This window comes from Microtus pennsylvanicus, chromosome 3, assembly GCF_037038515.1.
Source record: "Microtus pennsylvanicus isolate mMicPen1 chromosome 3, mMicPen1.hap1, whole genome shotgun sequence".
Classification (NCBI taxonomy): domain Eukaryota; kingdom Metazoa; phylum Chordata; class Mammalia; order Rodentia; family Cricetidae; genus Microtus; species Microtus pennsylvanicus.
Window position 1 is genome coordinate 13,694,031 of NC_134581.1, and position 123,690 is coordinate 13,817,720.

Below are 123,690 nucleotides of genomic sequence, written 5' to 3' on the forward strand. Positions count from 1 at the left end.
AATCAAGACAACTTTAAGATACCATCTTACACCTGTCAGAATGGCTAAAATAAAAAACACCAATGATAGCCTTTGCTGGAGAGGTTGTGGAGAAAGGGGTACACTCATCCATTGCTGGTGGGAATGCAAACTTGTGCAACCACTCTGGAAAACAGTGTGGCGGTTTCTCAGGAAATTCGGGATCAACCTACCCCTGGACCCAGCAATACCACTCTTGGGAATATACCCAAGAGAGGCCCTATCATACAACAAAAAAAGTATATGCTCAACTCTGTTCATAGCAGCACTGTTTGTAATAGCCAGAACCTGGAAACAACCTAGATGTCCTTCAATGGAAGAATGGATGAAGAAAGTATGAAATATATACATATTAGAGTACTACTCAGCAGTAAAAAAACAATAACTTCTTGAATTTTGCATACAAATGGATGGAAATAGAAAACACTATCCTGAGTGAGGTAAGCCAGACCCAAAAAGAGGAACATGGGATGTACTCACTCATATTTGGTTTCTAGCCATAAATAAAGGACATTGAGCCTATAATTTGTGATCCTAGAGAAGCTAAATAAGAAGGTGAACCCAAAGAAAAACATATAGGCATCCTCCTGAATATTAACCTTCATCAGGCAATGAAAGGAGACAGAGACAGAGACCCACATTGGAGCACCGGACTGAAATCTCAAGGTCCAAATCAGGAGCAGAAGGAGAGAGAGCACGAGCAAGGAACTCAGGACCGCGAGGGGTGCACCCACACACTGAGACAATGGGGATGTTCTATCAGGAACTCACCAAGGCCAGCTGGCCTGGGTCTGAAAAAGCATGGGATAAAACCGTACTCGCTGAACATAGCGGACAATGAGGACTACTGAGAACTCAAGAACAATGGCAATGGGTTTTTGATCCTACTGCACGTACTGGCTTTGGGGGAACCTAGGCAGTTTGGATGCTCACCTTACTAGACCTGGATGGAGGTGGGTGGTCCTTGGACTTCCCACAGGTCAGGGAACCCTGATTGCTCTTCAGGCTGAGGGAGGGGGACTTGATCGGGGGAGGGTGAGGGAAATGGGAGGCGGTGGCGGGGAGGAGGCAGAAATCTTTAATAAATAAATAAATTATAAATAAATCCAAACTAGAAAGTAATTTTATCACTGGAGAGATGGCTTAGCAGGTAAGAAAGTAATTTTATCTTGATTTTTACATGTGGTAGCAAATTAATATCAAAAGTATTCTGTGGAGACAAGCAAGGGTGTCCTTTGGAGGATGTTCATCCTAGCAGGCAGGCAACTGTGTGTTCTCTGGGTTTGGTCCCAGCTTGCAGCAGAGCAAGTGGCTGGAGCTCTGAGGACGTGGTTTAGCAGCTTCCTTAGAACCGACTAGAGTCGCTGGTCTTCAAGCTATTGATGAGACTATTTTCTGTGTGACTGTTGGAGGCCCACCATGGTTTTCATATAATTGTGCTGGAAGAAAGGGAACTTGATCAGGTCTTAGCAAGGACTCACAAGCTATGTCACTCACATTTACTTCATCATTTTTCCTGCAGACACTCTCTGGATAGCGCAAATTCTATAAAAAGTAACATTCCATTAGAACACTGTCATTCTTTGAATCTAAGGAAAATGTATAAAACTGTTTTTGAAATACCTGGCAGTTATGTTTAAAAGGAGATATACACTGGGCATAGTAATGCATGCCTTTAATCCCAGCACTCAGGAGGCAGAGGTAGGTGTATCTCTGAGCTCTAGTCTACATAGTGAGTTCCAGGACAGCAGAGCTACATAGTAAGACCCTGTCTAAAGAAAGAAAGGGAGACAAAGGAGGCATTCATGTTTTGGATATTAAAGAATCCCTCAGCCGGGCGGTGGTGGCACACACCTTTAATCCCAGCACTTGGGAGGCAGAGGCAGGCGGATCTTTGTGAGTTTGAGACCAGCCTGGTCTACAAGAGCTAGTTCCAGGACAGGCTCCAAAATCACAGAGAAACCCTGTCTCGAAAAACCAAAAAAAAAAAAAAAAAGAATCCCTCAACAGGCTCCTGTATCTGAAAGCTTAGTCTCCAGTGGTAGATCTGATCATTGAGTCACTGAGAGGAAATTGGAAAGTAAAGACTCTGAACTAATAAATGGATTTATCCACCAATGAATCATAACCTGATAATATTATTGGAAGGTGGTGGGACACAAGAGGTAGGACCTGGTAGGAGGATGTAGGCCAATGGGGGTGTGCCCTGAACGGTATATCATGTCCCCCAGCCCTATTTTCCTCTGCTTGAGCACATTGAGCCTGGCAGCTCTCCCTGTGCTCTTCGGTTACCACCCTATTCTGATCTGCAAGCTTGTAACAATGGAACTGAGCACAATCTGAAACTGAGGCAAAAATAAACCTTTTTTCTTCGCTCTTCCTTTGTTTCTGTTGTTTCTAGACTGGGACTCATAAAACCCAGGCTTGGCTTGACCCTCCTGTGCAAATAAGGATGACTTTGAACTCCAGATCCTCTTGCCTCCAGCACTCCCAGCACTCAAGAGGCACAGGTAGCAGCTTTGCTTAATCCTTTTCAGCTCTTTCCCTCAGGTATTTGTCATAGCAACAGGATTCTACCTCAGAGGTTGGGCTTGCAACAGTAGCCCTCCCTCTATAGCTGCACTATTCACAAATTCTTCCCTTTCTTTTTAAATTTAAATTCTGTCCTTTTAATACACTGCTAGGCTCCTTAAGAGCAGGAAGAAAAGGCTGTCATTAAAGCAGCAGGCAGGAAAGGAGCAAATGCTAAAGCTAGTTTGGACTATGGAAAGGAACTTAGCATCCCCCAGGTAAGAGGCTGAACCTGCGGTGCCAACACTAAGCTGGACTTCTCTTTTCTTTCTTGACATAGGGTCTGAATATAGCCCAATATGGCCTTGAACTCAAGATACTCCCACCTCAGCCCCCAAAATGCTAAAATTACAGGATTTGACATAATACCTGACTCAAGATGGAATTTTTCCTCTCTGTGATTCTTGGTATTGAAGCCAAGGTCTACACAGGCTAGGCAAATGCTCTGTTTCTGAGCTACATCTCTAGTATTCAAGCTGAAATTCTTGAAGGATAAAAATGGTCCTGGGTTGATAATATGCTCTGGTAACTACAAAAAGCAAATACAAACAGTGTAGTGGTGAAAGCCTAAAATCCCAGCACTTGGGAGACTGGAGCAGGAGTTCAAGGCCACCCTCTGCTACCTAGAAAGTTCAAGGCAGGCCTGAACTATATGAAACTTTGTTGCAAAGAAGGCAAAAAAAAAAAAAAAAAAAACCCTCCACGTTGGCTCACTCCTTTAATCCCAGCACTGAGGAGGCAGAGGCAGGTGGACCTCTAAATTCAAGGCCAGGGGGCTGGAGAGATGGCTCAGTGGTTAAGAGCATTGCCTGCTCTTCCAAAGGTCCTGAGTTCAATTCCCAGCAACCACATGGTGGCTCACAACCATCTGTAATGAGATCTGGCGCCCTCTTCTGGCCTGCAGGCATACACGCAGACAGAATATTGTATACATAATAAATAAATAAATATAATAAATAAATAAATAAATTCAAGGCCAGCCTGATTCTACAGATTTGAGTTCCAGGACAGCCAGGCTACAGGTCATCCTGAGCTTGTGAATTTGAAGCCAGCCTAAGCTAAATGTGATGGTGTCTCTTAAAGACTCACTATGTAGCTCTTGCCTGGAACTCATTGAGAGTTCTCTCTGGAACTCTCTGCTGGCCTCAAAGAGATTCTCCTGACTCTGTCTTAAGAAACCAAAACAAAGCCTGGTGGTGGTGGTGGCACACACTTTTAATCCCAGCACTTGGGAGGCAGAGGTAGGCAGATCTCTGTGACTTTCAGGCCAGCCTGGTCTACAAGAGCTACTTCCATGACAGGATCCAAAGCTACAGAGAAGCCGGGTGATGGTGGAGCATGCCTTTAATCCCAGCACTCGGGAGGCAGAGGCAGGCGGATCTCTGTGAGTTCGAGACCAGCCAGGTCTACAGAGCTAGTTCCAGGACAGGCTCCAAAGCCACAGAGAAACCCTGTCTCAAAAAACAAAACAAACAAACAAAAAATCAAAACAAAAATACAACCCCTACCAGGCCACCCTCATAAACCAAAACAAGTGTGCACTCTTCCAGAAAGAAAGTAAGTTCAATTTATATGTTTGCAGTCCTGAAGTCAAATCAAATATGAGCTTGTAACTAACTAGCTTGGACTAGAGAGATGGCTCAGTGGTTAAGAGCACTGGCTCTTCTTCTAAAGGACCCAGGTTCAATTCTTATCACCCATATGGTGACTCATAACCATCTCCAGTTCTGGGGACTCTTACACCCTCTTCTGGCCTCTACATGTACCAAACATCCAAATGGTGCACAGACATACATGCCAACAAAACACCCATATGCAAATTAATTTTTAAAAAAATATCCATGTATGCAAACACACACATATATACACACTAGATATACATATGCACACAAAGAAAGAAACTAAGAAAAATAGCAAACAGTGCTGAGTGCGGTGGCACACACTTGTAATCTCATCTCTTGAAAAGTAGATGCAAGAGGATCAGGAGTTCAAGATTATCCTTGGATACCTAGCAAGTTTGATACCAGCCTGGGAAGCGTGACTCCCAGTCTCAAACAAATCAAACAAATAACAAGAATACCCACCAGAGCACAGAGGGTTGCACAGTATTCAAGACCTTGGTAGACTGGAGACTCAGGAGAACCACAGGCTCCACTTGTGGCTCACCAGGTCTAGTTCCACCTTGGCTACATGTGGTCCTCTGTCCCCTGCCATTTGTGCAGGATGGCCCCCTTGGACAGGCCCTTGCCCACAGACAGTGATCTTAGAGGATTTCTTTCCTAGACTGTCATGGGCTGTGAACCACCATACATGGCTGAATTAGCATTTACCAGCCATGTCCAGACCTGGTCATGATCTATGTGATCCCCCTTTCCCAACTTCCACGGTCAAGCGTTGTTCCAGTCTAGAGCCAGCAGAAAGCACCTATAGACTAAGGGTGGCATTCAATCTCCCTGGGCTGGTACCATCACCTCCAAAGTCTTTGGGGCCCCACTCTCACAGACATGAATGTCCCAAGTTACCTTCTGTTCTGTCTTGACTTTGGCATTGTAGAAGGAGATGGAATCAGGACCCTCAGGCAGTACAGTCTGTTGCAGCTGGCTGAACCTATCCTGGTCATCTTCTCCCTGGGAAAGACCCAACCCAGCATCGTATCTCAGCCTGGCATCATCACAATGAACCCTGGCAGGGCCTGTACTGAGCATTGGCACAGTCCCTTGCTGGGTTTGCAAATCCACACAGAGCATCTCCTTCCCTAGCACCACGTCTGCCTACGTGCCACCATGTCCTGCCATGATGATAATGGACTAAACCTCTGAAACTATGAGCAAGCCCCAGTTAAACATTTTCCTTTATAACAGTTGCCATGGTGATGTGGAAAGCCATTATATATGCTGCAAATATGTGTTGCTTTTATTGGTTGATGAATAAAGTTGTGTTGGCCTATGGCAGGGCAGAATATAGCTAGGTGGGAAAGCCAAACTAAATACAGGAAAAAAGAAGGTGGAGTCTGGGAGATGCAGCAGCTGCCAGAAAAACAAGATATGAGGTAACAAGCCACAAGCCTTGTGGCAAAATATAGAATAGAAATGGGTTAATTTAAGATACAAGAGCTAGTCAATAATAGCCTGAGTTAATAGGCCAAAACAGTTTATAATTAATATTAAGTCTCAGAATAGTTATTCAGGAACTGACAGGTGGGAGAGAAACCTCCAGTTACACTGGCCATAGTGTTTTTTCACAGCAACAGAAATGCTAACTAAGACTCTCTCCCTCTCAAAATTTATGTATGTATATACATAATATACATATACAAAAGCAAGTGCTTTTGTCTGCATGTACATCTGCACACCAGAAGAAAGAATTGGAATTCATGGGACTATAATTATAGATGGTTGAGAGCCACCATGTGGATGTGGGAATTGAATTGAAAGCCTCTGGAAGAGCAGCCAGTGATCTGAACCTCTGAGCCATCTCTCCAGCCCCTATGTATCTCTGGTTAAGGTTTGTTCTGGCTGGTTTTTGTCTTCTTGACATAAACCTAGATATGTCTGGGAAGAAAGACTTCAACTTAAGGAATTTGCTCCACAGGGTGGCCTTTAGGCCAGTCTCTGGGCATTTTCTTGATTAATAAAGGGAAAGTGATCCTGGGTTGTAAAGAAAGCAGACTAGGGGCTGGAGAGATGGCTCAGAGGTTAAGAGCACTGGCTGGCAGCACCCACATGGTGGCTCACAACCATCTGTAATTTGATCTGGTTCTCTCTTCTGGCATTCAGACAGAACACTGTATACATAATAAATTAATTAATTTTTTAAAAAGCAGACTGAGGAGCTAGGGAGATTGCTCAGTGGTTAGGAGAACTGGCTGCTCTTCCAGAGACTTGGGTTCCACTCTCATCACTCACATAGCAGCTTAGAGCTGTAGGAACTCCAGTTCCATGGGAACCAGCACTTTCTTCTGAACTCTGAGCACCAGGCTCACAGGTAGTGCATACACATGCATGCATGCAGGCAAACACTCATACACATACAGTGTTTTTAAAAAAAGACAAAGGGCCGGGCGGTGGTGGCACACGCCTTTAATCCCAGCACTCGGGAGGCAGAGGCAGGCGGATCTTTGTGAGTTCGAGACCAGCCTGGTCTACAAGAGCTAGTTCCAAGACAGGCTCCAAAGCCACAGAGAAACCCTGTCTTGAAAAAACCAAAAAAAAAAAAAAAAAAAAAAAAAAAGACGAAGGGGTGGGGAGAAAAGCTGAGCAGCCATGGGGAGCAAGAAATTATGCAAGCTATTATCATTCCTCCATGGTCTCTGCCTTAGTTCCTATCTCTGGGTTCCTGCCCTAACTTCCTTTCATGATCTAGCTTACAGCTACAACCATAAGCTGAAATAAGCCCTCTCCCCACAGTTGCTTTGGAAACCTAACTAAGATAGGATTTTTTTTGGGGGGGGGGGGTTTCGAGACAGGGTTTCTCTGTGGTTTTGGAGCCTGTCCTGGAACTAGCTCTTGTAGACCAGGCTGGTATCGAACTCACAGAGATCCACCTGCCTCTGCCTCCCGAGTGCTGGGATTAAAGGCGTGCGCCACCACCGCCCGGCTAAAATAGGATTTTTTAAAAAATATTTATTTATTATGTATACAATATTCTGTCTGTGTGTATGCCTGCAGGCCAGAAGAGGGCACCAGACCCCATTACAGATGGCTGTGAGCCACCATGTGGTTGCTGGGAATTGAACTAAGGACCTTTGGAAGAGCAAGCAATGCTCTTAACCTCTGAGCCATCTCTCCAGTCCAAGATAGGATTTTTTTAAATTTATATGTGTATGTCTGTGCTGTTATATGCCACATGTGTGCTATTGCCTGCAAAGGCCAGAAGAGGATATTGGAACTGGAGCTGGAATTACAGATAGTTGTGAGCTGCCTGACATGGGTGCAGAGAACCAAAGTCAGGTCCTCTAGAAGAGCAGCAAGGACTCTTAACTGCTGGGCCATCCCTCTAGCTCTGTTTTTTGCCTTTCAATAACTGAGGAATGTACACTTGCCTCCCAACCTGGGCACTGGCAGCATTAGACATCAATTTATGGAAGAGGTAGAATTACCCACATTACTGCTTTATTTAACTCCCTGTATTTAACTCTTCACCACCTTCATACCCTTGTGCTGCTCACCAGAGACACAATCCTGTTGACAGGTACCATGCCTGGCCGGATACTGCTGCCCTGCTTCAGTGCTGCCTGAACATCCTCTGGGATGACAAAGGACTCATTGTACCAGATGTCAAATTCTGCAAGAGTCAGAGAGACAGCACTGTGGGTAGGAGGGAGCCTGTGAGGAAGGAGGCAAAAGCTATGGCAGGCTCACCTCTATTTACTTCCTGCTCCAGCAGCTCCCTCTTCTCATCCCCATCCCAGCCTTTATAGCCCTGAAAACCACACTCCTGAAGCCCCTGACTACGCCCTGGCTCTTCAGTGAACCAGTCGTCAGAGAGCACTTCCAGAACTTGGCCTTGCCCTGAGGCCTCTCTTGACCTCAAGGCGCAGGCAAACCTTCCCAATTGGAATACCCAGGAGCAGGCGGTGGCGACACTGATCCACCAGGCGCTGGCAGTACTGGATCTCAGCTCTGAGGTCTCGCAGTTCTTGGTACTCATTTCGATACTGCTTCTTCAGGTCTTTGAGCTTCAGGATCAGCAGAAATTCCTCCTCGTCGATGATCATCAGGCCTTTGTTCTCGTACTCACCTGCCGGGTGATGGGAGAGGTCAGGAATGAGGCAGTTGCCATTCAGCGTAGGAGAAGGAAGTTGTTCCACTGTGAGTTCGAGACCAGCCTGGTCTACAAGAGCTAGTTCCAGGACAGGCTCCAAAACCACAGAGAAACCCTGTCTCAAAAAACCAAAAAAAAAAAAAAAAAGGCAAAAAGAAGACAATGTTGGAGAGATGGCTCAGTCATTAAGAGCACTGGCTGCTCTTCCAGAGGTCCTGAGATCAATTCCCAGCAACCACATGGTGGCTCACAACCATCTGTCATGAGATCTGGTGCCTTCTTCTGGCATGCGGGCATACATGGAGGTAGAATATTGTATATATAATACATAAATAAATCTAAAAAAAAAAAGGACAATGTTGACAGATCCCATGTGGCAGAGGCATGGGTGGGTGTAACAAGGAGTGGGCAAAGCACAAGAAGGCTAGGCCATGCCAGCACACCCACAGGTAGGTGCTCATTAGTTCAGTGGGGACTGACTGGTATTTCAGAACAAACAGGAGGGATAGTGGGCAAAGGAGAGGACAGAGAGGAGTCATTTATCAAGCTTATTTTGATCTTATCCCATCAGCCAAAGATATTCATTCTTTTTTTAAAGATTTATTTATTTATTATGCGTACAATGTTCCTCCTACATGTACAGCTCCATGCCAGAAGATGGCACCAGATCTCATGACAGATGGTTGTGAGCCACTATGTGGTTGCTGGGAATTGAACTCAGGACCTCTGGAAGAGCTGCTGGTGCTCTTAGGCTCTGAGCCATCTCTCCAGCCCTCTTTTTTTTTTTTTAACAATTTTTTATGGTTTATTTAACTTTTATGTGCATTGGTGTGAAGGTGTCAGATCCCTTGCAACTCGATCTTCAGACAGCTGTGAGCTGCCATGTGGGTGCTGGGAATTGAACCGGGTCCTCTGGGAGAGCAGTCAGTGCTCTTAACCATTGAGCCATCACTCCAGCCCCCAAGATATTCATTCTTTAAAGACTTTTTTCTTTAGAGTCAAATAAATAAATAGGGGCTGGAGAGACGGCTCAGTGGTTAAGAACTGGATGCTTCTCCAGAGGACCTGGGTTCTAATTACTAGCACCCACATGGCAGCTCACAACTGTATGCAACTCCAGGTCCTGGGGAGTGACACCCTCACACAAATATACACACGCAGGGCAAAACACCAAAACACAAAATTAAGATAAATAAAGATAGATAAGATAGACAGCTAGGAAGGTAGGTAGGTAGATCAGTCAATCCTCAGGGATTAGTAGGAGGCAAATATAGAAAGTAGACATTAATTTTCTAGGGTTTAAGGACAGCCTGAAGCTGGCAGCAGCAGCCAAATCTTGGTGTGTGTGTGTGTGTGTGTGTGTGTGTGTGTGTGTGTAACATGCTCACCCCAAGTCTTAGACCATGAACACTTGCATTCCTGAAAGGCCCAGACCTCTAATATAACCCATGCACCTTGTCCTGACCTTTCTTTCCAGGCAGGGCTCATGGATGAAGGTCACCTAGTAGGTGAGCCTGATAGACAAAACTTTGGACCTGGGGTTGCTCCTTTTTCTTTTTCTTTTTTTTTAGGTTTATTTATTTATTATGTATACAGTGTTTTGCCTGCATGTATGCTGCAGGCCAGAAGAGGGCACCAAACCTCATTATAGATGAATGTGAGCCACCATGTGATTGCTGGGAATTGAACTCAGAACCTCTGGAAGAGCAGCTAGTGCTCTTATCCTCTGAGCCATCTCTCCAGCCCAAGAACTTTAGGTTGCTATTTTATTTTATTTTGTATTTATTATTATTATTTATTATTTATTTATTTTGGTTTTTCAAGATAGGGTTTCTCTGTAGCTTTGGAGCCTGTCCTGGAACTAGCTCTTGTAGACCAGGCTAGCCTCGAATTTACAAGAGTTCCGCCTGCCTCTGCCTCCCAAGTGCTGGGATTAAAGGTGTGTGTGTGTGTGTGTGCTGCCACTGTCCTGACTGGACATCTTTAGTACTACCCAGGGGTTCTCTCTCTTTTTTTTTTAAGATTTATTTATTTATTAAGTATACAGTGGTTTGCCTGCCTGTGGGCCAGAAGAGGGAACTAGATCTTATTACAGGTGGTTGTGAGCCACCATGTGGTTGCTGGGAATTGAACTCAGGACCTTTGGAAGAGCAAGCAGTGCTCTTAACCTCTGAGCCATCTCTCCAGCCCTACCCAGGGGTTCTTTGGTTGCCTCCTCAGGGGGAAGACAAACTGAAAGATGATTTCCTTTTTTTCTTTTAAAAATTATTTATTTTTATTCTATGTGCATTGGTGTTTTACCTGTATGTATGTCTGTGTGGGGGTGTCAGAACCTCTGGAACTGGAGTTACAGATGGTTGTGAGTTGCCATGTGGGTGGTGAGAATTGAGCCTGGGTCCTCTGGAAGAGCAGCCAGTGCTCTTAACTACTGAACCTTCTCTCTAGGCCCCTTTTCTCTAAAAAAAACCAAACAACTAATGTTCAGCTGAAAAATGTTTTGATAGTGATAAAATCAAATATATACTCACATATGCATGTATGTGTTGTGGAATATTTGTACACTATAAGAAGATGTATTGCTGTGATTGGTTTACTAAAGCGCTGACTGGCAAATCGCTAGGCAAGATAGGATTTCCAGGAAGAGAGAAAGGAAGAGGAGGGGAAATCTATATGTGTGGATTATGTGAGACACGCCAGGAGACAGGGAACAAATTGGCTATACAGAAGTGGAAAAGAAGTTAAAAAAAAAAACATTGGGGCTGGAGAGATAGCTCAGTGGTTAAGAGCACTGTCTGCTCTTCCAGAGGTCCTGAGTTCAATTCCCAGCAACCACATGGTGGCTCCAAACCATCTGTAAAGAGATCTGGCGCCCTCCTCTGGCATGTGGGTATAAATGGAGGCAGAAAGTTGTATACGTAATAAATAAATCTTTAAAAAAAAAAACATTGATTAACAGAAGCAGATTGATTTAAATTATAGGAACTAGTTGGGGACAAGCCTAAGCTAAGGCCAAGTTTTCATAATTAATATAAAGTCTACATGTCATTATTTGGGAGCTGGCTAGCAGAACAGAGAAAGACATGACATGTATGTGTGTTTCCTTTCTCTCTCTTTCTTTCAACTCTGCAGCCCATGCTGACCTGGAATTCACTAAATAACCCAGGTTGGACTCAATCATTCAGTGAGTCTTCTTCTGCCTCCCAAGTGCTGGGATTATAGGCATAAGCCACCATCCTGGCAAATTTTAAAGCATTTTAAAAATACCCTTTATTCCACAGATGAGCACATGCCTGTAATTTTAGCTGAGGCAGACAAGCATCAGTCGTCCTAGGCTACATATTGGGTCAGCCTAGCTCACTTGGGAGCCTATCTCAAAAAAAATCCTTATTTCACCATCATTTCACTTTGGAGAAATATCCATTTTCACTGAGTTAGGTGGAAGGCAGAAGTGGGAGAATCTCAAGTTCAAGACGGTGTCACAAAATGCTGTAGACATGGCTCGGTGGTTAGGTGTGCTTACTGCTCTTGCAAAGGACCCAATTATGTTTCCCAGCACCCACACCAGATGGCTCACAACTGCCTATAATCCAAATCCAGGGAAAGTGACACCTCTTGGCTCTGCAGGCACCTGCACTCATGTGTACATACTTATACACAAACATATACATACTTGAAAAAAAATTAAAGGATAAATTATGTCACAGTGCATGCATCCCTTTAAATAAGTAAATTTATCATCAGGGTCTGTGTTATCATTTTTTTTTCTTGGCAGGGCTTCTCTGTGTCATAGCCCTAGCTGTCCTGGAACTAGCTCTAGTAGACCAGGCTGGCCTTGAACTCACAGAGATCCGCCTGCCTCTGCCTCCTGGGTACTGGGATTAAAGGTGTGCAGCACTACCGCCCAGCTCTTTTTTTTTGTTGTTGTTGTTGTTGTTGATTTTGTTTTTTGAGACAGGAGTTTTCTGTAGCTTTGGAGCACGTCCTGGACTCGCTCTGTAGACCAAGCTGACCTTGAACTCACAGAGATCCGCCCCCCTCTGCCCTTCCAACTGCTGGGATTAAAGGTGTGCGTCACCACTGCCTGGCTAAAGGTTGTTTTTTAAAAAAAAAAAATTTAAATTTGTATTGGTGTGAAGAGTTAGTTCCAGGACAGGTACCAAAGCTACAGAGAAAGCCTGTCTCGAAAATGTAAAATGAAAAAACAAAAAAACTTTTAAGTTAAAAAATTCTCTCTCTCTCTCTCTCTCTCTGTGTGTGTGTGTGTGTGTGTGTGTGTGTGTGTCTATGTTTGTACCAGAGGGCACAGGTGAGGGTCAGAGGACAACTTATAGGGGTCAGTTCTGTCCTTTTACTGTATGAGTTTGTGACCTCTGGGAGGCCAGAAAGAAGTCCTAACCCTGAGCCATCTTCCCAGCCTCCAGTGAGCCATTTCAACAGCTTTTAACGTTTAATTTAATCTCTTATCCAGGGTCTCATACAGCTCTGGTTGGCCTCAGTGTGTGGCAATCCTCTGACTTCTTCCTCTTAAATGCTTGGATTATAACAATGCATCCCCATGCTTAACTGAATTCCCCTTCCAGAGTCAGGTTATCACTCAGTAAAATGCAGGCTCAAGCTGGGAGTTGTGGTGTACTCTGGAGGTGTAGGCAGGTGGACCTCTCTGAGTTCATGGCCAGCCTGGTCTACAAAGAGAATTCCAAGACAGGCTCCAAGCTACACAGAGAAACCCTGTCTCAAAAATCAAAGAAAGAGCCGGGCGGTGGTGGCGCACGCCTTTAATCCCAGCACTCGGGAGGCAGAGGCAGGTGGATTTCTGTGAGTTCAAGACCAGCCTGGTCTACAAGAGCTAGTTCCAGGACAGGCTCCAAAACCACAGAGAAACCCTGTCTCGAAAAACCAAAAAAAAAAAAAAAAAAAAAAAAAAAAAAAAAAAAAGAGAGAAAGAAAAACTCTACCCTTGATGAGCTGTCACAAATCAGTCCTCAGCATACTCAGCTTGACTGTTCCCGACCCACAATACAGGTGTAGAGATGTGCAACACTGGGAGGTCAGCATGTCATGCTGACATGGGTCAGGCCACCCATGTCAGCACTGTCTCCACGGAGGATTCTTGCTCACTCTCTCTACCTGGTAAAAAGACTTCCTGCTCTAGGGGACAAGCCTGCCAGGCTAGCACAAGTGTCAGGAGTTTCACTGATGTCAGATCAGTCGGCCTTCTCGCGCCCTCATTCTCATTTCTTGAGGTTCCCAGCAGTATGCCTACCACAACTGAACTACCGTCAGCAAAAGGAGAGCAAACTTGAAGGGGTCACTAACTGCCCATCTCCCGAGGAGTCTGCTTCCGGGTCATAAAAATATGAGAGCCTAATGGTCCATTTTCAAAGGTGCCTTCAATCAGCTTAGATCCAACTGTGGGTGAAAAGATGACTCTGGGTCCCTGCCCACTTTGGCTAAAGTATTAACTGCCAAAATTGCTTCATGACCTGCAGACATGATGGGTTTATGCTCCCAAAAAGCTTTACAATAAACAGAATGTAAAATGTAGACATAAACCCATGCATGTCTTTGTTAAGAAATTAAGAAATTTAGTGTCTGATGATTTATCATAGTGTACCCTCCAGGGTAGAGTTCAGGTGAGCACTGTGGGTTCAAGGCCAGAGAGTTCCAGGACGCCCAGAGCTACACAGAAAGACCCTGTCTCAAAACAAACAAACAAACAAAAACCTACCCTTCTGATTACTCAGCCAGTAAGGAAAGTGAGGCGAGACCTACATTCAGGGTTATTAAAAACTTTCTTTGTGTGGTAGGCAGAGGCAGGTGGAAGCCTGTTCTACAGTGTGAATTCCGAATTCCAGGACAGCCAGGGACACACAGAGAAACCCTGTCTCTAAAAACAAAAACAAAAGCTGGGCAGTGGTGGCGCAGGCCTTTCTTTAATCCCAGCACAGGGAGGCAGAAGCAGGCAGATCTCTGTTGAGGCCAGCCTGGTCTATAAGAGCTAGTTCCAGGACAGGCCTGCAAAGCTACAGAGAAACCCTGTCTTGAAAAACAAACAAACAAACAAAACAAACAAACAAACAAAAACCCAACTTTCTTTGCCATTTTCATCTCTGTCAATGTCCTCTTTGCAGGTTATAAAATGAATTGCCTCGCTTTCTCTACTGAGCCTCCAGCATTCATTAGGAGTGTGTGGAACTTTGTTCCTGCAGGGTCAAAGGCCAGTTTCTCCATGAATAACAGCACATTTCAGGAGGAAGACTCTGCAGTTAGTTCTGAAATGATTCAGTAAGCAGGAATGTTGGCAAAGGCTAGCTGTCAGGAGGGGCTGCCTAGAACCTAGTAGATGACATAGGTCTGTAACCTACAGCCCTCTATTGGTCCTTTCCCATCTTGGTCCTTTAGTGCTCAAGGCTGCCACACACTTACCCTATGATGATCTGAGTCCCCACATCGCCCTGACCATCTTCCCCTCACATCTACCTTGCTTCTCCCGCAGTGACTTCTGGAAATTCAGTGCATCCTTGGTCACATCAATCTCCCGCTTGATGACATTGATGCGCTGGGTGGTTTCACTGGCCCTTTTCCTCCGTTCATTCAAGATGGATTTGTTTTCTTTGAAGATGCGGTTGATCTCACTACCTCGTTCATTCTTAAAATCTTCAAAGGCCACAGGTTTAGAGGGTGGGGTGCTGGGTCTGGGGACAGAGGGAGAGGTCAAAGAGGAACAAGAAGTGGAACAGCTGCCTTAGAGGCAAAGGTACTTCCTCTTTCTTCCCTATGACTTCTTAGGTCCTAGGCATTATTTGTGTCAGATGGAAGTTAGTCTGTAGAAATCAGTCCCTCATCTCTGTTCTATGGACCATGCCCACTGCAGAAATTGAGGAAAGGAAAGAAATGGAAAACAAAATCACCATCACCTATCTGGATCCAGAATCTGTTGAATCTCTTAAGATTTAATACATTTTTAAATGGGTGAAGCCACACAGACTATATGATCTTTTCTTTTGCTCACAGAGGCATTATTTCATAGTATTAAAATTTCTTTGAGTAGGTGGTGGTGGCGTACACCTTTAATCTCAGCACTTAGGAGGCAGAGGCAGGTGGATCTCTGAGTTCAAGGCCAGCCTGGTCCACAGAGCAAGTTCCAGGACAGCCAGGGCTACACAGAAAAACCCTGTCTCAAAAAACAAAAAAATAAAAAAATAAAGAAACCTCAAAGTTTCCTAGTGACAAACTTCTTCCAACAAAGGTCTTCTAATCCTTCTAAGCCTATCAAGAGTTTCACTCCCTGGTAACTAAGCATTCAGATACATGGGGTCATTCTTAGTCAAACCAGCACAAAAATCCATGAGAATTAGAAAGTAAATAACTCATAACTCTCAGGAAGTTTCTAAGACTAAAAGATTTACCAGTCCCTCTTCTCCAAGGTTATAGAAACAGTAACTGCTGGACTTGTCCAGCTGTCTACAAGTCACACAGTTCTAGGGATGTAGCTGTTATGAGTCATCACCAAGGCTGGGGTAGGCATTTGGTGATGCAGGTGCCTTTAAGTCAGTCACCCACGCTCCTGTAAGAAACCCCGACAGAGTCATTGGTTTGCTACCTTGAACTTGGTGGCACTGTTAGTTTGTCCGCTCACTGGTTCCCTATCTAGATAGAGTAAGCAGATACCGGTTCATGTCTCCTCAAAAAAAGTCTCATACAACACCCCAGAACCCACATAAGAAGCCAAGCATCATATCTATACCTCCAGCACTAGGCCACAAAAACAGATGTGAAAGGGTGCCTATCAGCCAGGTTAGCTTCCACTTAGTGAGAGGTTATGTCTCAAGGTTTACAGCAGAGTGCAAGGGGAAGACACTAGGTGCGCTGTGCTGCTCAGGCCTTAGCATGCACACACATGGGTACACTCATGTGATTGCACCATACATAATCCCATGTACAAAACTCTCTGGGAACCACAGTTAATGTGATACAACTCTTGGCACAGAGGGATGTGGACTGATGTTGGCAATTTATTTGAAATGCATTTTTAAAAAGACAACACAAGATTGAACAAATGTAATAGCCTGCCAACAGAAACTAATGGGCTCTCAGTGTAAAATAATTGATACACGTGTTGAAGTTCTAACACAATTTATTTATTTGTGTATGCGCACACATGCACACCATAGCACATGTATGGAGGTCAGAGGACAACTTGTGGGAGTTGGTTTTCTCCTTCCACCATGTATGTCCTGGGTATTGAACTCAGGTCATCAGAATTGGTAGCAAGTGCCTTTGCTGACTCAGCCATTTCCCCAGCCCCTAAAATGATTCTTTGTGCACCTTGGAAGACTGAGGCTGGACCATTTTGCATGCATATATGTTACCACATTTCTTCCTTTTGGCCTCTCTCTGTCCCCCTGTTTATTTCTCTTCTGTTGTACGCACCTTTTACTTACCAGGATCACACTCTGGTTTGGTGTGATCTGATCTGGTGGAAGACCTACCCGTCTTTAGATGGTTACCTGGGTGGGCGCAACTCTTCCTTAGGAGAGTCTGAGGGAAGGGGTTCAATACTGGACGTCTCCCTGTCTCGTGGAAACATGTCTTTGATATCCCCATCTTTGGAAGATGGGGTGATCAGCTGGGTCTTGGAGATGGAAATCGCATCTAAGTCCTTGCCACTCACAGGGCTGCTGGCACCTTCCTTTCTTGCTGAGGAGCTGAAAAACAGTCAGGGAAACATCATGGCTCAGGCCCGTAAGCACCACATAAACTGACATGGGATCATACCTGTGTTTTCCCATCAACACCACATAAACTGGACATGGGATCATACCTGTGTTTTCCCATCAACACCACATAAACTGGACATGGGATCATACCCGTGTATTCCCATCAATGGAATGGGAAGTGAGAACTAAGACCTAGGATGAGAGCTTGTTCACGTCTACTAAACCAAGCAACCTACCACATTCAGTTTGCCTGTTTATTTTACTTATGTATTGTTTATTATCTATCTATCTATCTATCTATCTATCTATCTATCTATCTATCTATCTATCTATGTATGTATGTATCAAGATAAAGTCTTATATGTAGCCCTGGCTGGCCTAGAACTCACAGGGATCTGCCTGCTTCTACCTCCTAAGTGTTCAAATTAAAGGAGTACACTATTATACCTTGCATCTGGCCACTCCTATCTTTTAAAAAATATGTATATGTATGTGGGCATGTGATGTGGGAGTGTCATATACCAATCTGTTGATTTCATTGGCTAAGCAATAAAGAAACTGCTAGGCCCATTGGATAGGCCCACCCTTAGGTGGGTGGAGTAAACAGAACAGAATGCCGGGAGGAAGAGGAAGTGAAGTCAGACTCCGCAGCTCTGCTCTCCGGAGCAGACGCAGGAGAGACGCCATGCTACCTGCTCCAGGGAAGACGCACGCTATGAAGCTCCGGCCCAGGATGGACTTAGGCTAGAATCTTCCCGGTAAGACCGGTGCTCACAGATTGTTAGAGATGGGTTGATTGGGATATCAGAATTAGCCAGTAAGGGCTAGAGCTAAGGGCCAAGCAGTAATTTAAATGAATACAGTGTCTGTGTAATTATTTCAGGGCATAAGCTAGCCGGGCAGGCGGCTGGGGTTTTGGGGACTCAACCCCGCAGCCCCGCCGCCCTTATTACTACAAAATGGCGCCCAACGTGGGGCTCGAACCCACGACCCTGAGATTAAGAGTCTCATGCTCTACCGACTGAGCTAGCCGGGCCGGGCAGGTGGCTGGAGTGTTTGGGGACGCAACCCTGCCGCCGCCCATATTACTACAAATGACGCCCAGACGTGTGGCTAACTAAACCCACTTAAAAAACCTGAGAAGGCTTAAAAATAAGGGAGAGAGAGTTTAACACAGATTTTTGCTGTTTGTTGGTGGCGTGCTGTAGAGAGATTTCCTGATTCGGCAACAGCAGCAGAAAAAACGCTGTGTCATTTCAAAGCGTGGCTTCCTGGGGCTGTGCCGCCAGTGCAAACTCTGGCTTTATGTTTGTGTTCCCGCTTGGGATCGGAAGGAGAGTGCTCTGAGACCGTGCGATGACTCAGAGCTCCCCGCCTGCTCCTGGGAAGAAGGCAGAATCAGGCTTAGGCAGGCAGAAGAGCATGGCGGATTCCTGCCGCCATACAGAGACGTGTTTTCAGACTGCACAGTACTCTGCGTGTCAGATTTGGATGTAACTTGGATGAAAAGAATTTCTGTGCTGCACGCTCAGTCTCAGAATTAAAGTGCTGAGTGCCGCTCCTACCTGGTAGCCCCAAGAGGCTTCCTGACTCAGCTTTAGCTACAAAACCCTGCGGCTCATTAAGAGGTCCTGCCACAAAACACTTAAACAGTGTTGATGAAAAGCTGAACACATGCTTTTCGGTTTTCAGCCGTAGCAGGAAAAAAGCTGTGCCGTTTAAAAATGCCGGCTTTCTGGGCTTTCCTGCCATGGCAAACTCTGACTGTTTGAGGCAGGAAGGCCGGCTACCGAGAGAGGACTTGAGTGTTGTCTGTTGTAGCTCTCTGGCTGGCAGGGACTTGAAATGCCAGTTGTGGCTATAAACATGGCTGCAGCCTGTATATCCGCCATGAGGCTGGAAAGCTAAGGAATGGACTGGATCTAGCTGGCAAAGCCACACCTTTAGTCCTACTGATATTGCTTGGTAAATTAAAGCCTCATGTGGTCAGAAAAAGAGAGAGAGATACAGTAAAAAGAGAGATTCAAAGACAAAGAAAATTTCTGAATGGTTTAAAGTGTGTTAAAAATATATGCAGACTAAAAGTTAAAATTCTTAAAGTAAACCTCTGTGACTTCAAGGTGTGGTAGCACACGCCTTTAATCCCAGTGCCTAGAAGGCAGAGAGGAACAGATCTCTGTGAGTCCAAGGTGTGGTAGCACACGCCTTTAATCCCAATGCCTGGGAGGCAGAGACAGGCGGATCTCTGAGAGTTCAAAGACAGCCTGGTCTACAGGGTTATTCCAGGTCAAAGATGTGCGCTCAAAAAGCAAAAAGTTAAACTAGAAATGTCGCAGCTTAGATTCTTAAGCGCCTAGTGATTTAAAGGTGCAAATCAAAAGTGCTCCTGGATAGTAAAAAAATTGCGGATTCACAATAGGACAGATTCAGACCACTGAATGAGTCACACTGTTGGATGAATGTACGTAGGCTTGGGACAGAGAAGAAAAAGAATATAGAGAATAAAGTTAATGGTTTAAAAAAAAAGGTAAAGTCTTTAAAGAGACAGAATAAAGTAAAGTGATAGAGTAAAAATAAGCCGCGTAAAGATGAAAAATTCACAGAGAGTCTGGATTCTTTGTATTATTGTGTTTTCTTTAAAATTTTTGACTGTGAAGGAGCTAAGCACAGAGAGACATTTCATTATATGGGCTGCCAAGTGGAACCAGAACGGATATCATGAGGGTATGATTTCAGAATTTGGGTCTAAGGATATGATGCTTTGGAGAGAGTCTTCTTTTGTTTTCACAGAGGATGAGACCCTGTTCATTTCTTCTATTCCGATTTGGTATGATGGACCACGTCCTCCTGAAGGTTTGCTGTGAACATCTTCAGAAAATTGCTTTGCTCAACTGCCAACTGAGATGAAACTAGCACACAGGTTATACTATGAAAGACCTAATTAACGACGCCCCCATTCAGCAGGAAGCAGTTTGGAGAGAAAAAACTGCGCCCATGTTCCCAAATATTGTTTATAAATGTTCTTTTACATTTAAAGGGGGATATGATATAGACATGAATAATTTGCATTAGTATAGATTTCGCTTTATTGATAGAGATTTACGGTCAATTTTGTTATATGTATAAATGTTTCTGATGTAACTTTTACTTGATAACTGTTTTGTTATATGTAATTTTGCTATGTTAAGGTTAAAGCCTTCCTTTTTTTGTTTAAACAGAAAAAGGGGAAGTGATGTGGGAGTGTCATATACCAATCTGTTGATTTCATTGGCTAAGCAATAAAGAAACTGCTAGGCCCATTGGATAGGCCCACCCTTAGGTGGGTGGAGTAAACAGAACAGAATGCCGGGAGGAAGAGGAAGTGAAGTCAGACTCCGCAGCTCTGCTCTCCGGAGCAGACGCAGGAGAGACGCCATGCTACCTGCTCCAGGGAAGACGCACGCTATGAAGCTCCGGCCCAGGATGGACTTAGGCTAGAATCTTCCCGGTAAGACCGGTGCTCACAGATTGTTAGAGATGGGTTGATTGGGATATCAGAATTAGCCAGTAAGGGCTAGAGCTAAGGGCCAAGCAGTAATTTAAATGAATACAGTGTCTGTGTAATTATTTCAGGGCATAAGCTAGCCGGGCAGGCGGCTGGGGTTTTGGGGACTCAACCCCGCAGCCCCGCCGCCCTTATTACTACAGGCATGTACCTGAGGGCGGTACCCTAGGAGGTCAGATGTCAGATGTCCCTGGAGATAGACAGTTGTGAACCACCTGATGGGTACTGGTCCTGAGCTCAGATCCTCTCCATGAGCCATATGCATTTTTTCCTTCCTTCTTTTAGAGTAAGAGGATTGCATGTATCTCAGGTTGGCTTAGAACTCCCTAGGTAGCTAAGGAGATTTTGTCCTTTTCCTCTTCCTGATGGGAATACAGGAGTATGATCCCATGTCCACTTTATGTGGTGTTGATGGGAATACAGGGGTGTGAGCCCCTGTCCACTTTATGTGGTGTTGATGGGAATACAGGGGTGTGAGCCCATGTCCACTTTATGTGGTGCTTACAGGAATACACAGGTATGATCCCATGTCAGTTTATGTGGTGCTTACAGGAATACACAGGTATGATCCCATGTCAGTTTATGTGGTGCTTACAGGAATACACAGGTATGATCCCATGTCAGTTTATGTGGTGCTTACAGGAATACACAGGTATGATCCCATGTCAGTTTATGTGGTGCTTACAGGAATACACAGGTATGATCCCATGTCAGTTTATGTGGTGCTGACTACCAAAGCCAGGCCTTTGTGCCTGCTAGGCAAGCGCTCCACCAGCAGAGCTGCATCCCCAAACCTCTGTCTCATTCTTCCTTTGTCTGTGCCCCCTTCTTCCTGTTTCCCTCTTCCTTCCTTCTTTTTTTTGGGGTGGTGGTTGTACCATGTACCCCAAGTGGCCTCAAACTTATAATCTTCTTTTTTAAACTTTATTATTACTGTGTGTGAGAGAGTCCATGATTTGGGGAAGATGTCAGAGAATGACTTTGTATAATTTGCTCTCTTCTAGTTCTATGTGAATTCCACAGATGCAACTCGGGTCCTTAGACTTGTATAGCAAGCACCTTTAAAGGGGAGCCATCTCACCAGCCCTGAACGCACAATCTTATGCCCTCGGCCTCCTACGTGCTGAGATTGCAGGCATGGGTAACACTCAGCAACAGGTTTTGCTGAAAGGACTAGCCTCTGTGTTATTACACCTGTTCTCTGCAGCAGAACAGAGGGCTCGGGACACAGCAGACAAGAGGTAACCAGTGTTAGTGCATCCTCTCTCCATGACTTCTGGCTTGCATGTGGCACTTCCCTATAGTCCAGTGAGCTCATGTGCAAGGATTGCATTCCTAGATTATCCTCCCCACAAGGGCAGTAGCTCTGATGATATCATTATTAATATCAATATTCCTATTTTAGAGCTACAGACACAGGTATAGATCAGTTCTCATACCAAACACAAGGAAGTCTCTTAGGGGTAAGAAGCATAGAGAAGGGAAATGAGCCCAGGACTCAACTCTGAAACCTATACTCAGTCAGCTACTGCTACCCAGTGTGGCCTGGGCAGCAGACTGGGGAAAATGCTTTTTCCTACTTTACTTAAAAATGAGTCTTAGGGGCTGGAGAGACGGCTCAGAGGTTTAAGAGCATTGCCTGCTCTTCCAAAAGTCCTGAGTTCAATTCCCAGCAACCACATGGTGGTTCACAACCATCTGTAATGGGGTCTGGTGCCCTCTTCTGGCCTGCAGGCATACACACAGACAGAATATTGTATACATAAATAATAAGTAAATATTAAAAAAATGAGTCTTAGCTGGGAGTGGGACGGCACCTATCTATAATGTAAGATCTTAGGAACATGAGGCAGGAGGGTCATCATGAGTCTGAGCCTAGCCATCCTTAGCTACACTGTGAGACCCTTTCTCAACACCCCCCCCACACACACACCAAAAGCACAACAAACTGAGTCTCACCTAAAAGGTAGTTAAGGATTTAGATGGCTTGAGGGAATCTCAATGGGGGCACCTGTGGGGGGTGTGTATCACAGAAGTACCAGCAAGCACAGTGGTTGGTGTGTCCCTAGTGTGGGCAGTGCTCGTCCCTGCGACCCTGCTACTCAACAGCGACAGAACATCAGGAAGTAACTCAGTGAAGCAGAAACATTGGTTCCCCTGGGGGTGCCATGAGGATGAGTGGTGACACTCGGGGTATCGCCCTGAGCTGAACCTCATAGATTTCCTGGCATTGGCAGGAGTGAGCACTGGTAACTGGGCACCATGGGAGAGCAGGAGGCCATGTTGTGCCCTCCCTCCATGAGGGAGCCCAGGCGCGAGGCTAGGCTCTTTGCTAGGAGGCAAAGAGAAGATCTCTCACCTGAGCTGATCTTTCAGTGTCTTTTTAGACCTGGATTTCTTCCCAGGTTTGATAGAAAAAGGAGCAACCCCAAGTCCAAAGCTTTGTCCGTCAGGCTCACCTACTAGGTGACCTTCAGCATCCATGAGCCCTGCCTGGAAAGAAAGGTCAGGATAAGGCACATGGGTTATATTAGAGCTCTTGGCCTTTCAGGAATGCAAGTGTTCATGGTCTACAACTTGGGGTGAGCATGTTACACACACACACACACACACACACACACACACACACACAAGATTTGGCCACTGCTGCCAGCTTCAGGCTGTCCATGAACCCTAGAAAATGAATGTCTACTTTCCTTTTTTTTGAGACATGGTTTTTCAGTGTTGCAGCTCTGGCTGTCTTGGAACTTGCTATGTAGACCAGGCTATAGACCAGATCTGTAGATCAGATCTTGAACTTACAGGAATATGCCTGCCTTTACCTCCTGAGTAAAGGTGTGTACCAACATTCTGTAAGGATCTTAAGACCTAGTTCCAACCTGGTTCCTAGCAATATATATTCCAATTTATGGACATAATTCTCAATGTAAAAGTAGTACACTTTTTTTTCTGTGTATGTGTATATGTGGGTGTGGAGACCAGAGGTCAACCTTGAGTGTTATTCCTCAGGAAGTTTACTCTGGGTCTCTCATTGGCCTGGAACTCACAAACTGTGCCAGGCTGGCAGGCCAGTGGGCCCCAGGGTCTGTCTGTCTACACCTTCCCAGAGCTTGCACCACAAGGATGCACCACACCCAGCTTTCCATGGGTTCTGGGAATTGAACTGAAGGCTTCATGTTTGTGCACCAATCACTCTACTGATTGAGCTTTCTCTCCAGCCCCTAAGGTGTACTTGCACAGGTCATTCATGCTCAGCTTGGTGTTATTTTTGGTCTGGGAATTCTTAGCTCTGGTTTGATGCATGACACTTAAAGTTTCTGCAAAAGTCTGACCAAAGATGGAAAGTCTGAGGCAGTGCTGTTAGCCAGAGGCAACTGTGCTTACCTTCTGGACAGCAGAAATGGCTGCAAAGTCATTCTTGTCTATGAGGGTGTACTTTCTGCGCAAGGCAGACTCCACTTCCTGTTCCTGTTGGCTTGGGAGAGAGTAATAACAGTTTGTAATGGGGGCTATGCTGAGTCCACTGGACTAAGACCCCAGCATTAGATTAAGAGTTGATTAGGTAAAGCCTTGGTAATGGAGTCACAGCCTCATCATAAGCCAAAAGACAATGCAGACCAAAGGGCCCACTCCTTTCACAGTGCACACGTTCCCCATCATCCAGTCCCGAAACCTATAGAACCATATCACATGCCTATGATATCAGCTCTAAGACGATAACGCCTGTAAACCTGCATGTTTAATAGCGCGTGTAAACCTGCAAGAGGACTGTGCTGTCAACTAGGTTCTAACAGGATCCTAGGAGTCAAGTGACCAGTCTGATACCAACTAGCACAAGTTGCTCAGGCAATGGGTAAATCTGCACCCAAATAAACTGTAAGTGTTCCTTGAGGTAGGGGATATGGAAGATCCACGAGGCCCAGCTCTGGGCACAGTCACAGATGGCACTCCAGAGAGTTCCTGTCCAATAAAGGGATCTGGGCACACCCTAAACACTCAGACCTGGTTCCTCACATAGCGCAGAATGCTTCTCTCTCTCTCTTTCTCTCTCTCTCTCTCTCTTTCTCTCTCTCTCTCTCTCTCTCTCTCTCTCTCTCTCTCTCTCACACACACACACACACACACACACACACACACACTTTCTACATCCAAGGGTTTTCTTGAAGGCAAGTGCCCAGACCATAGCAAATGAAGATGGAACTGTGAGAAAGAATGACAAGGAGCAGCAGAGTGAGACTTACCTCAGTACCACCCTGAATTGGTTGAACACCTCCTGGATCTGCCTTAAATTGATTATCTGTCAGGAAGAGAGCAAAACTGAGTTTAGACAATGGAACCTAGGAACAAGGCTGGGTCTAAGCAGAGAAGTCAGGAGCCCTTGACTGACTCTGGACCATCTCATTTTGAGAATGATTTATGTGCAGAAGCCTCCCAGTGACACTGGAGAGATGGCTCTAAGAGATATACTTCTCTTGCGGAGGACATACTAGGTTCCCAGCATCACTGACAACTTTTTAGCTCTTGTTCCAGGGGATATGATGCCCTCTCTCAGCCTCCATAGGTACTGCATGCAAGTATACAAACCTACACTCAGATACCCATCCATACACAGAATAATTAAAAGTAAAATAATATCTTTTTATTTTATTTTATTTAAGATTTTATTTATTATGTATACAGTGTTCTGCCTGCATGTATACCTGCAGGCCAGAAGAGGGCACCAGATCTTATTACAGATGGTTGTGAGCCACCATGTGGTTGCTGGGAATTGAACTCCAGACCTCTGGAAAAGCAGTCAGTGCTCTTAACCTCTGAGCCATCTCTCCATCCCCCAAAATAATATCTTTTAAAAAGAAAAGCCTCTCAGAGCTGGGCAGTGGTGGCACACGCCTTTAATCCCAGCACTCGGGAGGCAGAGGCAGGCAGATCTCTGTGAGTTCGAGGCCAACCTGGTCTACAGAGCTAGTTCCAGGACAGGCTCCAAAGCTACAGAGAAACCCTGTCTCAAAAAAAATCAAAAATAAAATGAAAAGCCTCTCAGCAAAGTATTATCACTATGTAGAGACAGATACACTTGGTAAATAGTTTGTTGTTGGGGAGGCCTTACCCTCACTGAGGAGCTGACAGGGTGAGGGGAAGACGGGGGGAGGAAAAGAAGAGGGAACTGGGATTGGTATGTAAAAAATAAGAAAAAAAGAAAAAATGTTGTTGTTGTTTGATTATCTGTCTGTTTTGAGACAGGGTCTTATATATTTAAGGCTATCCTGGAACTTGCTGTATACCTGAGAATGTCCCTGAAGTTCTGATCCTCCTGCCTCTACCTCCCAAGTGCTGGAAGTACAGGCATGTGCCACTAGGCCCTGTGTATGTGATGCTGGGGATGCAAACCCAGGACTTCTTGCACAATAGGCAAGCGCTCCACCAACTGAGCTACATCCCTAGTCCCTGATTAATAGCTTTAAGTACTTGTCGAGCCTTTATTAAAAACTATCTTTTACGTTTTTTCAAGTTTTTTTAATTTTTATTTTTATGTATATGAGTGCTTTGCCTGCCTGGTTCTCAAAGACCAGAAGAGGACACCAGATCTCCCGGAACTGCCATGAGTGGGACAGCAGCCCATGTAGTTCCCCGGTGGAAGGTTTATGGCTGCACTGTAAAAAACAAGAGTCATTCCTCTCCCGAGCTCTTCCTGCGTGCCCACTGTTCTCTCCTGTTATACTCCAGCAGTGGGCCGCGAGAGGCAGGTTTCCTTCAATGATAATCAACCTGACCACCACCCTTGATCAGCTTCATGTCACCAGACACAGCCAAGCCTGTGTTCCCTCTACTGCACAGAGGAGGCATCTAGGGCTAGTGCACCTGACATTCCATCAGAGCAGCTTTGCTTCAAGGCCTGCGCCTGTGTCCATGTCCCTAAGGTCAACCACATTTGATATAAGAATGCATTCCAGCCCACTGAACATTGTATGTAGCTCCATAGGTTTGTAGCCCTAAACATGGAAGCTAAGGCCATGGTGGGCTGAGGGCCCTTGACTGGGGTCTACACCACTTCCCATCTACTGCACCCATTCCATCTATGGCAGTACTCAGGACAGGAAGTCCAAGCTAGTTGAGCATGGTGGTCCCACAGCAGGGCTTCTTACATCAATCTCATCCAGTGTCCCCTCCAGGTACCTCCGCACTTGCGAGTTGATTTCAGCAATCTGGATTTCATCCATGGGGTCGTAATTCACAAGGGTGCGGTTGGCCTTGAAGGATGAAGAACATGTGCTACATAAGAACCTGAGCCCAAGCAGGAGCAGCAAAGGCCATTCTGAGAGCCAAAGTATGAACCTAGGGTACAGTATCTGATGCCTATGCTGGCCATTCGCTTTACTGTCTGGTCCTGGCCGGGAAGACCTGAAAACAGGCCAGGCGCATGTGTCAGAGAGCAATGGGGAAGGGGGAGAATAAATGGCACTGTACATGAAGCCTGCTCTTTCAAACCAGAAGTTTCAGCAAACCACAAGGTAGGAGATGCTGGCTCTGCCTTGAGGACCACTAGAACCAGGATCATAAGCCCAAGTAGGCCACTGGGGGACTCCACCTGCCCCACCATGCCTACCACTGATCCTTTCCTGCTACCTAACCCATCCTACAGCCCCTGGCCTTAACCCACCATGCTGTTTGCCCCTGGTCTCTGTCCCCAGCAGCTTCCCCTCTTCCCCCATATCCAGTTCCTTACCAGGCTATCATGGATAGCCAGTTCCTGCTTGAGCAATGCCAGCTCCTTCTCCAAGTTCTTGACCATTCTCTGCCAGGGAAAGATACGTAGTGAGGAAGAGGGTCATCAGAAAAAATAAATACCTGACTTCTTCACACCAAATGTGCTGTGGGACAATGGTCTGTACCATGTCAACTGTATTTTAACAAAATGCTGATTGGCTAGTAGCCAGGCAAGAAGTATGGGCAGGACAACGAGAACAGGAGAATTCTGGGAGGAGGAAAGATTCAGTCTGCAGAAGGAAGCCAGACATAGAGCAAGCAAGATGTGACTGCCTCGCCGAAAAATGGTACCAAGCCACGTGGCTAACATAGACAAGAATAATAGGCTTATGATTAATGTAGACTTCTGTGTGTTCATTTGGGACTAAACGGCTGTGGGTGGCATGGCTAACACAGAGGGACTGGGTAGGACAGAAATTTCTGTCAACACAAATGCTCAATTTCTTTTCCTTCTTCTCTCTTTTTTGTTTGTTTTTTGAGACAGGGTTTCTCTGTGTAGCTCTGGCTGTCCTGGATTCACTGTGTATGCTGACCTGGCTTCAAACTAACAGAGATCCACCTTCCTCTGTCTCCGGAGTACAGGGACTAAAAACATGGACCGCCATACCCAGCCAAATGTTCAATTTCTTAATTTGGACCCAGATATCCTGGTTATTCCAGGTAAACCATAGAGTGTTCTCAGTTTCTAGGACATTCCATCCTTGTTGGTGAACCCTCTCCAGCTGGAATAAGCTTGGTCTAAGATGGCTTCTTTCAGCAAAGAGACTTCTACCATATGGATCCTGGGCAGCAAACCAAGGTGCCGCCAGTGGTGATGGCTAGCATTAATTCACCAAACCTTCATGTATCTCAGGTGGGCCTCAAACTTCACTATGTAACTGGCAATGATGATGATAAAAATCTCTGATCCTCCTACTTCCCAAATGCTGGCGTTACAGTCTGTTCCAACACACCTGGTTTACACTCTACCAGCTGAGCCACCTCCCCAGGTCTTTACCTTCTTGTTTTGCAATGATAAACAGTGTCAGGTCGGCCTTGGCTACACAGCAAAGAGGCCAGCCTGGGCTCTATTGTAACTGTCACAATTTTTTTTTTTTTAATGGAGGAAAAAGAGGGAACGGGGAGGGAGGGAGGGAGGAGAAAGTTCTCTGTATGCCTGGCATATAGAGAACACCTCACAGATTTAAGTAAGTATAAAAATGATACATTTTGGCCAACATAATTTGCCAAATTATATTTGATATTTGAGTATATTTTGTAAAAGATGCTCAAGGAATTTCTCCCTGAGACTTCTCACCATGGACAGGCTTGCCTTTGTCACAAAATGACCACTGGAGGGAGCTACTTCCAAAACTAGTGACCACACAGATCCAAAGGTCTTCTCAGTCCACAGCCTGCTATAGTCTAGCCTAATCCAGTCACATGGCCTGGGTACTAAGGCTTACCTGTTACCGTGCATGCTTTATGTCAGACCCTGGCATCATGGTGGCTCTGTGGCGATTTAGACACAAAGCCTGAGACTTAAGGCATGTTATCAGAATCCAAATCCTGCCTGGCTCGGCCTTTTAGGAAGCCCCAAACAGGTCTCTTTCTAGTATGGACTGTCTTTGGTGGCTGTTCTCAGCCACCTCGTCCTCCTCACTCTTGAGACTCCACTATACCCCAGATACAGAAAGTCTGGCTGAGATGTTGGCAGTGCCGCTGGATGACTGCAGTGTGTCATGTAGCGTGACATAGTGTGTCGTTGGACATGTGGTCCAATGAGAAGGTGAGTGGGGTAGTGAACCCTCTTAGGGGAAGCAGCCTCCAGCTTACCCTGCCAACAAGGAAACTGTTTCTCCTAATGATTGACAGGTGTAGCAGCCTCTCATTGCCGGGAGACAGGACTGGAGCAGCAGACCCCACAGTTCAGGATCCTGAAAGCACTCCTGTATCACCCACACACATACTGCACACAAGAAGAATCTGTGAGAAACAGTTTTGCCGAGGCTTCACAGGTAATGAGGGACGGAACAAGTCACTCAAAAAGAAACAGTACATGCAGCACTTGGAAACTCAAAAGCACAGATCCTCACTGGTGGTGGTGGCACAAGTCTGTAATGCCAGCACACAGGGAGCTGAGGCAGGAAGATCAGGAATTGGAGGCCAGATTTGGCTATGTAATGAGACCATGTCACAAAATGGAGGGGGGGCAGGGACCAGAAGGAAAAGGGAGGAAGAAAGCAAACACACAGGGTCCATCACCTGCAGACTCAGGAGCTCAGAATAGACGGGGTTTAGCTAGCCAGGGGTTTGTAACCCTCACTGAGCTTAGGAACCAGAACTCATCTCTACCTTCTTGCTAAAGCATGGTTCCATGATGGCATCATCTTTCAGGGTTGATCCTAGACAGTCGAGCCCTTCTGCCAGAAACATGGGCGCATGCACAAGCCCACTCCAGTCACCATGATTTCATGAGCATCTTTGGTTGATTTTTAAAAAATGATTTATTTCTATCTTACGCATATGAGTGTTCTGCCTGCATGTATGTATGTGCACGCACATGTGTGTGCCCACCATGTTTGTGCCTATTTCCCAGGGAGGACAGAAAAGGGCATCATATTCCTTACAGCTGGAGTTATAGACAGCGCCATGTGGGTGTTAGGAATGGAATCCAGGTCTTTTTTAAGAGCAGTTAATGCTTTTATCGCTGAGTTATTTCTCTAGCATGTTGGCTGGGTTTTGAGACTGTGTCTCATGTGAACTCATGATCTTCCTGAGATCAGACTCCTGCAACTTGTCCTTTGACCTCCATTCATGTGCCCACACATATACAAGCACACATATATACACTCAAAATAAATGAATGTGGAGGGGGTGGGGTTCTGCAGTGATAGGCAGGCAAGGCTGAGAAGACAGTGCATGGTGATTCAGCTCTGAAGAAATCACAAGGAGATCCTGAGGTACCCAATCCCCGGAGCCCTACATGTGATCATCTAGCCCTTTCTCTTTTGTGGCAGTCTAGCAGGGCCTCCAGGGATTCTTAAAGACATTGGCTTACCCCTGAAAGGAAAAGGACTGACCCAGGGCCCACGTGTAACGTTAGTGGAGGCAGGAAGGAAACCAGACAAGCCTGGCTTCCCGTATGACCTCCACCAGATACTCAGATGACAGCAAGCTTCTCAGGGCTGGGAAGCTTCTCACCAGCCCCTTAGTACCTCAGCATCATACTTTTCATTGATGGCAGGCTCAGTAGTGACCAATTTCATCCTGCTGGCGAACCTCAGAGAAGACAGCTGAAAAACAGATCAGACAGATGTCAGGCGGCTCACCATGCACGAGACCCCAAAGATCAGCCTTCTCAGATGGCATGTCCTCTTCAGACTCTTCAGGGGGCTTTCCTGAAGGGCCTTCAAGGGGACACTGATCAAAAGGGCATTTTGGTACTCTGTGGGTGTAGATGAGTGATATCAAACCTGACTAGCATGTGGAAGGCCCTAGGGTTCAATCCTTAGCAACAAAAGATAAACAAAATACAAATTTTTTTTTAAACTATCAGTCCAACCTCCCCCTGGGATGTCTTTTTTTTCTTTTTTCTTTTTTAAGATTTATTTATGTGTACACAACATTCCTTCCATGTATGCTTGCAGACCAGAAGAGGGCGCCAGATCTCATTACAGATGGCTGTGAGCCACCATGTGGTTGCTGGGAATTGAACTCAGGACCTCTGGAAGAGCAGTCAGTGCCCTTAACCTCTGAGCCATCTCTCCAGCCCCCACAAAATACAAAATTTAAAGGGTAAACCAGGTATCGTGACACGTGCACTTACGAAGTGGAGGTCCCAGACCTCGAGAGGCAGAAGCAGGTGGATCTCTGGGAGTTCAAGGCCAGCCTGATCTACAAGAGCTAGTTTCAGGACAGACTCCAGAGCTACAGAGAAACCCTGTCTTGAAAAACCAAAAAAAAAAAAAAAAAGACAAAAATGAAGTGGAGACAAAAGGATCAAGAGTTTATCATCCTCAGCTATATATCAGGCTGGAAGCCAGCCTTGGTTATGTTAGACTCACTATCAAAAAATATATAAATAGGTCTGGAGAGAAAGCTCGGCAGTTAAGAGAGCTTGGTGTGCTTCCAGAGGACCCAAATTCAGTTCCCAGCACCATGTCAGAAGGCTCACAACTGCCTGTTACTCAACCTTTGGGGGGATCTGATGCCCTCTTCTGTCCGCTGTGGTTACCTGCACTCACATGCACATACATATTCACAACATTTACAGACACACATACATGTAAATAACTACAAAGAAATCTTACTAAACAAATAAGACCTTGGCAGTGAGGTCTTCTGTAGGGTGGAGAGTGGAGCCTTAGGAATAGGAAGTTGACAGAGGCATATGCTCTAGCCAGGACCTCATCCCGTATGTAGTCCAGGTTGGTCTCAAACTCACAGAGATCCACCTGCCTTGCCCTGCCTCCCCAATGCCAGGATTAAAGCAGTGCGTCACCACACTGCTGCGCGCTGATCTATTTCTTATTCTTTTCTTCTTTCTGCAGTGCTGGCGACCACATTCAGGCCTTGTGCCTACTGGCCCAGCTATCTACACTGATGAGCATTGTTAGCCCCACACTGTTCTAATCCACACCTACCCATCTTCCACCCAGATGCCCAAGCTCGAGCCACCCCCTGCCTAAGGAACGCTTTCCTCTCCTCCTACCCTGCTTGTCTTTCTGCTCTCTGCTCTTTAAGGTCAGACCAGAAGCCAGCTTCCAGCATGAAGCCTTTCTGATTCTCCTTCACATGGAAGGCACAGGCATGGTGTTCCTCCTTCAAGAGGGTGCCCCCACCCTTCTTTATCCACTTCTCTGGCTTTATATTAATGAGGTCCAAAAGAAATAATACACAAACCATATTCATAATTATTTTTCTTTTGTTTCCTTTTGTGTATGTTTCATGAGACGGACTTTATCTGGAGCCCTGGCTATCCTGGAGCCCTCTATGTAGACCAGCTGTCCTCAGATTCTGGAGCCCTGGCTATCCTGGAGCCCTGGCTATCCTGGAGCCCTGGCTATCCTGGAGCCCTGGCTATCCTGGAGCCCTGGCTATCCTGGAGCCCTGGCTATCCTGGAGCCCTGGCTATCCTGGAGCCCTGGCTATCCTGGAGCCCTCTATGTAGACCAGCTGTCCTCAGATTCATAGCTGCACCTGCCACTGCTGCAGAGTGCTGGCATTAAAGGCATGCACCACCATACCTGGAAAATATAATTTTTTAAACCCATGTGTGGGTCTGGGGAGAAGAGCTCAGTGGGTAGAACACTTGACTATACAAAAATGAGGAACAAAAACTTGAGTTTGATCCCAGCATGCATGTAGAGAAGCCTGTGTGGCAGAAGCAACTGACCCGAGCTAGTGGAGGTCACCAAGTCTGGACTGACAGCTGGGGAAACTGCACAGGACTCAACTGGGCCCTCTGAATGTGGGTGGCAGTTGTGTGACATGGGCAGTTTGTGGGGCCACTGGCCGTGGAACCAGTATTTATTCCTAGCGCATGAACTGGCTCTTTGGAGTCCGTTCCCTATGGAGGGATTCCTTGCTCAGCATAGACACAGGGAGGAGGACTTTGGTCCTGCCTCAAGTGATGTGACAGACTTTGTTGACTCCCATGGGAGGCCTCACCCTCTCTGAGAAATGAATGGGGAAATCAGGGGGAGGGGAAGGAGAGGGAATTGGGATTGCTATGTAAAATAAAAAAGATTGTTTTTTTAAAAAAAAAATAAGATAGGGGCTGGAGAGATGGCTCAGTGGTTAAGAGCATTGCCTGCTCTTCCAAAGGTCCTGAGTTCAATTCCCAGCAACCACATGGTGGCTCACAACCATCTGTAAAGAGGTCTGGCGCCCTCTTCCGGCCTTCAGGCATACAGACAGAATATTGTATACATAATAAATAAATAAATATTAAAAAAAAAAAAAATAAAAAAATAAAAAAAATAAGATAAAATAAAGTTAAAAAAGAAGAAGGCTGTGTGGACGCATGAGCTGGTGAGGAAGGGACAGGTAGGTTCTCTGCTTCACTGACAGCCGTCTTAGTCTTAATGGGATACCAGGTTAATGAGGCATCCTGTCCTAAAGGACAAGGTGGGGACTGGAGAGATGGCCCAGTGGGTGAGACATCAGTTCACATCCCCTGCACCCACATAAAAGCCAGGCATTGGCTCTGTGTGCCTGTAACCCCAGTATTTGGAACACAGAGACAGGTGAATCAAGGAGCTCCCTGGCCGGCCAGCCTAGCAAAAACAGTGAGATTTAGGTTCATTGAAAGAATCTGCCTCAAGAAATAAGGTTGATAGCAATAGAGGAAGACATTTTACATCCTCCTCCTTTGGCCGCCACATGCCCAATCTTTTATCACTGCAATAGAAAGAAACCAAGGGCACCACACAATCCTGATGGCCTGAGTTCAATCCCTGAAACTCAGGGTGGAGAAAGACAACTCGCTCCTGAAAGTTGTCCCTGGACATGTGCACCCTCCCCAACGATGATAAGGACACATTTAAAGGTGAAAAACATGCCAGACACATAGCCCCGTGGTAAGGCACCTGCCTAGCATGTGTGAAGCTCTGGGATCAACCCCTGCAGTGCCAAAAACAAAAACAGGGCAGGCATGGAGACACATGCCTGTGATTCCAAAATCTGGGAGGTGGAAGCAGGAGGATCATGATTATTTACGGCTATATACAATGCTCAAAAACAGCTATTATACATGAATATATGAGACTCTCTCAAGAAATACCTCCCAAGGAAAAGAAGGAGAAGAGGAAGACAAAGAAGAAAGGAGGAAGAAGAAGAGAAGCAGAAATTTCCAAAGCAAACTTGCTGTCTCTTAGTGACATCTGGAGACCCTTCTGGGGCAATTATGGCCAGAGGCCATGAGCAGCAACCCTGGAGATAGCCTCCATGCACAGATGTTAGATGAGGGTGGAGCACAAGGCAGGCTCTGAGGATGGAGCCTCACACCATGCTGGGTTGAGTGTCAATGAAGAGGCCCTGCTATGAGGAACACCAGGCTTGGAAGGGGGATGGGTCACCCTGCAGTAGCCTCAAGGAAGGACTGGTAAGGTTCTTCCTCAGTGGTGTAGTTTGGCGGTTAAGGGCTCTGCTGTGGTCATTTGAGTGACCTTCCATAATTCTCACCACATCCTTGTACAAGGATGGGTGACCCCCCCTTGTGAGTCCCTGGGAGTCGCAGTGGTGTGGTTCCTGATGTGCTCTGAAGAGGGAGCTCTCAGAAGGAAGCCTAATTGTGGTCACAGGCACTAGTTTTGTGGAAATCCAATTCAGACTCCTGCTCCAAGAGTAACTGTTGCTTTTGCTTCAGGGCACTGGTTCCCCCAACACACTACTGTTAGTACATAAAGTAATACAATTCATGACAGAAACAGGTTTTGAGTTTTTAAATTATTATTATTATTGTTGTTGTTTGTTTGGTTTTTTGAGACAGGGTTTCTCTGTAGCTTTTGGAGCCTGTCCTGGAACTAGCTCTTGTAGACCAGGCTGGCCTCGAACTCATAGAGATCCTCCTGCTTCTGCCTCCCAAGTTCTGGGATCAAAGGTGTGCGCCACCACCGCCCGAGTTGTTTTTGTTTTTTAAGATTTAGAGAACTCGAGACTCATTAGCATCCACACCCCTCATATATCTTTGTTCCAAACCCCTAAGACCCTTCTCCCCGTCTGTGAGTTCAGGCCTGGGGCAGAACTGCTGAGCAGTGAGGGAACAAGACCCTGGTCTCAGGTGCCAGGAGAGTTGCTTCCTGTGCTCTGGCTACTTCAAGGATGTAGACAAGAGAGGGAAGGGCTATAAGCCTTGCTGGAAGGTATCTTTCTTCTTTCCTTTTTTTTTCCTTGTTAGGAAGTGGAGTTGGGGTTTACTAAAGATTTTGTTAAATAGATTTTTAAGCACAAAGATTAAGAGAAAGAAAGGTATTCAGAAATGAAGACACTTATTCAGCATATACAATCACTGGCTCGCAGTACTACCAACTCAGGAGAAAACAGTGATGGTCGCTGAATCTCCAGACTATTAGAGTAACCAGGCCTAGTTAGTAGCAAGAACTGCCTTTCACGTTATTAGAGACACTTTCCCCTTCCTTCGCGTGCATTTTAGTGACATTTGAATTATGTCCAGGGGGACAGCCAACTGACTGACCCCAAGGCTCATCTGTTTTGTTTTGTTTGAGACAGGGTCTTACTATGTAGCCTTGGCCAGCCTTGAAATCACTCTGTGGACCAGGTTGCCCTCAAACTCCCGTGATCCTCCTGCCTCTGCCTCCACCCAGCCCTGTGCTCATTCTTTTTGTTGTTGTTGTTTGTTTTGTTTTTTTCAAGACAGGGTTTCTCTGTGTAGCTCTCGCTGTCCTGGAACTCTCTCTGTAGACAAGGCTGGTCTTGAACTCACTGAGATCTGCCTGCCTCTGCCTCCCTAATTCTGTGATTAAAGGTATGTACCTCTACCACCCAACCCCAAGGCACATTCTTTGTTTTTGTTGTTGGAGGGTTTTTTTTCAAGATGGGGTTTCTTTGTATAGCCTTAGCTATCCTAGAACTAGCTCTGTAGACCAGGCTGGCCTCAAAATCAGAGATCTGACTACTTTTGCCTCCCAAGTGCTGGGATTAAAGACATGTGCCACCACTGCCCAGTTCCCAAGGCACATTCTTAAAGCAACACTACAATAGGAATGGTTATTACAAAGTCACCTGTCTTGACACCTGTATTTGATATCACGTCTTCCTATCACAGAAAGGCAAAGGGTGACCCCAAAATTGGTCCATGACTAAAAGGTCCTAGCATGTGTGATGATCTCCCCAAAGCTGCATGGGCAGATTTCTCAAGGGTATCCATCTCAACAGGCAGCCAGGGGATCAAAGCTGTTACAGCACCTCTGGGGCTCCCTTGTGCTTTGTTGCAAGATGAGACCAAGAGGCTCCTAAAGCCTTTCCCTGGGGATGCTACTTCACGTCAGCGAGGGCTCTTTGGCTTGGCTTCCCAAGTCCCAGGGCACTGGATGTGCAGCAGGAACGCTCGCCCTGTGCTGGGACAGTCCCTGAAGCGTAGACTGCAGGCCCTACAGGCATGTCTTGCCTCACAGCATCCCTGGAAATGACCCATTTCAGCTAAGTGAATCCTCCAGGTAGCTGAAGCTTGCCTCAACATTCACAACAGTAAAATGGCTAGGGACCGTTTTCCAGACCTGTCTTGTGACAAGGGTACTTTACAGGAGAGAGGGAAGCCCAGCCTAGAGTTGATTCAGCTATGTTACTATATCGGACACTTACTCTTGTCTGGCATTTTCATGAATGCCCCTCCTCAGACCACCTGTGTCCTGCTCCTGGATCTCTCTCTGAATCACGTGTGTCCACAACTCTCCCCTCTTCAAACTCTGTCGTGGCTCCAGCCATGTGCAGAAGAGCCAAGGGCTCAGCCTGGCGAGACCCAGCAAGGCTCTGCAACTTTTCTTTCTTTCCTCCTACACCCTCCTGCCGGGTGGCATGGCGTTCCCGGCACGAGTCTCATCTCACGTCCTGTTGTCACCTCTTCCAGGGACTTGTGCAGCCTGCTGCCAATCTTCTACTGCCACCCTCCTCGGTGCCCACCTTAGCCTCAGGAAAAAATCCTCTCCCCTCCCTGGCCTCTTCTGAAGGTTTCTCCCACTCAGGACCCTACCATGACCTAGGGCTGGGGCTTCCCTTTGTGGATGCGGCTCTGACAGATGTCTACTGTTTACCTTGTGAGAGCAGCACCCCTGGAAACATGCTCTTTATCCACAAAACCTGCTATGCTCTCCTTGTATGAGCTCCACGGTTAAGGCCTGCCTCACACCTTAGCTGCTGCTGCTGCTTCTTCTCCTTCTTCTTTTTTGTTGTTTTTTGTTTTGTTTTTCTTTTTTTTTTCATTTTATTTATTTGATTTTTTGAGACAGGGTTTCTTTGTAGCTTTGGCGTCTGTCGTAGAACTAGCTCTATAGACCAGGCTGGCCTCAAACTCACAGAAATCTGCCTGCTTCTGCCTCCCAAGTGCTGGGACTAAAGGCATGCACCACCACCACCTGGCTAGCTTTTTCCTTAATATGGGTTATTGCTTGGCATTTGGATCCTGGCCTCTGTCACCCTCAGCAACTGTGGCTTGGATTCATCCCTGGGGTCCCTGACAATGTCATGGATAGTGCACCATCTGAGCCAGTCTAGAGTCAGCCTTACTCCACCTCCCACTTCAATTCCGCCCCCCCACCCCACCCGCCCAGCACCTGTGGGAGGAAATTGCAACCTGGTTGCATTGGCTGTCTATACATACCGTTTCTTCTAACTGGGCAGCTTCTCCATAGATGTTTGTCACAAGGACCATATTGCAGTTTCCCCCTGCAGAAAGCAAAACACAGGAAAGTCTACAATCATGTATGCCTTATGACACAAGACCCACTTAGGGTTCTGTTATGGACTCAATGTTTGTATCCCTACAAGACTCATAACCTGTGAAATTCCAACTGCAAACACCCAGTCTGATGTATCTGGAGGGGCCTTTGAGAGGTAATTACACTTAGATGACATGATGGCTTTCATGTGCAGCTCCTATGATGGGGCTACTGTCTTTGTAAGATACACACACACACACACACACACACACACACACACACACACACACCATTCTTTCTACAAGAAGTGGCCAGCTGCAAGCCAGGGATGGAATCTATTGGCACCTTGATCTTGGCCTGGCAGGTCTACATAACTATAAGAAACAGTCTGTCATCTAAGCCTTCCAATCTATGGTACTTTGTTTTAACAGTCCATGCTGACTTAGAGGCAGAGGAGACAACCCTACTCTGCCTGAGGCTAGGAGGCAAGAGACAGAGAGATAGGGATGGAGAGAGACCGTAAGATGTACCAAGAAGGAACCAGGAGAGAACGACAACTCAGGAAACTGGAGAAAGCTCAGGAGGGAAGGTACAGGTTAGGGCCTTTCTCCTGACATCACAGGAATCATAAGCAGAATCCAGGGACTGTGTCATTAGGCCCAACACAAAGCGGGCCTAAAGTGGGGGTGAAAAGATGGCTCCCATTGTTGTGTCCAGGAGGAAATAAAGGAAAAGAGGGAAATGATGGGAGAGACCCTTTTCCCGAGTCTCCAAGACCACACAGGTCTCTGCCAAACAGTTCAGGGACAAGGGGGAACACAGAGGCAAAAGTTTGAGTAGAGATTCTAAGGTGCGAGCAGCAAGAGTGCAAGAAGGCTCGCCTGTGGGTCTGACTGGCATTATTCCTCAAGAAGGCTCGCCTGTGGGTCTGACTGGCATCATTCCTCAAGAAGGCTTGTCTGTGGATCTGACTGGCATCATTCCTCAAGAAGGCTCGCCTGTGGGTCTGACTGGCATCATTCCTCAAGAAGGCTCGCCTGTGGGTCTGACTGGCATTATTCCTCAAGAGTGGCAACGAATTTCAACCCGGGGCAAAGTGAGTCTCTGATCCCTAAGGGCAGATAAGGCCAGCCTAGTCTTCCTCAGGACGAGACCCTCCTTTCTGACCACACCCTTACCTAATGAGTCTTTCAGGGCGTGGGTGAGCTTGCACTGCCGGAAAGGAATGTGGTCCCGCTTTTGGTCCCCAAGGGCAATGATGGCCTGCTCCAGGAAAGACAGCGACTTGTTGATGTAGGTGGCTTCCTTTAGGACTCTACCTTCCGACTGCAAACAAAATGTCTGGGTCACTCTAAACAGAGGAGGGAGGCTACCCTATTAAAATCGTCTACCCTTCCTAGTTTACAGTGATACAAAAGTCTACAGTCACGCCGGGCGGTGGTGACACACGCCTTTAATCCCAGCACTCGGGAGGCAGAGGCAGGCAGATCTTTGTGAGTTCGAGACCAGCCTGGTCTACAAGAGCTAGTTCCAGGACAGGCTCCAAAACCACAGAGAAACCCTGTCTCAAAAAACCAAAAAAAAAAAAAAAAAGTCTACAGTCAGGCTGGGGCCTCCTTCCCAGAGCCAGGACTTTTTTCTCCAAGTTAGGAGTGTTTTCCATCTTGGGCTACTGATAACTGTTATAGTAAAGCTCACAGGGAGCCATGCAGTAGTGACGCACGCCTTTAATTCCAGCACTCGGGAGTCAGAGACAGCAGAATCCCTGTGAGTTTGAGGTCAGCCTGGTCTACGGAGCTAGTTCCAGGACAGCTAGGACTACACAGAGAAACCATGTCTTAAAAAATCAACCAACCAACCAAACAACAAGAAACTCACTGGAACATTCACATGAAGGTTGATGCGAACAAGAATACATACACTCAAGTCGGGCAGTGGTGGTGCATGCCTTTAATCCCATCACTGAAGAGGAAGAGGCAGACAGATCTCTGAGTTCGAGGCCAGCCTGGTCTACACAGGGAGTTCTAGGACAGCCAGGGCTACACAGAGAAACACTGTTTTGAAAAACAAGAAAACAGACCAAAAGAATATACACGTAAATATTCATATGGTACTCATTCCAAGGTGTACCCTGATGCAAATACAAAAGTACATGGAATACTTAAGCAAGTATAATATTTACAGAAATACACACACATGCAAATGCTCCTCAAAATATTCGCATAAAATTTTGCGTTAAAATACTTTTGCAAAAAGATGCTTAAAATTAAACATGCTTGTGAATATTCCTATCCAAACACAGAGAAACATCATACCAGTGTGGAGCATTTGTTGAGCAATACTGAAAGTAGGGGAGGGATAATTAAAAGGAACCCAAATCGTTCCCATCCAAAGAATGTTCACAGGAACGAAACCTTTGTGGTGCTCCTGCATCTCCCTACTGTGTAAAAACCTCCGCTTATTTCCAAAATGTGAGGACCCAGAGAGGTCACACTTTCCTCCAATTGTAGCCAGTCACCAAAGTCTGTGAGGTCAGACCCCAGCCAATGGAGAAATGACACAGTACTCTGTTAGGAAAAAGACCTATCGTATTTTTCGCTGGGTATACTTGTTACCTGAAAGAAGCAGTGTACCCTTTGGCGAAAGTAAAAGCTTACTTGCCAGTTTACTTTCATTTTGTGTGATGATGGTGACGTCCTAAACCTGGGTTTGTTTCCAACACAGGCACTAGATTAAGGGGAGTCATGTCATGAACGGTTTAGAAAAGCCCTGTAGAGTACTAACTGTGCCCGGCAGCAGCTACTCTCCCTCCAGTGACCCCTTACTGCACTCCACTTCACCTGGCTGTTCCCAAGCATCCAGTGTGGGAGATGCATACACTGGTTCTATGCCACAGGCCTGGGAGGTACATACACAGGCTTTATGCCACAAGGTCCATGGCTTGCTGACAGGGTACCCCACAACCCTTACTTACCCCTGTCTTCCCCAGCCTCTCTGAGCCAGCCAGATCTACCAAGTTGATTTTGGAAGTGATATACTTTTCATCTGATAAGGTCCGAGAGTGGGCCTACAGAAATATCCAAACAGAATTCAGAATGCAGCGGGAGGAGTTTCTGGCTGGGCAGCGTCCAGTCACCAGTCCCGGGAGTCACCAGTCCCGGGAGTCACCCATCCCCATGCTGAACAAGGAACGCGCACCTACCTCCATGTAGATGGTGAAGATGCAGTGTGACCTGGATGAATTTTTGTTCATTGTGTGGGAAGCGATGATCCTGTTGGTCTCTCCCTAAAGAGGAAATTATACGCAGCATTTCGAAAACCGGAATACCTGAGTAATTTTCTAACACTCACACCACTATGATCAGTTGGGCCTTCTGGGAAAATGTCTTTTGAAAGCTAATAAAAGGAAAACAAACTGGAGTTTGGTCCTATACTTTCACCACCTGATATTTGGGGTGAAGTGTATAAACTGGTGTTTTCTGAAAAGTGAGACACCGTGAGAAGCAAGATAGGGGTTGGAGAGATGGCTCAGTAGTTAAGAGCACTTGCTGCTCTTCCAGAGTTGGCAGGTTCGATCCCCAGCACCCACATAGCAGACTGTCTCTAACTACAGTTCCAGAGATCCAGTGCCCTCTTCTGACTTCAGTGAGTCTTGCAAGCAAGTGGGATGCCCTTCTATATGCTGTGAATATGTTTTATTACCATTGGTTAATAAAGAAACTGCTTTGGCCTATGGCAGGGCAGAATAAGGCTAGAGAGGAAATCCAAAAAGATACAGGGAGAAAGAAGGCAGAGTCAGGGAGATGCCAGCAGCTACTGGAGAAGCAAGATGTGAAGTAATAAGCCACGAGCATCATGGTAAAATATAGACTAATAGAAATGGGTTAATTTAAGATATAAAAGCTAGTTAATAATAAGCCTAAGCTAATAGGCCAAATAGTTTGTCTCAGGAACTGGCAGGTAAGAGAAAAACCTCCAGTTACAGTACACATACATTCATGAAGGCAAAATACTCATAGATATAAAGGAAGTGCCTTGTTCAAGAAGGTGTTGGCAAGTTTACTGGGGGGTGGGGGTCATCAATGGTCTTACCTAGTGCTGAACCCTGAATGCTATAATACTGACCTGCCAGGCCTCCTGGTACAATAGAGGCATGGTGGTTATGTGGAGCATGAATAATAAAAGCTCAGAGATAGAAATTGGGGTTCAAGCTGAAGATAGAAAAGCAAAACAGCCAAGCCACTAGAAAAGTCTTACCCCTACCAAGACTGGGCAATTGCAGACTGAGCCTTGAACCTCTGTCTCCTCCCATTTTATATTCCCCTTTAGTGCTGGGATTTTTTTTTCTGAGACAGGGTTTCTCTGTAGCTTTGTGGCCTGTCCTTGAACTAACTTTTGTAGACCAGGCTGACCTCAAACTCACAGAGATCTGCCTTCCTCTGTCTCAAGTGCTGAGATTAAAGGTGTGAGCTACCACCACATGGATCTGTTTCTGTATTGATCTTGTGTAGCCCAGGATAGCTTTGAATTCAATAAGATACATCTGCCTCTGTTTCCCAAATCCATATGACCCTCAGACCATATGTAAAGTTATTACAGAAATCTTTCAATCCTTGCTCCTGAGAAGTCTTCTGAGTTACCCTGGATAGTGGCTTGGGAGCTGGACTTCCAGACCACTAAACTTGCCTAACAAGTTTGGTCCTCAGCACTGCTAAGAGGGTGAGAGAAAAAGAACACAATTAGTTCATCTATGTAAGGCCAGGCATGATGGTGCAGATCTATAACACCAGCTACTCAAGAGGTGAAGATAGGAGGGTCACAAGTTCAAAGCCTACCTGAGGCCGGGCGATGGTGGCACACGCCTTTAATCCCAACACTCGGGAGGCAGAGGCAGGCGGATCTCTGTGAGTTCGAGACAAGCCTGGTCTACAAGAGCTAGTGCCAGGACAGGCTCCAAAACCACAGAGAACCCCTGTCTCAAAAAACCAAAAAAAAAAAAAAAAAAAAAAAGAAATAAAGTTCAGTAACAGAGGACTTTTCTAGCATGTATAAAACCCTTAGCTCAGCCTCCAGCACCATAAACAAACAACCTCACAGAAAGAAAGAACCGGAAGGACATAATCTAAAATATATGTTTTTGTTGCTTTAAATGAAAGACATTTTATGAATTTTGTTTCTTCTTTCTCAACACTAAGATTTCTAAATAAACACACATGAATTTTCATTCTGATTATCAAAGTAAATAAAAATATGAAGGAAGTAGGGAAGTGTAAGATAAGGAAGGGGGGAAGGAAGAGGGGAGAGCAAGGGAGGGAAGGGACTCTCTGATTACCTCACCTCAAAGAGAAGGCTGAATGCATCCTCCTCTTGACTTGTGAGATGGACCGACAAGCCCTTAATGAAGACCCCTTGAGGGTTTTCCACGATGGTCATTGGTGTGACTGAGGGTCCAACATAGGGTAGCGTCGACAGGAGGTCAAACAGGTTCTCGTTATAGATTTCCAGGTAGGAAACACGCACAGTGATGGCGTGTGTGGGGCGCTCTTCAATCATCTTAAAAACCTAGATGGGAATTTGACCTCAGTCACTAAGAGTAGAACTCCAGCAGCCAACTAGTGAATGTCAGCCCACGTCTATCTTAGGAGAGAGCATCAGGAGTGCAGCACCATTCTTGTCCTGAAGGGGTTCACAGTCTGGCTGATGTCATGACAATGGCCGCCATCAACACCCAGTGTTGTCAGCCTACGTGTAAGACTATCGACTTCCGGTTTTATTGTTTTGGTTGCTTTTTGAGGCAGGCTTCCACACTGTGTCCCAGGCCGACTGGAATTCAAAATGTAGCCCAGTTGATTATCCAACTCACCAGCTCCCTGCTTCAGTCTTCCCAAGTACTGGAATTACAAGTATGAGCCATCGTGCCCAGCTAGAGATGTTCAAGTGTGCTGTTTGTTTTGAGACAGGGTCTCATGGAACCTAAATTGCTCAGGAATTCTCAGTGTAACCAAAGATGACCTCAGACTTCTGATCCTCTTGCCTCCATTTCCTGATTACAAACACATGCTACTGTGCCTTTTTGGTCCTTCAGTGCTGGGGCTCAAATCCAGGGCTTTGGCATGTTAGAAAAGCTTTTTACTAAGTGAGCTACACCATTAGCCTTTAGATATTGAAACTTTGACAATGGGATAGTAAGAATATTACTTCAGAAAAACGAGCATGTGGGGTTTATAAGAAAGGCTCCCCCACCCCAGAGACAGGGTTTCTCTGTGTAGCCCTGGCTATCCTGGAACTTACTCTGTAGATCAGTATGGCTTTGAACTTAGAGATCCAACTGCTTCTGCCTCCTCCCAAGTGCTGGGATTAAAGGCACGGACAACCGTGCCAGCCCAGCAGGAGGAAGGCCTTTGCATCCTCACAACACCTGGGCTAGCAGGTCCCAAGGAAAGGCCTTTCTGCCCAGGCTTCTGCTTTAATCCCAGAACCATGGCTGCCACAGTCCTAAAGGCTCAGTCATGCCCTGTTTCTTGTCCTTCTTCTTTCAGGAGCTATTGAATGGAAGAAGCCACAGCAAGATAATACATAAGCTCGAAAAGAGCTGCTCCCCTTCATTAAAACCAGCAACAAGCATGATTAGGCCCTCCAAATCCTTAATTACAGGGTCACAGACATAGGAGCAGCAGGAGCCTGATTAGCGTGCCTGCTCTCTCCTTCACAAATAAGGAAGCAGGCTTAATAAGTCAGTGAGAGTCTGCCTGAAAATCAAAGCCCCGGTTTTCTCGGGACTCTGACTCTATCCAAGCTCAGTCATAGCATTCTGTCTCCAGAGCCAGTGCTAGTTATAGTTCACTTGAAGGCTGAGCCATTGTCTCTAGTAGCCAACCTGGAGAGAAGAGGGTAGCTGTGTGGCATCCCAACCAGGGGCCCATTCTCTACCTGCTGCAGGGCACGAGGGAGAATACCCCGGTGCTTGTAATTCTCAGTTGCCCCCGTCATGGTGTATGTCTTTCCGGCTCCTGTCTGCCCATAACACATGATGGTACCTGCAAACATTTCAAGATATGTCTGAGTGACATTCAGAAAAAGTCACTTCATGGACAACTCTTGTATCCTCAACACGCTTGGTGCCATCTGGGACACTTGATGAAGTTAAGGTAGCTAGTAGAAACATCCAAAGACATCAGGACTGGAAGAGGGCAAGTACACAGAGAACAGGGACATAAACAGTCAGAACATGAACATGTGCCCTCAACTTGTGATCTACATAGAGCTCTACACTCTTCTCTCCCCAAATGACCTGGTCCTAGGGTTAGGGCATGCTGTGGCTGCAGCTTTTCTTGAAGAGAATAGGAGGGAAGCCGGAGCATTAGACTCCAGTCCTTCTCAAAGCCATGAACTATTTGGGTCTGAAAGCTAGCAGGAGACACCCCACAGAGACAAGTTTCCAGAAAGAGACGGAGTAAGAGGGGTGAGCTTTTTTGTTGATCTGTTTGAGACATGGTCTCACGTAGCCCACGTTGGCATCAAGCTATGCAGCCAAGAATGACTTGAACTCCTAATCTGCCTGCTTCTACTGCCCAAGTACTGGGATAGCCAGCCTGTGACCCTACTCCTTGCTAAGAGAATTTTTAATAGACTACAAAGCTACTAGTTAGTACCATTCACTTCCAGAAATGGGTCACCATGACTGGGCCATGACCTGTGTCCAACTGCCTACCTGGCAAGACTTCCATTTGCACCTTTTACATAATCATTATACTAGGCTCTGGGACGCAAACCATTGTCACCTTGGGTGCTGGGATTGGAGGTAGGTTTTAAATGAGGGGCCCCAATTCAGCATCTGAGTTGGAGCCAGAAACAGTTAGCAGTGAGCCCATTGCTAATGAACCAGAAGTCATTCAGCTGGCAGTCAGAGCCCATCTGTAGTTCTGCAGCACCAAGTACCTGACTATTAAGCTTCTTAATTCGTAATCCCCCCATCTTTACCTCTAGGCCACAGCCTCTCAGGGAATCATGAAAATATCATTGGTCAGTGAGGACCATGCATATTTTTCACATGAATAATATATTGCAATGCTGGCACCTCAAGACTCACTGGATTTTCATCACAAAACTGAGTCTGGCTATATAATTCAAACTGTTCTCAAATTCCTAATCAGCCTGTCTCTACCTCCCAAGTGCTGGAATTACAAGCATGCACAACCATGCCTGGCTCTCTTTATGGACATTCCTATAGAAAATCTAAAACTTTTGGAGCTGTGTATAGCAATAGAACATGTGCTTAATATTTGGTTTTTATACTTCCTACCAAGCAACCAACCAGCAATAATCCCTTGCAAAATAGAGAACACTCTAATCAGTGGCCACCAGACGGCAAAGTCTGTAAACTGCAACTTTATTTTTATTTTTAAGTTTTTTTTTTTTTTTTTAAATTTTAGATAGGGCCACGTGTAGCTGAGGCTGGCATCTCACTGGTAGTAGCTGAGGATGACTTTTGAACTCCCGATCCTACTGCCTCTACTTCCAAGTGCTGGAATTACATGAATTTGCTATTGCATCGCGCTCCCAAGGTGCTGGGTTTTTTGTTTTGTTTTTGATTTATTTTTAAATGTATGGGGTGTTTTGCCTGCATGTCTGTCTGTAGATCATGTGAGTGCCTGGACAATTGTTATCAGTGAGCCTTCATCCAGTAACTGATGGAAACAGATGCACAGATCCACAAACATTAGGCCAAGCTCAGGGAATCCTGCTGAAGAGAGGGAGGATGGGCTGTAGGAGCCAGAGGGGTCAAGGACACCACAAGAAAACCCACAATAACAACTAACCTGGGTTCATAGGAACTCACAGAGTCTGAACCAACAACCAGGGAGCTTGCATGAGACTGACCTACATATATGTGACAGTTGTGTAGATTGGTCTACTCGTGGGACTCCTAACAGTGGGATTAGGGGTCCCTAACTGTTTGATTGGCTTTGGGGAACCTGTTCCTCATACTGGACTGCCTTGCTCAGCCTGAATACAAGGGGAGGTGCTTAGTCCCATCAAAACTTGATATGCTATGTTTTGTTCATCCCCATGGAAAGCCTCCCCTTTCAGAACAGAAACAGAGGAGTGGATGGAGGGAGGGAAGGAGGTGCAGAGGGGAGGTTGGGGATGGAAAGGGAGGAGAGGAGGGAGGGAAAACTGGTTGAGATGTAAAATAAAATAAATAAATGTAATTTTTAAAAATTCCCAATAAAGTTATTTTTAGGCTATGCATGGTTGCTTATACCTTTAATACCAGCACTTAGGAGGCAGAGGCAGAGGTAAATAGTTCTCTGTGAGTTTGAGGCCAGCCTGGTCTACACAGTGAGTTCTAGGCCAGACAGGGCTACATAGTGAGATTGAGACTGAGATTAGGTCCCCCTCCCAAAACCCCAATGTTTGAGAGATTTGAAACAAGACTATAGTTGGTAACCTAAGAACCATGAAAAGTTAGGGTCTTCTAACAATCCAACAAAGGTAAGAGACTGGATAGAACCATGCCTACAGTAGATGTTCTACCACTAGAGCACAGGCTGACAAGCTTATAATGTTAGTAGGCAAAGGTCTTAGGTCTTATTTTATTCAGAATAAAGTATCTCTTGTACCTCTTCCTCTAGGAGGGTCTCTGCAGAGTCCTAGATAAAATGACAACTGATTAAATTACCATTGTATCCATCAAGGGCTTGAGAAACTGCATCCCTGGCGACTGTCTCATAAACCAAGTCCTGGGAGGCATCATGAAGAACTCCATCCAGCTTGAATGACCAGTCTGTCTGCTGGTTATTGACAACTCCTCTCCGACTATCTTTTTTCAAGTGAATATCAATGCTCTAGGGAGAGAGAGAGAGAGAGAGAGAGAGAGAGAGAGAGAGAGAGAGAGAGATCAGGTGTGGATGGTACACACCTGAAATCCCCCGCTGGAAGGCTGAGTCAGGAAGAGCTGGAGTTTCAGGATGGTCTACATAGTGAGAAACGTCAAAGAAGAGGCAGTTGGAGTTATTTTTAGAAAACATTTGTAAAATGATCTCTGATAGCACTCAGGAAACAGAGGCAGGTGGATCTCTGTGAGTTCAAAGTCGGCCCGGTCTACATAGAGAGTTCCAGGACAGCCAGGGCTACAAAGGGAGATTGTATCAAATAAACAAATACATAATCACTGATAACTGAGGAATGACAGAGAAAACAAAGGATGTGAAATTTTTAAAGTTTTTAAGATTTATTTTACATGTGTGACTATTTCATGTAAATGTATATGTGTGTACCACATGTGTGCCTGGTACCTGCAGAGTTTAGAAAAAGGTGTCAGATTCCCTGAACCAGAGTTACATACAGTTGTGAACTCTCATACTGGTACTGAGAATGAAGCTCAGATCCTCTGCAAGAGCAGCCAGTGGATAGAACTTAACTACAGAGCCATCTCTCCAGTCCCAAATTATCAGATTCTGATTAATTCAGATTTAGCTACATCCCATAAGTATAGAAGCTTTGAATTAGGTAAGAGTAGCAGTGAAATTGGAAACAATGGCCCTGGCTCAGGCTCTGTCTGTGTGGCCACAGGTGGTGACGCCCCTCTATCCACTGTTCAGGGTTTACTTCACAAACAGTTGTGAATCACTGGGAGTAATGATGAAATGGGCACATTAGTCTCTGAACTTTTCCAACATAGTTAGTCACTTGTGTTAAAGTAAATTGCATGTTGGGGGATATTTAATCACACTGTGAACTCCAAGTTTGCATTTGTATTAATTAAAAAAAAATTAACCTTGGGTCAGGAGGCTGTGTTTGCAACCTGTTGACAGAAAGTGATCATAGAGTACCCGAGGGCATCCGGGGGAGATAGAGAGACACTGGAAGTAGCAGGGTGGGTTCAGAGTGGTGAGGCCTTTTCTGGCTTGGGGAAACCAAAGCATGGGTCTTTGGGAGACACCAGCAAGGAGAGAAGGTTAGCTAATTGCGACCCAGCCTCTCTGATGAAGCAGGTTTTTACCCCAGTCTTTGAATTTTGAGTCTTATTTATAAATAGAATGACAGAGATTTAGTTAAAGCTGCCTTTAGCAGCTGGGACAGAGCAGGTGCCTGCGGGAACAGAATTCCCACCACTCTGTGGCTTGAGCAGCCAGGCCGCTGCTAGAGAAACAGACTGGCAACTGGGGAGTTGCAATTGCTGGCTGAAATAGCAGCATGTTAAGGCGTAGCCACCATGCAGAAGTTAAAACAACTAATCAGCAGATTTTTAGATGTACCTTCAACCAATTCCCAGTAAGTTCCCAAGCATTTTTGAAGACATTTTTGCGATACAAAGACTCGCTTTGAATTTAGGTATTTGGACTTTTCCTTTCAGTCTCTCAGGTGTTCACAGTATAGCACCATGCCAGCTAATTCCCAGCTCTTGATGGGGACTCTCACTGCAATCTTCTACTGGTTGCTAGAACCCAAGCTCCAAGACCTAGCCACCTAGAGAAGAAAACTATGGCCAAGGCAGAAGGGGTCACCAGGTGTGGTGATGTGTGCCTATCATCCCAGAACCTGGGAAGGAGAAGCAAAAGGATCATGAGTTCCAAGTCATTCTCTGTTAAATGGCCAGTTGGGTTACATGAGACCCTGTCTCCAGAAAAAAATCAAAACAAACAAGCAACACCACATATTAAACATTGCCTCCCAAGTTTCCTGCTCTGTGCTTCTCTGTGTGTCAAAATCATGCCCATGGAGCATGCTATCCAGGGTCCTTGAGGTCTTTTCTGACTATCGGCACTTTCAAGACCTGAGCAATTCATTCTTGAACTATTCGTTTAAAAAGGGTCTACCTGTAGGCTGGCAGGATGACTCAGTGAGGAAAGGTGCCTGCCACCAAGTCTGACAACCCGAGTTTGGTTCCCCAGGACCCACGTGGTGGAAGGAAAGAATCTACTCTACAGTCCCACAAGCTGCTCTCTGACACCCACATTTGTGCTGCAGCGTGTGTGTGTGTGTGTGTGTGTGTGTGTGTGTGTGAATGTGCATCCGTATGGAATCTGGAGGACAACTTTGAGGAGTTGATTCTCTTTCCACTTGTGGGTCCAGGGAGGAGAACTCAGGTCCTCATACCTGGTGGCAGGCAGGCAGGCAGGCATCGCTCCCCATGGAGCCATCTCTCCAGTCTCTCTGATCCTGAAATGGCTGCTGGGAAACAGGTCACACTGAGCTGGGGAAGGAAGGACCGGACAGGTGAAAGCAAACACATCGCACTTACTTTGTTGTCATCTCCATATTTGATCATTTCATGAGCAAAGTCATCAGTAGGCTTGACACGGACGAACGCTTGAACCTTTTTCCTAGTACCCATTCTAGCTAGAGAGAAGAGAACAACAACGGATTTAGCAGCCAGCATCAAATATCAACTAGAAGGGAGAAGTCATTTGTCAAGATTGTAATGAACGCCTGGCATGGTGGTGCACACATGTAACCCTAATACTTGGGAAGTGAAGGCTGGTGGATCAGAGTTCAAGGCCAGCCTCAGCTCCATTGGTGAGCTGGAGGACAGCTTGGGCTACAAGAGACCAGTTGCAATCCACCATCACCACCCACTAAGTACATGAAGTACATCCCCCCCCCTTCTAGGCTGCTTTGCTACTTTCTACATCAACTCCAAAGAGACTGAAATCGAAAGCAGAAAGAATGCTCCCTTAGCGGCCTGGTTGTAGCCGCTGTTTCTAGAAATGCCCTATATCTAACACGAGCCCATTCATGCTTTGCTTCATTTACTCTATTTTCTCCCGACATACTTGCTTGAAACACGCTAAAGTCTGTTGCCTTCTCTTCATTAAGAGGTTTTCTTTCATGCCTCCATCTCCATCAGACTAACTTCAGAATAGATAAAGTATCTTTCAATATATATACATATATATGTATATATTATTAGGGATGAGAGGCAACTGCCTTAGCATGCGGCAGTGGTCCAAGGTCAATGCAGTCAGTTCTCGCTTCCACCATGTGGGTTCCAGGATCAGACCTGTGTCCTTAGGATTCCAAGGCAAGCACTTTACTTGCTGAGCCACCTTGCTAGCCCTAGAATAAATATTTTTTTTCATTCATGTGTGTCTATGTGAGTATATGTCACATGTGTGCAAGGACCCTTGAAGGCCAGAAGAGTGTGTCTGATGATCTGGAGCTGGAGTTACAGGCAGTGATGAGCTGCCTGACATGGTGCTGGGAAGAGCAATAAGCACCTTAACCGCTGAATCATCTCTCAAGCCCCTCATTAAGTGTTCTTGATCTAGTCCATAATCAAATAGACTTCCTCAGCTTACATTGATGAAAAAAACAGTCTTTTGTATCCCCTCTTGCTCTCCTAACACTTAAAAAAAGATTTACTTGTTTTTATTTTATGTCTGTGGGTGTTTTTCCTGCATAAATGTCTGCATGCAACATATGTGCTGTGCCTGTGGTGGCCAGAAGAGGGTATTGGATTCCTCTGGAACCAGAGTTACAGACAGTTGGGAGCCACCATGTGGGTGCTGGGAACTGAACACAGGTCTTCTGGAAGAGCAGTCAGTGCTTTTGACTGTGGAGCCATTTCTCCAGCCCCCTCAAAACAGGGAGTTACACATATATTTGTCTTTATTCACTCTATCATAACTATATATATATATATGTGTGCGTATATATATATGTGTGTGTGTATATATATATATATGTGTGTGTGTGTGTGTGTATATATATATATATATATGTGTGTGTGTGTGTGTGTGTAAATGTTTGCTGCAGCTTTGTGGATGGACACTGTAAAAGAATGGGATAGCTGTGATAGGGAGGCAAGCTTAGTTAAAAGAACTCTAACTATGAAGAGTTCTCTCAAAACAGACAAGACCTTGTGGTCACAGAAACTAAAAGTTAAGTGAAATCCAAATGCTAGTTAGAAGAGATGTCACCAATGGGACAGCTGCACTGAAGTCCCACAGTGGAGAAGCAAAGAAGTGACTGAATGGAATTGATATTCAACTACTTTTGTTTTGTCTTGAGACCAAGACTCATGTATCCCAGTCTGGCCTTTTAAAATTAATTAATTTATTTTTTAAAATTTAAATTAATTTAATTAATCTAACTAAGTGTGTGGAAGTCAGAACACATGGGTTCCAAGGAGGAAACGCAGATCACCAGACATGCAAGGCCAGTAGTATTCCTTTACTCATAGGCATCTCCCTGGCCCAAGGCTAGCCTTTAACTCCTTAGCCTTCTCTCTTCACATCCCAGCTGTTGTTATTACAGGTGGATACTGTGATGCCCAGTTAACTGTTATGACTTTAAGGGGGACTAAAAACTTGGTCACTTTTTCAAGTGTTTCATGCGTATAGAGATGATAGAAGACTACAATGACACAAAATCCCAAGACTCTAAGAAAAGGTAAAATCTACTTATAAAAATCATCTGTTCTGCCGGGCGGTGGTGGCACACACCTTTAATCCCAGCACTCGGGAGGCAGAGGCAGGCGGATCTCTGTGAGTTCGAGGCCAGCCTGGTCTACAGAGCTAGTTCCAGGACAGGAACCAAAAGCCACGGAGAAACCCTGTCTCGAAAAATCAAAAAAAAAAATCATCTATTTTGTTTAATCTAGCTAATTTACACTAAAACTCAAGAAAAGACTATAAAAATATACTAAATAATTTGATTATTAGGAAAATTGACATAGTACAGTTTTAAGCTGAAGCACTCTGTGTGTGCACGTGCATGTGTGTATGCACATATGTGTGCGTGTATCCTTACCTGTGAGTGTGTGTACAAGCAGAGTGGAAACAGGATGTCTGCGGTATTGATCTCCACTTTATATTCTGAAGCAGGGTGTCACTGTACCTGGAGCTCACCATTTTGGCTATGCTTGTTGGCCAGGAAGCCCAAAAGATGCACATGTTTCTCAGCTCCAGCGAGCAGCTTTTATTTACTTTTTATTTTATTTTATTTTTTTAAATATTTACTTATTATGTATACAATATTCTGTCTGTATGCCTGAAGGCCAGAAGAGGGCACCAGACCTCTTTACAGATGGTTGTGAGCCACCATGTGGTTGCTGGGAATTGAACTCAGGACCTTTGGAAGAACAGGCAATGCTCTTAACCACTGAGCCATCTCTCCAGCCCCACAAGCAGCTTTTATGTGGGAGTTATGAATGCAATCTCAGGTCTTCATGCTTGAAGCGGCAAGGACTTTATCCAGTGAGACATCTCAGAGCCCTAAGATGGGCCCTTCTTAAATCAGGGGTGGGGGCAGACCCCTAAGGTGGTCTGCAGTGTCTGCCTAAAATTGCAGCACTTGGGAAGTGGAAGCCTGAAGATCAGAAGTTCAAGGTCAGTCTCAGTTATGTAGAGAGTTCAGAGTTCAAGGCCAGTCTGGGGTAAACAACTCCCCGTCTCAAACAAACAAAAAACCCCAACACCATTTGTAACTATTATTGTACAATGTACAAAACAAAATTTAAATACAGAAAAGGTCCACACAGAAGGATGTAGGCTGCACTGTATACTTCCCCTCTAATTGCCCCATCAGGGCTGGGCCGGTTCAAGAAGGAATAAAACATCTTCCCCCGAAGTAACCTGTACTTTTACTGAGGGAGGATTCAGGGAAGAAGAAGATTGGGGAAAAGGAAAAACAAGCATTTATCAGCAAAAAAAATTGGCTGAATTTATGAAAAGTTAGGGAAATGTCAGACAAAGGAAGTTGATTCAGTCTCCTAACAAACTGGATGGATGTGTAATGATTTTTTCTTTTTTGATTTTTCGAGACAGGGTTTCTCTGTAGCTTTTGGTTCCTGTCCTGGAACTAGCCCTTCTAGACCAGGCTGGCCTCGAACTCACAGAGATCCGCCTGCCTCTGCCTCCCGAGTGCTGGGATTGAAGGCATGCGCCACCACCGCCCGGCAATGATTTTTTAAAAAACCTTTACAGAAAAACATTCTCATGTGAAACAGAATCTTTTCTAATACTCATAGAAATTATATAAGGCACCAAATGTTGTGGCTCATGCCTTTAATCCCAGCACTCTGAAGGCAGAGGCAGGAGGTTCTATGAGTTTGAGACCAGCTTGTTCTACATACCGAGTTTCAAGCCAACCAAAGCTACATAGTAAGACTCTGGGTCAAACAAATAAACACATGAAAAAGGAATAAAAGGCCGGGTGGTGGTGGCGCACGCCTTTAATCCCAGCACTTGGGAGGCAGAGGCAGGCGGATCTCTGTGAGTTCGAGACCAGCCTGGTCTACAAGAGCTAGTTCCAGGACAGGCTCCAAAGCCACAGAGAAACCCTGTCTCGAAAAACCAAAAAAAAAAAAAAAGAAAAAGAAAAAGGAATAAAAGGGCCAACAAAATGGCATGGGTAAAGGCACCTGCCACCAAGCTTGACGATCTGAGTTTGACTCCCAAGGACTTCCACGGACAGTGGAAGAAAAGACCCAATTACTCCAAGCTATCCTCTGACTTTCACACATGTTCTTTGGCACGTATGGGCACTCATGCGGGCACACACATGCATGCACACACATGCACACACACATTTAGTAAACTATAAAAATATTAAAAGCATATTAAATAATTAATAGTAATATTTTACATGTACTTTTCTAATAGATGTGCAAAGGTGCTACCTAACAAAAATTATTCTAGATTTTAAAAGTATTAGTGGTGTTCACATTTCTAAACACAGCTCGGGATCATTTCCTCTTACAATTACATCATTACCATGGTGTTATGTATCCTACAGAAACAAATTAACTCCAAGGTGCTGCTCTGCCAGCTGCCAGTTTTGACAGTGTGGATACAATGAAAACATCACTCATCATATGCAGAGCAGGTAAACTAGGTAAGCGAGCACAGCACTCCCAGATTGCCTCTTCCGATGTGAGCATTTTCTACATCCTTCAATGACTATTTCATGGGAGCCTTTTCCTAGCACTCTTGAAACTTTTAGAATCTTTTGGTTGCTAGAAAATTATTCCAAAAAATATTGGTGTAAGAAAAAAACGTGCCGGGCAGTGGTGTCGCACGCCTTTAATCCCAGCACTCGGGAGGCAGAGGTAGGCAGATCTCTGTGAGTTCAAGACCAGCCTGGTCTACAGAGCAAGTTCCAGGACAGTTGGAGCTGTTACACAGAGAAACCCTGTCTCAAAATACAAACAAACAAATAATAAAAAAGAAAAGAACAGGACATGGCTTGGTTGAACATTTTTGTCTGCAAAACTGAGCTCGACGGAAAAAAAAAATTCCGACGTAGCTCAATGTGAGGCCCAGACTAAGGAAACAGAAGGGAAGGTTTCATTTCCAGCTCCGCTTTGACTTATATTACCGAGAAACTGAAGAGTAGAGAGAAGTGGTTTGTTGGTCACAATTTTATAAACTGCTTTCCTTGAGATAGTGTGTCACAGTGTAGCCCAGGCTGGCCTTGAAACACAGTCCTCTTGCCTTAGCTTCCCAAGGGTTGGGACAGCGCCTCCAGGGTGAGGGGTGCACTTTCTACTCAATTATCTACAGTTCTGGGAAACCCTCCCCAGCACAAACCACAAGAGCCCATCTTCCTGCCCAGGAAGATTCCAGTGCCATTGAGTATAACCTCTGGAAGGGATCGTAAAGAATCCAGGGAGCTCTGGAAGCAAGTTCCAGGCCAGCTCAAGGACTTTCCCCCAGCTCTCCTCCTCTTCTGCCCTGAAATGTCCCGCATGCACATGCACATGCAGTAATCAGCCATCTGCTGTCCCCGAGGCTCTTGAGGCTCATGCCACCAAACATTCCTGGAGTCACACGCAGCCTGCAACAGGCCCTTCCGATGATCTATGCTCCTCCTGCGAGCCTACTACTCAACAGCACATAAAAGCCGCATGCCATTTTGCACTTACTGAAATACTGCTTGTTACCGTTCTTATGTCGCTTCATTTATGTGGGCTTCAGCTTCCAAAGCAAATTACAAGCTGCTTGAGGACAAGGACTGTGCCTTGTATCTCTTGTGATTCCCCCCACAGGGTCCAGAGCAGTGCCCAGCACACAGCAGCTGCTCAGGAAATGGTGGTTGGTGGTGATACTCATGGTTGGGAATCAGAGGGTGACTGAAGCTCCACGCGTGGGTCCATCTTCAGTCACTACTGAGAAAGTTCCAAGGTACACATTGTCACTCGTCTCCCACGCTACCTCTAACTCCTGGATCTGCAGGCTTCTTGAGGGAACTCTGATTTCCAGGTACAAGAAGCCATGTTTAGTCTCGACACACCCTCCCCACTAGGTGCTGTACCTTTCCCTCAGAACTTTGCACAGAACAACCCCAGTCATTTGAACGCAATCCTTAGGTACTTCTGGTATGATAAAGTGAATTTGAGTAGCCACTAGGAGACCCATGCGCCGAGTTCTTCACTTGTTTTGGGCCTGGGAATGAGCAGAATATTCATAACCCATGAAGACTTGACTGGAGGTGAAAGACCATTCGACGGGATGACTGATAGGCACTAGAGGCCCCAATCTGCCAGGCTCTTACTTAGATCAGGGGCCAAGAAACAACAGCATCTAAACCCACAACACCTACTATCACCCAAAATTGGCATCCGAGCAAAACTGGCCTTTCTCTTATTTCTCACCCAGTGAGCGGAATCCTTTTCTAAAGTGTGTGTGGCAGGGACCATCGGCCCCATTCCGGTGCGCCTCTGGATTGTTTTCCTCCTCTACAGCCCGAATGGCTCGAAATGATGATGCCGAAGGTCTCTCCAGTTCGAAAACTGAGGAGTGAAGTGTCTGAACGACCTCTGCCACTCAACCTCACGCCCTCTTTGTCTAGGGCGAATCGTGAGACCCCGGTGGACACTCGTGGGACTAGAGAACATTAGTTCAGAAACTCCACGCTCCTCTAAGCCGCTATCAGGCTGAAAGGGGCACAACGATAACACGCTCTTTAGAGGTTCCTCGGTTTTTACAAATAAAGGCGCCAAGAGGGGTTCGGAACCCAGCTCCTGCCAGCACCCAGGATATCCTCACCAGGTTTCCCTTTTACCTAGCCCCACCGGCGCGTGAATACTGCTCACCTCGCGAGGCAGCGGCACTCGAGTAGAGCGACCGCTATAACTGCAGCGACTTGAGGGATTCTGTTCACAATCTGGACAGCCAGCCGACCGGCTGTGTACACAGTCGCCATGGCAACAGGACGCTTCCAGAGACTCCGGAAGTACTATAAGCTGTCGGCGAATCGAAGTCCACATTCCTCCGTTGAAGATACAGGCAAAGTCAGGGCTGAACAAAGAAGACGGAGATGGAGTCAATTAACTTGAAAGGCTCAGAGCAGCTGTATAAGCGAAACTGGGATTTAGGTTGTTGGGGGGAAAAGAAGGCTACGAAGATATGAACCAGGAAGCGGGGCAGCAAGACTTCCGGTGCAGAGGAGTTTGCTAGTACGGTGTCCACGCAGGCTCGCGGGCTTTCTCCTTCGCGCTCCGAGCTGCCGTCGGCGTGCTCCCTTGCCCCGCCCTGGTTAATGTGAAGCCTGCCGGCCAGGCCTGCGCAGTTGCGGCGGCAGGGGAAGATGGTGGAGGACGGCGCGGAGGAGCTGGAGGACTTAGTGCATTTCTCCGTGTCGGAGTTGCCTAGTCGTGGCTACGGCGTCATGGAGGAGATCCGGCGGCAGGGCAAGCTGTGCGATGTGACTCTCAAGGTACCGTGGTCTGGGCGGTGGCTGGCTGAGGAGAAAGCGACCGAGCGGGAAGAAAAAAGGGGTGGTGGACAGGGGAAGAGAGGTCCAGCGGACTGAGGGTGGAGAGAGGTTAGGGGGGAATAGAGAGGAGAGACAGCGGTGCCAAGCGCAGAGCAGGGGATTGAGGCCAAGTTGGGAGAGGAAAAGGAGCAGCCGTTCAGCCATTGGAAGGAAAGACTGAGAGTTGTGCCGCTGACGCCCTAAGAAAAGGAGACATTGGGGTATCCGCCTCCTTTTCTGTCACACAGACAAGAGAAAATGTTCTTATGGCTAGTCTATGAAGGAAGGGGCGGTGGCTGGATCCACATTCCGATGGACACCACTAAAACGTCTTGTCTTGTCATAAAGTCATTTTTTTTTGTGCTCCTTGAAGTTGGCGGTGCTATTGTAGAGGCTAAGCCTTCTCTTCGGGAGTCATTGCCTGCCCTTGGCGCTTTTACAATCGGATCTAGAGATCTTTTGATGTGGACTGCTCTGCTCCACACTAGAAAACAACCTACATTTACCACCTAAAGGTCCTGGAGGGCAGGCTAATGGACTGCTTGGGGAAAGGATGTATTCGCCACCTGTTCCCTACCAGCATTCTGGTCTGGTGTTCTGTGTTTTGAATCATGCTGGGCTGCTCCTTGATTACACGGCTGAGCAAGGTGGATCCCCTCCAGGTGGGGAGCTCCTGCTTGCCTGTGGGTTTTCCTGCCTGACTTGGCCTGCAAGGCTCTTAGTGTCTGTGCTGGCGCTCCCTCTTCCTGTTTCAAAACAGCAGAAAGACACAAACACCTTTTAGCTTTTATTTTCTACTTAGTTAAGGAAACTTTGCATATTCGAGTCAGACTGCTAAGTAGGGTAGGAGGGCTTGGCGCTTTAAGAAACAAAAGAGTCTAAAAGTCTGGCTTTGGAGACAAATTGGGCAAGTTACTTAATCTCTCTAAGGTTACCCTTTCCAAATGTGAAGATAAAGATGATTCTTAAATCTCACTCACTATTAGTGAGTATTAAATGGGATATTTGGTATTCTTTGTATGACACCTGTCATAACCTTTTCATCAATCCTGAAAGAAATGGTTTTCTATTAGAGTACTAAAATGGTCTACAAAGGGCTAGGATCTTCCCAGGTAAAAGTTGGAAACCTAGCGGGTTAAGAAAACGAAGCTGGACTAAAGGATGCAGAAGATGGCAAGGCCACTGGGGATTTAGACACTGAAGAATGGCTTAATTGTGGCAGTAATATTTGAGATGATTGGGGACCAGTGAAAAACAGTAATAAGAAAGAAGTTTTGGGGTAAGATTTAGGCTGTGGACTGGCAGTAGGTTGATTGGGTAAAGGTATTTGCTGCCAAGCCTGACGACCTGAGTTCAATCCCTGGGACCCACAGAGTGGAAGGAAAGAACTGACTCCTGGAAATGGTCCTCTGCCCACCACAGGTATGCTGTGGCACACACACACAAGCACACACACACGATGAATAAAAATGTCTTTTAAAAGATCTAGGCTGTTCCAGATCGTGGTAGTACATGCCTTTAGACCCAATACTCAGGAGGCAGAGCCAGGCAGATGGGTTTGAGACCAGCCTGGTCTCCAGCATGAGTTCCAGGACAGCCAGGTATACACAGAGAAACCCTATCTTAAAACAAACAAACAAAAAGCCTAGGTTAGAACTAGACATGACTGTAGACTCTTCTATAAACAAAAAGCCTAGGTTAGAACTAGACATGACTGTAGACTCTTCTATACAGCCTCAGAGAGCTCAGTGGTGCTGAGAGCCATAGAAAGGCAAAGCCTACATCTTACTGCTCACAACAGGAGCTGTTCTCATAGTCAAGTCTTTCCTCAAACTTCTGATGAGTTCTGGCTGTTTCCCAGGTAAACCGGCACTGAAGAACTGTGAGAGGCTTTTTGGCATGTGATGATTTAGTAACTAGTTGCCCCCATTAGGGTAATGGTTCTTAAATTTAAGCAGGTATTAGAGTCACCTGGTGGCCTTGTTCTTTAGAGCTCACCAGAGAATTTCTGACTCATAGGTATTGCATGGGCCCTGTCAAGTTCACCAGCGATGCTGTCATCTCGTTCTACATTCCAAGAATCAAGCTATAGAATAGAAGACCTGTCCTTTCAGAGTATATTCAGAATCAGTGAATCTTCCTTGTATTCAGGGATGCCCCAGTTACCCAAGTCTGGAGTCACGAGTTCATCCTAATCAGAGGGTAATCCACCTGTTTTTTATTAGGGCAATGACAGAGCAGCTGCCTGCCTGGTCGAGGGACCAGTACTGCCAGTTTGGGGCCTCTCCTCATGACACACCTTCAGAGGAGACTGGTGTTCCTAGTGCCCAGAGCTGGAGGCTTGACCTCCGCATTGCTCAGAATTCTCCATCAAGTCAGGCGCTGGCTTGTCTGGTTTTCATCTTGTAATCATTTGTTGATGTTTCTAATTTCTTGCTGTGCTGTATTTGGGAACTTTGCTGTTGTGATGATCTGAGAGGCAGTTATGGCAGACTCTGCACGGATCTGCATCCTGGGTCTGCCACTTCATAGCTGACAGGACTTCAATTCCGATGCTTGTGAGTCAGTTTATCTCTCTGTAAATGGACGTCATCACCTACCCGAGTACTAAAGATTCAATTACTTAATGAGCTTCAAACTTCATGTAATAAATGCTCAATGAATAGTAGGTATTTGTGTTTTATTGTTTGTTTGTTTATTGTATGTGTGTATATGTGTGCCTGGTGCCCTTAGTGGCCAGAGAGGACATTGGATCCTGTGGAACTACAGTAACAGATGGGTGTGAATTGCTATGTGGGTGCTGGGAATCAAACCTGAGTCCTTTGGAAGAGCAGCCAGTGCTCTTACCACAGAGCCATCTCTCCAGCCCTTAACAGTGATATTTCAAGAGATTAGATCTTAATGTGTTGAACAGGCTGGCCCAAAACTCTTGTGCTCAAGTTGTCTTCTTGCCTTGTTTTCCAAGTAACTGGAACTATAGGCACATACTGTTACATCTGACTCATTAATAATAATTTAATGATGTTTCCAGAAAAAGTATAAATAAATGTATGTGTTCCATTTGCAGGGTTTTTCTTTCTTTTCTTTGTATTTTGTTGTTTGTTTGTTTTCAAGACAGGGTCTCACTGTGTAGCTCCGGCTGTCCTGGAACTCACTATGTAGACCTGGCTGACTTCGAACTCACAGATCTGCCTGCCTCTGCCTCCCAAGTGCTGGGATTAGCCGGGCAGTGGTGGCACATACCTTTAATCCCAGCACTCGGGAGGCAGAGGCAGGTGGATCTCTGTGAGTTCGAGACCAGCCTGGTCTAGAAGAGCTAGTTCCAGGACAGGCTCCAAAAACCACAGAGAAACCCTGTCTCAGCTGGAGAGATGGCTCAGAAGTTAGGAGCATTGCCTGCTCTTCCAAAGGTCCTGAGTTCAATTCCCAGCAACCACATGGTGGCTCACAACCATCTGTAATGAGGTCTGGTGCCCTCTTCTGGCCTGCAGGCATATACACAGACAGAATGTGGTATACATAATAAATAAATAATTTTAAAAAAAAGGAAAAGAAAATAATTAAAAAAAAACTCAAGTGCTGGGATTAAAGGCGTGCACCAGTACCCTGGCTATTTGTGTTTGTTTTTTGAGACAGGGTCTCAAGTGTCCTGAGCCAAAATTTGCTAAGTAACTGAGAATGACCTTGAATTTGTGATCCTCTTGTTTCTCTCGGGTATTCAGATTAAAGACATGCCTCACGACACTTGGTCTTAGGGTACAGTTTCGAATTCATCTGAGTTTATTTATATTCCTTGCCTGCAAAAAATTTGTAAACAATCCACTGCTCTACTTGAAATGCTAGTATTTAACAGTTGAGACCAAGTCCAGAAAGGGCTTGTGCAAGGTCACAGGCTGGATTAGGCGAAAGTAGGGTTAGATGTAATCTCCATGCTCTTGTGTTGTCTTCTGTGACAGACACAGTTACACATTTGTGACTTTGAATGAAGCCACATCAGTTCATGTGCCCCCACTCTTAACCTACCCGTCCTCTTCTTCCCTCTCTCCCCACGGCAGCGTGAGAGTGAGCATCCAAGGCCCTCACACCCTCAGAGCTCACTGCTGGTGCTTGGACATAGACTCACTTTGCCTTTGGAAATATTTAAATTTAAATTCCTTGGTAACCATTTGGATAGTTAGGTAGAAGTATGGCAGAAAAGAGTAATATATTCATTTTTTTTTAAATGTGTGGAGGTAACACACCTTTAATCCCAGCACTGTGAAGGCAGAAGCAGGCAGATCTCTGTGAGTTCCAGGCTAGAGCTACACAGTGATAGCCTGTCTCTAAACTAATTAATTAATTATTAAAAATAGAGTAAAGCCCCCTTTCTATTTGTAATAATTTGAACTTTTTATTAGAAAAAAAAAATACCCATGTTTCTTCTCTTTGGCATGTCCTTTCCCCCTAGTGGCTAGAAGTTAGTATGGGGCTTCTTGGCAACCTATGGGATGTGACTGAGGTCCGGATAGCCATTTGTATCCATGGAGGTTCTCCTTGTCCCATTTCCTCTCCATTCCTCCAACAGACACCCAAGACTAGGCAGTGTGCATCAGGTTCATCTGGGTCCAGCCAGCTGGGCAGAAGCCCCAGCTCCCAGATTCAGGGAGTATTCTCTTCTCCCTCAAGCCCCAGCTCCCAGATTCAGGGAGTATTCTCTTCTCCCTCGTGAGATCTCAAGTCAACAAGTGCTTTGTTTCTGTTCCCCTCAACTCACATACCCTTCTGTGTTTGTGAAACAGAAGAGGAAGAATATCACCAACCCTGCTTATTTAGTGTTCAGACCTGTAAACCTAAAGGGGAGAGAGGAGGACTGTGTGTGATGTGTGTGTGTGGTATGTGTGATGTGTGTGTGTGGTGTGTGTGATGTGTGTGTGGTGTGGGTGTGATGTGTGTGTGTGGTGTGTGTGATGTGTGTGTGGTGTGGGTGTGATGTGTGTGTGGTGTGGGTGTGATGTGTGTGTGGTGTGGGTGTGATGTGTGTGATGTGTGTGTGTGATGTGTGTGGTGTGAGTGTGATGTGTGTGTGTGGTGTGGGTGTGATGTGTGTGTGGTGTGGGTGTGATGTGTGTGTGGTGTGGGTGTGATGTGTGTGTGGTGTGGGTGTGATGTGTGTGTGGTGTGGGTGTGATGTGTGTGGTGTGTGTGTGATGTGTGTGGTGTGTGTGTGATGTGTGTGGTGTGGGTGTGATGTGTGTGATGTGTGTGTGGTGTGGGTGTGATGTGTGTGGTGTGTGTGATGTGTGTGTGGTGTGGGTGTGATGTGTGTGGTGTGGGTGTGATGTGTGTGTGGTGTGGGTGTGATGTGTGTGGTGTGAGTGTGATGTGTGTGTGGTGTGGGTGTGATGTGTGTGGTGTGGGTGTGATGTGTGTGGTGTGGGTGTGATGTGTGTGTGGTGTGGGTGTGATGTGTGTGGTGTGGGTGTGATGTGTGTGTGGTGTGTGTGATGTGTGTGGTGTGGGTGTGATGTGTGTGTGGTGTGGGTGTGATGTGTGTGTGGTGTGGGTGTGATGTGTGTGTGGTGTGGGTGTGATGTGTGTGGTGTGGGTGTGATGTGTGTGTGTGGTGTGTGTGTGATGTGTGTGTGGTGTGGGTGTGATGTGTGTGGTGTGTGTGTGATGTGTGTGTGGTGTGGGTGTGATGTGTGTGGTGTGGGTGTGATGTGTGTGTGGTGTGGGTGTGATGTGTGTGGCGTGAGTGTGATGTGTGTGTGGTGTGGGTGTGATGTGTGTGTGGTGTGGGTGTGATGTGTGTGATGTGTGGGGGGTGTGTGTGGGGGTATGTGGAGAGGTCAGAATACAACTTTGTAGAGCCGATTCTCCCATCTTTATATGAATTGTGAGGGTTGAACTCAAATCAGAGGGTCTTGTATGTCCGACATTTGACCTGACAGCCATCTCTCCTGTTCCTGCTAAAGTTTTGAACTAAGATCTGAGAATGTAGCCTCCAGAAAGAAATACGAAAGACACAATATTAGAGTATTTTCTTTTGATCCACTAAATCCAGGTACAGAACCTTGGCAGAAACTGGCTTTAAGTGCTGCACACGCAAGCCTGGAATCGTGCCCTGTTTGTAATAGGAGAGTAGGTGGGGAAGGAAATGAAGTCAGAGCTTGTTGGTGCATGCCATTTCTGTTATGTATACTATAGTGTATTACACAGGGATAATCACAGAGCTAGCGTAGCCATGTTAGAAAGAATCCATAGACGTCTCTATTAAAGCCATTTGTTTTGTAGATTGAAAAACCCTGAAGCTTAGAGCTATTAAGGGATTTGTCCGAGGCACAAAACTATTAGCTGAGATCCAGCATAGCTATTTTCGTATGGGTGAAAGCAATGCTTTTACGTCTCTGTTGACTTACTCACCTGCGCTTCGGATGGCATGAAGCAGAGCAGGATACAACTGACCAACCCATTGTTAGTGTCGCCTGTGAGCGCGGATGGCAGTGCTGTGAGTGTACTGCATTCACACCCCAGAGTGGTGTGAGTGTGTCTGAATTCACACCCCAGAGTGGTGTGAGTGTGTCTGAATTCACACCCCAGAGTGGTGTGAGTGTGTCTGAATTCACACCCCAGAGTGGTGTGAGTGTCTGAATTCACACCCCAGAGTGGTGTGAGTGTGTCTGAATTCACACCCCAGAGTGGTGTGAGTGTCTGAATTCACACCCCAGAGTGGTGTGAGTGTCTGAATTCACACCCCAGAGTGATGTGTGTCTGAATTCCACACCCCAGAGTGGTGTGAGTGTCTGAATTCACACCCCAGAGTGATGTGTGTCTGAATTCCACACCCCAGAGTGGTGTGAGTGTGTCTGAATTCACACCCCAGAGTGGTGTGAGTGTGTCTGAATTCACACCCCAGAGTGATGTGTGTCTGAATTACACACCCCAGAGTGGTGTGAGCGTGTCTGAATTCTATACCCCACATCTGTTGCAGTAGAGAGGAAAATGAAGACCTTTTCTGTTTTATAAATATAAATTCTTTTTTGGGGTAGGGGTGGGGAGGCTTTGAGACAGTCCCACTCTGTATTCGGGCTGCCCTGAAATTCGCTGTGTTGCCAGGACAGCCTCAGACTTGATCTTCCGGCCTCAGCCTCTAAGTACTGAAATTGTGGACGAGAGCTGTCATGACCAGTTGTAGACATATGTGTTGGATTCCTTATCGTATACAGAAATTTAAACTTCTGAATACTTGCTGAATAGTTGATTCGCGAGACTTTCTCCAACCTCTCCGTTGTTTTAAAATAGGTAGAGGAACAGGGCCCTTGTGGTAAGAATTTGGTACTCATCACAAACTTACTTTTGCCTAGGTGTCGTGGCTCTTGCCTGCAATCCCAGCACTAGAGGATGGACACAAATTCAAGGCCAGCCTGGGCTACTTAGTAAATTCCAGGCTATCCTGGACTGCAACATAATACTATTTCAAAGCAATAGGGAAAGGGAGAGAGGAAGGGGAGAAAGGGTTTTGATCTCTTTCTCATTTGAATTGCATTATGGATACTGCTGTTACCATTTGGACACTGACTAAGCAAATGAGAGAGAGACAGACAGACAGACAGACAGACAGACAGACAGACAGACAGAGAGCATACACACAATGCTGCCTGAGATCCAGGATTGTGGAAAGTTGGAGGAGCTGCAGCCTGGAAAACTTGTTACCTGCAGAGTGAATTCCATGGGACTCATCCTGATGCTTCTGGACCATGGCTGGATGAATGTCAGAAGCCCATGGTTGGGGATACTTTTAATTGTAGATAGTTCCTTTAATATTTTGTGCATGAGACTTCTTTGTTTGCTCCTTAGCCAAACCTGGTTTAGCTTGATGAAGGGAGAATGAAATCATACTGTTTTTTTAACGATGTATTCCCAGACTTTCCTAATTTCCAAGCATGGCCCCCACCTTTCCTGCTTTGAACTTGCCGACTCTTTGGCATGGAACCATCCAGCTTCTCTGCGGTTAGTTTATGTGCCAGCAGAGCCATAGGGCGAATACCCAAACAGCTGACTGCATCATCACCTATTCCAGTTGGGAACAAAATGAATGAACCAAAATGTGTGTGAACCGCATGTTAGCAATCCTAGTCAGTATTGGGGATTTGCAGGTGATAGTTTCATTGTGACTACTCAAGCAGCTGTGCACAGAACACGTAAGAACTGGCGTGGCTGTGTTCGGATAAAACTGTTGACAAAGGCAAGTGTGAAACAAACACAATTAGCTCTAGCTTATCGGCCTGGGTGTGTTTAATGTAGAGCTGAAGTTTCTGGAGTGAGTTATGATCGCAGTTGCTTTGTGACCCCATGTACAGTGTCTGGGGATGAGAAATTTCTCTTACTAAAGTGTGTGGCTGAGGGGCTAGGGATGGTGTTCAGCTCTAGAACACCCTCTTAGCTTAGGGGAGGGGGGCTGGTTTCTGTCTCTGTGCCAGAGAAAGAAAAGCAGTAAAGATGACTTCGTGAAAAATTCTCTATTTCCAGGCTACTGCAGGTGAACCCGAATCTGTTGTTCTGGTTGGTGAATGAATAACCCATCTAGGAGAAGTTACTATTAAAACTTGAATTTTGCTAGTAAAGTCTTATATCTCTACTGGAGCATGTGGCTGAGTATTTTTAAATTGTTAATAAAAGGCTCCAGACTCCTTTTCTGTCTTACTTGAAGCTGGGGAGGCCAAGCTACTTGCAGAATAACAGGTCATTATTGGCATAAAGTGGCTAAAATGGGGCTAGGGAGATAGCTTAGTTGGTTAAGTGCTTGGCTTGTAAGTCTAAGGACAAGTTTGGTTTCCAGAACCAAAGGCTTGTTACATGCTGTACATGGTTACATGCTGTAACATGCTATATGTGTTACATGCTGTACATGGTGGTGTAATCCAAGCACTGGGGAAGCAGAGACAAATGGATATCTGGGGCTCACTGGCAATTATCCTACCCTAATTGGCAAGTTCCAGGCCAGTAAAAGACAGTCTCCAAAAAAGGAGTGGACAGTACCTGAGGAGTGACACCAAAGGTTGTCCTCTTACACGCCTGTGCACACACACATGCACACCCCATTCATACACATGCACATACATCCACACCTGTGCACACACACATGCACACCCCATTCATACACATGCACATACATCCACGCCTGTGCACACACATGCACACCCCATTCATACACATGCACATACATCCACGCCTGTGCACACACACATGCACACCCCATTCATACACATAAACATACATCCACGCCTGTGCACACACATGCACACCCTATTCATACACATGCACATACATCCACGCCTGTGCACACACACATGCACACCCCATTCATACACATGCACATACATCCACGCCTGTGCACACACACATGCACACCCCATTCATACACATGCACATACATCCACGCCTGTGCACACACATGCACACCCTATTCATACACATGCACATACATCCACGCCTGTGCACACACACATGCACACCCCATTCATACACATAAACATACATCCACGCCTGTGTACACACATGCACACCCTATTCATATACGTAAACATACATCCACGCCTGTGTACACACATGCACATCCTATTCATACACACGCACATACCTCCACACCCGTGTACACACATGCACACCCTATTCATACACATGCACATACACACCAAATAAAGTGCTTTTAGTTTTTGTTTTTGTTTGTTTTAAGATAGGATCTGATTCTGTAGTTTAGGCTGATCTAGAACTCACTATGTAGCCCAGGTAGGCCTTGACAGTTCTTCAGTTTCATGAGTTCTGAGGTTATCAGCATTAGCCACATCCTCAGCTCAAAAAGTTTTTTGAGACATATATTTTGAGACATACTTTATCTTTCCTTTCCTTTCCTTTCTTTTCCTTTCCTTTCCTTTCCTTTCCTTTCCTTTCCTTTCCTTTCCTTTCCTTTCCTTTCTGATGGAGGAAGGTCATTGGCTAATAAAGGAACTGCCTTGGCCCATTTTATTGGTTAGAAGATAGGTGGGAGGAGTAAACAGAACAGAACGCTGGGAGGAACAGGAAGTGAGCTCAGACTCCACAGCTCTCCTCTCAGGAGCAGATGCCTCAGAGAGACGCCATGCCCCGCTCCCGGGCAGACACACGCGATGAAGCTCCGACCTAGAATCTTCCCGGTAAGACCGGTGCTCACAGATTATTAGAGATGGGTTGATCGGTATATCAGAATTAGCCAGTAAGGGCTAAAGCTAAAGGGCCAAGCAGTGTTTAAATGAATACAGTTTGTGTGTTGTTATTTCGGGGCAAAAGCTAGCCGAGCAGGCGGCTGGGGTGTTGGGGACGCAGCCCCGCCGCCCTTATTACAACACCTTTCCTTTTCCTTTTCCTTTTCCTTTCCTTTCCTTCTCTGTGTAGCCCTAGCTGTCTTGGAACTCACTCTGTAAACCAGGCTGGCCTCAAACTCACTAAGATCCACCTGCCTCTGCCTGTCAAGTGCTGGGATTAAAGATACTTTTCATTTAAGAGTTTAAAATACATTCATTTATTATTGTAGAAGGGGCAAGAACATGTCTCAGAGTACATGGTCAGAGGATGACATGTGGAAATCATTTCTCCATTCCACCTTATTGAGTACCGGGGACAGAATTCAAGATGTCAGATTTGACAGCAGATGCCTTTTCTCACTATTTCATGAATCTTTTTCTTTTCTCTCTCGCTATAACCTCACTATGGAGACTGAACTGAGTTCAAACTCAGGATCAATATTTATAGTGCTTTGTGACACCAAAGCAAAATTTGCCTTGGATCCAAATACAACGATCAAAACCATTTCATACTAAGAAGTAATCTCGCCCGCTCTTTGTGAACTTATGATGGGCTTGTTATCCTTCATTGTCAACTTGACTAGATTTGCAATCACCCAAGACATACACCTCTTGGGTGTGCTTCTCAGGGAATTTCCAGCAAGGTTTACCTGAGGAAGGAAGCCCCACTCTCACTGTGAGTGGTGCTGTGTCCTAGGCTGGGATTTGGACTGAATGAAAAGGGGGAAAGGAGGAAGCCAGCATTAACTCTTTGCTTTTTTTTTTTTTTAAGATTTATTTATTGTGTATACAGTGTTCTGTCTGCATGTACATCTGCTGGCCAGAAGAAGGCGCCAGACCTTACTACAGATGGTTGTGAGCCACCATGTGGGTGCTGGAAATTGAACTCAGGACGTCTGAAAGAGTAGCCAGTGTTTTTAACCGCTGAGCCATCTCTCCAGCCCAACTCTTTGCTTTTTGATTGTAGACATAGTATGGTGTTTTGAGAGAGAAACATCCCCATAGTCTCCAGCATTTTAAATACTTGCTTCTTAGTGGTAGTATTTGGGAGATTTAGGAGGTGTGGTCTTGCTGGAGGCAGTGTATCACCAGGATGGGCTTTTGGAGTCACTCTCAATTCACTGTCTGTGCTTGCTGCTTGTGATTCAAGATGTGAGCTCTCAGCCTCCTGCCATGCCCTCATGCTGCCATCATTGACTGTAAGCCCAAATAAACTTCCTTCTATACGTAGTCTTGGTTATGGCGTTTTATCACAGCAATAGAAAATCAACTCCAGAAAACAATCCAAACCGAAAGGGGGTGTTGAGTAACTAATACACAGTGTGGTCAGCGGCTCCGGGCTCCCGCTGACATGCCTCCACCATGAGGGACTGTATCTCCTCAGACCATGAGCCACAATAACTTTCCCTTACTTGTTTCTGACAGATATTTTGCCATAGCAATGCAAAAGTAATTAACGTAGGTAGTCTGCTAACTCAGCTGTTAGGAGCTGAGTTATAAACCAGGAACGGTGGTGCACACCCGTAATTCTAGCACTTGGGAGATGGAGGCAGGAGGATAAGAAATTCATGCCATGCTCCATAGCCAATTTGAGAGGCTAGCCTGGACTATGTGAGACCCTTCCTCAAAAAAAAAAAAATTGAAACACAAATTATATTAGCTCAGCTCTAAGGTCACTTTAAAAGAATTGCCTTCTGGGATGGGGAGATGGCTCAGCGGATAAAATACTTGCTGTACAAGCATGAGGACCTAAATTTGGATCCACAGAACCCACATGAAACCTGGTCACATTATATGCCTGTAACTCCAGTGATAAGGGATGGAGTTAGGTGGACCCTGGCCATCTATTGTAACTGAAATAACAGCTTATTATCTTGGGGGCTGGAGAGATGACTCAAGAGTTAAGAACACTTGTTGCATTTGTAGAAAGCTTGGATTTGGTTCCCAGCACCCACATAGTGACTCACAACCATTTTAATTCTAGTTCCATGGGATCCAACATTTTCTTCTGACATCTTTGGGCACCAGGCATGCACACAATACACAAGCATGCATGCAGACAAAATACTCATACACACATAAAATAAAAAATAAAGAGTTCCAGGCCAGCCAGGGCTACATAGTGAGACTCTGTCTCAATGACGATGATGATGATGATATAGCACTAATAATTTTTTTTAAAAGACCCTGTCTTTAAAAAACAGTGCAAAAGCAATCAAGGAAAGACTCCTGGCATTAACCTTTGGTCTCCACTTATACCAGCATGGGCAAGTGCACCTGGATACACACCTACACACATGCATATACTGTACACACAGATTATTTTAACATGGTCTCACTCTGTAGTTCTAACATGACCTAGAACTCACTATAGATGAAGCTGGCCTTGAACTCACAGTGATCCATCTGCTTCTGTTCCCTACTACTCCTAGTTAAAGGTTAAAGGCCTTCCCTACCTCACCCACCTCGTAAAACATTGACTTCAAAGAGACGGTATACTTAAGTGATGCATACTGTGAGCTTATTCTTTGTGACCGATTTATACAATCTAAGTGTCCTGTTACCATGGTAGATGTAGCAGTGCACTGGAATAAGTTATCCATTCATCTCCAGATTTGTATCTCTCTCTTTCCGTTTGTCCTGTGCCTCCTTCTACTCATTATGTCTGAATGAACCCTGTCGCCCTTCTCCACGAATGCTGTACCGCTGAGCTACCTCCGCAGTGCCAGCCTCTCGCCCTTCTCCCCTCTGTAGTTTCCTTTGTTCAGGGATGACAAATCATCCATCTAATTGTACCCAGTTAAAACTCGAGAATTGGCTTTAGCTTATGTTCATTCATTATTTGCCGCCTTTGTTTGGTTTGGTTTTTCAAGACAGGGTTTCTCTGTGTAGCTTTGGCCATCCTGGAACTCACTCTGGCCTTGAACTCAGAGATTCTCCTGCCTCTGCCTCTGTAGTGCCGAGATTTAAGTAAGGTATGCGCCACCACTGCTTGGCATGTTTTAAGATTCATGTTTTATTTGTGCGTCTGTGTATACACATGTGTATGTAGGTACCTGTGGGAGCCAGTAAGATCCCTGGAGCTGGGATCACAGGCATTTGTGAGCCACTGGATGTGGGTGCTAGGAACTGAACTCCTGTCTTCTCTAAGAACAGCAAACACTCTTTAACAACTGAGCGATTTTCCCATCCCCTCTTTTTTGTTTCCTCAGATGGGATTTCACTGTGTCTCAGGTTACCACTGTTAGAGGCAGATACCACCAACCACAGCTTTAGCCTCTCTCTTTTATATGTATTTGTGGTACTTTTTTCTTTACAATAGTAGTTATGTGATTATTTATAGTTTTGTGAATATTTATAGTCCATGGAAGCAGTATTTGAAACTGAATTGTTTTTACCAACATATCTATATAATAGATGTTCATAGTTTGTAAAGGTCTGAAGTTATTTTTTACCAACATATTTATATAATAAGTGTTCATAGTTTGTAGAGCTCTGAAGTGTATTTTTTACGAACTTATCTATATAATAGGTGTTCGTAGTGTGTAGAGCTCTGAAGTGCATTTTTTATGAACATATCTATATAATAGGTGTTCATAGTGTGTAGAGGTCTGAAGTCTTTTTTTTTTTGTGAGTTCTCTCCTTCCACCTTGTTTTGAAGCAAGGGTTTCTCTTGCATCTGCTGTCACACTGTGTGTTCCAAGCTCACTGCCCACTAACTTCTAGGGAATTCTCCTGTCCAGGCCACCCCTCTCCCTGTGGCAGTGCTAGGATTACAGATGCTCACATTATACCTCTGGGTTTTACATGGGTTTTGGGTGTTGAACTTAGGCCATCAGTCTTATACAGCACGTGCTTGATAAATATTTGCTATGTCATCTTGCTGGCCTTCCCAGAGAATTCTTGTAGAATTTAAGAAATGATCATTGTGTATCCAATAGATTTACATGTGTGCATACACACGCCCGTGTGAGGGCACACACACACACATATGTTCAGCTCTCTGATCCTGTTCTGCTTTCTGTGCATACACACGCCCGTGTGAGGGCGCACACGCACACACACACATGTTCAGCTCTCTGATCCTGTTCTGCTTTCTGGGTGGCTTTCCATTTTACTCAGCAGATTGGTCTCTGTCTTCCATTTTCATGGAAGGTCTTTGTGAATGTGAGCTTGTGCTCACAGTAGGACAGCAAGCACTGCAGCAAGAGACTGCTCTGAACGTCCCATAGTGATGAGTACCTGAAGAAATTAAAGCAGAGTGTGGAGACTGAGATTGCTGCTTTTGTCCGAGAGGCCAGAGCAGCCTCTCTGGATAGAGATCTACCAGCTGGGAGTAATTCGTCACAGAGCAGAGGGTGTATGTAGTAGAAGGACGAATAAACACGGGCGGAGGCAGGCATGTTCGTTATTTTGTGGACCCTGCAGGGAGCCGGCATGATAAGAATAGAATAACCAAAAAGAAAGAGGAAGTACATGAAGTCAGCCAAGGTTCCTCTCTTTCCCACTTGGCCTAATTCTTTGCTTAAAACTATGACTCTTTAAATACCTTTTGCACGGCTAGAGACATAGCTTAGGGTAGAGCATGTATCCAGCATACCTCAGGTCCTAGCTTCAGTCCCAGCACCTTTACAAATAAATAAATGAAGCCAAGCAGTAATTATTCACTAATCTGGAAGCCAGAGCAGAGTGTTAGGGGTAAACCTGTAGCATAAAAGGTAGAATTTGTCTTTCCCAGTTCCTGAAGAGAACACAGAATTATTTATTTATTCATTTGTTTTTTGTTTTTTTTTTTTGAGACAAAGTTTCTCTGTAGCTTTGGAGCCTGTCCTGGAACTCACTCTGTAGACTAGGCTGGCCTCAAACTCACAGAGGTCCGCTGTCTCTGCCTCCCGAGTGCTGGTGTGTGCCACCACCTTTCTGGCATGAGCAGAGAATTGTAACAGCTCTTTCCATCCTTTTGTTCGGGGAGACGGCGGTAATAACCAGAGCAAGAACAGCTAATTCTTGAAGGCAATCTTTTGTTTTTAATTTACTTCATTTCATTCGTGTGTGTATGGTTGTATTTGTGTGTGCCCCTGCGTGTGTGCATACATACGGAGGTCAGAAGTCTACAGTAAGCATCTTTCTCACTTGTTCTGCACTCACCCTCACTGAGCTGGAGCTGGCAGCTGGGTGGGCTCCAGGGATCCTCCAGTCCTGCCTCCCCAGGGTTGAGATTCCAGACACGTGCCACTTCACCCTGAGTTTTCTGTGGTTCTGGGGATCTGAACTCAGGTCCTTGTGCTGTGCCACAAGCTCTTCACCCCTGAGTCATCCCCACACCTCCAGGGAAGTCTTCTCTCCCTCCTGCATGCTTGTCGGGGGAGCAGGGGTGGAGCAGAACTTTGCGCAGTTAGCGCTTCCAAGGTACCTCTGCCTTATTTTGGGTAAATCCTGCCTTGCTGCTGTTGTTGTTTTGTTTGCTTTTTAGACTAACTTGTAAGTTTCCACACTGGGAAGAGGTAGTGGGAAATGCAGAAGGAGCAGGTGGTGGCCAGTGTTCAGGAGGGTTTAGGAGAGGGCTGCTGTTAGAAATGACTGACTACTCTAAGCAGCTCACGGAAATCCTCCTCAGCCCCTGCTGACTCCAGCAGGCAGAAGGCGCTTATGGACTTGTGGTGCTGGCAGGCAGCCCCAGCCAAGGCTTCTAGAGCTGCTAGCTGTGTTTTCAGTCCTCAGACGCTTTCCACTCGCCCCTCTTGCTTCTCTCCCCTAGTGGCCCACAGTCTCCTGCAGTAAGTAATTGGCTGTCTGTGGTCTGTGCTTCCTGCTCTGAAATTTCCAGGCACATCTGTTGGGCAGGGTCATGTCTACGCCTCAGGGCCCCTTTCATCTTTTCTCCAGGAGAAAGAAAGCACCAAGCCTTCCCCACTCTGCTGAGCAGCGCTTTGCTTTGCGTGTTTCTCTCTGAAGCAAGGTCTCAAACTGTCTGTGTCACAGATGGCCTTGAACTCAGGACCCTGCCACCATCTCTCAGGTGTTGTGTGTGTGTAGCCATTGGGGTCCTAGAGCACTCTGCATTTGTGTTTAATGTTCTCTTGTGGTCACAGGTTCGCATGCCCCTCTCCCTGCCAACTGTGTGTTTCAGTTTGGAAATGACCCATGTTTTCTTTTTCCTTTTGCCCTGTCCTAACATACTGGGTGGTTAGTAAAGCTGGTGTAGCTAATCACTTCCTCTTCTAGTGTCCCTTCAATAGAAGGCAACTTTCTCCTCATTTGTATAGTGGTGAGTATCCCCGCCTGTCACACGGGAGACCGGGGTTCGATAAAAAAAAAAAAAATAGAAGGCAACTTTCGACTGTTGTCATTAGACCAATAGCATCAGCATTGCTTAGAAGCCTGTTTGAAATGCAGAATTTTCAGGCCAGCTCAAGCCTCCTGAACTGGACCTAGTGATGCTCTCATGCTGTGCACAGAAAGCCCTGGCACTCTGCTCCTGCTCTCCTTTTTTGTTTTGTTTTTTATTTTTTTCAAGACAGGGTTTCTCTGTAGCTTCAGAGCCTGTCCTGGAACTAGCTCTTGTAGATCAGGCTGGCCTCAAACTCACAGAGATCCACCTGCATCTGCCTCCTGAGTGCTGGGATTAAAGGTGTGCACCACCACCGTCTGGCTTGCTCCTGCTCTCTTAACTGTAGGTGTGTAGGTGTGTTTGCTCTTCTCCTCTAGAGGGTGAGCTCTGCAAGCATCTGAACTTCCCTTACCTCCTGTCTTTCTTTGAATGTTTGCCATGCTCAGAAGTCTTTGCTGGATTAGCCCGCAGGGCCGAGGTGTTCTGTTTGTGATGTGCCTCAGTCAGCACACTATCCAAGTACACTCGCTTGTGCCTGGTGCTTGGCTAACTGTGCAAGGGGCAGTGTGCACCGAATGAGGCCACCTTAGAGTGATAAACACATGACTGGGGAGATGTAACCAGCAGCCTAGAGGAAACACAAGGGTGGCACTTAGATTATGGACATTTGTGCCTGTTTCATGGAAAAGAATGGTATGTGATTGGTACATTGAAGGATCAGTAGACCTTAGATAAGATGGGAAGAGGTGTTCTGGGCTGAGGGAGAGAGAGGCTGTGCAAAGGCCTAGACGTGAAAGTAGCATCAGGTTTTAGTGGAGCAAAGTACAAGGTGAGAGGGACATAGAATGGGAACTTGAATTCTCATGATGGGACTCTAAGGTGGTAAGAAATAGCTTCTGACCACGAGATCTTGGTCTGGTCAGATGTAGTGATTCCTAAGGATTCTGCCCTCCTCTCCCTCCCTCTCCTCTCATTCTATCCTGTTCAGTATGGGTGGTGAGATCTCATGGGAGGCTTCAGAAGGGCTGGGGCTATGCTTAAATGTTTTAACCAGTTCTTTATGTGGGAGTATAGTCTCACATGTCATGGTCAACTGGCCAACTTCTTTCTCCCTGCCTTCCCAAGTTTTTACACAGTGGGGTCCATAAAGAGAAAGACTAAAGCTTCATCAGTAGTTGAGAATGTTCCTGCTTTTTTTTAGTTTTTTATTTTGCAAAACAGAGTTTCTTTGTGTTGCTCTGGCCATCTTGGAACTCGGCCTGTAGTCCAGACTGGCCTCAAACGCAGAGGTCCACCTGCTGGGATTAAAGGTGTGTGCCTCCATGACCCTCCCCACTTTGGTGGAATGTACTTTGAAACACTGCTAAAACCTCAGGCTGAACCTAGTGTATTCGAAAACACTTGCCATCAGTTTCCCAGCCCTGTGGGTTTCTGAGGACTGGTCTCATTTTTCCTTATGGTGAGCTGGGCATTCTTCCTCTGTGAATTGTTCTGGGCTGGTGAGCAGATCACCAGCACTGAAGAGAAAGGACCGTCCCTTCTTCCTTGACAGTTTCTTACACACTAGCCTGTAAGAAGCCCCTCTGAACAAAGTAGCTAGTGTAGCTCGTTTATTTCCTCAGGACTGAGTGCATTGTAGCCTTGAAGTCAAGCTGCCCCAGCCTGACCCTTGCCATGCCAGCCGGTTTCAGATGACGATGGAGAGTGGCAGTCTCTAAACTGTGCAGTCTCTAAACCTCCCACTTCAGTGAGATCCCACCATTCTGGAGTCAGAGTGGGGCAGTTAAAAAGATGATTTGTTGACAATTCTATTACCTGTCTCAGATGTAGGGCTTTTTATGAAACAAGCTTTAGGATTCATTAGGTACACTTATATATGAACCGCAGGCTGTGGGATAGATACAACCCTTCCTATGCGGGAAGAACATTGAGCCAGGTGGAGATGGAGGGATAATACCGCGTGTGCGGAGGCTTGTACCACTGCCACGCAAAGAAGAGCACTGACTGCCTAGAGATCATGGGCAGCCTCAGAGGATTTGAGCTGAGTCTAAAGCTGCAGAGTAATCCACTAGGGAGAAAACTGTGAGATAAAGATGCAGGCGGAGGAGACAGAGACATTTTGGGGAATTTCCAGCAGCTTAAAGGAGAGTTATGGAGGTGGGTAGAATTGAGTAAAACAGATAGGGTAGGTGAGGTTTATGCCCCAAATGATGGGAATTGATATGAGCAGACACAATTACACATTGAGTGTACTCATCCAGAAACTTCTAGATTGCCTCTTTGTTGAGAGGTGAGAAGCCTGGCCGCCCGAGTCTGATGGCTGGGATCCCCTTGGTGGAGATGATCCCCGGGAGCTGGAGTTACAGGTGGCTGTGAGCCACCTAACATGGGTGCTGGGAACCAAGCTTGGGTCTTCCGAAGAGCAACAAGTGTCCTTAACCACTTGGCCGTCTCTCCAGATGCCCTTCTTTTTGTTTCATTGTTGCTCAGGTTGGTCTTTACCTGTTGGGCCCAGATAATTCTCCCGCCTCATCCTCACGTGTATCTGGAACTACAGGTGGTGCCCACCCACCACAGCCAGCTTCAGTTATTCTTCACCTTTCACTGAACAGCATTGCGAGTGGAGTCACAGCAGGTGTGGCACTTTAAGAATAGCTTTCTTCACACGCACAATGCCTTAAAAGTCCGCCCAAGTTGACTGTGCTGACAGATTTTCTTTCTTCATATTTCTGAGTAGCGTACGATAATCTGTTTAATCATTTACTTACTTAAGGATATTTTCATTTTTGACTAATCCAAATAAAGCCGTGGACCTTACATAAAAGATTATGCATTAGTATAGTTTGCTGTCTTCCTCTCTTCTCTTTTTATACATGTCCAAGGGTACAATAGCTGTGTTTTATGGTAACTGTGTAGAAGAAATTGCCAACTTCTTTTCCAAAGTAGCTGTGCTTAGATGAGCATTGACATGTGGAGTACTTTGATGTATCACTTTGTGTCAGTAGACTATAGTGCCCAGTTGTTTGGCCGTACACTGCTGCTGTGAATATACTTTCAGTGGCCGGGTGGTGGTGATGCACGCCTTTAATCCCAGCACTCGGGAGGCAGAGACAGGCGGATCTCTGTGAGTTCGAGACCAGCCTGGTCTACAGGAGCTAGTTCCAGGACAGGCTCCAAAGCCACAGAGAAACCCTGTCTCAAAAAAAAAAAGAAAAAAAATACTTTTAGTGTAATTAACATTTTAACCAACAGACTACATACAACGGCTGACCTTCCAATAGTGCAGGTGGCCTCTCATCAGATCAGTTTAAAGTTTCACTTTTTAGATTTTTGTTGTTTTTTTAAGTCATCAGTGTAGGTAGGACTCAGGCTGGAAGAGGTCCTCAGATCCCTAGAAATTGGAATATAGATAGTTGTAAATTCACCTGATGTGTGTATTGGGAACCAAAATCGGGTCCTTTGTAAGAGCAGTACATGCTCTTAACCACATAACCATCTCTCCAACTTCCATTTTGAAGTTTTAAGAGCAAAACTTTAGGCTTCCCCAAGAAACTGTGCTGCTTCAAGATTGCAAGAGGGCTGGAGAGGTAGCTCAGTTATAGAGACCGCCTTCTTAGGTGTGCAAGAGGGCTGGAGAGGTAGCTCAGTTATAGAGACCGCCTTCTTAGGTGTGCAAGAGGGCTGGAGAGGTAGCTCAGTTATAGAGACCGCCTTCTTAGGTGTGCAAGTCCATAGGTTCAATTCAACACAAGAAGAACAAAAGTAGATTTCATTTTCCTGGGTTCAGTCCTCAGCACTGCAGGGATGGGGCAGAAATTACAAGATAGAAATGGGTCTGAATGTCTTACCTGCTTGCCCGCCCCACACATTCAGACTCAAGAAAATGAAGCACTGAATAGGGCTAGAGAGGTGGCTCCGAGGTTGAACGGGCACTGTTCTTGCAGAGGTTGAATGGGTACTGTTCTTGCAGAGTGCCCAGTTCAGTTCCCACATCCTCATGAGGTAACTCTAGCTCCAAGGAAACACAATACTCCTAGCCTTTGTGGGCATCTGCATTTGTGTGCATGTGCACACACACACACACACACACACACACACACACACATTTAAAGAAAAACTGTAGGGGGCTGGAGAGATGGTTCAGAGGTTAAGAGCATTGCCTGCTCTTCCAAAGGTCCTGAGTTCAATTCCCAGCAACCACATGGTGGCTCACAACCATCTGTAATGGGGTCTGGTGCCCTCTTCTGGCCTGCAGGCATACACACAGACAGAATATTGTATACATAATAAATAAATAAATATTTTAAAAAAAAACTGTAGGGGCCAAGTTCGATTCCCATCTATAATGAAATCTGGTGCCCTCTTCTGGCATGCAGGTGTACATGCAGAACACTCATACATAAAGTATAATTAGAGTTTTTTTTTTTTAATGTAATATTGAATCCCAGCACTCGGGAGGCAGAGGCAGGTGGATCTCCGGGAGTTCGAAGCCAGCCTGGTCTACAAGAGCTAGTTCCAGGACAGGCACCAAAGCTACAGAGAAACCCTGTCTCGAGAAACCAAAAAAAAAAAAAAAAAAAAATGTAATATCGAACTGAGTATGGTGACGTATGCCTATAATCCTATCACTTGGGAGACTGAGTCAGGAGAATTACTGTGAGCTGAAGGCAGCCTGAGCTACTTGGTGAGTTGTAGGGCCAGCTAGGGCTATAGCAAGACCCTGTCTCAAAAGGCAAAGGCATGGTGGTAAAACCTATAATCCTAGCACTTGGGAGACCGAAACAGGAAACTCAGAAGTCTGTGGTTAGCCTTAGTTACACTGCAAGTTCAAGGTCAACTGGGACTACCGGAGACTGTTCAACGAAGGGCACGTGTCCCGTTGTAAAGGGCTTTATTCTAGGCTCGGCTTTTTTGCATCTACAAAGAAGCAGGCATTTTGTGTAGAATCAGTGTTGAATTCTACAGACCGCAGGTCATTTTTGCTAATTCAGCTAAGAGAGCCCCTGAACACCAGCAGGAGGTCAGGAGTGATGAGGTTAGGGATATTTGTTTTTAGTGGAGCACATACAAATTTACTAAGGGAAAGTGAGGAGAACAGCAGCTGGGAGAGGTCCTAGGGGAGGAATCCCAGGGTGTGTGTGGGATCTTAAATAAGAATCACCACTTCCTCCTTTCTGGAGGATGTGTTCACTTCCTTTTCGGGACTCTAGAGCAAATGCTTTCTGTTGAAGGGCAGATAGTAACTATTTTTGGCTTTGTAGGCCATTGGTCACTCAGAGCTACTGAACTTTGCCCCTGCACAGGGTACCTGCTTAGTGCGTGCGAGACCACAGCACACAGGACACAACACACACAGCACACACAGGACACAGCACACAGCACCCAACGCACACAGGACACAGCACACAACACACAGCACCACATAGTACGCAATACACAGTACACAGCACACAGGACACAACACACACAGCACCACACAGGACACAACACACAGTACACAGGACACAGCACACACAGCACCACACAGGACACAACACACAGCACCACACAGGACACAACACACAGTACACAGGACACAGTACACAGGACACAACACACAGCACCACATGGGACACAACACACAGTACACAGGACACAGCACGCACAGCACCACATGGGACACAACACACAGTACACAGGACACAGCACACACAGCAACAAAGTATGAGCATAGTATGGGCAATGTGTGATGCTGAAATCTGAGTGTCTTTCCACTTCGGCGTCCAGTGTGTGAGGAAACAACTGGCAGAGCAGCTAGGAAGGCTGGGTTTATTCCCTTCACGGTTTCAGGCCTTCATGGTAGGAAGGGTGTGACAAAGCAGAGCTGCTCACCTCAGGGTACACAGGAAGCAGAAAATGGAGGAGGAAGGGGCAGCCAAGACATCCCTGGGAACACACTCCTGCACACACTTCCTCCAGTTAGGCCTCATCTCAACTTCCAGAACCTCCTCAGAGAGCACCATCAGCTTGAGACCAAGCCTTCCGCACGTGAGCCGTGGGCGATGCTTCCTGACCAGACCTTAGCATCTGGAAATGTTAGTCTTCTTTTAGCTTTTACACCTCGCCATGTAAAAGTGTAAAAACTGTTCTTTGCTCATAGGCCATACACTGGAACAGGAGGTGGGGCAGATCTGATCCTCAGCACACTGTTTGGCAGCTTCTCCGTGAAAGTCATAAAATAATGCCCATAAAATATCCTTTTAATTTATCTATCAAGGATTGTTGTGCATGGTTTTAACTGTTTTGCAGATGTTAATTGAATTAAATCCTCACAACCCCTGAGAGAGGTACTGTTTTCCCTATTTTACAAATGGATAATTAAGGCACACAGATGTAGTTAGATGGGACCTTGATTTGAACCTGATAGTTTGTCTCCAGAGTGTGTATTTGTTTGTTTGTTCTTTTTCCAGATAGGGCCTTACTATGTAGCCCTGGCGGGGCTGGAACTTGGTATATAGGCCAAGCCAGCTTTAAACCTGGTAATCCACCTGTCTCTACCTCAAGTGGCAGGATTAAAGGTTGTGTCATCATGCCCAACTATTCTTGTCTACCATGATATGTTGTTTTACCTAAAACATCTTATATTTACCCTCTTTCTAGCTTAGTTTTGAAGTTTAATCTGCCTCTATGGCTTCTCATTTATGTGTTTGTTCATTCATGTATGTGTGTATTTGGTAATGGGATTGAGCCTAGAACCACCAGCCAGTTCCTAAATAGCCACATGGAGACTTATTAATTATGAAAGCTTGGCCAATAGCTTAGGCTTGCTTCTAACTAGCTCTTATAACTTAAATTAACCCATTTCTGTTCACTTACTTTCTGCCTCATGGCTTTATCACCTTTGTACTGCCCAAGCTGCTTCCTCTCAATTTTGGCATCTTCCTGTGTCTCTGCTCTTCTTCTCCTTCACAATATTCTTTCTGTTCTAAAAATCCTGCCTAGCTAATGATAATTTAGCTTTTTAATAAACCAAACAGTGGGGGGCTGGAGAGATGGCTCAGTGGTTAAGAGCATTGCCTGCTCTTCCAAAGGTCCTGAGTTCAATTCCCGGCAACCACATGGTGGCTCACAACCATCTGTAAAGAGGTCTGGTGCCCTCTTCCGGCCTGCAGACATGCACACAGACAGAATATTGTATACATAATATAAATAAATATTAAAAAAAAACAAACCAAACAGTGTAAAGGAATATTCCACAACATTTCTCCCTTTTGTCTAAATAAAAAGGAAAGGTTTTAACTCTAACACAATAAAACTATAAACAATAAGAACAATTATCAGGTAAGAATTACATTTACAATGTCTAGTCCATTTGTATTTGGCATATTTGGAAAAATACTCCATTATTTATTCTATCTTGATGAGTTCAAGGCTCTGTACCTAACTTACCTTCCATCATAACTAAGGAAAACTACAACTGTTACCCCCTATTCTTCAACCCCATTAAAGATCCAAGAAGGATAAAATAGTACTTGAATAAACAGAAAATGCAGAGCAAGCAACTTTCAAAACTAAGAAATGACAGACATCTTGCTGCCTGGACAGTCACCCCAAGGCTCCTCTGCAACATTGGAGCATCTTTCTTCAGCCTGCAGGCCTAGAATAGCTGACAGACTTTTCTGTGAAGCAGGAATTTTGAAGGACTGTCCTACCCTGTCTGGACAAATTTTGGCAGTCACTTTTCTTTGTGTCCTGCTGGTCCAGTTTGGACAGCATACTGTCAGCAGTCAAGACAAAGGCAGTTTCTTGTCCAAATAGCTAGCTTTGCCACAAAGAAAGTAAACTCCATATGGAGGTGCCCATCATCCTTTTTTGAAGTAAATTAGTGCTACCAGGAGCAGAAATGTCTGTCACGAAAAGCCTTATGTTACTAAACATCTTAAATGCCATGTTCTGTAGGTCTCTGAATCATTTGGAGACCATATATATATATATATATATATATATATATATATATATATATATATATATATATATATATATGTTTGACCTTGAAAACATACCTAATATGACTACAAGTTTGATTGCTATAGAAGACTAACTACTAACCTGCATTTAAAAAATTATCTTAAATAGTTTGTAATAATAGCTTTCAAGAACTAGAACTTTGTTATATTTTTAAATGAGCTGCACAGGTACAATATCTTAAACAAGAATATAAACATATATACAAAATAACATAAGTTTGTATCAATATACAAAAAATCCATAACAGTGTAAAATATTTGAGATGAAGAGTTGTCCTTTATCCTATTTTCCTACATCCCCACTAACAATCATCCATGGAATGACTAAAAACCACCCATCTCACCTCTTGGGAATGTGGGCATTATGTTCCCTGGACTGCTTCCTGTTGTCTGGGGATGATGGAATCCCCAGGGGACCCTGAGAAAATTGAGATAATGGTCAATTCCAAAGAATACTCGTTATAACATTTGTTGTTCAGTCTCTATGTACCAGGAAAGTGCAAGGCTTAGCTGAAGTCCTGTCTGGAATAGTCTGTGAGGCTGGACCATCTCAGCTCGCAGCCTTGAAGTTGCTCTGAATGCAGAACTGAGGGAACTGCAACAGAGGCACTCTGAGAGACTGGATCACTTGATTGTTGTTGGTGTCTAGTTCTCTTGCTCTGAAAACACAAGCTTTCAAAGACAATACACATTTGTGCATTAACACAAGTTATCATACACAAGTGCATATTATCACAAGCCTACCAAAGATGACTTTTTGTTTTATATTGAGCAGGTAAAAGACATCTGTTAACTTTATAAGTTTGTTTGGACTCTATAACCAAACCTCTAGCCATGCTATATGAAAGAATGACATGTGATAATAAGTCATGAGGATTCTGTAACCAACAAGATTTACCATGTGTCATCCATTCTCAGAGCTGTTCCCATGTCAAGGAATTAACATATATGTCACCTGTCTTGTAGTTTTTCTATGTTTATTTCTTTATGTCTGTAGCCAAGATTTTCAGGGGGTCTCTGCCAATCAAATCTGGTTTCTATTAATTTTGAAGGAATCCAGAGCCTTTCACTTCCTGTGGAGACAAAAGCATAACCTCTCTCTCAAAGCAATACATTTTATGAATTCCATTTTAAAGTTAAGACATCCTTAAAGTATCTAGGCTGGTTTAATTCAGCAGTCCTTTACAATCCCATGCCTCTCAGCAGCTGCCATTCACTCATCAGCATTCAAAAACTCCAAAGTCTACAAAGCACCATATGGGATCCAGACTCCCTATGTATTTTCCATCCTAATGTGGCTTATTCTTCTTATATTAGTTTACTCTTTCTTTAAAGACTTTACTTATTTTTAAACTATTTATTTTTCCCTATGACTGTCTGTACCCATTTTCTTCTCTCTTTTTTTTTTAAATAAGATTTATTATGTATACAGTATTCTGTCTACATATATCCTATTGGCCAGTAGAGGGCACCAGATCTCATTACAGATGGTTGTGAGCCACCATGTGGTTGCCGGGAATTGAACTCAGGACCTCTGGAAGAACAGTCAGTGCTCTTAACCTCTGAGCCACGTCTCCAGCCCTTTCTTCTCTTTCTTAAGCACCCATGTATACTACAATCTGTTTAAAGGTTTTTTTTTCTTAAATTTGGACCTGTTTTATTGTGCATCTCTAGTGTTCTCTGAGCATGTGAGCCAAACCTTACACTGCTAAGCAGCAACGATGCCCTCCGCTGTGCAGTTCTGCCGTTTGGCTCATCCCCTTCTCAGGTCTGTGAGGGGCTGCGTTTAACTGCCCCAGCTCTAGGAAGCTGGTGCCTGCACTGTGGCAGGTGTTTTTCCTTAGCTCTCTGTTTCTCCTTAGTGTGCAGCTGTTCAAGTGCTCTGCTATACAACAACGCCTCTTAAAAGAGATACGTCCATTTTTGTTGTTGTTGTTTGTTTTTAGCTTTCTCAGGCCCCACCCTGGACACCGTATGTAGTTGGGATTTTCTTTGGGCTGCCAATCAGCTCCCAGATAAAGACATGGAAACTTACTATTATTTAGGGGTGCTCAGCCATAGCTTAGGCTTGTCCTGCTAGGTCTTTTAACTTAGTTTAACCTATTTCTATTCATCCACATTTTCTCTTGGGGTTTTATGCCTTTCTTTCATTCTGTAAGTCCTACTTAACTGCTTCCTTTGGCTGGCTGGCTGGCCAGACCCTAGCATCTCCCTGGCATCTTCCTCTCTCCTTCTGTCTCCCTTGGACTCTGTCAAGCCTAGATTCTTCCTCTTACTTATTCTCCCGGACCAGAAATCCTACCAATACTTCCTCCTTTGCTATTGGCCTTCAACTTAGGTGTCTTAGGCAGGCAAGGTAAGCAAATGCAACATATCTTTACATGGTTAAACTAATATTCCACAACATAAACAAATATATCTTTAATTTTTTTATTTTATGTGCCTTGGTGTTTTGCCTGTATGTATGCCTGTGTGAGGGTGCTGGATCCCCTGGAACTGGAGCTATAGACAGTTGTAAGTTACCAGGTGGGTGCTGGGAATTGAACACGGATCCTCTGGAAGAGCAGCCAGTTCTCTTAACTTCTGAAAATAGCCCCTTTAATTTTTTTTTTTGTGTGTGTGTGTGGTGTATGTGAGGATACAGGTGTCCATGGAGGTCATTAGAGAGCATTGAATCCTTCTGACACTGGCATTACAGATAGTTGTGAACTGTCTGATGTGGATGCTGAGAACCAGTCTTTGGTCTTATGCAAGAGCAGTAAGCATTCTTAACCACTAAGCCATTTCTCCAGCCCCTGTAACACATCTTTACATAGTTAAATTAAACTAGTATTCCACAACACCTCATTGAAATGTGGTGGTTGCATTCGTCCACCATAACTGAATATATTGCTTTAAATATTCAAAGATCTCTATGATAAGCCTTGTTTGTCATGCCTGGGATGCCAACATTGTCACTGTCATAAACGGAGGAGTAAACTGTGGAAGGGGCAGATTGGGCTCTATTATTTGTGTTCTCAATATTTACCTTTGTATTTTCTTTGACCCACAGATCGGGGACCACAAGTTCAGTGCCCACCGGATTGTCTTAGCAGCCTCCATCCCATACTTCCATGCTATGTTTACTAATGATATGATGGAGTGCAAGCAGGATGAGATTGTAATGCAAGGAATGGACCCAAGGTACTAAACCCCCTGCCATTGTGCTTCCCCGGGCCAGCTCCCACCTGAGCTCTGGACCACATGAAGGTCTGCAGTAGAGTACAGTATGCAACAGGACGACTCCATAGATGGATGAGCGCCTCAGCCAGTGACCTGAGGGAGGGTTAAATGAAAGGAGGTTTGGTTGCTTGCCAGGGCAAAAGGTGAGAGTGTGTTAGTGTGTTGGGACACAGTGAGATAAGGCAGGGTTAAAGGTTAATAGATCAGAGAGATGGAGAGGTCAGCACTCTCTGACTGGAATTTGGATTTTATTCTCCAAGAGAAAGGGCAGTCAAAAATACAAAGTTAGAAATTTCTTTCTAAGATTTACTCACAAACAACAATAATTTTTAAAAATTATAATGGCAGTAGAATAATAGTTATGGTGCCTGCTAATAAAGGCAATAAATTAGAACGTGTTTTAGTGTTACCATATAGCGGTCACCCAAAACAGTAAGCATAAAACCTGTGTAGCAGAATGAGAAAGGGCTTAATAAATCATTTTATGATCTGTCCAATCTTTTGTGAATTGACAGTTACTTAGTTCTTGGTTTTTGTTTGTTTGTTTTTTTCTTAATATTTATTTATTATGTATACAATATTCTGTCTGTGTATATGCCTGAAGGCCAGAAGAGGGCGCCAGACCTCTTTACAGATGGTTGTGAGCCACCATGTGGTTGCTGGGAATTGAACTCAGGACCTTTGGAAGAGCAGGCAATGCTCTTAACCACTGAGCCATCTCTCCAGCCCCCTGTTTGTTTGTTTTGATATGGGGTGTCACTATGTAAAACAGACTGACCTGCCTTAGACTCCTAAGCGCTGGGATTAAAGATGTGTACACCACACCTGGCTGGATGAATCTCTGAAATAGTTATTCCATTTAAATATATTCTTAGAATAGATTTTGCTTGTTTTCCAATGTAGTCTCACTGTAGACTAGGCTGGACTTTGAACTTGGGATCCTCCTGCCGTAAACTCACAGTGTTAGAATATAGGCATGTGCTCCACACTCAACTCAGCTACATGGATTTTTAAAAAATATTTATTTAAATTGTATACAATATTCTGTCTGTGTGTATGCCCGCAGGCCAGAAGAGGGCGCCAGACCCCATTACAGATGGTTGTGAGCCACCATGTGGTTGCTGGGAATTGAACTCAGAACCTCTGGAAGAGCAGGCAATGCCCTTAACCTCTGAGCCATCTCTCCAGCCCTACATGGATTTTTTTTTATTTATTTATTATGTACACAGTGTTCAGCCTCTGTATGCCTGCAGGCCAGAAGAGGGCACCAGATCTCATTACAGATGGTTGTGAGCCACCATGTGGTTGCTGGGAATTGAACTCAGGACCTCTGGAAGAGCAGTCGGTGCTCTTAACCTCTGAGCCATCTCTCCAGCCCCCCTACATGGATTTTTTAAAAGATTTTTTATTTGCATGTGTGTGTGACTGTTTAAGTTAACCACTTGTATGTAAGTGCAGGAGAGTGTGCCTGGAATAGGCACCTGTGGAGGCCGGAAGAGGGAATCAGCCAGGTTCCTACACTGACTTGCTCTATGGGTGCCATGATTGCACAGTAAGCACTCTCAGCCTCTAAAGGAATCTTTGCACAGGGCACATCTGTTCTTCAGGTAGTGTCTTAGTCACCATGACCATGGCAACTCTTATAAGGAAAACATTTAACTGGGGCTTATTAGTTTCAGAGGTTTAGTCCATTATCGTCATGACCAGAAGCAGGGCAGCACACAGGCAGACATGGTCCTGGAGAGTTCTATATCCAGATCTGCAGACAGCAGGAAGAGAGAGACACTGGTGGTATTGACTTGGTCTTTTAAAACCCCAAAACACACCACCAGTGACACAGTTCCTCCAACAAGGACACACCTCCTAAACCCGCTCAAATAGTACTATTCCCTGAAGACCAAGCATTCAAATATATGAGCCTATGAGGCCATTTTAACCACCACAGGTAGTCATATGAGTCCAGTTAGGACCAAGTGACTCCTGTGGCCAAGCCTCATCTCTGAAGAACTTCTCTTGCTTTTTGTCTTCCTTCCAGTGCCCTGGAGGCTCTCATCAACTTTGCTTACAATGGCAACCTTGCTATAGACCAGCAAAATGTGCAGTCTCTGCTGATGGGGGCAAGCTTCCTGCAGCTGCAGAGCATCAAAGACGCTTGCTGCACGTTCCTCCGAGAAAGGTGAGCAAAGCCGATGATGGGGATCATGCTCAGTCGGGCACCCTCTGCTGTGCTGCTGAGTCAGTAGTGTATCTGGAATTTTCTGAACAGTGAGCTGGCTATGTTACTCTGTAGAGATGGCATTTCTCGGGATCAGTATTCTGCAGGGACCGTCTCTTTGGGCATTTCCATAGCCCTGCCTCTTGTGGCATGGCATAGACCCTTTTTGACCATCCTTCTCCAATCTGACTCACCAGCTGTTCATTTAGTTCATTTCTTCCTCTTTTGTTTTCCTTAAATTTAAATTTTTTTTATTTTTTTTTTAGTATGAGGTCTGTATTTACATCTTTTTGTTTGTTTTGTTTTTTGTTTTCCTAGACAGGGTTTCTTTTTGTAGACTTGGCTGTCCTGGACTTGCTCTGTAGGTCAAGCTGGCCTCAAACTTACAGAACTTTGCCTGCTCCTGCTTCCCAAGTGCTGGGTAAAGGCATGTGCCACCTCTGCCCAGTTTGTTTACATCATTCCCATCCCCACTGCAACTCCTCCCTTGCCCCCCAACTCCCTCTCTTTTATTATTTGTGTGTGTGTTTAAATACAGTCTGCTGAGTTCATTTAGTGTTGTTCATAATCTAGCTAATTTCTCACCAAAATTATTTAGTAATTTATTTGGTACTCCTGAACTGTTTCATAACCATCTTCATGTTTACATCTTAACCCTCTGTGAGTTTCTTGACCTTCTTATACTGCAGCTCACTGAGAGCAAACCTATATTTCTGTCCCGTCTGTCCACTGGCAATAGTCCTGCGTTCTTTTAGAGTGGTGGCCACGGACTATGCTCCCACTATTTCTGCCCTTTGGCAAAGAATTTCCTGAGTTTTCCTGTGACCTTTAACTGATCAGATAAGGCTCTTCCTTCCCCTTGGGGACAGCACTGTCATAAACTAAAGGTCATTTAATCTCCAGAGATTTGGAGATGAGAATTAGCGCTGGACCATACACAGGCAGAGAAAAGCCAGAAGAATGCCTGCGTTATGTTGTTCTTGCTAGCCCAGTGTCCACGATCATCCCTTCCTCCTCAGCTCTGGCCTCAAGGACATCATCCTCTCCGAGCTGACCTCCCCTCCCCCATCTCCACTCTACCATCCTACTGAGAGGCTGCAGCCCCTGCAGGCTGACCTCATCCTACTTTTGTGGTGCCCGTAGACATCACTGAGCACTGCTGTGTGCATGCCCACACACCATCATGGTAGGACGCCTCAGATGTTGAGGCGCGGTCAGTCAGTGGCTGTGTTCGGTGTTGCAAATGGAAACCTTGTAGTTAGTGGCAGTGCAGCTCCAGAGCCAGGCTTGTCCCTGCCCTGGCAAGGAGTGCACACCAGGACGGACAGATGGAGACACACACACACGCATGCGCGTGCGCACGCACGCACGTACACACACACACACACACACACACACACACACACACACGAGGAGGGAGGACGCTTGATTGATGTCTTTGTTCTCTGGAAAATGGCTTTCAGATGGAGTGGGTTCTTCCAGTCACCGTTCTTAGGCTTCATCATGGGAGGACAGCTCCACCTAGGGGCTCTTGAGGTCATCACTCAAATTCACCGTATCATAAGGCACTAACCACCACGGAGCAGCTGGACTTGGTGGCACACACCTTTAATCCTAGCACTCAGGAGGCAAAGGCAGGCACAGCCTGGTCTACATATCGAGTTCAGGCCAGGTCAGCACAGTGAGACCCTATCTCAAGCAAGCAACAACAAAGATGCCAAACAATTATTTTCTTTTCTTCTTGAGTTAGGACTCACCATGTGACCCAGGATGGCCTTAAACTCATGGCAGTCCCCTTGCCTCCACCTCCCACGTGCTGGGATTATAGGTGTATTCCACCTTACCTGGGCCAAATCAGATCAGTGCAGTTTTTATTTGTTGTAGTCACATCTGAGGAACAAGTCCCTAAGCTTAAAACCTGATGGTTGGTTCGAGTCTGTTTTGAGTGTTTTCATTCATTCCTGCAGGACCTGTTCTGAGACCCAGGCCCCTTCGTCATTACTGCCTTCCTCCCCAGCCATAAGCCCCAGAGGCTTGACCTACTTTCTGTTTTCTCCCCAGTAATTACTGTTTCTGTACTAGGTTGCTCCCATAAACCTTAGCGCTACCAGTGTGTGTGTGTGTGTGTGTGTGTGTGTGTGTGTGTGTGTGTATGTGTGTGTATGTGTGCGCGCGCGCACATGTGTTTAGATACTTTTGGAAAGGACACCAGGACTTTACATGTTATCTTTGCACAAGGACTGTGCAAATCTCTGTGCGCTCCTGTTTTATTTATACAGGCTGCTGAAGCAAACACTGTTTTTACATTTTTATTGTGTGTGTATGTTTATGTGTTTACATAGGTATACACATGCTATGGTGTACATGTGGAGATCAGAGTACAGCTTATGGAGTTGGTTCTCTCCTCCCATCATACAGGTCTTAGGGATTGAATTGAGGTTGTTGTCAGACTTGGAAACAGGCTCCTTTATCTGCTGAGTTATCTCACCGGCCTGAAAACACTGTTTTTTAAAGTTTTATTTTTTTTGTGTGTGTGTTTGCTGTTGTTACTTATCTATTTTGAGTGGGACGTACATACCTCAGCAAATGAACAGAGGTCAGAGAACAGCATTCAGGATGGGATGAACCTCATGTCACCCCGTTAAGGCAGGGTCTCTCTTGTTTCTGCTACTGTGGTGAAAACTCCAGGCTAGCTGGCCCATGATGGTCAGATTTCTTGTCTCCCCCTCCAATCTCACTGTGATATCCAATGGATACGTACAACTTTTTTGTGGGTCCTGGGGGTCAACCTCAGTCTTATCCACTAAGCCCTGGACATGGTTTGTTTCTTTGAGATGGGGTCTCATGTAGTCCAGGTTGACCTGAAATTCCTGATCCTCCTGCCTCCACTTACAGAGTGCTGGGATTACAGGTGTGTACCACCGTGCCTGGCTTTGTTTGTTTGTTCGTTTGTTTGTAGAGATTATGTAGCCCAGAGTGCCCTCAAACTTCTGAGCGCAAGTCATTCTCCTGCCTTACTATCCCAGCATGCCCAGGTTCCGCAGAAAGGGACAGCAGCAGGACCATCCAGGTTCTGAGAATACAGGCCTGCCATGGTCTTACAGCCACAGAATCCAGAGGCTTCAACCTCAGTGCCTCTACTTATTGTCAAAGTACTGGGAACACATTTCTTGGTTTCCCTGGGCCTCTGTCTTCAACTGTAAAAAGAGAGCAATCTGCAGGGTTGATTTTTTTTCTTTAAAGATTTGTTTATTTTTATGTATATGGTGCTCTATCTGCATAAGAGCGTGCCAGAGGAGGGCATCAGATCCTATGACAGATGGTTGTGAGCCACCATGTGGTTGCTGGGAATTGAACTCAGGACCTCTGGAAGAGCAGCCAGTGCTCTTAACCACTGAGTCATCTCTCCAGCCTTAGAGTTGATTTTTAAAAAAGATTCTTTGTATATGACTCTTTCCATGTATGTGTGTGTGTGTAACCTCATATGTGTATATGTGTGTGCACACGTGTGTATGCGTGTGTGCACCTGTGCCATGTGTGTGCCCTCCAAGACCAGAAGAGTACATTAGATCTCTTGGAACCGGAGTTACAGGAGGTTGTGAGACACCGAATGTGGGTGCTGAGGACTGAACTCAAGTTCTCTAGAAGAGCAGTGAATGCTCCTAACCTCTGAGCCGTCTCTCCAGCGCTTAAAAAACATTGTTGAATAACTGAAGATGGAGTTCACGGGTAGAGTGTGTGCCTACATGTACAAGGTCTGTATTTAATTTCTGGCACCTCAAAGAAGTATAAACAGGGACTGGAGAGATGGTTCAGCAATTAGAGCCCCTGCTGCTCTTCCAAAGGACCAGAGTTGAATTTCCAGCACCCACACAGAGCAGCCGTCAATTGCCTGTAACCCAGCTCCGGGGATCCTGCTCCTGTGGCCTCTGCAGGCATCTGCACATGTGTACACATACTCACGCACATATACATAGTTACAGGCGATAAATCCTTCTAAGGTAGAATGATCCTGCAGAATGGGTATAAAAAGTCTAGCAAAGTATCTTAGTCACTAAAATGATAAACTATTAATAGCTGCTATGTTGTTTCTAGGGGGGCTGAGCTCGTAGGTTCATGGAGCCTACGTAGAAAAGGAAATGTATAATGCTCCCTGTGTTGAAGAAGGTGTCTCTTCTATGCCTTTGTGCCTTCCTGGGGCCTAGAGGTGGACTAGTGCCCGGGGTACCCTCCAAACCACAGCAGCGGGATGTGGTGACAGGGTTTCCCAGTCCGTGCTTCCCTGTCTTCTCATCTGACAGCTGCTTCCCAGGACTCCCGAGAGTCCCTCCACTTCAACATGCAGAGGGCCATGCCCCAAGAAGCAAAGACTTGAGGCTAACCCATCTTAATGTAATACCGTTAGAAGTGAACTGTGGAGAGGGGTGTCTGATGTCATAGGGGTTCCTAGAAAGCTGGGAACAAAGCAGAGCTTTTCTTCCATGGCTGTACTCAAAACCATTTTGAGAATGATTGAAGATAGCATTACTTCCTCTTAACTTTCTTTTTTTCATCTTACAACAAAAGACTTCACCCCAAAAATTGCCTGGGTGTGCGCCAGTTTGCCGAGACAATGATGTGCGCTGTGCTGTATGATGCAGCCAACAGCTTCATCCACCAGCACTTTGTGGAGGTGTCTCTGTCTGAAGAGTTCCTGGCCCTGCCCTTGGAAGATGTGCTTGAGCTGGTGTCTCGGGATGAGCTGAATGTGAAGTCAGAGGAGCAGGTGGGTGAGCACAGCAGCCGTCTGTCCGGACTTCCTTCCTTCCCTCCCTGCCTCCCTCCTTCTCTCCTTCCTTTTTTTTTTTTAAACAAATGATGAATATACAATTTTTATGTATTGTGGGGTTTGCTTTGTTACATATATTTTTCCTAAAGACTTTATTTTAGTATCTCTAAATAACAGTATATTTATCAGCTACATTTCCCTTATTGTTAGAGCTTGGTTTAAGTCCAATATTTATTATTAGAAATAATATTGCCATAAACTGGAAATCAAGCACTTAGAGTTGGAGTGTCATTGTTACTGTTGTTATTGTTAACACGAGAAAAATTCTATGTGGGACTTTCCACAGGAGGGGGGACTTGGTGATGCAAGAGAAATGAGAAAATGGTGACTGGATGGTATTTTGAAGTGAGAAGAATCAGAGTCTAAGCAACAGGGGCTGAGCCTTAGATTGGAACAAAAGCCATGTGCCCCATAGGAGCCCCCGCGAGAGCTGGTGTGCATGCAGCTTATGGGGGAGGTGCCAGGAGATGTCTCTTGACATTCTGCCCTGATTGTCATCGGCGTGACATCTGAGCGGAATGAAGTGTATGAGACAGACAGTGTTGGGAGACGGGGAGGGCTTGCTAGGGAGCAGGCCCTGATGACTGTCCCTGGGGATGTCATTGTTGATGCAGGTACAGAATAAGAGGCACACTGAATTTGAAGAGGTAGGATTTTGTGGGTTGGAGAGATGGTTCAGTGGTTAAGAACCCATTTTCTTGTCTCTTTCCCAATAAATCTCTTGTGTGACTTGGCTTCCTACTACCAGGGCACCTTTCTCCTCAGCGCTGTAACATTTATACCCACCCGCCTCTGCCTCCCAGGTCCTGGGCTTAAAGGTGAGCACCACCACACATACCTCCATTTTATTCTGAAAGTCAGGGTCCTACTGTGTGGCTCTGGCTGGCCTGAACCTTACTTTGGAGACCAGTCTGGCCTTGGACTCACAGAGATCTACTTGGCTCTTTCTCCTAAGTACTAGGATTAAAGATGTGTACCACCACACCCAATCCATAAACAGTTTTAAAGACAAAAAACTGACGCTGTTCAGAGTTTTACAGTTGATGTGTTTTTAAGATGTGTGTGACACTGTAGGTATCCCCCTGAGTGTAGCCTCCAAATGGTCATCTCTTTGTGAACCTGGAAGAAGAACTCAGGGTGTAGTCCATGGGTTCTGGGCAGCTATTTTGGGGATCAAAGCAGAAGAGGCAGGTAGAGAAAGAAGAGCTATGATTGGGCAGATCTCCCAGAGGACCTCATGTTGGGTGACTTACAAGTGCTTGTAGCTATAGCTCCAGGAAATCCATGCCCCTCTTCTGTCATGGGCTGAGAATATAAAGAAGATAAAAAGCTGGGACTCAGATGACTTATGTAAAGCGAGTTTATTAACAAATATAACACCTGCCTGGCGGTGGTGGCGCACGCCTGTACTCAACACTCGGGAAGCTACCGCAGCCAAGGCCACCACCAGCACAAATGCCTTCCACAGCCTGGCCATTGTCTCTAACACATTGCCACCCTTGACTCCTTTTATTTAGATGATGCTTAGGCTGCCTTGCTCAGGGACTGCTGGTGACATAAATGGCTGATGGCCCCAGAAAGAGGGCCCCTTCTTCATTTGGCTAGAGTATTGATCAATCAAGTATTGGTCCATATTACAAAACACTGTTGGCCAAGAGAGGCACGGAGGTTGGGCAATACACCAGGATCTTGAAGTGAGTCCTGAGCTAGAGGCAAGAGACTTGTTGGCAGACCGGGCATGCTGTTCATTCTGGGCCTCGGTGTCCATGCCGGGCCCCTCTAGACCTGCCCAATCACAGCTCTTCTCTCTCTTTCTGCCTCTTCTTCTTTGATCCCCAGAATAGCTTCCCAGAACCCATGGACTCCACACTGACTCCTTCTTCCAGGTTCAGGGGATACCCACAGTGTCACACACATCTTAAAAACACATCAACTATAAAACTCTGAACGTCATCACTTCTTGGTCTTTATATTTGTTTATGAACTGGGTGTCTTTAATCCCAGGGCTTGGGAGACGAGACAGAGCCAGGTAGATCTCTGAGTTCAAGGCAAGACTGGTCTCCAAAGTAAGGTTCAGGCCAGCCAGAGCTACACAGTAAGACCCTGACTTTCAGAATAAAATGAAGGTATGTGTGGTGGTGCTCACCTTTAACCCCAGCACTTGGGAGGCAGAGGCAGGTAGGTATAAATGTTACAGCGCTGAGGAGAAAGGTGCCCTGGTAGTAGGAAGCCAAGTCACACAAGAGATTTATTGGGAAAGAGACAAGGAAATGGCTGCCTCTGCTTGGGGGAGAAGCAGCAAAGATCTGAGGAGGAGGTAAGCTTTATATAGAGTTTCTTGAGGAGAGCAGAACTTTCCAGGTGGCCTGGAGTTAGTGGGATTCTTTGGCCTGATCTTAGGCTTTTTACCCCTGTAGGTCAGAGCTTGGCTTCCAACATCTGGAGGGCCCAGAAGTAAGGGTCACTTGTGCCTCCAGAGGTTGTGCCTGGCTCTTGATGTGGTACCTGACCACTTTCAATTAAGGGACTTACAGAAGGTCTTTGTGAGTTCAAGGCCAGCCTGGTCTTCCTAGTGAGTCCAGGAAGGCCAAAAATGCACAGTGAGGCCATGTCTCAATAAATAAATAAAATAAACTTACTAAATATTATTATTTAGTGTGTGCACATGCACACACATAACCATGGCAGGAGTGTGGAAGTCAGGGAACAACTTTGTAGAATTGGTTCTCTTTTTCTACCATGTGGGTCCCAGGATAAAAGTCAGATACAGGCTTGCACAGCAAGGCCCTTTTCCCACTGAGCCCTTCTTGGTCTTTTGTTAAGATCAATATAAAACTTGAAAAATTAAGACGTGCTAATCCGTGCCCCCCCCCCAGTCCCTCCCAACTTTGACATCAGCATCACTGTGTTTTGCCTCTAGCAGCTAAAAGCCCAAAGGGACACAAATCCCTGTTTGGGGGATAGGCCATTCTAGGAAGCAGCTTGAAAGTGGACCAAATCAGGCCTCCTCACCTTTCTTCTGGAGACTCCCTTGCTAGTGGGAATGGTCTTCAGTCTTCCTACCAGCCCTTGGCTAAGGAGCTGTTGTTCTCCTAAACGGGATCAGAAAGCAGATGAACCAACCTGCCTCCATCTTAAGCTAAAAGCCATCTTCTAGTAAAGACAAACTAGATTGGTTGTTGTTTATGATTAAACCTCTGCTTCTCAAGGATTAGGACATGCCCCCACTTGTAACCTATGTGCAGATGATTCTACACTGCCTTTTTCAGGAAAGAGCAACCATGTCTTAGTTTGGCATAGCTTATGTCAATGAATTTATTAAGACATGTAGCATCCTACCGGGCAGTGGTAGTGCATGCTTTTAATCCCAGCACTTGGGTTTAGATAAGACTAACTTGGTTTACAGAGTGAGTTCTGGTGCAGGCTGAGCCACACAGAGAAACCCTATCTCAAACAAAAAAAAAAAAAGAAAAAAGAAAAGAACAAGAATGGTTTCCTGGGGGTGGGGGCTCTGGTTTGAGGTCCACGGCAGTGTTAACAAGATAACACAGGCTACCTCAGACACAGCTACTTCAGGAATGATAACCAGTCTTTTAGGGTGGAAAGTTAATTTCCCAGGGACAAAAAACCGAATACCTTGGCCTGGCCCCAGCCTCATACTGGACCTTTGCAAGTCTGCCCCAGGCAAGGAATAGAATCAGCGTTCACCTTATCCTTTTGTCTCTGCCTCTGAGAGAGTCTTGGCTTGGCTAGGACTTTTTAGGAAGCAGCCACTGGGACGTTAGCACAAACTTGCCTAAATTTCTTGAATATCTGAAGATTCCCCACCCTTGAATATCGGTGATCAGCAGAGAAATGGGTCCTGGCCTTTCAGCATGGACCTTACCCTAAGAGTGGAGTGTCTGCCCCTATACTCTTCTGCTAATTAGTGTGTCTTGGGTGGTCCACATTCATTTGAATGGCAATCTGTAAGGTCTGAGGGGCTTCAGAAAGTAATATTTTTGTGGTTAGAGGTATTAAGGAAGGCTCCTAGGAGAACATACGTCTTCAGCTAGACTTTAGAGGGTAGAGGCTTAAATACAGAGAAGGAGGAAAATGGCCACCTGGCTTTGATTGTGGGGCAGAGGAACTGGCCTGGCCTGCCTGGTACAGAGAATTTAGAACTGGGGGGTGTAAGCGCAGCAGGAAGCAGGAGAAATAGACGTTTTGCTGTGATGATGAAAGCCAGGAAGCTTTTACAGTAACCTAGGCCCACATTACAAAAGACTCGACCTAAGCTTGCCACGGTCTCCCACATCTGTCATGCCAGCACTTGGGAGGCTCTTGAGTTCTTCTAGTCCAGCCTGAGCTGCACAGACAACCCTGTCTCAAAACAAGGCTGGACCTAAGAGCAGAGCTGGAGAAGTGGAAAGAAAGCTATGGACACAGACATGAGCAGGAGGAAAGATGTGTCCCCTGAGGACCTGTTTCGGTACAGGCAGTGGAACTGAGACTAAGCAGGAGTGTGGTCTCTGTTGCTGCCAGAGCATCTGATCTTTGTCTCATAGGTTTTTGAAGCTGCATTGGCCTGGGTCAGATACGACCGGGAGCAGAGGGGACCATGCCTGCCAGAGCTCCTATCCAATATCCGCCTGCCTCTCTGCCGGCCCCAGTTCCTATCAGACCGAGTGCAGCAAGATGACCTGGTGCGTTGCTGTCACAAGTGCAGGTAAGTGTGGGTGGCCTTGTCCAGGACACTACCCAGGGTCTAGGCATAAAGAGGAGTTGGCCACCTGTCTTAGCTCAAGGAAGAAAGGATTTGAAGCAGTCAGTCTTAATTCATGGTGCATGAATTGCACAGGACTCACGCGGGAGCAGAAGGGACCTTTTCTTCCCTGAGTCATCTTTGTGTTCTTCATCTTCTGAGTCCATGAGTGTCCTGTGTCTGCGCTGCCTGGCTGGACCTTCCTCACACCAGCAGCTGACTTGATAGTACAAGTAGGACTTCCTGGGGCTCCTCACTTTCTTCAATAAGCAGTAGCCTCTGATGAGTGGTGATGGAAAAGGAGGGTCTTGTGTGCTGGTGTATGCAGTTTCCACCCAGAGCCACCATCACAGCTCAGAAGATGGGTTTGTTACTCAGTTAAAACAGAGAAAAGGCCTATCTTTCCAGTTGCTTGTTAGATTCACAGTGCAGTGCTCGGTTTGGTTTTTCCTCTGCTGACAGGATGTTTCATATATTGAGTTCTGCATTATTTTGCCCATAGTTGGGATCAGCGGGTTCGGGGGAAGTTCGTGGCATGGCGCAGGCTTTGTGTGACAGGAAGTGGGGGTGTGTGGCTGGAGGGAGCTAGGATGGCCCTGTGATAAGCAGCCTGAAGGGTGATAGCGAGGCATATGAACTATCTTGTCAGTAGTACATAGCTATCAGAGAAGGCTCTTAGAAGAAGCCATGTGGTCTGTAGGGGCTGGAGAGGCAGACTGGAGGTGGGGAAGTCCGTCTGGAGCACCTGGCAGCAGTTGCCACCGTGCAGGTGATGGGTGATTGATTGGAGGATGTAAGCCATGGGATGGTCCTAGGGGTCGGAAGGGAGAGCTGAATGCCGATAGGAAGCAGGCTGTGGAGCTTCCCCCAGCACCTCCATTTTAGCCCCCACACCGGTTTTCAAATCACACCTGATTGGTGCCTGTTAGAATGAGATGCTCTGGTTACGGTAGCTGGGGTATTCTCTGATTGGTACCTGTTAGAAGGAGTTGCTCTGGTTACGGTAGCTGGGGTGTTCTCTGATTGGTACCTGTTAGAAGGAGTTGCTCTGGTTACGGTAGCTGGGGTGTTCTCTGATTGGTACCTGTTAGAAGGAGTTGCTCTGGTTACGGTAGCTGGGTTGGCCTCTGCTCTTTTGGCGTCTTCACTTTTGAGCATGTCTCAATAACCTTGCATGGCTTCCTGTCTTCTCACCTGAATTCTTTGACACTACACCTCACATAAGGGTTGGGGAAGTAGTTTAGAGGTAGAGCATTCTGAAATGTGTGTGGTCCAAGATTTAATCCCCAGCATAAGAGAGACAGACAGACAGACACTGTAGGTCATATTTTCCAGAAGACTTTTCCCAGATATTCCTACATTTAGGTATGGAGGAGCCAGTGTAAATGTGGAACAAGGTGGGAGGTCTCCTCCCTCAGCTTCTGCTCTCTATTTCAGGGACCTGGTAGATGAAGCAAAGGACTATCACCTCATGCCAGAGCGCCGGCCCCACTTGCCAGCTTTCAGGACTCGGCCCCGATGCTGCACATCCATCGCTGGGCTCATCTATGCCGTGGGGGGCCTCAACTCAGCAGGTATCTTGCAACTCCCCTTTGCAGAGCCCTTCCTAGGACTCTGGATGACCAAGCACAGTTAGGCTAGCCGGGCTTTTCTAATTCTTCTTCTTTATGCTGTTCTGTCTCCTTCTTCTTTTAATATAGTTGCCATAGAGTATAGCTTATTCATAATATTGAGTTATTGTCAGTGCTAAAGGTCCTTAAGGAATTAGTTTTGATAGTCCCGGAGTGCTGACAGATGCCTAGAATTCCGGCGCTTGGGTCTTGGAAATAAGAGGATTGTGATTTTGAGGCCACTCTGAGTTGCACAGTAAGACTGTCTCAAGAAAGAAAGAAAGAAAAAAGCTTGGTGATGCTTATAGTCTTAGTACTTGAGAATAAGAGGCAGCAGAATTACTGCAAGTAAGGCCAATCTACATATCAACTTCCAAGCCACCCAGGGCCACATAGCTAGACCCTGTCTCAGCAGCAACAGAAAGGGGGTGGGGTTGGGCACTGTGGCACACACACCTGTAATCCCAGTACTGGGAAGGCTCCCAAGGCCCAGGGCAGCCTAGGCTACATAGTGGGATTCTGTCTCAGAGTCATGGGAATCACCACAGCTGAAATCTACAGATGAGGAAGTTGAGACCCAGAGAGCTTGGGCAGTGTACACGCTCTGCTGTGGTCAGAGCCAGGACTGGGATTCATCCTGGTGCTTAAAGCAGCTCTGAGCCCTAGTGTTTCTTATCTGCAGCATGCACTCACTCTAGAGAGAGCACAGTAAGGAATCAGGCGTTCACATTTGCCCTGGCTGTCTGGATCAGACTAAGATAATCCAGTACCCCAGATCTGCTAATATCCCAGGTCTATAATTCTTTCTGATTCTTCACACTGCCTCCTGTGGAGCCCTTGCGTGTTTACATCCACCTGCTATCAGTAGCTTGATTACACGCTGTAATCCCAGTGCTTAGAGGCTGAGGCGGGAGGGTCTTGAGTTTGAAGCCAGCTCAGGTTATAGGTACTGAGACTCAGCTTCCAGAACAAAGCAATACAAGCTGCCATTTTCAGTAGTTCTTGTATTAGATGCAGTCACATTTCTGGGAAAACCTCTTGAGGGTCAGAGGGAGTTCACAGCTTTGCCTTCAGTTAAGGTTTCTAAAAGGCAGGCGGCAGCCTTCTGCTTGTTAACAGCTTGGCCTAGAAAAGGGAAGTCTTTAGTAATAAATATGAGAGGGGAGTGAGTGCTTAGGCTCCCAGGCCACCAGGAAGGAGGATCCTGTGAGTTGCTAATCATCATCTGAGGAGAGCAGGAGGGTGCAAATTACCATTCCTGGTCTCCATGACTACCTTACTGAGTTCTAAGTATGTTCTAGAGCCACGTTGGGTGCCACATCCATTATGTCATTTAATCCTCATGGCAGCTCTGTTAGCTTTAAAGTTCACATTCAAAACATGACGGGGGGGGGGGGGAGCTGGAGAGATGGCTCAGTGGTTAAGAGCACTGACTGCTCTTCCAGAGGTCCTGAGTTCAATTCCCAGCAACCACGTGGTGGCTCACAGCCATCTATAATGAGATCTGGCGCCCTCTTCTGGCATGCAAGCATACATGGAAGGAATGTTGTATGCATAATAAATAAATAAATCTTTAAAATAAAAACAAAAATCAAAACATGATGAGGACACAGAGCAGCTTGTCTGGTCGTTAGAGTAAGTGGCAGTTAGCATTAGGACCCTTGGCTCTAGCATGCTTCCTGCATCAGGCAAATATCCCATGCATTTGCCTTTATTGTCAATTTCAGCAAAGGGCTTACCTGATTATAATGATTATAATGATTATAATGAAAACTACTGAGGAGCAAATGTTTCGCATTTGATTCTGAAATCTTTAGTCTGTAGTGGGCCCAGTTGCTCTGAGTAATTCATGGGAAGATATATCAGAACCCAGTCAGATACCCATATAATCAATACCCAGTAGCTGTAATCTAAACAAGTGGTCTCATTTGTTTTAATTTGAGTAGCAAATTTTTACGCAGGTGACTCCCTGAATGTGGTGGAAGTGTTCGACCCCATCGCCAACCGCTGGGAAAAGTGCCATCCCATGACCACAGCCCGCAGCCGTGTGGGTGTGGCTGTGGTGAACGGGCTTCTCTATGCTATCGGGGGATATGACGGTCAGCTGCGGCTGAGCACTGTGGAGGCCTACAATCCTGAGACGGACACATGGACCAGAGTGGGGAGCATGAATAGCAAGCGAAGGTATTCTGGAAGCCACGTGCAGGCTGAACACGCACACTGAGCATCTGGGGAGCCCCATGTAGGGGCACATAATAAAGTAAATGCAAGTTTTGGCCTGGGGAAATCCTGCTGCCAGGCCAGCCACTGCCAGCACCTCCTGGGAGCAAGCCCCCACCTGCTTAAACTTAAAATACCTGCCTTGTCCTTTGAGGAACTTGGGGAGCCAAGACACGGACATGTGGAAGTTGTGTTGTTATATAAGTGCCAGCTAAGGACTGAAAATGTGTGTTCTGGAAGATTCCAGGAGGGCGAGAAACTGGACTGGACCATCTGGAAGATCTCAGGGAAGAGGTGGGATTAAAGTTGAAACCTGAAGGATAAGGAGATTTAACCTCATTAGTAGTAGAAACCCCAAAGCGTTTTCTCTGTGCTCTCTTTCTGTACTTACGTGCGCGCTGCCCAGGAAGTGTACGAACTAGGCAGTGTCACACACGTTCTCCAGATGTGAGCACATGTGTATCTGCAAGGTAGAGTGAACTTGCACATCATTGAACATGGTCTAGCTCTTCACAGCCTCCACCCCTTGCCTGCTCACATTTCCAGAATGAGAAGTGTGATTGGAGGACATCATGGTAATGCCTGTGTTTAATCTTCTCAGTGCAGAAATGACAGACAGCGTCATTCCTTACGTCAGGCATGTGCCGCACTGGTAGAGGCCCGTGCTACAAGGGCGTCCTTAGACAGCTTCCTCCACACTGTGCCCTGTCAGTTGCAAATGTTACTCTTCTGGCTCTCCTCATAGGGACTGAGAGGGGAAGAAGCTCAAGGACCTTGCACGTTTCACTAGAATAGATTGGCCTGCATTTTGAGTGTCTGTGACATGGCCCAATTTTAGGAAGGAGAATTGTGTGCAGTTTTAAAAGGATAGGTTGCTCTTTAGTGGTCTTTCTGTATAATTCTGTGATCTAACTTTTGCTTCACAAACCCATTCTCTTTTCCATACTTCTGTGTCATTACTTAGAAGATCACGTGACTGGGAAAGGGGGGAAAGAGGCCAAGTGATGGTTTGTGTGGCGAGGAAGTAGTTAGTGTGGAGGGCTTTGCCGCATAAAGGGAAGTGTACATTCCTCATTCAGCAGTGTTAGCGTGAGACCATGATCCAGAGGAATGTGCTCTGCAGCAAGCAGACCAGAGTCACGGAGGGTCTCTGCACATTCCTTTTAGAAGAAACAGTGTGTGCATGAGATGTACTTCTTCCAAGGATGCTCTCTGAGTTCTCTCTTCCTTCCCTCCGCACCTTGCTGTGTCCCCTCCCCCTCACCTCTTGAACATTTTGTAGCTTGTTGTGATCAAGGGACTCATTTCCCATATCCCCAACCACAAGCGACTCTTTTACCTTGGCTGAGGCCAGTTGGCTTTCCTTGTGTGTATACTCTGAGAGACTTTCTTACTTTGATGTCAGAGGGTTTGAGAAGGAAAATCCTTTGGATATTCCTCTCCTTCGCTGTGATTAATGCCCTGGTATTAGCAAGATGGGTCCAGTTCCATTTGTCTCTTTGAAATTGCAGGTTACCTTAAAATGGTCTTAGTCACGTCTCTTCTAACATCCCACATAGCTCTCCATCCTGCCAGTGAGTGGCAGCTTCCTTTCCATCCTCTTTCCTTCTTGTTGTCTTGTGGGCCAGGAGCCTTCTTCCGGATTCTTGTCCCATATCGCCCCAGCCCACTCTGGTCGGCACTTCCCCTCTCTCAGCGTTTGTCTTTAATTCTCATTTGATTGTTTCTTATAGTTTGGGACCTCCTGATTCACCCCCATATCATTCCTCAACTCCTGACTTAGTTACCTTGTGTTTGGGACTAAGGCTGTAGCTCAGTGGTCGAATGCTTGTCCTAGCAAGAGCGAGGGCCTAGGTTCAATCCCCAGTACTACCAAGAAAAAGGAAATGTAGTTACTTCATGTGTGTTTTTTGTCCATTCTAGAAAGGGATTTATGCCTAGTAAATTTGTCATCTTCTTACTGACCTTGCCTGAAACAAGGCCCTCTCCCCTTCGGGCAGGTTCAGGGGGTCTGTTACTGTAGTTTGATTTGCTATGTATACTTGGAAAGTGGCAGTTATCTGGTATTTTTCTCTTTCCTGTTCAAACCCAGCTTCATTTTTAGTCTTCTGTAGTGTCAGATGTGAAACCGTTGAGTCTGGCGGCTTGGCATTTTTGCTTAATTTTGCATAAGGCTTTATTTACGTAGGATGGAAGGTTAAATTATGATCTAGAGCCTTGGATAATCAGGATTTTAGGGAAACTTATGTGTAGAACAGGGAGCTCTGGACTTGTATTGTTTAGCTCTCGGGCATGTCTTCTCCAAGCAGTTCAGCCAGCCGGCCATCACAGTGGTGCTCCCTTTGAAGGCTATGGTAAGGGTAGCACATGCAGTAAGTACACACCAAACAGAAGCTAGCGGCTCACCCACCAAGACGAAGGAGGGGCTGTGTGGGGCCGCGTGTAGTAGGAACACGTGTAAACACTAAGGAGGTCAGAGGAAACACACAAGCACATGGGGCTCAGACCTGTTGTGTAGAAGACACCGCACATCACTAATGAAGTCACAATAAAGACCTTTTCCTGTGTTCCAAAGGCTCCCTGTGCATTAAGAGTTGACGGAGAGCGTCCTAGCACCTCATGGTGACACATAAGTGCCTGTGATCAGGAACTTTGCCTGTTCACTTACTCTTTTTTTTGTTTGATTTTTTTAAAAATAGACTCTTGTTTCTGTAGCCCAGGCTGGCCTCTAACTTGAGCTCTCCCTGCCTCAGCCTCCTCAGACTGGGACCGCACGTGTGCACCGCCATGCCCATTCCCAGTCTCTGCTCATAAGCTCGTATCTCGAGCAGCAGGCCTTGCACATGGCTGATGAAAATCCGGTGAATGAATGCATGTAACATGTGTCCTAATAAAGAAGCCACTCCCGGCATGGGTTGTTTAGGAGACAGTAGTTCTGAAGCGTGTGGGCCCTTCCTTGAGTATGATTAGGCCAAATTAGATTGGGCTGAGGCCCTGAGTTTTCTCAGTGAGTAAAATTGCTTACTGTGTAGTCCTGATGGTTTGAGTTCAGTCCTAAGAACCCACAATGGAAGGAGAGAGCCAGTTCTCAAATGTTTTCCTCTGACCTCTACATGCATGCCATGGGATGTGTGTGTGCTGGCACACAGACACTAATAATGGCAATACAATTTTTTTATTGTTTATTTTTATGTGCATGGGTGTTTTGCCTGGAACTAGAGTTCTAAATGGTTGTAAGCCATCTTGTGGATGCTGGGAATTGAACCCAGTCCTCTGAAAGAGCAGCCAGTGCTCTTAACTCTGAGCCATCTCGCCAGCCCTAGACATATTTTTTGAGTAAGTCAGGCTGGTTGTGATAATACACACCTGTAATCTCAGCAGTTAGGAAGTAGAGGCAAAAGGATTAGGAATTCAGAGCCATCCTCTGCCACATAAACAACAACAACAAAAAAGTAAATTAAACCCTCCTCCAGTGAGATGAGAGTTTCAGGCAGATCAGGAACTGAAGTCCTGGAGGGCAGGTAACTTGCCACTGAGCTGAAGACCAGCTGGGAGCCAGCACAGGCAGAGGAACCACTGAACATCTTCCTGATGTTCTGCCCTAACTGGTTGTGTCCCTGGGGTTGGGTCTATTCTAGAAAGAGGCAGCTGGCTGGTTAAGTTCTCGGTGGGTATGACAGACTTCTGAGATGACCATTCTGTCTGTTTCAGTGCCATGGGGACAGTCGTGCTGGACGGACAGATTTATGTCTGTGGAGGCTATGATGGCAATTCTTCCCTCAACTCTGTGGAGACCTACTCACCTGAGACGGACAAGTAAGGGTGACTTCACCACATGAAAATTAGAACTGCGGCGTGATCTTTAAACTGAGTGTGTGTGTGTGGGGGGGGGGGGTGTGGGTGTGGGTGTGGGTGTGGGTTTTTCTGCTTCATAATGTAACCTAAGCTGGCCTTAAACTCTCAGCAGTCCTCCTGAGTTCTGGGATTACAGACATAAACCATTATACGCAGTAAACCGTTTCCCACAACCTGTCTTTATGCTTGCTAGATTCCCCCCCACACACACACCTTTTGTTTAGTTTTGCTTTACTTTGTGGGGGAAGAGGTCTTAAACTCAAAGACTCTAATATCTCAGCTCGGCCATAGAGTCATGCTGTGGCACCTAGCTTAAAGCTTCTTCTGAGTAGGAAGTGACTTAACAATACTGGCATATCATAGATTTAAATATCTTTGGTTAAAGGCCAGTCATGGTGGCACATGCCTTTAATCCTTTCACTTGGAAGCAGAGGCAAGGACATCTCTGTGAGGTCAAAGCCAACTTGATCTACATAGTGTATTCTAAGCCAGCCAGGGCTACAAAGTGAGACCTTGTCTCAAAAACAAAAAAATAAAATCCTTGGTTAAATGAATCTTTTGGTTAAATTTCAAAGGAACTAAATCCAGGCATGGTGGTTCATGTCTATAATTGCAGCCCTCAGGAGCTCAAGGCTATATGCACCCATTTCAGACAAACAGAAGGTACAGATACTTAGAAACATTTATTTATTGGTCTGTGTCTCTTCACTAAATCAGTCCATTGTAGTGTAAGTGCAAACAGCGTGGCTAAGGAGTAGCTGGACAGCACATCCCAAGACAGGGAGACCTGTTTGAAAGAAATAAAATGTATGGCCAGAAAGCTTGGGGAATGTTGATATCTGCTCCTCATCGTCCTTGTCTTCCTATCATGTATGTGACATTGCGGAGTTCTAGAAAAGCTGTCAGTGAGGGATCCTGTCTAAACTTGGGTTTTCTGTAAGACCACCGCAATCTTTGTGGGACACTAGGACACACTGGCACTGCTAGGCCGGGTTCCTCATCCTAAGGTTCGATTCCTCCCATCTTAGGTGACAGAATGTCAACAAATGGGCTGAAAGGACCCATGATGTTCTAAAGATGACATTCTGTTACCTAACCCTTGACTGCCTGGTTATTAACAGGTAGAAAAGAGGCTGGTCCTCCCTAGTACTCAGTTTGGCAGGCCGTAAGTGTGTTATGCTCAGCTTGCCCTGGAGGCCTGTGTCTGGAGCTCTTGGCCCAGAGTGGTGAGCATTACTCTCCCTAGGGTAGGGGTACAAGGTTAGACTCATAACGGATAGACTGTGAGGCTGGGAGATGACTGAGCTTATAAAGAATTCGCCTAGCAAGCATGAGTTCAATCTCCAGAACCCACATAACAATGCCAGGCATGGTGGCTTACACTTAGAATCCTAGCAGAGAAGGTGGAGACAGGAGGATTCCTCGAGGTTTCTGGCCAGTCAGTTTAGCCTAATAGATGAGCTCCAGGCCAATGAGATGCCCTGTCTCAAAAAATAAAGCATGGTCCTGGAGATAATATCTAACATTCCTCTGGCTTCCATGTGCACAGTCACACTTGTATGTGAGCTCACACATATAAGCAAATCCACACACAGATTTTTTTTTTTGCAGAGGTTAAACAGTGGTAAATGCTTATCCCAGCCAAAGGGATAGCAGGCAGGGAGGGGTTCCAAATAAGAAAGTCCTCACTGTGTGCTGTGGGCAAAGCTAGAAGACAGAGAAACCACATGGGAAAGAAGCGCACCAAGAGCCAGGCCTAGAAGTTCATCCTTTGATGAACTAAGTACTCAAGAGCTAAGGCAGGAGGATTGCCCCAGAGACTGCACTTTTGTTTTCTGGTCACCCAAATAATCACACAAAAACCATGTTAATTACAACCCTGTTTGGCTAACAGCTCTGACATATTCCTAGCTAGCTCTTATATCTTAAATTAACCGACTTCTATTAATCTGTGTTTCACCACAAGGCTGTGGCTTACCGGTAAGGTTCTGGCATCTTTCTCCTTCAGCAGCTACATGGCATCTCTGACTCCACCTTTTTTTCCCCTTCGTTCAGTTTAGTTTTCCCTCCTATCTATATTCTGCCCTGCCATAGGCCAAAGCAGCTTCTTTATTAACCAATGATAATAAGACACATTCGCAACTAATACATAGAGGTATCCCACATCACCAGCCTGATCTACAGAGTGAGACCTTGTCTCAAAAAAAAAAAAACAAATCACACTGAGGTACTTGTCACTTCAGGGACGTGGTGCAGCTGCTGGAAGAGCAATCCAGTTCCACTGACAGTGTGGGATTGGGATAAAGATGGCCTAAAAGCAAGGCCACATCTAAGGAGGTCCATGCACTGCTCCAGGTGGGAGGCAGAGCTGGGCAAGTGGTAGTAGGAGCTGGAACAAGTAAGTACTAGGAAGTAAACCAGTAAGTACTTGTGGACCACAAGAATGCCAAGAGAGGTGTGGCACATGTCTTTAGTTGCAGCACTCAGGAGGCAGGTGGATCTCTGAGTTCAAGACCAGCCTGGTCCAAATAGAGAGTCCTAGACTAGCAGTGGTGAAGTAGTGAGACTCTGCCAACAAATAAATACATACATATACATAACATACATACATGCCCTGTGATGATGGCACAAGCCTTTAATCCCAGCACTTGGGAGGCAGAGGCAGTCAGATCTCTGAGTTCGAGGCCAGCCTGGTCTACAGAGTGAGTTCCAGGACGGCCAGGGCTGCACAGAGAAACCCTGTCTCAAAAATTAAATAAATAAATAAATAAATAAATAGATCATCTCTGGGGCTGGAAAGATGGCTCAGCGGTTAAGAGCAATGGCTGCTCTTCTGTTCAATTCCCAGCATCCACATGGCAGCTCACAGCTTCTGTAACTCCAGTTCCAGGGCTCTGACACCCTCACACAGGCATACATGTAGGTAAAACATGTAAATTACAAAAAAAAAATACAAATGCTGAGAGAGGGAGGAGAAACCAAGCGAGCACTTGGGTTTTATAAGCAGAGTAACTAGGTGGCTGGATGTCCTATTAACAAGACCCAGAGATGCAGAGCTATTGCAGATGTGTGTGGGGGCCTTGTTTGAAATGTGCTGGTTTTGCCTGCCCATGGTGACTGGCTTGGGTGAGAGGCACAGCAGCAGCGCAGCCTGCATAGGTGGTGGGAGAGGTGATGAGGCGTTAGATGATCAGGACATGGTCGGCATAGAGACAGCCACCTGGGCCTGGCTAAGCTGTCTGGGAAGGCCATGAACACTGACTCTCATCCCCCCTCCTGTTTCTGCTGTCTTCTGCAGGTGGACGGTGGTGACTCCAATGAGCTCAAACCGCAGCGCTGCTGGGGTTACAATCTTCGAGGGCAGGATATACGTGTCAGGTGGCCATGATGGTTTGCAGATCTTCAGCACTGTGAGTCTGCCCCCCCCCCCCGGGAGACTTCTTCCAGCCTTGGGTTTTTTTTTTCCCCAAAATCTATTCTGGGCTGGGGGCATAGCCCAGTTATATACTGCTTGTCAAGCATGCACAAGACCCTGGGCTCAATTCCCAGCACCACCCAAACAAAAAACCTTGAATCCTGCCATTGTTGCACACAAGTTATCTCCTGAAGGTCCAGGGTGTCACCTGCATCATCTAGAACTCACTTCTAGAGAGCCCATACACACAAGGAAGTGTTGTGTGTAGTCATCTTGAACTTGCCCCATTTGGGTGTCCTTGAAATGCTGGAAAGCCTTTTGAAAGGTCTACCAAAGTGAGCTCAGTCATATGCCAGAAGTTAATGCCATCAATCGCGTTCTTCTGGACACTTACTCTTTTAAAAGGCTCGGCAGCCATGCAGTAGTGGTTCCGACTCAGTCTGTACTGAGATAGGAAGTGCTTGGGGCAGTCCCAGGAGACAGTAGTACTCTCCTTCCAGCTCTGCCATCGCCTAGAAGAGGCCCAGTCTTTCCTTCATTTCCTTGCACATGCCCAGAAGGCTTCAGCTCAATATAAGGTGTCAGCAGGCAGGTACACAGCTCTGAAGAGGTGGCATCAGAGCTAGGGCACATGTCAACTGAGCTCCCTCTCCCTGGTCTCCCGCAGTCTAGCACCATGTGGGTTTCTGAGTCCTGCAGGGCCACCCCATGGACCAGGCCTTTCCTCTGACCACCTCATCCCCGCACTTCTCTCCCTGCAGGTAGAGCACTACAACCACCACACTGCCACCTGGCACCCAGCAGCCAACATGCTCAACAAGCGCTGCCGACATGGCGCCGCCTCCCTGGGAAGCAAGATGTTTGTGTGCGGGGGCTATGATGGCTCTGGCTTCCTCAGTATTGCTGAGATGTATAGCTCTGTGGCAGACCAGTGGTGCCTCATAGTACCTATGCACACGCGCCGGAGTCGGGTCTCCCTCGTGGCCAGCTGCGGGCGCCTCTATGCAGTGGGCGGTTATGATGGACAGTCAAACCTAAGCTCGGTGGAGATGTATGACCCAGAGACGGACCGCTGGACATTTATGGCCCCCATGGCGTGCCATGAGGGAGGGGTTGGTGTGGGCTGCATCCCTCTTCTCACCATCTAGGAGAGGGTGGGATGTGGTGGGTTAGGGATCTGGTACAAGCATAGGCGCTTCCTTCCAGGGGAAAGTCCTCTCAGAAGAGGCAGTGGTGGACCAGAAGATGGGGTAAAATGCGAGCCTGCCAGAGGGACAGTGTCTTCAGGTGCTTACGTCCTCCCTTACTGTGCTGCCTTGTGACCTTAGGTTATCAAGATGCACAGCACAGGACAGAAGCCCCTCTGAGTCCCACAGCCAGTGACACGGAAGTGATTTGCTGGTCTGTGTGTGCACAGGTTCCATCCAAGGCCAGTGTGCACAGCTACAGTGCTGGCCCAGCTCCACTTGCCACAGCGCTGTGAGTGCCCCCGTGCAGGTGGCCTTCCAGCCTACTCCTCCTCACCTGCCTGTCTGCAGCCATGTTGTGGCCAACTTGCCATCAGAAGCAGCAGTGTTGAAGCCCATTGGAAACCGGGGTAAGGCTGGGAGAGGAAGGACGCCCTGGTGTTGTGACTGTCGGTGACGGGGCAGCTGCAGCAGCATGCTGTGTGCGCACGCTCTTCCTTCCGTCGTGGGGCTCAGGGGATGTCGTCCCTGTCTCAGCAAGCAGGGAGGCAGAAGTCTTCCCAGTGCCTGATGTTTTGGGAACTCAGTGAGGTCTTTCTTTGCTTGTCCCAGAGAACCAGGAGGGGAATAGAGATGCTTGAAAGAAACCGGAGGAAATGAAAACCAAAAATACTCGAGAAAAGCTGGAAGAAAAAGACTTTTGTAAGAGAACATTTTTCACAAAAAGAAAACAAAAGATACTAAAAGCAATTATACGTTAAAATGGAAAACCATCAAAGATGACAGCAGTGGTATCCACTCCCACATTCAGGTCCCAGGGTCCCGAGCCCTCCTAAAGCAGTTGGGGTTCCCTCTGAGCCCCCACTGTGTCTAAAGTCAGGACATTCCTGACTGGACCTTGATAAGGTGCTCACCCAGTGTCAGAGGCTTAGGGATCTGGCTGCATTACTGCCACCCATCTCTATAGGAGCTCCAGGGTTCACTGGAGACTCCAGGCGCCCCTGTGATTATTTTCACTGCCACCCAGCGCTCCTTCAGATCCCCACTCCCACATCCATTCCTTCCCTCTTTGGCCAGCAGGAAATAGCCTGTCTGGCCAGATCCGCACTTACCCATCAACTGTCTTTGAATAACTCGTCTGATGTTTCTGAGGCACATTGGATGTTTGTACCTCTCAGACCTAACCAGGGGCTTTCTCCTACCAGCCATGGACTACCTTGGTCAGGTGACTTGTGTGCCCTGCCATTGCCCTGCTTTTCCATCCACTCGCCTGCCCCGGGGTGGGTGGGGGGGCCACCTTCCCCCCATCCCTTAGCAGACAGACCAGCAAGGTGGGTCTCTACATTCAAGCAATGCTGGCTTTATGATATAAAGACCTAAAGACTAAAAAAAGTCTTTTGCTGCTGCAAAGAAGATATTTTATATTTCTTCCTCTGATCTTGGCAGACGACCTCGTGAAGAGACTCCATGCTCCTTCCTCCTCTGGATGGGACCTTACCGTAGAACAGAAGGGCCCAGAGAGGAGGTTTTTCTATTACCAGTGCACTGGGCAGTGGGGCTGGCCTTCAACTGCTGCTGCCAAAATCTGCTTTTCTAAAGTTCTTCCAGTAGAGACTAGAAGGGTACAATTACTTTTAGCCCCAAACTGGGCCTAAGGGTCCCACTCTCCACCTGATTGGTTTCTTGCCCATTGCTGCCTGCCTGGGGCAGCCTAGAAGCCAGTCCCGAAGGCACAATGTGAAGCCTGGGGCATCCCTTACCCCAGACGGTCCAGTTTACCAGTGTGTGCAATTGCCATGGATTCAGGAGGAAGGACTTTTGTTCCCTGCGACTTAAGAGCTGGGCCTCTGCTATAAGCACTTGAAAATCATGTTTTTATGTTTAAAGACTGAACAATCTGATAATTGATTCACGTTTAACTAGGCTCCCAGTGGAATGCCAGCATTTCTTCCCGCCCCTCAGTTTGCCTGCTGAAATAGTCTGAGGGGGCTACGGGTCTCGGTCTTCTGTTGGTCCTGTCAGCAGGGGTGTATCTGTGCTCATCTGAAGTCCTTTCTTCTGTGAATGGACCGCACAGCCGTGACTGCGAAGGTGCTGAGAACTGGTCAGTGAGCTCACATGGGGACGGCTCCTTGTGATGCTAGCAGACAGCATCCCTGGAGACGACACATCATCTTCCCCCGTCTGCTGCTGTTGGATTAACCGTCCTGAGTCCACTCCCACCTCCTAGCGCAGCACATACACTCTGCGCGTAGAGAAAGGTCAAGTCAGTGTTTAACATGGACTCTGAGCACACTTGAGCAAACAGGAGCATTTCCATACATCCCAGTCTGAGGGCAGGTGGCTGGGCCGACTCTTTAGCATTAGAACAGTAGGATCATGGGAAAACAGACATCAGCAAAGGACGTGGTGGAAAGGATGTAACAAGGAGATAGGTCAAACATACCTGGTGGACACAGGGTTGGCCACTGTCCTTTCTCATTTCCCATGCATGGTTCTTCTGAGTTTCATCAAAGATCACAAGCAGAAGAGAGCTGAAGACCAGCTTCCTGGTGGAGTATAAAGATGGAAATAAATAGGAATCCTGTCCCTCTTCACCCACAGTTGTTTCACAGGAAATTTTTATTTATAGAACGCATGTCTTTTGTGTTAAGAAACCAAAGAAAAATAAAAAGAACACTCCTAATACTCTCGCCTTTTCCTGATTGTGTGTGTCCATTCCTGTGTGGGTGTGGTTGTGTGTCCATTCCTCTGTGTGTATGCCTATTCCTGTGTATAGAGGCCAGGGCTTGACGTTGTGTAGGCGAATCTGTGTTTACTGAGCATTGTTCTCTGATTGCATGAGACAAATCTTAAACTGCTCTCAGCTGCTGGCACTGCTCAGCTTAGTGTATGGCAGTAGTGCATGGCAGTTGGCAGTGGCTCCATCCCGCAGGCAACTGCCAGGAGATACCTCTCTGTACTGTAGCTGGCATGAGACACAAGACCAGGAAGCCTTGTTTGGCTGTTTTTGTGTGTTTTAGAAATTTTTTAAAGCTTTCTCCAGTCTTATGTGGATGTAGGTACCCCACATTGGGTGCCATTTGTAGGTGGCCTTTTCTGTCTAGACCAACTGATCACTCCTGTCCTGCCAGCCTGTAGAAGGAGCTGCGGGCTGCATTCCTGCCACCCTGCTCCCGGCCGCCTGGCTAGCTTATACCCCGAAATAACAACACACAAACTGTATTCATATAAACACTGCTTGGACCATTTCTATTAATGTGTGTAGCACCACGAGGTGGTGACTTACCAGGGAGATTCTAGCCTACGTCCATCTTGGGTTGGAGCTTCATCGCATCTGCCCCAGAGAGGAGAGCTATCGAGTCTGAGCTCATTTCCTCTTCCTCCCAGCATTCTGTTCTGTTTACTCTACCCACCTGAAGGCTGACCTATCAAATGGGCCAAGGCAGTTTTTTTATTAGCCAATGACCTTCCTCATTTCCCCTTCTTCTGTTTAAACAAAAAGGAAAGGCTTTCACTTTAACATAGCAAAATTACATATAACAAAACAGTTATAAAGCAAGAATGACAGTTACAATATTTACATCTACTTTATCTTTTATCATAACTAAGGAAAACTATAACTATCTATATATTCTTTAACTCCATCAAAGACTCCAGAAGGATATAATATTACCTAAGCAAACAAGAAATAAGCAACTTCCAAACTCTAGAAATGACAGAGACATCTCGCTGCCTGGACAGTCACCCAAAGTTCCTCTATACGGTTTGGGGCATCCGTCTTCAGCCTACAGGCCCATAGTTTCCAGCAGACATTTCCATGAAGCAGGAAATTTCAAAGGCAGTTCAGTCACTATCTGCTGTGTCCTGCAGAATGTCTCGCAGACTCTTTCATGAATCAGGAACCCCAAAAGATCATCTAACCTTTAGGCAAGTTCAGCAGTCCTCTCTCTGTGGGTTCTTTGTGTCCAGTTTATGCGACAGTCCAGGCAAGAGCAGTTTCTTACCCAAATAGCTAACCAACTCCATAAGGAGCCTCTTCGATGCCCATCTTCCTCTTGAAGTAGATTGGTGCTGCTAGGAGCAGACGTGTCTCATTGTCATGAAAAACCCTAAGTTATTAAAACATTAAATGTCCTATTCTGTAATCTTTGAAAGATATGAAGAATGTCTATCTAAAACATATCTATGTGCATCTAGAAAATCTAACATAACTACAAGCTTGACTATTATCGATGATTATCCATTAACCTATATACATTACATTTTTAAATGAACTACAAAATCACAATACCTTAATCAAGATCAGAAATACATATACATATAACAAAATTGACCTTAAAATCTATACCAATGTAAATTATTCATATCTATATCACTAGCCACTCCCCAAATAACCACACAGAGACTTAAAATTAATTCTAAATACTTGGGCTGATAGCTTAGGCTCTTTTATTTGCTAGCTCTTACAACTTAACCCATTTCTGTTCATCTGTGTGCTGCCCCAAGGTTCCTTTGCCTCATGTACATACTTCCTATCCTGTCACTCTGTGTCCCACCCTTCTCCCAGCATTCTCTCTGCCCCGAAAAATCCTGCCTAGCCATCAGCCAATCAGCTTTCTGTTAACTATGAGAGCAACACATCTTCACAGTAAACAGAAGTATTATTCCAAAGCAACACTGAGCATCTTTCTCAATTGCTTCCCACCTTGGATTTTGAGGCAGAGTCTCTTCATGAGCTTGGAACTCTCCAATTCAGCTTGGCTAGCTGGCCAGTAAGCCCTAGGGATCTGCCAACTGTGGCCCCAAGGACTGGGATTGCAACTTGTCCATTACCACATCCAGTTTTGTTTTGTTTTGTTTTTAACCTGGGTGCTAGGGTTCAAATTCAGGTCCTCAAGTTTGCACAGCAAGCACTTAACCAGTTGAATCAGACCTACCTCTCCTGGCTTAATTTTAAATGTTAGAAGTAAATTTTTATTTGTTTTGGTTTAAAAGAAAAGTATATTGTACAATTTATAAATATTTTCATGAATATAAGGGAAAAATCAAATGAACCTATAGCAAAAACAATCTTTGAGAGATGTGATTTGAATGAGATGTCCCTTGTAAATGTCAGGCATTTGAGTCCTTGGTCCCCAGCTAGTGGCTGTTTGGAGAGGATCAGGCAGTGTAGCTTTGCTGGAGGAAGTGCATCACTGCGGGAAGGCTTTGAGGTTTCAGAAGTTTTACGTTAGATCTCTGCCTCTTGTTTCTGAAGAGGAATTAAGATGTGAGCTCTTGGCCTGACAGTGATGACACTTGCCTTTAATCCCAGCACTCAGGAGGCAAAAGCAGGCGGATCTTTGTAAATTCAGGGCCAGTCTGGACTACAGAGTGAGTTCCAGCACAAGCTCCAAAGCTACACAGAGAAACCCTGTCTGGGGGTGGGGGGGGAGATATGAGCTCTCAGCTGTTTCTGCTGCTATGTCTGCCATCTGGTGCCTCAGTTCCCTGGCACCATAGGCTCTTATCCTTCTGGAACTTTAAACCCCAAATAAATCCTTCTATAAGTTGCCTTGGTCATAGTGTTTTATCATTGCAATATAAAAGTAGCTAATACAAGAGGCCAGTGTATTTTATTTCATGCAAATGAAAACTGATGAGAAATATGCAGAGATTGTATTTACTTGTTGCTGATGCATATTTGATCCTGTCCAGACGGCCACAGCCCTCACGTTTTTCCCTTTTCTCAACTCCCACAAAAGTACATTTAGTTCCCCATGTCAACTTCCTAAAGTCAACATTGCCACTTTAGCTCCTTGTTAATGTCCAGCCGGAGAGTCTGTAACTTTGGCACACAAAAAAGTCCTGGGGAAAAAAGTGTTAAGATTTATGTGTGAGGCCCTTTGAGGTGGCGCACACCTTTAATCCCAGTACTTGGGAGGCAGAGCCAGGTAGGTTTCTGTGAGTTCAATGCCAGCCTGGTCTACATAGTGAGTTTGAGTTTCAGAACAGCCAGAGCTATATAGTAAGTCAGTGTTAGAAGGAAAGAAAGAAGGAAGAAGGGAGGGAGGGAGAAGGGAGAGAGGGAGGAAGGAAAAAGAAGGCTCGAAAAATGACTCAGCAGTTTGGTTCCCAGCAACCACATTAGACAGCTCAAAACTGCCTTTAACTCCAGCTCCATCTGGGCGGTGGTGGCGCATGCCTTTAATCCCAGCACTCGGGAGGCAGAGGCAGGCGGATCTCTGTGAGTTCGAGGCCAGCCTGATCTACAAGAGCTAGTTCCAGGACAGGAACCAAAAAGCTACGGAGAAACCCTGTCTCGAAAATTCAAAAAAAAAAAACAAAAAACAAAAAACTCCAGCTCCAGAGGACCCAGCACCCTCTTCTGGCCTCCAATGGCATCACACACTTGGCATACACTACTACCAATACACACATATACAAAACTTTGGTTTTTAAATTTTCAAATATGTTTTAAGGGTTCATGGGCTGAGGAAATGGATGAGCAGTTCAAGCACTTGCTTTACAGACATGGCAAGAGTTAGCTGGCAGGGGTCTTAGAGCTTGACAGGAACCAATTTTCTTTTCTTTTTTTCTTTTCTTTTCTTTTCTTTTTTTTTTAATGGATGCCAGGTTTAATGGATGCCAGGGCTCCCGGGTGTTGTTCCAGCTCCCCAGCCAGGAGATGGGAAGGAAGACAGAAAACCATGTGTTTATTCTCTGAGTTGCTGTTTAAATACTCTGTGGGAGTGGTCTTGAGCATCTCTGAGGAGGGGTCACCATTTGATTGGCTTTCTTGAAGGTGGAGTCTGGAGGCCACTCCCAGGGGAGGGGAGCTTAGGATGAAACTTTCCACCCAAACATTTTGGACTCTGGATATCTGGGTGCCAGGGGCTGAAGTGAAGCCTTAACCCAAACATCCCAGACTCTGTGGGTATATGGATGCCAGCGGCTGGGTTGATGCTTCCACCCAAACACTTTCCTCATTTTGCTTTGTGTGTGTGTGTGTGTGTGTGTGTGCGCGCGCGCGCACGCACACTGCATGTACTATGTGTTGGGTGCACACTTGCCATAGCATGTCTGTCGAGATCACAGAACTCCGAGTGGGAGTTGGCTCTCTCCTTCCACCGTATACACCCGGTGTTCTAAACCAGTGTATGGGCATAAGTTGTGCCACTATCAACAGGCATAGGCCTTGGTTAGATCTTAGCGGTCCCCAGGCTGACCCCAGCCCTGACCCAATAGCTCTGGCACCCCCACAGGGTACTAACCAACTCGAAGATCCTCTCTGTTAATGGTTTAAATTTGTGAATGTGTTCTAGGCAGGAGAAGGATAAATCCAGTTGTTTTCTTTCCATGCCGAGATTAGTACAAAAGCACCCCTTATACCAAATCAAGCTGGGATGGGGTGGATCTTAAGTTGGTGGAATGATTAAGTGGGTAAGGACACTTCATGCCAAACCTGGCAACCCGAGTTTGATCCCCAGGATCCACAAGGTAAAAGGAAAGAAAGAACTGAGTCCTACAAGCTGACCTCTGACCTGCACACACAGGCTATGGTGTGCATGTCCCCCCACAAATAAATAAATAAATAAATAAATAAATAAATAAATAAATAAATAAATAAAGCAATGCCTATAATCCCAGCTCTCGGGAGATGGAGGCAAGGAGGAGGATCAGAGTCTCCAAACGAAAAACAAAAGAGGCACTTGCTTGCCAAGTTGGCTGCTCTGGGGTCTGGGTTCTTTCTGTCTCTGGGATGCACATGGTGGAAGGAGAGAATCAACTTCCCCAAATTGTGCTCCACACCCAGGCTGTGATATGTGTAAACACACACACACACGAAATGCAATTCAAAATATAAACTAAAAATAAAAAGAAACCCAACCAGACATACTTTGGAATCTTTTCATACAGTGTTTGAGCCCATAGGTATGGCAATACAGTGGCCTTTGCGCCATCTGCTGGCCAAGTGGTCCAAGGCACCAGGACCATGTTACGATTTCCCTGGATGGGCCTCAAAGGTCCTTGAAAATCTATGTTGGAGTCTTTTCCAGGGGAAAGTGCTCAACATTCTGTAGTTTTTGAAAAGTGCAGGACTGTCTGGAAAGAAGAAGAGCAGAGAGCAGCCAGTCTTTTCCTTCCTGCCAGGGCACAGCCCCCTCTTTTTAGTAAGAAGTCTTTCTCCTAAGTGTGGAGAACCTGGTGCCTGGTGTACAGCTCAAGTTCCAGGACAACCAGAGCTACACAGAGAAATCCTGTCTTGAAGAAACAAACAGCTGCCAGGTTGACTAGATAGTAGATGTTTTATAAAAGGTGGCATCATTTACAGCCCCATCTGCCACACACTCCTGTCTTCCCACAGCCCCACCAACTCTCATTTTCTTATCACTTCTCTGTAAGTTCAAGGCCAGCCTGGTCTACAGAGCAAGTCCAGGACAGCCAGAGCTGTTACACAGAGAAACCCTGTCTCAAAAATACAAAGAAACAAAAACAGTTTAGTTCGTCTGTGCTATGAAAGTAACTCATGCCTGTCAAGGACTGTATGTGTTTGTTATTAACTGGCTCATAGCCACCAATCCTTAATTTGGTTACTGATGAGATGGGCATCTTTCCACATGGTTTTGACTGTCCATGTAAGTTTCTATCCACACTGTATATACACTTTTATTTTTCCTTCCTTTCTGTCTCTCTCTCTCTCTCTCTCTCTCTCTCTCTCTCTCTCTCTCTCTCTCTCATGTGTGCATGTGTGTTACATATGTGTGTGTGTGTGTGTGTCTTCCTTGCTTTTCCTCCACTTCCTTCTTTTTCTCTTCTACTTTTTTCATCTTCTTCCTTTCCTTTCTTCATTGCTTCTTTTGAGATAGTGTTCTCCTAAGTAGCCCAGGCTGGCCACAAATTCACAAGCCACCTACCTCAGCCTTCCAGTGCTGAGTTACCACCTTCCTTGTGCCACTACCTCACCTTCGGCCCAGTTTTCTTTCTTTATTTTCCAGTTAATTTTGAGACAGGGTTTCTCTGTGTAACTCTGACTGTCCTGAAACTAGCTCTTGTAGACCAGGCTGGTCTTTCACTCACAGAGCTCTGCCTGCCTCTCTCTGCCTCCTGAGTGCTGAGATTAAAGGCATGTGCCACCACCGCCTGGCACAGGCTGTCTTTCTTTATTGTTTTTATTGAGCTATATATTTTTCTCTGCTGCCCTCCTTCCTTCCCCCCACATGCTGTCTTACTCAATGGCAGAGATGTTCACCTGTTTTGTCCAATAGCACCTAGAACAATTTGTGGGACCCTGAAGGGGTCAAGTAAAATTGGCTGAGTAAGTGAACTGCAAGGCCCCAAGACCCACCTCCAGCCCAGGCTCTTGCTGGGGAAATTTGTCTGGTTAGTTCCCCAAGGCCAGACTCAAGTTTCCACGTTGATAACACAAGGAAGGGTATCTATGTGTCTTTGAGAGGCCTGGACTTGAGACTCAGGGAGGGCAAACTGACCTGGCTTATGAGTGGTGCTTGTGATGGGGCCGACTCTTCCCTTGTACCACTGATATTTATACTACCTCTAACTTCCTGCTTTGCCGGGGAAATGGGTACAAAGGAGGAAAGGATGGGAGGACATCTCTGCACTGGGGGCGTCTCTTCTGCTGCTTCTCATTCCCCAGCCCATCCTGGCCCCGGCCTCAGAATTTGGTATCTATGAAAGATCTCTGCTCTCTGATATTTTCATACCAATTACTGAAATCATTGTAAGTGAATTATTTGCAATTCCCCCAAATCCTTGCCAAGGATATGACTATATATTGAGATAAAAAGTAGTCATTTGGCCAGGCACTGGTGGTGCATGCCTTTAATCCCAGCACTCAGGAGGCAGAAGCAGGAGGATCTCTCTGAGTTAGAAGCCAGCCAGGTCTACAGAGTGAGCTCCAAGACAGCCAGGGCTACACAGAGAAACCCTGTCTGGAATAAACAAAACAAACAAACAAAGTGACCATTTGAAGACAGAAAAGATGACCATTGAGAAGTCAGGGAAGGCTAAGAAGAAACCATCCCTACCACACCTTGGCTTTGGGCTTTTACAGAAATGCGACACAAAGTATCAACCTCCAACCTCACCTGGTCTAGAGAGCCAAGGCTTGAACTCAGGGCTTCACGCTTGCTAGGAAAGTGTGCTCCCGTTGCCCTTCATCTCCAGTCCTAATTTCCTACCATTTGACTCATTCAGTCTATGGTACTCTGTGATGGCAACCACAGAAAGTCAATATACCCTAGAATCACACCTGTGTGTGTAGTAGTTTAACCTGAGAAGCGCCATGTGGGGCCAGAGGTAGCCATTGTACAGAGGTGAGGGGGCAAGAGATGGAGCTCAGTGATAAGACTGCTTGCCTAGCACGTTACGGCTATTCCTTTACACTGTGGGAAGATGTGTCACTGTGGGTGGTTTAATAAAGGGCTGAATGGCCAATAGCTAGGCAGGAAGAGGTAAGGTGGGATTTCTGGGGACAGAAGACTCAGAGAGGAAGAAAAGCAGAGTCACTAGCCAGACACAGGAAACAGGACATGCAGGAGGAGAGGTAAAAGCCATGAGCCATGTGACAGCACGTAGATTAATAGAAATGGGTTAAGTTATAAGCACTAGTTAGAAACAAGCTTAAGCTAAGGCCAAGCTTTCAAAATTAATAAGTCTCTGTGTCATGATTTGGGGGCTGGTGGTCCAAGAAAGCCTGCTACATATGGTGTTCAATGTGGGAGGTCAAATATTCAGAGATAGGACCTGAGAAGGCTAAAAAAGGTTCTAGAAAAGGAGTTAGATGTGGCTTTCTAGCTCTGCAGTCTCTCAGGTGTGCTGGTGCTCAGTGTACAGAGGCGCTGCTATCGGTCACTGCCTGAAGCCTGGAGTCAGCCGCCAGAGCCATGCACCAACGCCATGTGCTGAGCAGAGCCACACAGTGGCAGAACATCTGAAAAATTTTAAAGGGAGATATATTTTGCTTCCTGGCTTGGAAGGTTTCAGCACGTTATAGTAGGGAGGATCATGACGGTGGAGGAGCAGTCTACGTCATAGCACCCAGGAAGCAGAGAAAGAGAGTGAATACCTGCACCAGTTGGCTTCCTACTTTCAAAATATTATTTTTATTATGTGTGTGCATAATGTATGGGGGTGTGCAGGCCACGGTGCATGTTGAAGGCAGAGGACAACTTTGTATCACCCGTTCTCAATCTTAGCTGGAATCCCAGGATTAAACTCAGGTTCTCAATCTTAGCTGGAATCCCAGGATTAAACTCAGGTTCTCATGCTTGTGTGGCAAACACCTTACACACTGAATCATCCACCCAGCCTAACAAACTCTTCAAATTTTATTATTATTGTATGTGTATGGGTGTTTTGCCTGCATCTGTATGTCTGTGCGCCACATGTATTCAGTGACACAGAGGCCAGAAGGCATCAGATCTGGAACTGGAGATACAGACTGTCGTGAGCTGCCACATGGATGCTGAAAATCAAATCCGGGTCCTCTGGAAGAGCAGTCAATGTTCTTAATCATGGAACCATCTGTCTAGTCCCAAATGTACGCTTGTTAAATTCTTTTTGTTATTGTTGTCTCCACTTAGCATGAAAGTAAGCCACTGACTGAGTATGGAAGGTTTGGGTATTCTGGGCTAAGAGGCTGTAAGCCCTGCCTGGGTTGGGGAAACCTGTCTATGAATCCAGATTCCATATTCTTGGTTTCTGCATTGTCTCTCCATATATCTATCTCCACTTTCACATGGACTAAAGCGGCATCTTTGCTTTCCCTTTTAAACTGTTTCTCCCAATTTTCCCACATCAGTTAACAGCCTGGCAGCCACCCACCTACACCAGGTAGAAACTTGGAAATCAACTTCGATCTCTCACCCCAATTTTGGATATTTTTGTTCTCAAAATATTTCTCAGATGTTACTCAAATGAGTCACCTGCCCACTTAAAATTTTTTTTTGAAACTTCCTTTTACCCAAAGCCACTGTCATTGGTTTCCTAGAAGATTACAAAAGGCTAGTCTCTAGTTTCTCCATTTCCCTTTTTTGGGGGGGTGGGGGAAACAGTGTTATGGTAAAATAAAATGCTGCAGGTCCCTGAGTGGCTGCAGCTGACAACGGGCTGACAATGAGACCACAGCAGGGCACAAAGGCAGCCAGTCCCAGGCAAGGAGCAGCGTGGCAGGTGAGAGACTGAGATGGAGAGGCACGCCATGCAGAGTGAGGTTGGATATTTATTTAGTGGGTTATGGAAGGGAAGGGGAGAGGAGGAGAGAAACAGAAAGATGGGGGAAGAGGAGAAGTGGGGAGAAGGAAGTGAGGCAGAAGCTGCCTCTTCAGGAGAGAGACAGGAAGAAACTCAGGCCAGAAGCAGAAGGAAGATCTGCCTGCCTCAGCAGTGGACAGGGGAAGGAGTGGGTGGGGCTTGTCTCTTAAAGGGACTGGACAGACCATTACATTCCCATCTCTTTTTTATAATAAAAGGTGAGAGGTTAGGCACAACAGGTTAAAGGAATTGGGGTGGCAGATTCTCAAGACTGCTTCTTGCTTATTTGTGGGCATTGTCTTGGAGGGAAACCTGAGAAAGCTGGGTGCTCGTCACAGCCTGGGGTAGCTGGTCTCTTTGTTCCTGTTCAGTGCTTGTGGTATGGAAATGTCTGGTGTTTCTTATACTTGCTTAAGGTATTGCAGATGGATTTTTTTCTGTGCTAATTTGTCTTGTCTTCTTTGGAGGAAGTAGAGTGCTACTGCTAGGAGCCAACCTGTCTCTTCTTGTTATGAAAAGATTTTTTTTAATAATTAAGCATTTAAATGCCATATTCCCCAGGTCTTGGAGCAGTTGAGGGCTGTTTACTGGGTATAGATGAATTATAACTACAGTATAGAATCTTCTGGGTCTGAGCTCTTAACAGATAAGATTTACACTCGTAAAAAGACAGAAAAAAGAAAAAAAACTGCTTGCAATAGAAGGTTAGTGGCAAAACTGACAATAGTAGAGATCAGCTTCATATATTTTAAAGCAGGGTTGGATTAAACAAAGTATTTTTGTAAGAGTCTTAAATGTACATACCAGTTTAAAACATAAGACTTATGTTTTTGAAGTCTGAAATGAGATGCAATGAACAGACAATTATAACATTTAACAGAAAACATAGGTACATTTAAGTTACATGTATGTACACACACACAGTGAACAGGAATTGGGCACAGTGGATGCTCTTAGTGGGACCTACCACATGCCACTGAGCAAAACACACAGGTAACAGGGTCAACGCCAGGGAAACAGGCAGGGAATACCTCAGTAAAGATGGTGGGACTTGGTCACCTGACCTGGCTCTCAGTTAAGATGGCAATAAGGTCACCTGACCTCAGTCAAAATGGCAGCAGTCACATGTTGTATGGAAGAGAGACCTAGAGGCATGATCTACCCTGTTGCCGAGCTGCCGTGCCACAAGCCGAGGCAGGGAGCAAAAGGCTGGGACTGAAAAGAGCCACTTCGTGGATCTGACCAATCTTGTTGGCAGAGGTGGCAGGGACAGTTTGAGGGAAAATGGAGCCGGCGGGACATTGGCAGAGCATAGTTTGAGAATTTATACCATAGTTGAAAACGTGAAAACCCACAAAAACAGTGAATGAACACTGCAGGGCCTATAGAAGGTCATCTCCTCTCTACAGGAGGGGTGGGAAAGCCTAACTGGCTTTGGTCCAGGTGACTCAGAAGCCAGAGAGGCTTGAGGCCCCTATGAGCCTCTCATGGCAGAGACCACTGACGAGTGGTCCAAAAGAAAAAGAAAAAAAGAAAACTCCAAGGGACCCTGGGCCCCCAGTCGAATGCACTGCACAGCGTGTGCCATGCTAGCATGAGAGGACTGACCCCAGGTCACCCGAGTCACGGCACCAATGTTATGGTAAAGTAAAATGCCACAGGACCCCAAGTGGCTGCAGTGGACATGAAACTATGGCGGGCCACGAAGGCAGCTAGTCCCAGGCAGGGAGCTGCATGGCAGGTGAGAGACAGAGATGGATAGGCACGCCATGCAGAGTGAGGTTGGAAGAAAAGGGGAGAAGAGGGGGATGAGCAGAGAGGCAGAGGGGGAGAGAGAAACAGAGGTGGGTAGGGGAGAAGTGGGGAGAAGGGAGAGAGGCAGAAGCTGCCTCTTTGGGGGAGAGATGGAAAAAGGAAAGACTCAGGTTGGAAGCTGAAGATCAGCTTGCCTGAGGGGGGAGTGGGCGTGGCCTGTCTCTTAAAGGGACAGGGCAGACCATTACAGACAGAGTTTCT

The 123,690-nt window shown here is 45.9% G+C and overlaps 2 protein-coding genes across 6 annotated transcripts; one reads left to right on the forward strand and one right to left on the reverse strand.

Annotated features, from left to right (window-relative positions):
• Positions 1-1,076: 1,076 nt before the first annotated feature.
• On the reverse strand, positions 1,077-57,117 carry Kif9 (kinesin family member 9). Of its 4 annotated transcripts, none has more exons than XM_075964442.1 (22): positions 56,803-57,117; positions 55,633-55,875; positions 50,008-50,105; positions 47,443-47,608; positions 44,691-44,797; positions 43,098-43,322; positions 40,963-41,046; positions 40,735-40,827; positions 38,939-39,086; positions 37,703-37,767; positions 30,579-30,656; positions 27,341-27,409; positions 26,760-26,864; positions 24,858-24,913; positions 24,001-24,091; positions 22,976-23,109; positions 16,863-17,060; positions 14,833-15,047; positions 8,152-8,328; positions 7,757-7,872; positions 5,112-5,216; positions 1,077-1,457 (listed from the first exon to the last, which is right to left on the reverse strand). In XM_075964442.1, exons 2-22 carry the CDS (start codon positions 55,667-55,669, stop codon positions 1,407-1,409), a joined length of 2,418 nt encoding a protein of 805 aa, XP_075820557.1. In that variant the 5' UTR covers positions 55,670-55,875; positions 56,803-57,117; the 3' UTR covers positions 1,077-1,406. The 4 variants fall into 4 exon arrangements, 3 of the variants coding, with proteins under 3 accessions (XP_075820557.1, XP_075820558.1, XP_075820559.1); XM_075964443.1 differs by having other exon boundaries at positions 1,078-1,457; positions 55,651-55,875; XM_075964444.1 differs by lacking the exon at positions 55,633-55,875 and having other exon boundaries at positions 1,125-1,457.
• A 28-nt stretch (positions 57,118-57,145) lies between these two features.
• Klhl18 (kelch like family member 18) lies at positions 57,146-112,100 on the forward strand. 2 transcript variants are annotated; one of them, XM_075964427.1, is made up of 10 exons: positions 57,146-57,425; positions 85,173-85,303; positions 87,378-87,518; positions 92,124-92,322; positions 96,933-97,093; positions 98,567-98,703; positions 100,701-100,923; positions 104,671-104,775; positions 108,113-108,224; positions 108,991-112,100. In XM_075964427.1, the coding sequence occupies exons 1-10, from the start codon at positions 57,297-57,299 to the stop codon at positions 109,375-109,377; spliced, it is 1,725 nt and encodes a 574-aa protein (XP_075820542.1). In that variant the 5' UTR covers positions 57,146-57,296; the 3' UTR covers positions 109,378-112,100. The 2 variants fall into 2 exon arrangements, with proteins under 2 accessions (XP_075820542.1, XP_075820541.1); XM_075964426.1 differs by having other exon boundaries at positions 57,231-57,425; positions 100,686-100,923.
• Positions 112,101-123,690: the final 11,590 nt, after the last annotated feature.

Coding starts and splice junctions, on each gene's coding strand:
- Kif9 (XM_075964442.1), bottom strand. CDS start 55,669: ATGAAGCGACATAAGAACGGTAACAAGCAGTATTTCA. Junction 50,106..55,632: donor CGGTAACAAGCAGTATTTCA/GTAAGTGCAAAA, acceptor TCTTCTCTCTAG/CTAGAATGGGTACTAGGAAA. Junction 7,873..8,151: donor TCGCCACCGCCTGCTCCTGG/GTATTCCAATTG, acceptor TGACTCTTGCAG/AATTTGACATCTGGTACAAT.
- Klhl18 (XM_075964426.1), top strand. CDS start 57,297: ATGGTGGAGGACGGCGCGGAGGAGCTGGAGGACTTAGTGCATTTCTCC. Junction 92,323..96,932: donor ATGTGAAGTCAGAGGAGCAG/GTGGGTGAGCAC, acceptor TTTGTCTCATAG/GTTTTTGAAGCTGCATTGGC. Junction 98,704..100,685: donor GGGGGGCCTCAACTCAGCAG/GTATCTTGCAAC, acceptor TAATTTGAGTAG/CAAATTTTTACGCAGGTGAC.